The sequence below is a fragment of the Pristiophorus japonicus genome, chromosome 24, assembly GCF_044704955.1.
Source record: "Pristiophorus japonicus isolate sPriJap1 chromosome 24, sPriJap1.hap1, whole genome shotgun sequence".
Classification (NCBI taxonomy): Eukaryota; Metazoa; Chordata; class Chondrichthyes; family Pristiophoridae; genus Pristiophorus; species Pristiophorus japonicus.
The window spans coordinates 16,504,011-16,625,906 of NC_092000.1; the positions used below are offsets into that span (position 1 = coordinate 16,504,011).

General features: G+C 48.4%; 2 protein-coding genes across 5 annotated transcripts; one reads left to right on the forward strand and one right to left on the reverse strand.

The window, feature by feature from the left end:
* Positions 1–178: 178 nt before the first annotated feature.
* LOC139237823 (tetraspanin-1-like) lies at positions 179–17,341 on the forward strand. Its single transcript, XM_070867050.1, has 8 exons — positions 179–353; positions 3,111–3,207; positions 7,018–7,215; positions 10,245–10,319; positions 13,468–13,575; positions 14,869–15,021; positions 15,159–15,242; positions 17,234–17,341. Exons 2-8 carry the CDS (start codon positions 3,136–3,138, stop codon positions 17,288–17,290), a joined length of 747 nt encoding a protein of 248 aa, XP_070723151.1. The 5' UTR covers positions 179–353; positions 3,111–3,135; the 3' UTR covers positions 17,291–17,341.
* Positions 17,342–57,281: 39,940 nt separating this feature from the next.
* Positions 57,282–120,454, reverse strand: rab3da (RAB3D, member RAS oncogene family, a). Of its 4 annotated transcripts, XM_070867299.1 has the most exons (6): positions 120,394–120,439; positions 118,099–118,184; positions 82,357–82,584; positions 61,795–61,913; positions 60,651–60,775; positions 57,282–57,544 (listed from the first exon to the last, which is right to left on the reverse strand). In XM_070867299.1, exons 3-6 carry the CDS (start codon positions 82,582–82,584, stop codon positions 57,357–57,359), a joined length of 660 nt encoding a protein of 219 aa, XP_070723400.1. In that variant the 5' UTR covers positions 118,099–118,184; positions 120,394–120,439; the 3' UTR covers positions 57,282–57,356. The 4 variants fall into 4 exon arrangements, with proteins under 4 accessions (XP_070723400.1, XP_070723396.1, XP_070723397.1 ...); XM_070867295.1 differs by lacking the exon at positions 118,099–118,184 and having other exon boundaries at positions 120,394–120,454; XM_070867296.1 differs by lacking the exons at positions 118,099–118,184; positions 120,394–120,439 and adding an exon at positions 120,309–120,389.
* Positions 120,455–121,896: the final 1,442 nt, after the last annotated feature.

Genomic DNA, 121,896 nt, shown 5'->3' on the forward strand with positions numbered 1-121,896 from the left:
TCCCTTGAGAAACATAGAAAATAGGTGCAGGAGCAGGCCATTCAGTCCCTCGAGCCTGCACCACCATTCAATATGATCATGGCTGATCATGCAACTTCAGTACCCCATCCCTGCTTTCTCTCCACACCTCGCCGATCCCCCCAGCCACAAGGGCCACATCCAACTCCCCCTTGAATACATCCAACGAACTGGCCTCAACAACCCTCTGTGGCAGAAGGTGATGGTGAGCCGCCTTCTTGAACCCCTGCAGTCCGTGTGGTGAAGGTGCTCCCACAGTGCTGTTAGGGAGGGAGGTCCAGGATTTTGACCCAGCGACGATGAAGGAACGGCCGATATATTTCCAAGTCAGGATGGTGTGTAACTTGGAGGGGAACCTGGAGTACTTTGGTTCAGTATTCACTAAGGAGGACACAAACAACCTTCCGGATATAAAAGTGGTCAGAGGGTCTATTAAGGAGGAGGAACTGAGGGAAATCTTTATTAGTCGGGAAATTGTGTTGGGGAAATTGATGGGATTGAAGGCCGATAAATTGTACATTCCTGTCTGGCATAAAAATAAAAAAGGGAAGGTGGCTCAACCGTGGCTATCTAGGGAAATCAGGAATAGTATTAAAGCCAAGGAAATGGCATACAAATTGGCCAGAAATAGCAGCGAACCTGGGGACTGGGAGAAATTTAGAACTCAGCAGAGGAGGACAAAGGGTTTGATTAGGGCAGGGAAAATGGAGTACGAGAAGAAGCTTGCAGGGAACATTAAGGCGGATTGCAAAAGTTTCTATAGGTATGTAAAGAGAAAAAGGTTAGTAAAGACAAACGTAGGTCCCCTGCAGTCAGAATCAGGGGAAGTCATAACGGGGAACAAAGAAATGGCAGACCAATTGAACAAGTACTTTGGTTCAGTATTCACTAAGGAGGACACAAACAACCTTCCGGATATAAAAGTGGTCAGAGGGTCTATTAAGGAGGAGGAACTGAGGGAAATCTTTATTAGTCGGGAAATTGTGTTGGGGAAATTGATGGGATTGAAGGCCGATAAATCCCCAGGGCCTGATGGACTGCATCCCAGAGTACTTAAGGAGGTGGCCTTGGAAATAGCGGATGCATTGACAGTCATTTTCCAACATTCCATTGACTCTGGATCAGTTCCTATCGAGTGGAGGGTAGCCAATGTAACCCCACTTTTTAAAAAAGGAGGGAGAGAGAAAGCAGGGAATTATAGACCGGTCAGCCTGACCTCAGTAGTGGGTAAAATGATGGAATCAATTATTAAGGATGTCATAGCAGCGCATTTGGAAAATGGTGACATGATAGGTCCAAGTCAGCATGGATTTGTGAAAGGGAGATCATGCTTGACAAATCTTCTGGAATTTTTTGAGGATGTTTCCAGTAGAGTGGATAAGGGAGAACCAGTTGATGTGGTATATTTGGACTTTCAGAAGGCTTTCGACAAGGTCCCACACAGGAGATTAATGTGCAAAGTTAAAGCACATGGGATTGGGGGTAGTGTGCTGACGTGGATTGAGAACTGGTTGTCAGACAGGAAGCAAAGAGTAGGAGTAAATGGGTACTTTTCGGAATGGCAGGCAGTGACTAGTCGGGTACCGCAGGGTTCTGTGCTGGGGCCCCAGCTGTTTACATTGTACATTAATGATTTAGACGAGGGGATTAAATGTAGTATCTCCAAATTTGCGGATGACACTAAGTTGGGTGGCAGTGTGAGCTACGAGGAGGATGCTATGAGGCTACAGAGTGACTTGGATAGGTTAGGTGAGTGGGCAAATGCGTGGCAGATGAAGTATAATGTGGATAAATGTGAGGTTATCCACTTTGGTGGTAAAAACAGAGAGACAGACTATTATCTGAATGGTGACAGATTAGGAAAAGGGAAGGTGCAACGAGACCTGGGTGTCATGGTACATCAGTCATTGAAGGTTGGCATGCAGGTACAGCAGGCGATTAATAAAGCAAATGGCATGTTGGCCTTCATATCGAGGGGATTTGTGTACAGGGGCAGGGAGGTGTTGCTACAGTTGTACAGGGCCTTGGTGAGGCCACACCTGGAGTACTGTGTACAGTTTTGGTCTCCTAACTTGAGGAAGGACATTCTTGCTATTGAGGGAGTGCAGCGAAGATTCACCAGACTGATTCCCGGGATGGTGGGACTGACCTATCAAGAAAGACTGGATCAACTGGGCTTGTATTCACTGGAGTTCAGAAGAGTGAGAGGGGACCTCATAGAAACGTTTAAAATTCTGACGGGTTTGGACAGGTTGGATGCAGGAAGAATGTTCCCAATGTTGGGGAAGTCCAGAACCAGGGGTCACAGTCGAAGGATAAGGGGTAAGCCATTTAGGACCGAGATAAGGAGAAACTTCTTCACCCAGAGAGTGGTGAACCTGTGGAATTCTCTACCACAGAAAGTAGTTGAGGCCAATTCACTAAATATATTCAAAAGGGAGTTAGATGAAGTCCTTACTACTCGGGGGATCAAGGGGTATGGCGTGAAAGCAGGAAGTGGGTACTGAAGTTTCATGTTCAGCCATGAACTCATTGAATGGCGGTGCAGGCTAGAAGGGCTGAATGGCCTGCTCCTGCACCTATTTTCTATGTTTCTATGGGATGGCGTTCCCCTGCACCTGCTGCCCTTGTCCTTCTAGGCGGTAGAGGTCACGGGTTGGGGAGGTGCTGCCGAAGAAGCCTTGGCGAATTGCTGCAGTGAATCTTGTAGATGGTGCACACTGCAGCCACGGTGCGTCGCTGGTGGAGGGAGTGAATGTTGAAGGTGGTGGATGGGGTGCTTTGTCCTGGATGGTGTCGAGCTTCTTGAGTGTTGTTGGAGCTGCACTCATCCAAGTTGATACAGCAGGCAGTACTTCCATAGCAGTATTCTCTGCATTAATCACAATATTAGTTGTATTATACACCTCATTGAAAACACAACATTCTTATGAATAACGACATTATCACTGGCGACAGTTTCTTTGTGAAAAGGATTAATTGGGTTCACTGTTACCAATCCATTGTCAAAGCATGCTTCATGCACTGTAAACACGTTGCACAGATAAAATATTTTGCTTTCACTAATATTCTTTTAAAAACATTTTCTTTAGATGCTGTCATTTGAATAACAGAAACATGGAGCCACAAACCCAGAGTATTCTCTTTTGTATGAAATTGTTAATGCTTGGGGTCAATGCCATTATATCCGTAAGTACGTTAAGATACCTCTACCAGTGTATTGAATTTTTTTTTTTGCATTGAAATGCCTCCCTCCCCAGATGAGAACCAGTGGGTTAATGCACTGCCATTTCATCCTGACACCTAGGGCCACACCAGCCCTTATGCCATTGAGGTTTCTCTGTCAATTCCACCCACTCCTGCCCACAGCATGCTCCATTTACAACCATAGGCCGCAGTATTTCAGAGATCCGCTAAAGAAAGAGAGACTTGCATTTATATAGCGCCTTTCACGACCACCGGATGTGTCAAAGTGCTTTACAGCCAATAAAGTACTTTTGAAGTGTAGTCACTGTTGCAATATGGGAAATGCGGCAGCCAATTTACGCACAGCAAGCTCCCACAAACTGCAATGTGATAATGATCAGAAAATCTGTTTTTTGCGCTGTTGATTGAGGGACACTGGGGATAATGCCCCTGCTCTTCTTCGAAATAGTGCCATGGGACCTTTTATGTCCACCTGAGAGAGCAGACGGGGCCTCGGTTTAACATCTCATCAGAAAGACGGCACGTCCGACAGTGCAGCCCTCCCTCAGCACTGTACTGGGAGTGCCAGCCTAGATTTATGTGCTCAAGTCCTTGAATCCACAACCTTCTGACTCAAAGGCGAGTGTGCTGCCCACTGAGTCAGGGCTGACACTAGGTCTGGGTGGCCACCAGCTCTGATGACACCACTGACTGGAACTTTGTATAACAGAGCAATTCTGTCTCTCTGCCACGGGCTCTGTGTGACTTCAGACCAGTCTGGCAGCCCAAGTCCCAGGAAGGTACGCTGCTTTTCGAGTACCCAGCCAGAAGCATATCTTGTGTTTTGGAATTTTACCTCCCCCTCCTTTTATCTGACCCGAGGGTCAGGTACACGCCAATGGTATATGGAGGGTGGTTCAGATACAGAACATGAATCACAGAACGGTTACAGCACGGAAGGAGACCATTCAGGCGGTAGAGCCTGTGCCGGCTCTCTGCAAGAGCACATCGGCAAGTCCCACTCCCCCACCCTTCCCCCGTAGCCCTGTAACTTTTTTTTCTTTAAGTTACTTATCCAAGTCCATTTTGAAAGCCTCTATTGAGTCTGCTTCCACCATCCTTTCAGTCAGCGCATTCCAGAGACTAACCACTCTCTGCGTAAAAAGTATTTCCTCATGTCACCTTTGGTTCTTCTGCCTTAAATCTGTGAGCTCTGGTTCTCAGCCCTTCTGCCAATGGGAACAGTTTCTTGCTAGCTACTCTGTCCAGACCCCTCATGATTTTGCAGAAGACGCTTTCAGCCATGAAAATTTTACTTTGCTCAATTCCCAAAAAAATCTGTGATCTGACAAAGGGAAGTTGCGTGTGATGTGAAGAGATTGGGTAACATTTTTAAAATGTCCTTTCTTCCATTCACGGTTGTATTTTCAGCCAGGATTAACTTTTCCCTCCTTGGGCACCTCCCCAACTCCAAGCTCGCTGGTAACTCACGCGATTCCCCCTGGGATTTTCCAAATTAACTGACGTTAGTGGAGTCTGTCCCTGATGTGAGGGAGGGCCAGAAATGCCCAGTCAGGTACAACATTTTTACACAACATGGTTGAGGGGGAGAACTTTATATGTTCAAATGGTACGTGGTTAATGACTATTAAAAAGTAAAATTTTTACTGATTAATTAATAACTATTACATAGGAACATAAGAAATAGGAGCAGGAGTAGGCCATATGGCCCCTCGAACCTGCACCGCCATTTATACGATCATGGCTGATCCGATCATGGAATCTGGTCCACTTCCCTGCCCACTCCCCATAACCCCTTAATCTCTTATCGGTTAAGAATGTATGCACATCCTATAGATTTATGCAGGAATATTTTAAATGATTACTTGTTCCATGATATCTTGTTCCGGAGGGCTGTGGTATTCTCAGCCATTGAGTATATTCAACACGGAGGTCGATCATTTTTTGAGAACTGAGGTAATTAAGGGATATGGGAATAGCGCAGGAAGGTGGCGTTAAGAACCTAAGAATTAGGAGTAGGAGTAGGCCATTTGGCCCCTCGAGCCTGCTCCGCCATTCGATAATAGCATGATCTTGGCCTCAACTCTAGTTTCCTGCCTGTTCCCCATAACCCATGACACACTCCCCTGTAGTTCAAAAATCTGTTTATCTCCGCCTTAAATATATTCAATAACCCAGCCTCCACAGCTCTCTGGGGCAGAGAATTCTAAAGATTCACGACCCTCTGAGAGAAGAAACTTCTCCTCATCTCTGTATTAAATGGGCGACCCCTTATTCTGAAACTATGCCCCCTAGTTCTAGATTTCCCCACAGGGGGAAAACATCCTCTCTGCATCTACCCTGTCGAGCCCCCTCAGAATCTTATATGTTTCAATAAGATCACTTCTCATTCTTCTAAACCCCAATGAATATAGGCCCAACCTGCTCAATCTTTCCTCCTAAGACAACCCCTTCATCTCAGGAATCAACCTCATGAACCTTCTTTGAGCTGCCTTGAGGTAGATCGGCTATGATCTTATTGAATGGCGGAACAGGCTCGAGGGGCTAAATGGCCTACCCCTGCTCCTAATTCTTATGTTCTTATGATAGTTTCTTGAATAAGAACATAAGAAATAGGAGCAGGATTAGGCCATTCAGCCCATCGAGCCTGCTCCTCCTTTCAATAACATCATGGCTGATCTGATCATGGACTCAGGTTCTAGCTTGAACATGTGCCTTATTAAATTTGGCAACCTCATTTTTAAATCAAAAAAGGTATAGAGTCATGTTCATTTTAAAGGTAACAAATGAGCAGATTTGATATGAAATTAATTCTACTGTACTCACCAATAGTAGGGGATGGGGAGAAGTCCTCACAGCTCTGAGACCGGGCCAGACTATTGGGATGACGATGTCCTCTGCCTACTGGCTTTGTGGGTCCCGCACAAAAGGAGTGAACAGTCTCAGCCCGGTTCTTTGAGGGCATGGAACCATGTTATAAAACTACCTCCAATTTGGTATTGGATTAGAAATCTCGCTCAGAAAGGCCACAAGGACAGCTGGTGTAAGCAACTGGTGCAGAGGACATGGCTCCTTTGAGGTTTTGGCTTGGTGCTGCTGTTAGGGGCCCACAGAGAGCTTTAATTTACCCTTCCTCCAACTGCACTGCGTTGAACCTGGTGGTATTTGATGTCAACACTGGGCGTGTGAAACAGGGAAATAATTCCATTGATTCGAGAAATGCGAGGGTATGCTTATCACGAAAGGATGAACAGGCTGGATCTCTTTACTCTTTAAAAAAGAAGGCTGAGGGGTGACCGAATAGAGGTCTTTAAAATTATGAAAGGTTTTGATAGAGTAGACACGGAGAGAATGTTTCCACTTGTGGAGAAGAGCGTGACTAGAGGCCATCAATATAAGATAGTCACCAGGAAATCCAATCGGGAATTCAGAAGCAACGTCTTTACCCAGAGAGTGGTGAGAATGTGAAACTCGCTACCACAGGGAGTGGTTGAAGCGAATAACGTAAATGCATTTAAGGGGAGGCTGGACAAGTGTATGAGGGAGAAGGGAATAGATAACGCTGATAGATTTAGATGAGGAAAGACAGGAGGAGGCTCGAGTGGAGCATAAACGCCGGCATGGACTGGTTGGGCCGAATGGCCTGTTTCTGTGCCGTATATCCCATGTAATCCTCTGTAATTCTCCAACAACTTAATAAGCACACAATAAAGCTGCCCTCTGCAATAAGACTGTTGTTGAAGCACAGTTTGTTTGGTGACAGGACTGCAACATTGAGATTTTTTTTTCTAGGTGGCTGGTTTTGTGCTTCTTGGATTCGGGGTCTGGGTGAAGGTTCATGGCGATTCTGTCCTGCAAATCCTGGGATCACATGCCGGACATCTGTTGAGTGTCGGATACTTCTGCATTGCTGCGGGCTGCTGCATTGCAGTGCTGGGGGTCATTGGCTGCTGGGGTGCTATCAAGGAGAGCAAGTTACTTTTGATGCTGGTAGGTTTACAATATTGCTGTCAGAACAGATTTCCAAACTGGGACAGTTTAACAGTGTCGAGGCTATTAAGAAGTCGCGGAATTTCATACGAAACAGTCACCCAGAGATTATGTAATATATATAGAAGAAAGAAAGATTTGCATTTATATAGCGCTTTTCACGAATACCGGATGTCTCAAAGCGCCTTACAGCTTTTGGGGTGTAGTCATTGTTTTAATGTAGGAAACGCGGCAGCTTATTTGCGCACAGAAAGCTCCCACAAACAGCAACGTGATAATGATCAGATCATCTGTTTTTTTTGTTATGTTGATTAGGGGATAAATATTGGCCCCAGGACACCGGGGATAACTCCCCTGCTCTTCTTCGAAACAGTGCCATGGGATCTTTTACGTCCACCTGAGAAGGTAGACAGGGCCTCGGTTTAATGTTTCATCCAAAAGACGGCACCTCCGACAGTACCGCAATGCCTCTGGGAGTGTCAGCACTGCACTGGGGGTGTCAGCCTGGATTTTTTGTGCTCATGCCCCGGGAGTAGGACTTGAACCCCACAATCTTGTTTAAGTGTTGCATTACAGGACACATCCCTGCACCTTGCAAAAGTGTCATTAAGAGTAACCAATTATACTAATTGTGAAAGGGCTATTATTTAAATTGTTTATTATTTTTGTCAAAATCATCCATTTGCATTTAACTCATTAACCACGGTACCTGGTTACAATTGACTGTACGCTGCCTAGTTTACTGTAGAACGCCATGCTCGAGAACCCCACACAAATCACCAGTAGACTTTCCCCGCAATCTTCAACATGTTGAGGTAGTTCACCGGCAGCTCGTCCAAAACCGTCGATGGTTGCTGGTGCAGAGAAAGCATCTTTCACTTCAATCTAGGTACCTGAGCTTTCTGCAGCTGTCCCCTTCGGATTGCGTTCTTGGCAAGCCACTCGGGGCAGCCCTTTCCACCTGCTCCGGCTCAGTTGCGCTAATCTTCCGGGGGGGTGCACCCATCGCTCATTGGAGAGACAGAGAACCCTGCTTGCCGGTCCTCACTTATCCCGCCAGCAGCTCCAGGGCTGCATCGATATCGAGGGGCCCTGGAGTGCTGTGAGCAGTTCTGGGCACCACACCTTAGAAAGGATCAGTTGGCCTTAGAGGGAATGCAGCGTAGGTTTACCAGAATAGGGAACTGGATTTTCGGCTTTGATGTTTTTGGGGCGATAATAGCAGCGGGGTGGTAAAGTTTGCACCCGGGAACAGTTTGCGCCTCAGTAAGGAGGTTCGGGCAACTGGGCCCTGAGTCAGGGGGTGCAGCACTAAGGGATTTGCATGTTAGGATGGGAAAATCCCGTGCTAAAGAGCCAGGCCGGGAGCGTTCCAAGTGACGTTTAGTGGGGGAATAAAAACCAAAAAAAAAATCCCCACAAAAACATTCTCAAAATATTGCCCACGCCACCGCAATATAAATTAAAAGAAAAAACAATCACACTTACCTTATGAGTCCATTACCGACCTCTCCGCTGTCGGGATGGTTGGACTGCCCGATTTCCCAGGCGGTCGCTGCGGTGCGCGCTGCGGGGTGGGCGGGTCGGGCGGGAGACAAATCGCGCCGGTGTCGTGGCCGGTGGGCGTTGCACACCGGGCGTGGCTCTTCCGGGCGATGCTGCTCCGCGCCGCCATTAAACCGGACTCGAGGATCGCCGCGCGGTGCTGGAGGCCGGCCGCCCACCCAGAACACCTCACTGCCGCCATTGCCGCTGCTCTGGGGCAAGAAACGGAGTGGAGGGAAGCCGAAAATCCACTCCCTGGACTTCAACGGTTAAGTTCTGAGGAGAAGTTACACAAATTAGGGTTGTATTCCATGGAATTTAGAAAGTTAAGGAGTGAGCTGATGTATTAAGGGGGACTGATAGGGTAGGTAGAGACTTCAGCTGGTTGAGGAGTCTAGGACTAGGGGCCATAGTCTAAAAATAGAGCTAGCCTTTCAGGAGTGAAATTAGGAAACACTTCTACACACAAACGACAATTGATTCTAGATAAATTGTTCATTTAAAATCAGAGATTGATAGTTTACTGTTAACCAAAGGTATTCAGAGATATGGAGCAAAGGCAGGTTTATGGAGTTAGGTCACAGATCAGGCAAGATCTCATTGAATGGCAGAACAGGCTTGAGGGGCTGTGTATGTGATATATTCCTCCGAGACTACCCTTCCCATATAGCAACTCAAAGCATTTCAAATGTTCCAGAAAGGTATTGCAAATTGAATGTCTCACTATTGCTAATGTGTTTATTATGCCCAGTATCGCAGCCAGGTTAAAAAGCAAAAGAAATACTTGCATTTATATCGTGCCTTTCACGACCACTGGACGTCTAAAAGTGTTTTACAATGAAGTACTTTTGGAGTGTAGTCACGTTGTAATGTGATAATGCGGCAGCCAATTTGCGCACAGCAAGCTCCCACAAACAGCAATGTGATAATGACCAGATAATCTGTTTTTTTGTTATGTTGATTGAGGGATAAATATTGGCCCCAGGACACCGGGGAGAACTCCCCTCCTGTTTTTTGAAATAGTGCCTGGGATCTTTTATGTCCAACTGAGAGCCCGGACAGGGCCTCGGTTTTATAATGTCTCATCCAAAAGACGGCACCTCTGACAGTGCAGCACTCCCTCAGCACTGCACTGGCGTGTCAGCCTAGATTTTATGTGCTCAAATACCTGGAGTGGAACTCAAACCCACAACCTTGTGGCTCAGAGTCTCAGAGGCCCACTGAGCCACGACTTACTCTAGGATACCTTTGTTGCCTTGGTGTCCTTCCATCTCGTGTTGTTCAATTTTAGAAACATAGAAATCTACAGCGCAGAAGAAGGCCATTTCGGACCATCTCTCCCTGTTGAACGCTATTAAAGCTGCATTTACTGGGTTACGTGTTAGAGCAATAATCTGTGAGAAAACCCTGTTTAATTATTTAGCTGCTGAAGAGTAGTGAAACTGCATTACAAAATTAACATTGCTCTTTTTTGTAACTTGCAGTTCTTCATAGCCATGTCATCGATTTTCATTGGAGAAATCATTTCTGCGGCTGTCGTTTTGATCTTTCGATCAATTGTAAATATCAATCCTTCAGGATAATGCTGATGCTTTGTGTATTAAAACTGCTAATATGCCCGCCTCCTGCGAATGGTTTGCTAAAGCACTCCCTTCATTCCTGCCCCGCTTTCTGCTCAATCCTTCCTCCGAAGTAATGCAGGAAGCATAAACCGTAGCTTTCTACAGTTGGGTTCTTTATGACGTGATGCAAAAAGTGTCGTGTTTCAAAATTCTCACCCTTGTTTTCAAACCCCTCCGTGGCTCATGTGTGACACAACAATTACTGAAGTAAAGGGACATCTATACATTTTAATCTTACTTTATTGCAAAATAACAACTTGCATTTATATAGCACCTTTAACATAATTTGTGAGATCTCCCACATTCTACCCTACGTAAACTAGGTTGCCCATGTCCTAATTCACACCAAATCACGCTCACCCATCACCCCCTGTGCTCGCTGACCTACATTGGCTCCCGGTTAAGCAACGCCTCGATTTCAAAATTTTCATCCTTGTTTTCAAATCCCTCCACGGCCCTCGCCCCTCCCTATCTCTGTAATCTCCTCCAGCCCCACAACTCCGAGATGTCTGCGCTCCTCTACTTCTGCCCTCTTGAGCATCCCTGATTATAATCACTCAACCATTGGTGGCCGTGCCTTCTGTTGCCTAGGCCCCAAGCTCTGGAACTCCCTCCCTAAACCTCTCCGCCTCTGTCCCTCTCTTTCCTCCTTTGAGACGTACCTTCAACAACAATAACAACAACTTGCCTTTAACGTAGTGAAAGATCCCAAGATGCTTCAAGGGAGTATTATGAGATAAAAATTTGACTCTGAGCCAATAGAAATTAGCATAGGTGATCAAAACCTTGGTCAAAGAGGAATGTTTTGAGGAGGTAATTTGTGCCAGCAAGCTCCCACAAACAGCAATGTGATAATGACCAGATCATCTGTTTTTGTTATGTTGATTGAGGGATAAATATTTGCCCAGGAACACCGGGGACAACTCCCCTGCTCTTTTTCAAAATCGTGGCCATGGGATCTTTAAATCCATCTGAGAGAGCAGACGGGGCCTCAGTTTAACGTCTCATCCAAGAGACGGCACCTCCGCAGTGCAGCGTTCCCTCAGCACTGCACTGGAGTGAAACAAAATGAGTAACTGGTTTAGCATAGTGCAGTTTCACTCGTTGAATCTGACTGATCTGAATCCAGTTCAGTGCCCTCTCTGTCAGCATCTAATGTCCTACATCAAATAAGTCTGAGATAGTCTCAACTCAATCCCTAAAGGTCTTAGACTTGCATAAACCTGCACATAATTTTGGAAAAAATTGGCACCTCAGTCAAAGAGGCTATAAAAGATACGTAGAGTTAGAGATGTAAAGGATCGTGCTTTAAAAAAAGTTACAAAAGGTGGCATAGGAAACTATAGGAGTTTGTTGTCCATTGTGGGTGAACCTATGGAAACTCTTATTAAAGAGAAGGTCATGGAGCATTTAGATAGAAATAAAATCATAATACTTGCCCAACAGGGTACAGTAGCACAATGGTTATGCCATTGGCCTGGTAATCCAGAGGCCTGGATGAATGATCCAGAGATGTGAGTTCAAATCCCACAATAACAGCTGGGGAATTTAAATTCAGTTAATGAAATAAATCTGGAATAAAAAGCTAATGGTGGACCATGAAACTACTGGTTCAATAATGTTGTTACCTGGTCCAGAGCCCACAGCAATGTTGTTGACTCATAACTGCCCTTCCAAAATGGTGGCTCACCACCTCCTTCTCAAGGGTGATTAATAAATTCTGGCCTTGCTGGTGACTCCCATATCCCAGGAATGAATAAATTAAAACAAACCTGGGATGTGACTCGCTCATTTTTATGAGCAGTGCTTTATTGCTCAGACATTTGCTGTAAACGCTGTTTATTTCCAGCGTATTTTCTTATCAGTCATTGAGTATATTCAAGACAAAGGTCGTTAAATTTTGGGAACTAAGGGAATGAAGGGATATGGGGATAGAGTGGGAAGATGGAGTTGAGGTAAAAGATCAACCATGATCTTGTTGAATGGCGGAGCAGGCTCGAGGGGCCGAATGGCCGACTCCTGCTCCTATTTTTTATGTTCTTCTGTACCAAAGGCAGGAAATACGAATATTTTTGTCAGTGGACTGAGCTGATAATTCACAAGCATATTGCAACAGTTACACTACATAAGTCTGACTGTTGTTAAAAATCTGGAATATATTTACGTAGCGATGGTAGCCATTGCACACGCAATTCATCGAAAAAAGATTTACAGGTACGGTAATGCAATGGTTACTCTGGACTAATAATCCAGAGGGCTGGACTAATAATGAGTTCAATCCGCAATTTGAATTCAGTTTTTTTTTTAAATCTGGAAATATGAAAAAAAAATATGGCATCAGTAAAATTAATATTAAAAACCCAACTGCTTCACTGCTGTCCTTTTGTGGTTGGAAACCTGCCGTCCTTATCCGGTCTGGTCTATATCTGACACCAGCCCCACATCAACGGGGTTGACTCTTAGAAAAGCTAAATACTGCGGATGCTGGAATCTGATTTATAAACAGAAAATGCTGGAAATACTCAGCGGTACAGGCAGCATCTGTGGAGAGAGAAACAGAGTTAACGTTTCAGGTCGACGACCCTTAATCAGAACTGGCGAATGTTCGAAAAGAGCAGATTCTTAAGGAGCACTGAAAGGGGGGAGAGTAGGAAAGAACAAAAGGGAAGGTCCGTGATGGGGAAGACAGGAGAGATTAGAGAGACGAAAGGGATGGTGGGCCGATTTGAAATGGTAATGGCAGAAGTTGCAAAAAAAAAAGGTTAGTCTAGATAGGGTGTGAATGGCAGGATAATTACCAGTTGCCATTGGAAACAAAGAGAAAAAAAAACATTACATAAGATCGGGGGCAAATGTGGGCAGAGGTTATGATCTGATGGTTGACTCTTAACTGCCCTCTGAAGTGGCCCAGCACGGCACTTAGTTGTGTCAGGCCAATGAAGAGTGGACAATGAACGTGAGCCTTTCCAGCGATGCCCACACTCCAATAATGGGTCTCAAGAATGAGTGCAGTGGGGGGGGGGCGGGGAGGGAATGTACAGGAAGATACATGGTTACTAAATAGAGGTGTTTGTCTTCCCCTTAGATTACAACTGTATTTAAAGCAGAGGCTCTTCAATTATTAAAAAACAACTACACTGGATTTGGTGATAAAAACTTTGCAAGTTATGGATGGGATTCTATTATGACAACTGTAAGTTACACACAGGTCCATTGCAGCATTGCGCACTGACGGCATTATGGAAAATCAAATCATTACCCCGGCGTGCTAGTCCAGAGACAAGGGGTCCGATTTTAACCCGACTCGCTCAGCAGAAATCTGGAGGGTGGGCAGTTAAAATCGCCCCTTGGCTCTTACCTGTCCGAAAATCGCCACAATCACAATATCTGCAATTTTAACCTGCTCTCCTGAGCGGGCAGAGAGGACACCTGCCCGGAGCCAACTGGGTCCTTCTTTGAAGAAAGACTTGTATTTCTATAGCGCCTTTCATGGCATCAGGTTGTCCCAAAGCACTTTACAGCCAGTGAAGTACTTTTATTGAAATGTGAGAAATGTGGCAGCCAAATTGCACACAGCAAGCTCCCACAAACAGCAATGTGATAATGACTGGATCACCTGTTTTTTTGTTATGTGGATTGAGGGATAAATATTGGCCAGGACACCGGAGAGAACTCCCCTGTTCTTCTTCGAAATACTGCCGTGGGATATTTTACATCCATCTGAGAGAGCAGACGGGGCCACGGTTTAACGTCTCATCTGACAGTGCAGCGCTCCCTCAGCACTGCACTGGGAGTGTCAGCCTGGATTTATGTGCTCAGGTCACTGGAGTGGGACTGAGAAACGCTCGCACAATAAAAAAAATCGGCCGACTTACCTGTTGAATTGTGGAACGCGAGGTCCGTGCCACGACCTTGCAGGCCCAGCGCTCCACCCGAGTGCAGGGCTGATGCCATGGCACCCCGTTCCCCGGTGGTCCAGGTAGGGAGCCGCAGATCCTGCAGCTTTAAGGAAGGGGAGATTCCCTTCTCCGTGGCGCACTGCGCCCCTCTCCTTTTGCTTCTGCCCCCTTAGTGCAAGCGCAGCGTGCTATTTTACACTCCACTTGCTCTCGGGGGAGGGTGTGGGGCGGTAACCCCAATATCGCGAGCGGGGCGGGACATCTGCGCTTGGCACTTTAAGTCCCGCCCCCAAATGGGGTGCTACGAAATCCCCCCCGCTGCCCCCCAAGAAAAAGAAGCATTGGAAGTGAGAGGACCCTGAACAAGCCTGCCTCCTGAGTCAAGAAGGTGCATGGTGTCGGGATACTGCAGCATGGAGATAAACGGAGTATAAAGTTATGGCATAAATGACAACAGGAAGCCCAGAAGAGCTTGTTTTGTGCGGCAGTAGTTGTCAATGATGCGTTCATTGTCTTGCGGCCTTGCATTGGATTCGATCCTGTTCACAACAAGCGTTTTCTGAACGAGTGTCCTTTTGTCATTTCAGTTTCATTGTTGCGGGTTAAATAACTACACCGATTTCGCAGGATCACTCTATCAGTCACAGAAAGAACGTCTTTATCCCAAGAGTTGTTGTCGAAAACCTTTTTCTCTTGAATGCAACGGAATAGACACCACAAGCAACATTATCTATACAAAGGTACAGGATTTGCAGTGAAATGCTGAACAGTGAGAAAGCCCAGTGAGATGGGGTTTCATATTCAGCCTTTTGCATTGTTAAATTTCACGAGGAAAAAAAGCAAAGTTACCAATTTTATTATTTATATATGTTTTAAGGGATGTTTAAAGTCGGTCACCTTGATGATCAAAAAGAACAGTGCTGTTATTGGAGGCGTGGCTATTGCAATTGGCTTGATAGAGGTAAGATCTCGCAATAACAATAAGGAGGTTAATAGGCCTGGGGCTGGATTTTCCGGTCCTCTGCGTTCCGTTTTTCGCCCCGGAGTAGTGGCAATGGCGGCGGTGAGGTGTTCCAGGCGGGCGGTTAGCCTCCAAAGCCGCACAGGGGGTTTTCGGGGCAGGTTTTACGGCGGTGCAGAGTAGCACCGCCCGGAAGAGCTACGTCCGGTGTACAATGCCTCTGGTGCACATTTTGACTCCCGTCTGCCCCACAGCGCGCCCCGCAGTGACCCCCCTGGGAAATCGGGCGGTCCAACCATCCCGACAGCAGAGAGGTGAGCAGTGCCTGAGATAAGTGCGATTGTTTTTTCTCTTATTTATTTTCGTCGATTTGCGCTGTGGTAGGGTGGGCAATGTTTTGGGAATATTTTTGTGGGTTTTTTTCAGGTTTTTTTTCTCCCCCAGCATTTCTCGGAGCGCTTCCGGCCCGGCTCTTTAGCTTGGGATCTTCCTATGCTAACGCCCAAGAGAGGTGTACAATGCCTCCCTTAGCGCTGCGCCCCCTGACTCAGGGCCCAGCTGCCCAATTTTGCTGACTGAGGCGCAGACTGTTCCCGGGCGCTAACCTCATTGCCCCGAAATCAGCCAAGCCGAAAATCCAGCCCCGGATTTTCCTGCAATTGGTAAAATGGCAGAGTGGAACTTCCGCCTGCCCATCGAATGGCACCGGCGCCCGCTTGAATTTCTGTGATGGGGCAGGTAGCCGGAGCTGCACCTCAACACTCAGAGGCACTTTCAGAAGGGAGGAGCGCCACCTGGGAGGGTCTGAGAGACTGCGCTGGAGCTAACGCTGGAGGAGGTAAGGTCCAATTGGGAGAAATTCGGGAACGCCATGTTTGGGCCCCTAACTTTTGAAAGCTAGAAAAATTAGCGGCGGGTGCTAATGATGCCTAGCTTTTTCTAAGTTCGGTGATAGCGCTCCAGAAAGGAAGTAGAGCACTAAATCAAGCTTCCTTCCTGGAGCACTAAAGGACGCAGACGGTGTGGGAGCGGTGCAGCGCTGCCGGGATCTAAGGCTCCTCCCCTTCCTGAAAGGGAAGGGCCATCGTTGCAGGCTCTGCATTGGGACCAGTGAGCCGTGATCAGGCCCGATCGGCCCCACGCACCGAAGCAGAGTGCCGGGCCGATCGCTCGTGAGAATTGGGAAAAAAAACATTTTTAGAAACTTTCCAACTTAACTCGGCAACCTCCCCTTTAACTCGCGCCCTCAACGCTCCCGACCTCCTGAACAAATGCCCTCCTGCAGCCGCCGGTGTTTTCGCCCGGCGATTCTGCGGGGGCGGGGCCGAACCAAAGTTCGGGTCAGGGGCGACGCGAATTGGGAATGAGGTCACGATCTCCAGGGCGCAGCGGATCGTGGCGCCTCGTGTTACCGCCAGCCGCGAGCCTCCGGGCCGAGTTAGCGAGAGTCGCTCATCTCGCCCTGCCCGGTCTGTAAGTCATCAGCGCCCGAGTGGCCATAACGGGAGGCACAGAGGAGGCCAATTTATAGACCAAAATGCTCCTTGGCAACTTGTCAGTTCTGGCCCCAGAGAAAGAATGTGGATGAAGTTTGGCGGGAGGTGGCACTCTGGCAGTCAGTGCCAACTCTATCATCCCACGAACAGCTATAAATAGCCTCAGTAGGTTGGCCAAGGGAAGCGGAGGCTAAGACCTTGCTGAAAGCATGATGTAAATGACTGAATTTTCCTTTCGCAATTGCTGTCAATTGGTAAAATTCAACTGACGAGCTTGATACAGGGGAAATGAAAAGGAAAGCAGCTGGGAATCTGAAATAGAAACAGAAAATGCTGGTTTAGAAAGTTCTGCACCCCAAAATGTTAACCTGCTATTTCTCGTTCACATGCTGATAAACAGTGGGTCGTTCACTTTCACTCTCATTCTATGACCCTGATTGCCACCGTAAGCTAAGATTGCTAACATTGTTTCTCTTTGCCCCGCTCTCTGCCCAGCTGACAGCAATAGTCATTTCGCTGATGCTATTCATCAACCTTTTCCGCACTGCATAGCTTGGACTCTGAAATCCGAGGTTTCTGTCGGGCTCCGTTTGACCTACTAAATATGCCTGTAAATAAAAGATTGGAAAACAATGGGTGAATGGTGACCAGTTACAAGGAGATCTCCTCAAGAGGGTTCCAACACCATCGTTATCCTCTCCAGCATCCAGGCTAATTGTTTCAAGCAACCTGTTTTCATTGTAACTCAATCTCTACCACCCATTCTTTTATTTTTGATATAAATACTGGTCTTTATGCATTAGTCATGATGTTATTGAGCAAGTAATTTGTGATATCATTACTGCCCGATTAGAGGGATTCAATCTACAGTGACTTTGTTCAGGAATAATACTGCTCCATGGCATGGGTATGTTACATAGAAACAAAGAAAATAGGAGCAGGAGTAGGCTATTCGGCCCGTCGAATCGGCACCACCATTCAAGATGATCATGGCTGATCCTCTATCTCAACACCATATTCCCGCTTTTCCCCCATACTCCTTGATGCCTTTTGTTTCTAGAAATCTATCTATCTCCCTCTTAAATATATACAGTGACTTGGCCTCCACAGGTTCACCACCCTCTGAGTGAAAACATTTCTCCTCATCTCCGTCCTAAATTTCCTACCCCATATCCTGAGACTGTGACCCCTTGTTCTAGACTTCCCAGCCAGGGGAAACATTCTCCCCGCATCCAGTCTATTTAACCCCGTCAGAATTTTATACGTTTCAATGAGATTCCCTCTCATTCTTCTAAACTCTAGTGAATACAGGCCTAGTCGACCCAATCTCTCCTCATACGACAGTCCTGCCATCCCAGGAATCAGCCTGGTGAACCTTCGCTGCACTCCCTCCATGGCAAGTATATCCTTTCTTACGGGGTGGTTGAATTTTTTGCGTATTAGTACAGGAGTACTAACGAAAAGAGCAGGCTAGGGGATGACGTAATGGAGGTCTTTAAAATGATGAAAGCGTTTGATGGGGTAGATGTAGAGAAAATGTTTCCATTTGTGAGGAAGTCCAAAACTAGGGGCAATAAATATAAGATGGTCATTAATAAATCCAATAAGGAATTCAAAAGAAACTTCTTTACCCAGAGAGTGGTGAGAATTTGGAACTTGCTACCACAGGGAGTGATTGAGGCGAACAGGATAGATGTATTTAAGGGGAAGCTGGATAAACACATGAGGGAGAAAGGAATAGAATGATATGCTGATGGGGTGAGAGGAATCTCGTGTGGAGCATAAACACCGGCACGGACCAGTTGGTCCGAATGGCCTGTTTTTGTACATAGATTCTTAATTGTATACATTGGACTTATTTCATTTAACTATAACCGTGCCCTGCCATGTGTTCCTCATCGTCCAGCAGCCCATTGGCCAGGGATCATCATCATTTATGGTGACCTATCAGTGATTACCCAGATAGCAGTCTGCAGGATGCCCTCTTCCTGGCCCACTCTAAACTGAAACCAAAAGATTTCCCAGATGCCGTTTCTGCCCAACATGGCGGTCTAAAGATGGAAAATTGTCGCTCAGCTGGAGGAATGGCGACGATCTCGACGAGCGTGGTAAAGGTGTGCAGAGCGCTGTAGACAGATTGTGCGTTTAGTAAGGTTCTCATAGAATCAATGACATTTACAGCACGGAAGGAAGCCATTTCGGCCCATCGTGTCCACGCCGGCCGACAAAGAGCCATCCAGCATAATCCTACTTTGCAGCTCTAGGTCCGTAGCCCTGTAGGTTATGGTACTTCAGGTGCACATCCAAGTACTGTGAGGGTTTCTGCCTCTACCACCCTTTCAGGCAATGAGTTCCAGACTCCCAACACCCTCTGGGTGAAGAAATTTCCCCTCAAATCCCCTGCTTATTGACCCCTCTACTAAGGGAAATATCCTATCACTCTATCTAGGCTCCTCATGATATTTATACACCTCAGCCTCCTCTGTTCCAAAGAAAACAACCCCAGCCTACCCAATCTTTCCTCCTTGCTAAAGTTCTCCAGTCCGAGCAATATCTCCTCTGTACCCTCTCCAGTGCAATCACATCCTTCCTATAATGTGGTGACCAGAACGGCACGCAGTACTCCAGCTGTGGTCTAACTAGTATTTTGAAGTAGGTGTTTCCCACCACATGTCTCAGTCTGCCTGTGTCAGTCAGCCTTTCCAAATTCCCAGTGTATTTAAGGTTGATGCAGAATGTTACTGCCACAACTTGAATACTAATACCGCTGACTGAGAGAGAACTATAGTTAAGGCCGGGGCATTAATTTAATACTGTTTGATAAAACCACCAGTATATACACAGAATGGTTAGGGATTACAGTGCAATAATATGATCAAGAGATTCCAATGATGTCATTAACCATATCGACTTTTGACCAATTTTTTTGTCATCATAAGTCGATGATGAAATTACAGTCTTCTACCATCTAATATTTAAATTTTATATGTAAATATATATTTACATCATTTTAATAAAATATTTTAGTTTAATACAGAAAGCATTTTCTAATAAAATGTAATTGTTTGACTTCAGTCTTAAAATACAATACATTATTTTTTTTTCTTCAATAATTTATGTTTTTATTAACTTGGAGGTTGGCACGATGCTATAAGAATTAGGAGCAGGAGTAGGCGATATGGCCCCTCGAGCCTGCTCCGTCATTCAATATCAGGGCTGATCTTCGACCTCAACTCCACTTTCCTGCCCGATTTCCATATCCCTTGATTCGCCTAGACTCCAAATATCTATCGATCTCAGCCTTGAATATACTCAACGACTGAGCATCCACAGCCCTCTGGGTCAGAGAATTCCAAAGATTCACCATCCTCCGAATGAAGAAATTCCTCCTCATCTCAGTCTTAAATGGTCGACCTCTTATCCTGAGACTGTGGTTCTAGACTCTCCAGCCCGGGGGAAACAACCTCTCAGCATCTACCCTGTCAATCCCCCTCAGAATCTTACATGTTTCAATGAGATCACCTCTCATTCTTCAAAGCTGCAGAGAGCATAGGCTTAACCTCTCCTCATTGGACAACCCTCTCATCCCAGGAGTTAGTTCACAAGTACGAGCAGTAAATTCTCTAACCTTCGCAAGGTCTAATAGGTCTGGGACTGTGATTGAAATATGTTTTGGATTTGAAACCTATTTCGATCATAGTCCCAGACACTAGACCCTGGAAAGTAAAATGTTATTCAACATTACGTTTCATCTATGCACCCGTGGTATTTGGGTTCCGCTCCATGTGAGAAAGCATCAATAATGCAGGTCTGCCTTGCTCCATCATTTATGCTTGTGCTACAAATATTGTCTCACAAGACTATCCCCCTTCAAAGATATAACATTCTCCAGAGTTACACTGTGGTATATTCTCTACATCACAAACACACACGTACAAGATGGCTTCAACTCAGGAACTTGTCAGGTGACCTGAACTTTAGTATACATGAGTAGTTGCATTACTACAGTAATCCACTAGATAGCGCTCTATATCATACATGGCATCAGAACATTTATCAGTGGCCTTGGATTCAAACCCCGCACAGGTAACATAGGGAGCGCTGCACTGTCGGAGGGGCAGTACTGAGGGAGCGCTGCACTGTCGGAGGGGCAGTACTGAGGGAGCCCTGCACTATCGGAGGGGAAGTACTAAGGGAGTGTTACACTGTCAGAGGGTCAGTACTGAGGGAGCGCAGCACTGTTGGAGGGTCAGTACTGAGGGAGTACAGCACTGTCGGAGGGGCAGTACTGAGGGAGCGCCACACTGTCGGAGGGGCAGTACTGAGGGAGCGCTGCACTGTCAGAGGGCAGTACTGAGGGAGTGCTGCACTGTCAGAGGGCAGTACTGAGGGAGTACCGCACTGTCGGTGAGGGAGTGCTGCTTTGTCGGAGGGGGAGTACTGAGGGAGCACTCAATGTTGGAGGGGCAGTTTTGAGAGAGCGCCACATTGTTGGAGGGGCAGTGCTGAGGGATCTCCTCTCTGTGACACCTGATACGTTGGCATCGCCAAAAGGGACTGCTGGTGGAGCATAGAAACATAGAAAATAGGTGCAGGAGCAGGCCATTCAGCCCTTCTAGCCTGCACCGCCATTCAATGAGTTCATGGCTGAACATGAAACTTCAGTACCCCCTTCCTGCTTTCACGCCATACCCCTTGATCCCCCGAGTAGTAAGGATTTCATCTAACTCCCTTTTGAATATATTTAGTGAATTGGCCTCAACTACTTTCTGTGGTAGAGAATTCCACAGGTTCACCACTCTGGGTGAAGAAGTTTCTCCTCATCTCGGTCCTAAATGGCTTACCCCTTATCCTTAGACTGTCACCCCTGGTTCTGGACTTCCCCAACATTGGGAACATTCTTCCTGCATCCAACCTGTCCAAACCCGTCAGAATTTTAAACGTTTCTATGAGGTCCCCTCTCACTCTTCTGAACTCCAGTGAATACAAGCCCAGTTGATCCAGTCTTTCTTGATAGGTCAGTCCCACCATCCCGGGAATCAGTCTGGTGAATCTTCGCTGCACTCCCTCAATAGCAAGAATGTCCTTCCTCAAGTTAGGAGACCAAAACTGTACACAATACTCCAGGTATGGCCTCACCAAGGCCCTGTACAACTGTAGCAACACCTCACAATCACTCGTTCCTCTGGCCTCACATTCAATTATAAAGACACACCGAAGGAGAGCTGGATAGGTAGCACGTGGAGATTGTGGTACCATCCTCCCAGTCCAGTCGAACAGGAAAGATAAAGGAGTAAACACCAAAAGCAATAAAGTTTTCCAGAGCTTCTACTTTGGAGAGATGACCCAGGAAATAATGAACTCCAGATGCTAACAATCAAAAGTGCTCACATTGCACAATACACATGTGCCCGAATGAGCAGCCTGTTGCTGCTCCCTGCTGACATACCCAGGGACTGCAGCATCTGCTGTGATTCGTGTATAGGTGAACTTTATTACCTTCACAGACTGGTACTTCACCAGTACTGTACTGGGAGGGGAGATTACGGCCTCTTGTCCGCCGTAAATTTGGAGCAAAAGTCACGGAAAACCTGGGCAAAAACACTGCATAAATGTTTACCCCGTTTTCGGGGATTTTGATGGCTCTTAGAAGCATAGAAATTTACAGCACAGAAGGAGGCCATTTCGGCCCATCGTGTCCGCGCTGGCCGACAAAGTGCTACCCACCCTAACCTCACTTTCCAGCTCTAGGTTTGTAGCCCTGCAGGTTACGGCACTTCAAGTGCATATCCAAGCACTTTTTTAATTTGGTGAGGGTTTCTGCCTCTACCACCCTTTCAGGCAGTGAGTTCCAGACTCCCACCACCCTCTGGGTGAAGAAATAGTTCCCCTCAAATCCCCTCTAAACCTCCTACCAATTACTTTAAATCTATTCCCCCTCTGTTGACCCCTCTGCTAAGGGAAATAGGTCCTTCCTATCCACTCTAATATGTCTCTACTTATCTGTAGAATAACTCCACTGAGATAGATTCACAGAGCACAAGCACATACAGCTTCCTACATGGCAGCTCTCTCAGAAGCCTCCAAAAATCTGCCTGGTTCTGTTTAATTATTAATTGTGCAATTGCAGTACACAATACATCCACATCCATAGTGTGGTGCTACAAACATTACAAGCTTACAGATATTACACTTCTCCCTCCTTAATGAAGAAGTTGTTATAACAAACATCATACATAACTTTCATGTTTATACATAACACAGGATATAAACTTATTTTTTTCCATATTTACAAATTTAACTTTACCATTTGTTTTCTGTTGCGAAGAGGATACCTTCACTCTCGAACAGAACCTTCCAAACATGGTGTTGAATCTAAACTCATTCGAGGCTCATCCTGAGAAACATTTTCCTCCATGGAATTTCCTTGATTTTCATTTGAACTCACTCTAACTTCAGGATCTTTGTTTTCCTGACTCGGACTCAGACTTTCATTCTGATTCTCTCCTGGATTTGTTTCCAGTACATTGGATTTAGGATTTGCTTCTGGTGTATCAAAACTATCTGGTGAGTCAGAAATAATTAAATCATTCCCACCTTCAACTCCTTCCATGTCTGTAGGTAAAATATGATCAATATGAACAAACCTAACCTGTCCATTATCAAACATAGGAATTAGGAACAGGAGTAGGCCATCTAGCCCCTCGAGCCTGCTCCGCCATTCAATAAGATCATGGCTGATCTGGTCGTGGACTCAGCTCCACTTACCCGCCCTCTCCCCATAACCCTTAATTCCCTTATTGGTTAAAAATCTATCTATCTTTGACTTGAAAACATTCAATGAGCTAGCCTCAACTGCTTCCTTGGGCAGAGAATTCCACAGATTCACAACCCTCTGGGAGAAGAAATTCTTTCTCAACTCGGTTTTAAATTGGCTCCCCTGTATTTTGAGGCTGTGCCCCCTAGTTCTAGTCTCCCCGACCAGTGGAAACAACCTCTCCGCCTCTATCTTGTCTATCCCTTTCATGATTTTAAATGTTTCTATAAGATCACCCCTCATCCTTCTGAACTCCAACGAGTAAAGACCCAGTCTACTCAATCTATCATCATAAGGTAACCCCCTCATTTCTCGAATCAGCCTAGTGAATCGTCTCTGTACCCCTTCCAAAGCTAGTATATCCTTCCTTAAGTAAGGTGACCAAAACTGCACGCAGTACTCCAGGTGCGGCCTTACCAATACCTTATACAGTTGCAGCAACACCTCCCTGCTTTTGTACTCCATCCCTTTCGCAATGAAGGCCAACATTCCATTTGCCTTCCTGATTACCTGCTGCACCTGCAAACTAACCTTTTGGGATTCATGCACAAGGACCCCCAGGTCCCTCTGCACCACAGCATGTTGTAATTTCTCCCCATTCAAATAATATTCCCTTTTACTGTTTTTTTTCCCAAGGTGGATGACCTCACACTTTCCGACATTGTATTCCATCTGCCAAACCTTAGCCCATTCGCTTAACCTATCCAAATCTTCTTGTAGCCTCTCTGAGTCCTCTACACAACCCGCTTTCCCACTAATCTTAGTGTCATCTGCAAATTTTGTTGCACTACACTCTGTCCCCTCCTCTAGATCATCTATGTATATTGTAAACAGTTGTGGTCCCAGCGCTGATCCCTGTGGCACACCACTAACCACTGATTTCCAACCGGAAAAGGACCCATTTATCCCGACTCTCTGCTTTCTGTTCGCCAGCCAATTCTCTATCCATGCTAATACATTTCCTCTGACTCCACGTACCTTTATCTTCTGCAGTAACCTTTTGTGTGGCACCTTATCGAATGCCTTTTGGAAATAAATACACCACATCCATCGGTACACCTCTATCCACCATGTTCGTTATATCCTCAAAGAATTCCAGTAAGTTAGTCATGAATCCATGCTGCGTCCGCTTGATTGCACTATTCCTATCCAGATGTCCCGCTATTTCTTCCTTAATGATAGTTTCAAGCATTTTCCCCACTACAGATGTTAAACTAACCGGCCTATAGTTACCTGCCTTTTGCCTGCCCCCTTTTTTAAACAGAGGCGTTACATTAGCTGCTCTCCAATCCGCTGGTACCTCCCCAGAGTCCAGAGAATTTTGGTAGATTATAACAAATGCATCTGCTATAACTTCCGCCATCTCTTTTAATACCCTGGGATGCATTTCATCAGGACCAGGGGACTTGTCTACCTTCAATCCCATTAGTCTGTCCAGCACTACCTCCCTAGTGATAGTGATCATCTCAAGGACCTCCCTTCCCACATTCCTATGACCAGCAATTTTTGGCATGGTTTTTGTGTCTTCCACTGTGAAGACGGAAGCAAAATAATTGTTTAAGGTCTCAGCCATTTCCACATTTCCCATTATTAAATCCCCCTTTTCATCTTCTAAGGGACCAACATTTACTTTAGTCACTCTTTTCCGTTTTATATATCTGTAAAAGCTTTTACTATCTGTTTTTATGTTTTGCGCAAGTTTACCTTTGTAATCTATCTTCCCTTTCTTTATTGCTTTTTTAGTCATTCTTTGCTGTTGCTTAAAATCTTCCCAATCCTCTAGTTTCCCACTAACCTTGGCCACCTTATACGCATTGGTCTTTGATTTGATACTTTCCTTTATTTCCTTGGTTATCCACAGCTGGTTATCTCTTCTCTTGCGCCCTTCTTTTTCACTGGAATATATTTTTGTTGCGCATTTTGAAAGAGCTCCTTAAAAGTCCTCCACTGTTCCTCAATTGTGCCACCATTTAGTCCTTGTTTCCAGTCTACTTTAGCCAACTTTGCCCTCATCCCACTGTAGTCCCCTTTGTTTAAGCATAGTACGCTCGTTTCTGACACAACTTCCTCATCCTCAATCTGCATTACAAATTCAACCATATTGTGATCACTCATTCCGAAAGGATCTTTTACTAGGAGATCGTTTATATTCCTGTCTCATTACACAGGACCAGATCTAAGATGGCTTGCTCCCTTGTAGGTTCTGTTACATACTGTTCTAAGAAACAATCGCGTATGCATTCTATGAATTCCTGCTCCAGGCTACCCCCTGCGATTTGATTTGACCAATCGATATGTAGGTTAAAATCCCCCATAACTACTGCCGTTCCTTTTTCACATGCCTCCATTATTCTTTTGATTATTGCCTGCCCCACCATGAAGTTATTATTTGGGGGCCTATAAACTACGCCGACCAGTGACTTTTTCCCCTTACTATCTCTAATCTCCACCCACAATGATTCAACATTTTGTTCATTGGAGCCAATATCATCCCTCACAACTGCCCTGATATTATCCTTTATTAACAACTACCCCACCTCCCTTCCCTTCCTGCCTATCTTTCCGAATCGTCAGATACCCCTGTACGTTTAATTCCCAGTCCTGGCCACCTTGCAACCATGTCTCTGTAATGGCCACCAAATCATACCCATTTGTAATGATTTGTGCCATCAACTCATTTACTTTATTTCTAATGCTGCGTGCATTTAAGTAGAGTGTTTTCATCCTACTTTTTAAACCATGATTTTTAGTTTTTACCCCTCCTGCAGCCCTTTTATATTCAGTGGCCCTTTTTGTTTCTTGCCTTTGGTTTCTTTGCCCTCCACTTTTACTCATCTCTTTTCTGTCTTTTGTTTTTGTCTCCTTTTTGTTTCCCTCTGTCTCCCTGTATTGGTTCCCATTCCCCCTGCCATATTAGTTTAACTCCTCACCAACAGCACTAGCAAACACTCCCCCTAGGACATTGGTTCCGTTCCTGCCCAAGTGCAGACCGTCCGGTTTGTACTGGTCCCACCTCCCCCAGAACCTGTTCCAATGCCCCACGAATTTGAATCCCTCCCTGCTGCACCACTGCTCAAGCCATGTATTCATCTGTGCTATCCTGCAATTCCTACTCTGACTAGCACGTGGCACTGGTAGCAATCCCGAGATTACTACTTTTGAGGTCCTACTTTTTAATTTAACTCCTAGCTCCTTAAATTCGTCTCGTAGGACCTTATCCCTTTTTTTACCTATGTCGTTGGTACCAATGTGCACCACGACAACTGGCTGTTCTCCCTCCCATTTCAGAATGCCCTGCACTCACTCGGAGACATCCTTGACCCTTGCACCAGGGAGGCAACATACCATCCTGGAGTCTCAATTGCAGCCGCAGAAACGCCTATCTATTCCCCTTATGATTGAATCCCCTATCACTATCGCTCTCCCACTCTTTTTTATGCCCTCCTGTACAACAGAGCCAGCCACGGTGCCATGAACTTGGCTGCTGTTGCTCTCCCCTAATGAGTCATCTCCCTCAACAACACTCAAAACAGTGTATCTGTTTTGCAGGGGAATGACCAGATGGGACCCCTGCACTACCTTCTTTGTACTACTCTTCCATTCCCTAGCTGGCTGTGGATCCTTCTCATGCGGTAAGACCAACTCACTACACGTGCCACTTATGTCATTCTCAGCATCGTGGATGCTCCAGAGTGAATCCACCCTCAGCTCCAATTCCGCAACGCGGTCCATCAGGAGATGGAGGCGGATACACTTCTTACACACGTAGTCGTCAGGGACACCGGAAGCGTCCCTGAGTTCCCACATGGCACAGGAAGAGCATATCACGTGACCGATCTCTCCTGCCATGCCTTAACCCTTAGATACCCTTAAATTGGTAATAACAATGTTACAGTTTACTTACTGATATAAAAAAAAAGAAAAGCTACTCACCAATCACCAGCCAATCACTTACCCCATTGGCTGTGATGTCACCTTTTGATTCCTTTCTACTTCTTTTTTGCTTTCTCTCCCGCTGTAACTGCACAAGTACGCCTTTTATAGGCCGCTCCGACACTGCTCCCACCTCTCACCAAATATCTGCGAGGACCACATATCTTCACCACTCTTCCTGGTAACCACTTTAACCATTTATGGTGATGGTTCTTCACTCTCACCTTCTGGTTTAATTTCACACTTCTCTCTTTTACTCTACCTTTATCATGATTCTCTTTCTGTCTTAATTGTGTCTCTTCTACAGACTGTGGCCAAATTTGGTTTTAACAATGAGAATTTGGTTCGTGGCTGTCGTTTGAGAAACAACTCTGCTGGTGTTCTACCAGTAGTTGTATGAGGAGAATTTCAATATGTAATCAAAAAATTAGCCAATTTGTGATCCAATGACAACTGTTGTTTCCTTGGATTTGGATCTAACATTTGTTTTATGCGGGCACTTTTCACAATTTATACAGTGCGCTCTGCTGCATCATTCGAGCAGGATGGTATGGTAGAACCTTGGTATGTTTCACACTATTTTTGCTCGTGAATTGTACAAATTCTTCTGAGCGAAATTGTGGTCCATTATCCGAAACAATCTCTTCAGGGAGGCCAAATGAAGAAAATAATTTTCGTAAAATGTCCAATGTTTTACTTGTTGTTATTTTCCACATTGGAAACACCTCAACCCACTTCGAATGGCTATCAATCACAATCAACAATTGTTGTCCTTCTAACTCAGCAAAATCAATATGTAGCCTTTGCCACATCCTGGGAGGCCATTTCCATGGCTGTAATGGTGCTGGTGGTGGTTGCTTGCTTACCGATTGACATGTCGTACACTGACTCACGATGTACTCTTTATCTTTATCAAGACCTGGCCACCATAAATAACTGCGTGCAAAACTCTTGGTCAAGCACATTCCCAGGTGCTGGTCATGGAAGTCTCCTAATAATTTGGACCTGAATTTATTTGGTATAACCACTCTTGTGCCCCACATGATACAATCTTTATCGACTGATAATTCATTCCGACGAATGAAGAATGGATGCGTATCTTTGTCTGTTACCTGGGTTGGCCATCCATTTGCAATATATTCATACACCTTTGACATCACTAGGTCACGTTTGGTTTCTCTACCAATCTCTTCAGCTGTGACTGGCAGTTCATCAATGTATGAAAAATAAAACACTTCTTCCCTATCAAGTGTAACTTGTGATGGGGAAGGCAATCTAGACATTGCATCAGCATTACTGTGATCAGCTGATCATCTGTATTCACTATCATATGTATATGCTGACAAAATCAAAGCCCATCTCTGCATTCGGGCTGCAGCTAATGTTGGAACTGGGGACTTTGGATGGAGGATTGCTGTTAGAGGCTTATGGTCCGTAATGATGGTAAACTTACGACCATACAAGTATTTGTGAAACTTCTTGACCCCAAAAATTAATGCCAAAGCTTCCCTTTCAATTTGCACATAATTACTCTCACTGGCACTGAGAGTGCGTGAAGCAAAAGCAATAAGTTATAGTGAACTAACATGATGCTCTCTACCAATTTGCTTTTACACTTCTTGAATGCTGTATCGCATTCTTTTGACCACTTCCAATGGATCTGTTTTTTCAAAAGTTCATTCAGTGGATGTAATACTGTAGCCAAATTTGGTAGGAATTTCCCATAATAGTTCAAAAGACCCAAAATGAACGAAGTTCAGTGACATTCCTGGGAGTGGGTACATTTCTAATTGCATCCAATTTTTCCATGGTTGGATGTAAACCATCTTTGTCTACTCTGTACCCTAATTCGTGGAAACCCCCAGTGTTTGGACTCATTGAAAAAGGAAATTCGATTCGGGACTATCAAACAGAAAGTTTAGGTTCCTAAAATACATATGGAAGAAATCTACGAGTTTGAACCAAGTTTGGGATTTTAAAAGGCATGTTGGGTCTGTGAGGAAAAAGGCTGCAAAACCTAGGGGATGGGATCGACCTCTGTAAAGCCAGTTTGGATATTGGAGTTAATCAAATTGTCTGGGGAAACTGTTTAACCTCAGTCAGCCTCCCAGAAAACATTAGCATTTAAACAATCGACCACGGAAGAAACATGCACTCCACCCACAGGACCCAAATGTCACATACATATTCCAACACCTTTTCAACAGGCGTAGAAATATCTGGCTCAGGCCAGACTTCCCGAAACAAAAGCAGTGTCATTACAATGGACAAGAGCTCATCAGCTCAGAAAAGTCTATCAACGCCAGATTAAAACTTAATCAAGTTTCAGTTAGACGGGCAGCAATAGTTAAACATAAGAAACGTTAGATTTGGCACGAAGGTTAAACAGGCTCTCAGAGTGTACTTAAGGGCCTATCATACCAAGAGAGCTAGCTCTATTCTGACCATCACAGAAAGAACTATTCTGACCAACACTTCGGAACAACAAGATCAAGAGCACATGGCGAGAAAACGCAGGAAGAAACATCGCGACATCAGAGAAAAGAACTCGCCCCAACTGGCTTTCAATACGCAGCAGAGGTCTTCGACCACGTCCGGGGTACGGCAAGACAAACCAGCTATAACCAAAGAACCCCGAAACCGCGAAACAGCCCTAGCTGTCAAAGGAGCATGAATTCCTGGAGCCCTAGAGTTTGACCTAGAGAGTGAGTGGGAGGTGGGACGTATTTCTGTTGTGTTTATTACCTGTAATAAAGTATTCCCCATTGTTTAGAACCTTTTTGTAAGATTTTACAGTTTTTTTGGAGTGTATTTGTGTTATTTACTTTCTTGAATAAAACCCATAACTTCTTTGTACAAAACAGTGGTTTGCTGCACTTTATCACACCCTGATTAATAAATATAAGCTCGAGAACCAGGGACTGGGAGCAACTCGCAATTAGGAAGGCAAGCTGACAGACCCACTACCCCCCTACAGAATAATGGGGGACTGGTAACTCCTGCACTGCTTCCCTTCTAGCTTTATCAATGGCTCTTTCCCCAGCGCGCACAGTCAGTCCCAGGAATTTTACTTCCTTCTGGCCGATCAGTGCCTTCTTGGGATTAACTTTAAACCCTTCCTGCTTCAGCAGCTCCAGCAGTTCAGCCAGCAGTGGGCCATGCTCCTCCCCCTCATCGGTGAATAGGAGCAGGTCGTCCACATACTGTACCAACTGCTGGGATCTGCTGAAGCTCGTGAAACAATTCGCCATACATTGGTGAAAAATGCTAGGGCTGTTGTGGATGCCCTGAGGGAGACAGTTTCAAGTGTATTGCTGGCTTTTAAAGGTAAAAGCAAACTTGTACTGATCTTCTCTCTGAAAAGGGATAGACCAAAACCCGTTGGAAATATTCAGCACCATGAAGGTGGTCGCGGAGGCTGGGATACTTTCAATGAGGTCAGCGATGGCAGCAACCGTGGATGCGCAGGCAGGGATGTCACGGTTGAGTACTCGATAGTCCACCGTGGCTCTCCAAGAGTTGTCCGGTTTCTTAACCGGCCACAATGGAGAGTTCACTTGGGTGGCTATTGGTCTCAATACCCGCTGCTTAACCAAAGAACCCAAGGCTGTCTCCATGTCCGCCTCCACCTCCTTGGGGAAATTGTACTGCTTTTGGATCGGGTCATTGGGGTCTCCATCTACGCTAACCTCGACCCCGTTTATCTTTCCACAGTCGTGTTTGTGAGTGGCAAAAGCTGCAAGGTGTGCCCTCACATACTCTTGGTATTCCATCGGAGTGTTACTGACCAGTGATTCAAGGTCGTAACCCTCCTTTGGCTTCATGGTACACACCGTCCCCTTGCCCTGTTTTTCTGGGATAACCACCACCTCACTTTCCCATCCGGTACATACTGCCCCCCAAAGACAGTGGTTCCTTAAATCCACTGGAATCCCATGGCCTAGAATAAAATCGGCCCCCAGGATCCCTTTCCCTTCCTGCTCCCACTTCATTAGGACACAAGTCCACTTAGTGTGGAGTGTTCCCAAATGAATAGAGAACGGAACGAAGAATGAGCCAGCCTGCTCGGTGCCCATGAACCCACGAAGCTGTATGGGACCCCGTTAGACAGAGGTGAGGTGGCAGGGTTATCTGCATAGACCAGGGTGCTTGATGCACCGGTATCAGCAGATAAGTCCCCTTCACCTTCTCCACCTCCATCTGAACGCACAGTCTCCTCTGTGCATTGTACTCGAGGGAGCACAGGTGAACAGGCTGCATCTGTTCTAGTCACTGTCCTGGATGGGAAGGGGCAGATGGGGTTACGGTACCGGTGGTGGCTACCTTCCCACGGTCATCTCGTACTGTGCGGAGCTCAGTCATGAGTGTGTCGAACGTGTGGGGAGAGACTGGTTTCCCGGTCTCGGTCTTTTGGGCAGGGTCAGGAGAATTCTTCCCTGCGCTACTCTTCCATGGGTTCCTACAATCCTTTCTCCAGTGCCCACTCTTCCCGCACCCGAAAGAGGTACGCTTCGTATCGGAGGGGTTGCCCCCTTCCTGGTACCATTCCCTCTTATCCTGACTAGGTCTGATTTCGTGGACCCTTCCTTTGTGTGGGTGCTCTTCCGTTCCTCTGCCGTTTCGGTGGGTTAGGGTCAGTTGCCTGACCACTCCCTCCTCGGTGGCCTGGGGATCTCTTGGGTCAAACCAGGCCTCAGCCTTTGCTCTGATCCGTGGTGAACTGTTTGCCACCAGGCTTCGGGGCCAGCGGGCTCTCTCGTCCCGGGTCAGGTGATCCCGGTTGAGAGCCCCACCACAGGCGCTCTGGTACACAGGCCACAGTCTGTCTGCGAAAGCCTGCGGGGTTTCCCCTGCTGGCAGGGACCGTGGTCTCCCGACCCATTAGTGCTGGCTACTTTGTAAGCTGCCTGTACGTCTCTTAACCTCTCCTCCTGCTCTTTTGCTTGAAGGGTAAGGCGAGTATTTCCTTCTTGCAGTACCTTTTCATTATTCTTAGCCTCTGTGACCTGACACTGAAAGTAACCTTGGCTGTTCCTGAACCTCTCCATTAGCTGCGTCTTTCCTAGTTTCAGCTTGCGTAGCTCTCCCCATAACCTTTCTCCTGCCATAGCCCTTTCATGTGATTTTTCTGCACATTCTCACAGTTCTGCCTGCAGTGATTCGATGTCTTTATCAAGGAGCTGGACCTGTCGCTGCAAGCAGATCAACCAGATTGCTTTCTCCACTGATTCCTTATGGTCTTTGCTTGCAGTCCACTGGATTGCAGCGTCTCCCGGACGCTCAGCACGCAACAGACCAAGCACCCATTCCTTAGTGACATTTACTTTTTTATACACATAAAAGAAAATCCTCTCGGCCATCTTAGTTTTATCCTCCAAAACAGTATTCTCTGCATCACATCCTTTGTACCAAAGTCCTGCTGCGGTCGCCATTCTGTAGGGGTGGTCTCGGGGGGGGGGGGGGGGTCAGGTTCACCTCTGACCTTCTGAGCGGTTTGAATCGCTCCCACTCCCTGGGTTCTAAACTTTGGATTTATTTGGGGATGTGACAAAGTGCAGCAGACAACTGGTTTTGGTGCAAGAAACTTTGATTCTATTCAGGAAAGAAAAGTACAATGTCAGAACTTGCAATCTCCAAAATAATGAACACTTTATCACATATACAAAAGGGGTTACAGAAAATAATGCACCTCCCACCTCCCAATGCCTAATTCTGACTAGGTTAAACTCTAGGGCAATAAGAGGATTGCTTACCAATGACCGTGAGCGGTGGTTCGTGATTTCGGGGTTCGCTGGACTCTGTAGGTTCTGCTTGCCGTACCCCGAATGTCGTGGAAGACTTCTTGCTGCGTAGTCTTCAGTTGGGTTGAGTCCGCTGATGCGGTAGGGTCCGTATTGGATGTATGGGGTGAGTACCCACTTTCTTCCTTCAGCAGTAGGTTTTAAAGTTCTTTTAGGTAATGTTTTACCTGTTGGTAGTTAGGAATAGATTGTAGAGTGGAAAACTTTTGAATCTTCGGTTTCTTCTTGAGAAGTTTCTTTCTTAGGATTCGTTGATCGGGGTGGTTTCGATGTTACCACGTTGGCTGTGGTCAGTTGGTGCCGCGATGAGTCGATGATGTCCGAGGTCACTGGGAACTGCTTTTCTCTGCCTTGATGATGTTCTTCCTTCTTCTTCGGTAGCAGAGCAGTGTAACCCAGGAGTGTCGTTGAGGCTGAAGACGCTGATGTTCAGAAGGCTCAAGAAGGCTGTTCTATTGACCCGTAAAACAGGGCCCCAATTATACTTTGAGAGGCTTTCTAATCAGCGCGCCAAATCAGACCTGATTCTTTGTCTTAATTTTGGCGGGCTTGATAATTCTTGTTATATTTTGGCGGGCTCATTAACGATAACTTGTTTAGGATGTGCCGATTTGTTGAATTCATTTTACGATTGGAAAAATTAGTTTTGGTATTTACGTTGTTTGCCTAGGCCTGGGTTTTCCATGCGGGCCGGATGGGCGATTAACATTATGTATGCGCTGAATGGGTTTCATGTTTAGAGCTATAGCTGGCTATCTCTAGGTCGATTGTTGCTATGTTAATGTCTCCTGGGGAGCAGAGTTTTTTGAGTTTACACAATCCTCCAGACTATTTGTTTAGCTCCAATATCCCAGACAGTCCAATACCCAAAGACTGGCCTTTTCCGAGGCTAGTTGTCCCCTGGCAGCTTTTTCCCTTGCAGACTCATGTGTCCTTTTAAAATCTCAAAGTTCATTTTAAGCGAGTCCAAAATGATCCTTCCTTAGGGTATCTTCACACAGAGGGGGAATCTTTGAATTTTGAGAAAACTCAAGTATTACAGTCCGTTAAGCAGTTTGCCAACAAACACTCTATTCCCCTCCTTGGCTAAAACAGTGCCAGCGACCTATTTGGGGCCAGGACTGTGATTCAGCACAAACACCGGGTCGTTTACAGTGATGTCGCGTGATACAGCCGAGCGATCATGGTACATGTTTTGCCGATAACGCCTGGTTTCCACCTGATCGTTGAGGTCAGGGTGGACTAAGGAGGGCCTGGTTTTGAGTGCACGTTTCATTAGTAACTCTGCAGGGGGGAACCCGGTAAGCGAGTCAGATCGTGTCCTGTAATTGATCAGCACCCGGGATAGGCGGGTTTGTAAAGAGCCTTCCGTGACGCATTTCAAGCTCTGCTTTATGGTTTGGACTGCCCGCTCCGCTTGGCCGTTGGATGCGGGCTTGAACGGGACAGACCTGACATGTTTGATGCCATTGCGGGTCATAAATTCGTTGAATTCTGAGCTGGTGAAATATGGACCATTGTCGCTGGCCAGAATGTGGGGAAAGCTATGGGTGGCGAACATGGCCCTGAGGCTTTCAGTGGTGGCGATGGATGTGCTGAATGCCATTATTACACATTTGATTCACTTAGAGTAGGCGAACACTACAACAAAGAACATTTTTCCTAGAAAGGGGCCCGCATAATCTACGTGGATCCTGGACCATGGTTTTGAGGGCCAGGACCACAGACTAAGTGGAGCCTCCCTGGGGGCATTGCTCAATTGTGAGCAAATGTTACACTGGCGCACGCACGACTCCAAGTCCAAGTCAATGCCGGGCCACCAGAAGTGGGACCTGGCGATAGCCTTCATCATGACTATGCCTGGGTGGACACTGTGTAGGTCACATATGAAGGTTGCCCTGCCTTTTTTTGTCAAGGTGGCGCGGTTGCCCCATAAGAGGCAATCCGATTGGATGGACATTTCGTCTTTACGACGGTGAAACGGCTTTATCTCGTCTTGCATTTTTCTTGGGACCGCTGACCAGCCCCCATTGAGGAACGCAACTTTTTACAAGAAATAACATGGGGTCCTGGTCCTGATCTGGCGGGCCGTTACGGGTGACCCTTCGCTTTCGAAGACATCCATGACCAGGCACAGGTCTGCGGGCTGCGCCATTTCCACCCCGGTGGTGGGTAACGGTAGCCGGCTGTGGGCATCGGCGCAGTTCTCAGTGCCTGGCCTGTGGCGGATCGTATAATCGTAGGCAGACAGTGTTAGTGCCCATCTTTGGATTTGCGACGAAGCATTGGTGCCTTTCCTTTCCGAAAACAGTGAGCTTAGGGGCTTGTGGTCGGTTTCTAACTCGAACCTGAGTCCGAACAAGTACTGGTGCATTGTTTTTTTACCCCATAGACACAGGCCAAAGCCTCCTTCTCAACCATACTGTAGGTTCTTTCGGCCTTGGATAGACTTCTAGACACATATGCAACCGGTTGGAGTTTGCCCGCTACATTTACTTGCTGTAAAACACACCCGACACTGTACAACGATGTGTCATATGCTAAAACTAGACGTTTACCTGGGTCATATAATACAAGCAACTTGTTCAACCACAGCAAGTTTCTGGCCTTTTTGAACGCGCCCTCTTGATTTTGACCCCAAACCCAGACATCTCCCTTGCGTAGCATCTTGTGCAATGATTCGAGCAAGATGCTCAACCCTGGAAGAAAGTTACCGAAATAGTTGAGGAGTCCCAGGAACGAGCGCAGTGCCGTTACATTTCGTGGTCTGGGTGCATTCTTGATGGCCTCTGTCTTCGAGTCCGTGGGCCTGATGCCGTCTGCGCAATCTTCCTCCCCTGGAATTCTACCTCTGGCGCCAGGAAGACACACTTGGATCGTTTCAGCCGGCTCTGTTTAGTCGACTTAAAAAACTCTTGCAGGTTGTGCAGGTGTTCGGTGATGTCGCGACCAGTGATTAGGATGTCATCCTGAAATACAACGGTACATGGAACCGATTTCAACAGACTCTCCATGTTCTTTTGGAAGATGGCTGCAGCTGAGCGGATCCCGAACGGGCACCTGTGATACAAAAACAGTCCCTTGTGTGGGTTAATGCACGTTAATTTTTTCGACGACTCAGCCAGCTCCTGGGTCATGTAAGCGGGGGTTAGATCCCGCTTGGTGAATGCCTTTCCCCCTGCTAATGTCGCGAAGAGATCATCGGCTTTGGGTAGCGGGTACTGGTCCTGTAATGAAACTCACTTGATCATTACCTTGTAGTCGCCGCAGATTCTGACCGTGCCATCGCTCTTTGGTACCGAAACAATCGGACTGACCCACTCGTTGAATTCGACTGGCGATATGATTCCCTCGCGATAAAGTCTGTCCAATTCGATCTTCACTTTCTCCCTCATCATGTAAGGGACCGCTGAGCCTTGTGATGAACAGGCCGTGCCTCGGGGATCAAGTGGATCTGCACTTTGGCGCCTGTGAAGTGGTTCAAATAAAGATGGGAACTTGCTCAGCACTTGAGCACAGGCAGCATTGTCCACTGACGTCTTCCCAGTTCCACCGAATCTTCCCCATCCAGTTTCTGCCAAGCAGCGTTGGCCCGTCGCCTGGTACAACCCGCAGTGGATATTCGTGTATCTCTCCATCATAGGATACTTTTACATTCGCACTGCCGATAACTGGGATCGGTTCCTTGGTGTAAGTGCGCAGCTTTGTCTGAATCGGGCTCAGCTTGGGTCTTTGTTGCCCCACAGCCTCTCAAATGCCTTCTGGCTCATAAGTGACTGACTCGCCCCCATGTCCAACTCCATGGAAACAGGAATGCCATTTATCTTGACTTTCATCATCATGGGGTGACTTTTGGTAATGAAGGTGTGCACCCCGTGCACTGCTTCCCCAGGCTGAGTCGCCTCTCTAGTTTGTACTTTATGATCCTTGCTGGATCGGAAACCTCCTGTCGACTCCTCTGCCACGTTTTGAGTCGCAGTTCTTCTGCACATTCGCTGTGGGTGGCCCTTTTGGCCGCAGCCTTTGCACACATAGTGTCTGAATCGACACAGACGGGCCTGATGGTTACCTCCACAGCGCCAGCATGTTAAACAATTCACATTTACACCTCTTGGCGGACTCTGAGTCAGACTAATTCTTTGATCAACAGTTATTTTCTGCACAGTACTTGCCAGTGAGTTTTGATTCTGGGAGAATCTCAACGTTGAGGTGGTGAACGCCTGGCTTAAGGTGATGGTCCGCTTCACGTCCCGTCCCATCGCAAAAACGTCCCACAACACATTGTTGAGGAGTTCACCAAATTCGCACGGTTCCAAAAGCCTTCGTAGGTCCGCCACATATTCCGCTAAATCCTGGCCCTCGGTGCAGCAGTGTGTGTAGAAGCGATACCTGGCCAGCGAAACCCGAGTAAAGGCTTCACCCTCTGTAAACTTTTCCAAACTACCAACGGCAGCCATCTCTGCGTGTAAGTTCGTGATCTGTACTCGTCGCCAGTTAATATGTCTCTAGCTATCTGTAGAATAACTCCACGAGGCCGAGCTGCTGTGACCTTAGTCTCTTTATTGTCTGCAGAGTACCTTTACCACGTGGTGACCAGCCTTTTATACAGCTCCTGCCTGGGCCTCCCACAGTTGCACCCTCTAGTGGTACCAGCATAGTATATACATAGAGTATACATATATGACACACTCTATATAGGCCCCTCATCATATTATACACCTCAATCAGGTCTCCCCTCAGCCTCCCCTGTTCTAGAGAAAACAACCCCAGCCTATCCAATCTTTCCTCTTAGCTAAAATTCTCCAGTCCAGGACAATATCCTCGTAAATCTCCTCTGCATCATCTCCAGTGCAATCACATCTTTCCTGTAATGTGGTGACCAGAGCTGCCTGCAGTACTCCAGCTGCAGCCTAACCAGTGTTTTATACAGTTCAATCACAGCAGAGGATTGAGAGAGCCACCTCCCGCAGAAATTCCTCCTCATTGGGCTTCCCTTTTTTCCATTCCTCTCCAGTAGGCGCCGGCAGCAGGTTGGGTTACAGTTTCAAATCACTGGCGGCCCTCAGCTGCCTCACCTAGGTGCCCATCTTTCATAGAAACATAGAAAATAGGTGCAGGAGTAGGCCATTCGGCCCTTCGAGCCTGCACCACCATTCAATAAGATCATGGCTGATCATTCACCTCAGTACCCCTTTCCTGCTTTCTCTCCATACCCCTTGATCTCTTTAGCCGCAAGGGCCACATCTAACTCCCTCTTGAATATATCTAACGAACTGGCATCAACAACTTTCTGTGGTAGAGAATTCCACAGGTTAACAACTCTGAGTGAAGAAGTTTCTCCTCATCTTGGTCCTAAATTGCTTACCCCTTATCCTTAGACTGTGACCCTGGTTCTGGACTCCCCCAAAATCGGGAACATTCTTCCTGCATCTAACCTGTCCAGTCCCATCAGAATTCTATATGTTTCTATGAGATCCTCTCTCATACTTCTAAACTCCAGTGAATACAGGCCCAGTCGATCAGTCTCTCCTCATATGTCAGCCCTGCCATCCCGGGAATCAGTCTGGTGAACCTTCGCTGCACTCCCTCAATAGCAAGAACGTTCTTCCTCAGATTAGGAGACCAAAACAGGTGAGGCCTCACCAAGACCCTGTACAACTGCAGTAAGACCTCCATGCTCCTCTACTCAAATCCCCTCACTATGAAGGCCAACATCCCATTTGCCTTCTTCACCGCCTGCTGTACCCGCATGCCAACTTTCAATGACTGATGTACCATGACACCCAGGTCTCGTTGCACCTCCTCTTTTCCTAATCTGCCACCATGTGAATGCGGTACTCTGTGCGCAAATTGGCTCCGCGTTTCCCGCATTACAACAGTGACTACACTTTTAAAAAAGCACCTCATTGGCTGTAAAGCGCCTTGAGACGTCCGGTGGTCGTGAAAAGGCGCTATAGAAATGCAAATCTTTTACTTAAAATATGGCCCCAAAAGCCATTTGCAGTTCATCGACCCTTGACCTTTGTGAGCCCAGACCGGTGAGGACCAGCGGGCAGTTTGACATCAGAGGGGCATCTCTGCCGATCGAGGTCAACTCTCGCCCCACGCACTCACGCACCCACCTTCCAGCTGGAGTTTGCGGCTTGCAGTCGGGTGCCAGAATGCTGCCCGGCATCCCCCTCCCGAGCACTAGGATACTGAGGCCAATGGGTAGCACCCCCTCGGCCACCACCCTGCCCGAGATCAGTTTATCCAGAGTGGACCAGCGGTCAAAGCCTACTCCATGGCCTCCGCCTGCCCGAGTGCCGCCGATGGCCGTGACAGTACTTTGGGCGGGGTTCTCATCAGAGAGGTCCCTTGAAAGTCGGCGGGGGCAAATGAGCGACGTACGCCAATCTGGGCGGCAGCCGGCGGGAGCTCCCATTGTCGGCGGCAGAGGCGCTTGCCGCCCAAGTGCCGCTGAGGATGGAGTCGGGCCCACGGAGGGTCGAAGAGCTGGAAAGAAAAAGCATTAAAAAAAAATAAATAGACCATCTGAAGACCTTCTGGGGACCCCATCCCAGGTAAGTCCCTGTAAAGAAAAAAAATTACAAAATGTGGACTGACCTTTTTTTCACCATCTTCCTACCTACCGTCAGAGACAGACCAGCCTCCAGCCAGCGGTCCAGCCCCGTTCTCCCGCTGACTGCCGCTCGCATCAATATTGCACTTCAGCAGGCAGGAGGCCAGTTGCGCCACTCGACCGTCCGCTGACGTCGGCGGGCGCTTCCCGGCGGCACTCCCCTCCCGCCCGCTCCAGGCCACGCTGAAAGTTCGAGCCCATGGAGTAGGACGATCCCAATTTGGTCCACTGGTCAGGAATCTCGGGCAGGGTGGTGACCGAGGGGGTGCTATCCATCGGCCTCAGTATCCCAGTGTTCAGGAGGGGGACGCCGGGCAGCATTGTGGGCGGTTCGAGCAGAGGAATGTTGGCGATAGTGGGCGGTAGGTTCTTCAATTTCGGCCCCCATGACCCTGTACCACGTGAGTTAGCACACCCGCTGGTTCAATGACAAAGGGCAGCTGATGGAACGGCAGAAACTGTTACTGATTCATTCAAAGCTTCAGTCAATCTTCAACCAGCACATTTCTAAACACTCTTGACAAACTCCCTGCCTACCTGGAAAATAATCATTTATAATTAAAGTAACATTCGCGCCACACCAGTGCCAGGCAATGACTATCTCCAATGAGCGAGAGTCTAACCACCGCCCCTTGTCGTTCAAAGGCATTACCATCGCTGAATCCTCCACCATCAACATCCTGGGGGTCACCATTGCCCAGAAACTTAACTGCACCAGCCACATAAATATCGTGGCAACAAGAGCAGGTCAGAGGCTGGGTATTCTGCGGCAAGTGTCTCACCTCCTGACTCCCTTTCCACCATCTACAAGGCACAAGTCAGGAGAGTGATGGAATACTCTCCACTTGCCTGGATGAGTGCAGCTCCAATAACACTCAAGAAGCTCAACACCATCCAGGACAAAGGAGCCCGCTTGATTGGCAACCCATCCACTTCTTCAACATTCACTCCCAATGGGAACAGTTTCTCTCTATCTACACTGTCTGGACCTCTAATGATTTTGAAAACCTCTATCAAATTTCCTCTTAACCGTCTCTGCACTAAGGAGAAAGACTGGATCGACTAGGCTTATATTCACTGGAATTTAGAAGAATGAGAGGGGATCTCATGGAAACATATAAAATTCTGATGGGATTGGACAGGTTAGATGCAGGAAGAATGTTTCCGATGTTGGGGGAGTCCAGAAACAGGGGTCACAGTCTAAGGATAAGGGGTAAGCCATTTAGGACCGAGATGAGGAGAAACTTCTTCACTCAGAGAGTTGTGAGCCTGTGGAATTCTCTACCACAGAAAGTTGTTGAGGCCAGTTCATTAGATATATTCAAAATGGAGTTAGATGTGGCCCTTACGGCTCAAGGGATCAAGGGGTATGGAGAGAAAGCAGGAATGGGGTACTGAGGTGAATGATCAGCCATGATCATATATTGAATGGTGGTGCAGGCTCGAAGGGCCGAATGGCCTACTCCTGCACCTATTTTCGATGTTTCTATGTTTCTCCAGTCTATCCACGTAACTGAAGTCCCTCATCCCTGGAATCATTCTCGTGAATCTTTTCTGCACCCTCTCTAAGGTCTTCACATCCTTCCTAAAGTGCGGTGCCTAGAACTGGACACAATACTCCAGTTGAGGTTGAACCAGTGTTTTATACAGGTTCATCATAACTTCTTTGCTTTTGTACTCTGTGCCTCTATTTTTGAAGCTCAGGATCCTGTAAGCATTTTAATAACCGCTTTCTCAACCTGCCCTGCCACCTTCAATAATTTGTGCCCATATACCCCCAGTTCCCTCTGTCCCTGTAGGATTGTACAAAAATATATCAAATGTTTGGCAAAACCGTTTTATTTACCAAAAAAACTCAGCTCAATGATGAAATGTCCACCGAGAAAATTTGACCATAAAGACTTGCATTTATATAGCCCCTTTCTCGGCCACTGGAGTACTTTTGGAGTGTAGTCGCTGTTGTAATATGGGAAACACAGCAGCCAATTTGCGCACAGCAAGCTCCCACAAATAGCAATGTGATAATGACCAGATCATCTGTTTTTAGTGATGTAGATTGAGGGATAAATATTGGCCAGGACATCGGGCATTAATCCCCTGCTCTTCTTCGAAACAGTGCAGTGGGATGTTTTACGTCCACTGAAAGAGCAGACAGACCCTCGGTTTAACGTCTCATCGGGAAGATAGCACCTCCGACAGTGCAGCACTCCCTCAGCACTGGGAGTGTTGGCCTGGATTTGTGTGCTCAGATTCCTGGAGTGGAACTTGAACCTATAACCTTCTGATTCAGGCGAGAGTGCTGCCCACTGAGCCACCATGAGTAAGAATGATTCAGGGCTATTCCGGGTCTTCACTCACATTGTGAACATGCTTGCCTTTAAGAATTATTAAATGTTTTTGGGCCCTGTTGAGTTTAATGTGCTCAACAGCGAACGAGAGCTCGAGTGTGTGGTGGCCAAGGCCATTACCTGTGTCTAACACCAGATGGTGCTAAAGCCCAAATTCCATCTGTAGGCCCCAGATCCTCGTATCTTTATCCTCTTCTCTCCCCTCTGGAAGGTACTGACTCATGCTGGGATTCAACTCCTACAGCACTGGCATCCCTCCATTACCTCAGTATGTCAGCAGGTAACTGTAATTGTACCAGGCTTGAAACCCTTATACATTCCACACTACTATAATTGAGGGAGCGCCGCACTGTTGGAGGGACAGTACTGAGGGAACGCCGCATTGTCGGAGGGACGGTACTGAGGGAGCGCTGCACTGTCGGAGGGGCAGTACTGAGGGAGGGCCGCACTGTTGGAGGGACGGTACTGAGGGAGCGCTGCACTGTCGGAGAGGCAGTACTGAGGGAGCGCTGCACTGTCGGAGGGGCAGTACTGAGGGAGGGCCACACTGTCGGAGGGACGGTACTGAGGGAGCGCTGCACTGTCGGAGGGGCAGTACTGAGGGAGGGTCGCACTGTCGGAGGGGCAGTACTGAGGGAGCGCTGCACTGTTGGAGGGGCAGTACTGTGGGAGCGCTGCACTGTCAGAGGGGCAGTACTGAGGGAGGGCCGCACTGTCGGAGGGACGGTACTGAGGGAGCGCTGAACTGTCGGAGGGGCAGTACTGAGGGAGCGCCGTATTGTAGATGGGGCAGTACTGAGGGAGGGACGCACTGTCGGAGGGGCAGTACTGAGGGAGGGCCGCACTTTAGGAGGGGCAGTACTGAGGGAACGCCGCACTGTAGTCGGGGCAGTACTGAGGGAGTACTGCACTGTCGGAGAGGCAGTACTGAGGGAGTGCTGCACTGTCAGAGGTGCCGTCTCTTGGAGGCTCCATCTACTCTCTCAGGTAAAACATCCTACAGCACAATTTTGAAAAAAAGCAAGAGGATTTTCCTCAGTGTCCTGGGCCAATATCCCTGAACCAACATCATTAAATGGATTATCTGGTCATTATCACATTGCTGTTTGTGGGAGCTTGCTCTGCACAAATTGGCTCCCGCATTTTCTACTTTACAACAGTAACTGCACTTCAGAAATACTTTATTTGACTGTAAAACGCTTTGGGGCATCCTAAGGTTGTGAAAGATGCTATAGAAATGCATGTCCTTATTTTTTCTTTAAATACTTTTCCACACTCATACTGACCAGCAGGGGTCACTGGATGGCTGTCAAGAGCTTGAACTCTCGCTGACCTTTATCCCTTCCCTGGACTCTGAGGCCAACTCACCAGCTCTTCTTCAAAGCATCTGTAGCTCTGACATACAGAATAGAAAGAGGCCATTCGGCCCAACTAGTCCGTGGCGGTGTTTATGCTTCACTCCAGCCTCACCCACCTTTCTTCATCCAACTCCAGAATTATTCTCCCTCCCCTCGCTCTTTCACTGCCTCTCAAGTACTTGCTTGTTTGGCCAATTATCCTGATGGTACTGGTGTGACAGCTCGCCCCACCCAATGCCAAGAATAGCCAGCTGATTGGAGTAAGGCCTCACTGATCGGACCGAGCATGGATCTGTCTGCACAAGCACAAGACGCATCACGTCACCTCACGGGCCAAAGGGAGGGTGAATCACACAGTACAGACTGATTCATCGCCGGAACTGCGTCACAATCTGAGTCAGCGGGAGCTCTTAGATTTAATCTTAAAAGCAAAATGAGTCAATGTCACTCAACCACCCTTTTACCAAATTTCTCTTTCCCCCCCCCCCACCCCTCTACTGAAAACACTGATTCTTGCTAAGGTTCAGCTTGGCAGGCAATGGCAGGCTTCCATTAACTCAACCGAAGGGGAGTTCTCCACAGGGCCGCATTAAGGGTGACGGGCCTGGGGCAAACGGATCCCAATGGGCCCATAGTTATGTTTGTTCATGTTCATTACATATAAATATAATAACAAGTTACCACGTTGGACTTATACTATAATATATTAATATATTATATATTAACATATATTTTATATATATTAAATAAAAGTTAAATAATAACAGATAAATATATTTTACATATTAATTAAATTATATAATAACACAGATAAATAGTAAAGATTGTCTCTGCAAAAATAGATATGTACACGTTAGGCCAATAAACAATATTTTCCTCGGTCTTGTTTTTCCTCTCTTATTGTCGATTCTATTCAGCCTATTTGGGAGGCCTTATAATTTTTTTTTCCTACATTTATTTGGTGGGCCTGGGGCTGCAGCCCCATCCGCCACACGGTTAATCCACCCCGCGGTTAATCCGCCCTGCGGTCAATCTGCCCCGCGGTTAATCCGCCCTGGTTCTCCAGGTGACTCTAGGCACAGCCGCTCCCATTACCCACAGACACGGGCCCAGAAATTCGGGCCAGTCCATTTTTGGGGGCCGGGAGTGGAACAATCCCTAAGCCTGAATGGTAAGGCCCGAGGCCCGATATTTATTTTTTATTCATTCGCAGGACGTAGTAGTTGCTGGCAAGGCCGGCATTTATTGCCCATCCCTGATTGCAGGTGGTGGCGAGCCGTCACCTTAACAATTGAACTAGGCCATTTCAGAGAGCAGTTACGAGTCAACCACATTGCTGTGGGTCTGGAGTCACCTATAGGGCAGACCAGGTAAGGGCGGCAGATTTCCCTCCCTAAAGGGCATTAGTGAACCAGACGTTACGAAAATCTGGTAGTTCCATGGTCACCATTACTGACACTAGCTGCTGTGGTGGGATTTCAACTCGTGTCTCGGGGCGATGAGACACAGGCAGTGACCCTTGGATATGTGAGGAAGAGGGTGGGGTGACCATGTTATAAAGGAGGTGGGCTGCAACTGGGTCGGGAAGCTGTGGCCTGGGGTGGAGGGGGGAGTATCCCACACAGTTACATCTTTCATTAATGAGGGAAATTAGAACAAAGTTTTGTAAATAAAAAGAGTTGTTAGGCCATAAAAAAAAAAGATGTGCATTTATATAACGCCTTTCAGGACCGCCAGACGACTCAAAACACTTTACAGCCAATTAAGCACTTTTTGTTTTTGAAGGGCAGTCACTGCTGCAATGTGGGAAATGCCAATTTGCGCACAGCAAGCTCCCACAACCAGCAATGTGATAATGACCAGATCGTCTGATTTTTGTTATATTGATTGAAGGATAAATATTGGCCCAGGATACCGGGGATAATCTCCCCTGCTCTTCTTCGAAATAATGCCGTGGGATCTATTACATCCACCTGAGAGAGCAGACAGGATCTCAGTTTGAAAGACAGCACCTCCGACAGTGCGGTGCTCCCTCAGCACTGCACTGGGAGTGTCAGCCTAGATTTTTTGTGTTCAAGTCCCTGGAGTGGGACCTGAACTCACAAACCTCTAACTGAAAGGCGAGTGTGCTGTCTACTGAGCCACAGCTGACACTGTCATTGGATGTTTTACTGTGTGTCGCTCTTAAAGCAAAGTCAACCAGGACATTTAAGTGGGAATTAGATAAACATGAAGAATGGTGCAAAGGTATCGGGAAAGGGCTCAGGTTTAAGAATATAGCTCCTAGCTCCAGTGGGGGAGCTGCTGACAGGGTGACCAGCCTCATATTGTCCTGGGGCCAATATTTATCCCTCAATCAACATCACAAAAAAAACAGATTACCCAGTCATTATCACATTGCTGTTTGTGGGAGTTTGCTGTGCGTAAATTGGCTGCTGCATTTCCCACATTACAACAGTGACTACACTCTAAAAGTACTTCATTGGTTGTGAAGCACTTTGGGAGGTCCCGAGGTCATGAAAGGCGCTATATAAATGCACATCTCTCTTTCTCTCTCCTTGTACAAGTGGAATGTGTTATGTTCAGAATATATCCACAGATCTGTATCGCAAGCTCAAACAGTTGTGGCCTTGCTCTCTTTATTCAGACTCCAGAGTGAGGAAGCAGCATGGTGAATCACCTTTTATACCTGCTTGCCCCAGGGTGAACAGGTGACCCTTAGGTCTCCCACAGGTTTGCCTCCTGGTGGCAAGTCTTACATAACAGAATGAAGTTTGAACAACTGAGAAACAAACCCAGAGTGTTGCTATTTGAATATTAATCTTTATTTTTTGAATGAATTTTTCCGACGTTAAACACACAGAAAATCTTCAACACAAAACAAGATGGCTACTTCTGTGGGATGAAAAATACACATAACAGGATAGAAAGGTTGACATCCTTATATCTTCCATTTGCAGAATTCCCCCTCTCCCAAATCTGGCACAAAAATAACAAAATATTATTCCCAGGCAACATGGAAATACTCTTACGGAATTTGGTTCAATAGACAGATAATTTATAGCTCTTACACATACAGTACAGGTCCATGCAAATAAATTCTGCTTTAAAAGTTTCCCCCACGAGGACCAATTCTTGATTTCCTGTGCCAGCTGCCACTTGCAGATAAGGAAATATAAATATGAATCAGATTCCCCCGCCCATATCATAGGCAGCCCCTCGAATGAGGATGACTTGCTTCCACAGGAGTTCACAGATATTTCAATGAAGGACCCGATGTTCCAGTCCTGAACTCCAGTTAAAGGGGTGAAAGATGCCTGAGCGTGGATTTTTTTAACCGTTGCACACCAGCCACCACACGGACTCGACAGAACTCGGCCTTTATCCAGTGGCAAGGATTAACCAGGACGACTGGAGACCTGCTCTGCTGCACGGACCGAGTGCGCGCACATATCGCAGTGTGGGCTGGGCCCGTGCTGCCCCTGGGCCCCTCAGCTCTTCTGGGCCCCGTACCCTCATTCGCCGCACCTCCGCCACGATCTCTCGCCGCTCCTCCACCACAAACATTGGCCGCACCTTCGCCACAATCCCTCACCGCTCCTCCACCACAAACCATGTAATGTAGTGCAAGTGTACCAATACCCAAATATTGTCAGGAGTCTCCCATTTCAGAAACCCGGTTTCACCCGAGCTCCTGCATCATCCAACAGGCAGCCCGGCAGTCTTCAACGTTGAAAACTGATTTCGGGTCGTATTTTAAAATAAAATAATTACAACATTTTGCTGCAAATGATGAGACACTGCGGAGGCAGGGAATCTGAAACGCAAGCTGCAAGGAGGATGCTATGAGGCTGCAGAGCGACTTGGATAGGTTAGGTGAGTGGGCAAATGCATGGCAGGTGAAGTATAATGTGGATAAATGTGAGGTTATCCACTTTGGTGGTAAAAACAGAGAGACAGACTATTATCTGAATGGTGACAGATTAGGAAAAGGGGAGGTACAACGAGACCTGGGTGTCATGGTACATCAGTCATTGAAGGTTGGCATGCAGGTACAGCAGGCGGTGAAGAAAGCAAATGGCATGTTGGCCTTCATAGCGAGGGGGTTTGAGTACAGGGGCAGGGAGGTGTTGCTACAGTTGTACAGGGCCTTGGTGAGGCCACACCTGGAGTATTGTATACAGGTTTGGTCTCCTAACTTGAGGAAGAACATTCTTGCTATTGAGGGAGTGCAGCGAAGGTTCACTAGACTGATTCCCGGGATGGCGGGACTGACATATCAAGAAAGACTGGATCAACTGGGCTTGTATTCACTGGAGTTCAGAAGAATGAGAGGGGATCTCATAGAAACCTTTAAAATTCTGATGGGTTTAGACAGGTTAGATGCAGGAAGAATGTTCCCAATGTTGGGGAAGTCCAGAACCAGGGGTCACAGTCTAAGGATAAGGGGTAAGCCATTTAGGACCGAGATGAGGAGAAACTTCTTCATCCAGAGAGTGGTGAACCTGTGGAATTCTCTACCACAGAAAGTTGTTGAGGCCAATTCACTAAATATATTCAAAAAGGAGTTAGATGTACTAGGGGGATCAAGGGGTATGGCGAGAAAGCAGGAATGGGGTACTGAAGTTGCATGTTCAGCCATGAACTCATTGAATGGCGGTGCAGGCTCGAAGGGCCGAATGGCCTACTCCTGCACCTATTTTCTATGTTTCTATGTTTCAAACAGAAAACGTTGGAAAGAATCGGCGGGTCAGCCAGCATCTGTGGAGAGAGAGCGAGAGAGAGAGAGAGAGAGAGAAAACAGAGTTAATGTTTCAGGACCTGAAACGTTAACTCGATTTCTCTCTCCACAGACGCTCCCTGACCTGCCGAGTATTTCCAGCATTTACCATCAAGAATTTGGCTAAGAACATAAGAACTAGGAGCAGGAGTAGGACATTAGGCCTCTCGAGCCTGCTCCACCATTTAGTGGGGCAGAAATCCCGGCCTCCTGGGTCCGTACGGAGTGTGTACGGAGTGTGTTAGGACCCGGGAAGGCATTACAATAGCCGGTTTTCAGTGCACAATGCTGGAGCCTGACAGGTCTTCCGCATCTCAGGAGCGAGGACATTTGCAAGGGCAGGATTGCGGTATTTACCCATATCTTGCCCAGCAAATGTCCTGCAAACTCTTGCGCCTGATATAAATTTATTTTAAAGCATAATTTTAAAAACTTCTTTTAAAAATCAGGAAAATATATTTTTTTAATAATACATAAATAATTTTAATTTAAATTAATGTTAAATGTGTAGTGTATTTTTTCTATTTTTTAATTAATGTTTTGTGTGTTTGGGGTTCCCATTATTATGAATGAGAACATATTTTACCTGATTGGCTGCCCAGAGCCATGTGACTGCAGCTCCAGCCTTGCACGCATCCCGACGTGCACGCGCTGTGCTGCGCAGTCAGTGGAGGCCTCAGGACCGGGAACTCTCGTGGGCACAGCAGGAACAGGTAACTGCGCATCTTTTAGAAGTTTTTTTACCCGATCGCCCCGCGGAAAGCAGCCAATCGGGATTTCTGGGCCATTAAGATCATGGCTGATCTGATCTTGGGCTCAGCTCCACTTCCCTGCCCGCTCCCTTTAACCCTTGACTCCCTTATCGCTCAAAAATCTGTCTGTCTCTGCCTTAAATATATTCAATGACCCAGCCTCCACATCTCTCTGGGGCAGAGAATTCCACAGCGTTACAATCCTCAGAGAGACGAAATTCCTCATCTTAGTTTTAAATGGGCGACCCCTCAGTCTGAGACTATCTCCCCTAGTTTTAGTTTCCCCTACGAGTGGAAATATCCTCCCTGCATCCACTGTGGCCTGCTGTGTGTATACACCAAGTAGCAGGTTCAAGATGCTAATCGCAGCCTAGGACTTTGCCGATTAGCTACAAGAGGGAACTGCCCCAAATCCCACCAGTCTCTAGATTCTACCACTGTTGCACACCCTGTATTGACTTTAAAACAAATTGGGCAGTAAGATAGCCCATTCCTTCAAACTGAGCTCTTCTGGGGATCTCATAAGAGTGAAGCTTGTCAGTACAAGATTATAAAGATTAGCACAATTCTGGGATTTGATCCCCAACTTATCCTGACTGCTGGGTCAATTCTTTTGCAGCGAATATTTTGACCCATCAAACTTCTCAAGAGAAGCCTCCAATCAGATCACTTTGTTGGCCATACAGGTGCTAATTGGCTGAAAAGCAGCCATTTAGCAATTAGCGAGATCATCGCCCAATTTCAGGCACTAAAGGACACGATTGGCACAAAGAATAATAAGATGGAGGTGGTACAGGTATTTGAAGATGACCATCTCTGGTCCCACCTCTGCTAACCCCCCCCCCCCCATCATTTGGGTGCAGGAGGATTAACAGATTACTGACAAAGTTCTGATCTGAAAGTTAACTCTGTTGCTCTCTCCACAAAAGCCGCCTGACCGTTTCCAGCATTTTCTCTTTTTTATTAACCGATGACTTCCCTGAAACGCATTTGATTTTGGTGGGGGAGGATTCCGAACAGCTGGAGCCAGGACCGGAATTAATTGTTTTTAAATTTAAATTTAAATTAATACTTAATGAATACAGAAACTGTTCGCTTGCACCTCACGAAACTTGAGCGAGTTCTGGCATTTGGTTGCAAAAATGTAAAGCAGGCCGGAAAACAGCACAGCGAGGTAACAGGGCGGTTCGTTCGAACACGTCTCGTGCCCCAGGATTCAGTGGCAGCTGAAAGTGGAGAGAAGATTCAGCAAGGTGTGAATTTGGGCACAAAACCCTCGGTGGCAGTGGGGGACTTTTGTTGTTAGTCCACTGCCCCTGGAGATGGTCGATTCCCATTTGCCACTTCATTTTTCCATTTAATTGCCTGGTATTTCCCTCCATAAGTTTCCCTCTGGGCCAGTGAAGAAACAGATGGAGAAACTATACAAAAACTACAGGTCATAAAAAACAGACAGATTAATAAATCCATTCGGGAATTCAGGAGAAGCATTTACCCAGCGAGTGGAGAGAATGTGGAACTCGCTACTGCAGGGAATGGTTTAGACGAATAGCATGGATGCATTTAAAGGGAGGCTAGACAAGCACGGGCCCAGCCCACACTGCGATATGTGTGCGCGCTCGGTCTGTGCAGCAGAGCAGGTCTCCAGTCGTCCTGGTTAACCCTTGCCACTGGACCAAGGCCTAGCTCTGTCGAGCCCGTGTGGTGGCTGGTGTGCAACGGCCAGCCCACGTTAAAAAAATCCACGCACAGGCATCTTCCACCCTTCAGGATGTAGTTTGGGACCTGGAATATTACGTCCTTCATTGAAATACCTGTGAACTCATCCCTTTTTGGCGTGGAAGCAAGTCATCCTCACTTCGAAGGACTGCTTATGATGATGATGAGATAAGTATATGAGGGAGAAGGAAATAGAGGGAGGTGCTGATAGGGTGAGACAGTAGGGTGGGAGGAGGCCCTTGTGGAGCATAAACACCAGTACGGAGCAGTTGGGCAAATGGCCTGTTTCTGTGTTGTAGACTTTACGTAACTATGCAAAATCTTGGATTAGCAATACACCTTCCCGTGCTTCTGCCAAGGCTGCAGCTCAACTGTTGAGAAGACCTGCAATGGAAAACCTGTCCAATCGCAATGGCAGTGGTAACACAAAAAAATCCACCAAGGGGTAGAAATTCATTCGCTTAGCGCCCCTGGAAAGGGTGGGAACGGGGGGGGCGCTAAAGGGGTTCGGAGCCGCAAACGCCAGCGTTCGTGCCGTTCGGCACATTGTGTGCCGGTGCCGACGGTGCTGACCAGCACCGCCCAGGGGTGTCGAGCCAGTGTGCAACGCCCCCGGTTTTCGACAGCGCGAGGATTTTTGTTTGCCGCTGACCATGTAGCGCCCCCTAGTGGGACCGCCTGGGAAAGCGGGCGGTCCGAGCTGTCCCGGCCGCGGTGAGCGAAAGAATCAGGTACATGTGATTGTTTTCAATTTAGCGGTTTATGTTTATGTGGGGCGAGCAAGGTGTCGGGAATATTTTTGGTGTTTTTTTTTGCCGATTTTTTTTTTTTCCCCCCAGGGCACTCCGGGGCCGGCTGTCTAGCTCGGGGATTTTCAGTTGCTCAGCCGGCCTTGCCGCCTGAGAGAGGTGTGGAACGCCTCCACCCCACACTCAGGGCCCAGCTGGTGAATGTTGCGGCTGGAGACGCAAAGCATTTCCCGACGCAAAATTTACCGCCCCGCCCGGGTTAACGCCGCAACAGAGGGTGCGACCGAATTTCCGCCCCCAAATGTCTTAGAGCCAAATACAATGGAGCCAGCCAATTCAAAAATAAACGCGCTGGTGTAGATTGGGTACCCTGCCATGTTGGGCTTTTACAGACGAACAGTCACATCGAGGTTGCTATCGGGCTACTGTTCTCTCTCCCCCTCCCCTTACTCCCCAACAGTGTTCCCTCTAAATGATCTACGTCGTGCATGGCCTCTTTATTTTAATGCACGGTCCCTTTAAATTTCAATGCAAGCGCGGTATTTACAAGCTTGTGAGCGGGTTGTGCGGGAACTTGCACATTACTGCATCGCTGCGCACACTTGCAGCTTCTAACACTTGCAGCTTAGAAGCAACATCTTCTCCAAGTAATGAGTAATTATTTTCAGAATATACTATTCTGTGCTCAGTGTGGTCACTGTCCTACATTACAACAGTGACTGCACTTCAAAACTACTTCATTGGCTGTAAAGTGCTTTGGGATGTCCTGAGGCGGTGAAAGGCGCTATAGAAACTCCAAAGGGCCAGATTTGCGACCGGGTTTTCTCCGCGATTTGACCCTCCGCGGGCGAAAACACGGTCGGCGGGATCCTCGGGCGCCTCTTTGCGGCGGCGCTTCCACGCGTACCGCCGGGGAGAGGGGCGCCGACGTGCAACGACCGGATTGCGTTTGTGTCGCACTTTCCCGACCCGTACGCCGCGCCCAGAATACCGACGGGGCCAAACCGGTCGGTGCAGCCCTTGCCAGCAGCGGTAAGTATGGAGACCTGCAACAAAGGTAAGTTAAAAGTTTTTATTCTTTAAGTATGTTCCAGCGATTTAGTAGGCAAGGGCTTTGTGAATGTTTTTTGAATGTCTTTTGCAATTTTTTTGTTCTTGTTTCTCCCCCCCTCCCCCAAGGCCTCTCTCGCAGCACTACCGGCCCCAGACTAAAGTTGCCGAAACTCGCAGGTTGCGCCACGAGTCCTCGTGCAACACTGACTTTACCGACAGCCATAAAGGCCGAAAATTAGGACTAAAAACAGTCGCACAGCAAAAACGGTCATTTTGGCATAAAACTACCATTTTCTGAAAATCTAACCTAATCTGTCCCAGTTAAGCAGCCCCATGGGCCGCAGTCACGGACCTGAATTGCACACTGTAATATTGGCAGTCAAAACTATGAAAACAACACTGCACAATCAGAAGGCAACGACTGCAGACTGGGTTATCTTCTAAAAAGTCACTAAAATCATAGAAATTTACAGCACGGAAAGAGGCTATTCGACCCGTGTTTGCGCCGGCCTGCAAAGAGCTACCCAGCCTAATCCCACTTTCTTGGTCCGTAGCCCTGTAGGTTACGGCACTTCAAGTGCACATCCAAGTACTTTTTAAATGCGATGAGGCTTTCTGCCTCTACCACCCTTTCAGGCAGTGAGTTCCAGATCCCCACCACCCTCTGGGTGAAAAAACTACAGTGAACAAGCACCTATCAGCAGTGGGCAATGGAGATTACTGACGTCTGCTACCGTTGGGGTTCAAAGTGCACCGCAGGGTCAAGGGACAAGCAAAGTGCACAAACAAACAAATACCATTAAAACCAACATCTTTGGGGGAAAAAAAAGAGAAAAAAAATTATTCGCTCCCATTTCGATGTGCTCTAGTTTTGGGCTATTCTTAATTTTGGGTGAACTTTATACAGTTTTCACCTACTTCTGATTGTGGCGATGGCATATCAGCAAATCAGAACTCAAACCATGATCCTACCTCATCCCCAACCCTTGAACCTGGGAGACACAAGGCCCACTGCCCACCTTGCTATAGTACAGGTACCACGTCTCAAATCCGGCTTTCCGAAAATCGGCATTGTCCGGAAAACCGGACGCTTTTTTGAGAAAATCGCAATTGATATTCAGCAAAATAAAATCCGGCATTATGGTCCAAAGACCGATGGGCCAGACTAGTTATCGGCCTCGCCGCCATGTTTTAAATGGTGTGCGATCGTTCCGAGCCTTGCCGAATGACTCCCGACCCCGACCCGACCCAGGGTACACTCTTCGGACTCTTTGGCATTCCGAAATCTGGAAAAAGCCAAAAGCCAGCACAGTCTCGGTCCCGAGGTTGCCAAATTTGAGACATTATACCTGTACTTTCTCAGCTGGGAGCCTGAAGCCACCTGGACCCACAGAGGCCTTGTGCTCGATGCCGCCCAATGCCAGTTGACGGGACGCGTGCTCGCTGTATGGGAAGTCTCGTTAGTCAGTCACTTTGGCCTTCTGACACAAATTCCTTTCAAAAGTAGAATGTTCCAACAATCTGACCAAGAACTAGAAAAACGCATCCATGGAGGGATCATAGAACTTGAAACGAACAACTTGCATTTATATAGCGCCTTAAACGTAGTAAAAGGGCATGATCTTAGAAAAAGGGGCCGCCCATTTCAAACTGAGATGAGGAGAAATTTCTTCTCTGAGGGTTGTAAATCTGTGGAATTCGCTGCTTCAGAGAGCTGTGGAAGTGGGACACTGAATAAATTTAAGACAGAAATAGACAGTGTCTTAAACGATAAGGAGATAAGGGGTTATGGGGAGCGGGCAGGGAAGGGGAGCTGAGTCCATGATCAGATCAGCCGCGATCTTATTGCATGGCGGAGCAGGCTTGAGGGGCCGTATGGCCTACTCCTGCTCCTATTTCTTATGTTCTAATGTAAAACATCCCAAGGTGTGTCACAGGAGTGTTGAAAGGCAAATATTTGATACCAAGGCACACAAGAAGAAATTGCAACAGATACTTCGTCAAAGAGGTAGGTTTTTAGGTTTTAAGGAGCATCTTAAAGGAGGAAAGAGAGGCAGAGAGGTTTAGGCAGGGAGTTCCAGAGCTTGGGGCCCAGGCAACAGAAGGCACGGCCACCAATGGTTGAGCGATTATAATCAGGGATGGTCAAGAGGGCAGAATTAGAGGAGCACAGACATCTCGGGGGGTGTTGTGGGGCTGGAGGAGATTACAGAGATAGGGAGGGGCGAGGCCATGGAGGGGTTTATAAACCAGGATGAGAATTTTGAAATTGAGGCGTTGCTTAACAGGAAGCCAATGTAGGTCAGCGAGCACAAGGGGGTGATGAGTGAGCGGGACTTGGTGCGAGTTACGACACGGGGGCAGCCGAGTTTTGGATCACCTCAAGTTTACGTAGAGTAGAACGTGGGAGTAACCTGGTAATTCCAATCCCCAAATGCTACCAGGTCTCTTGATTTAATTTAAAAACGGCATACAAGAATAATTAAAAAAAATGTGAAATAATTTAAAATGTTATGTTGGATGGACCACATTAGAGTACTGTGCACAGTGCTGGTCTCGATATTATAATAAGGATTATAGAGGCACTGGAGAAGATGCATTAAAGACTTACAAGGATGATACCCGAACTAAGAAGTGATAAGTATCAGGAAAGACTGAATAGGCTAGAAAAGAGAAGACTGAGCAGTGACCTGATAGAGGCTTTTATGATTTTGAAAGGGTTTGATAGGTTGATGTAGAGAAAGCGTCTCCACTTGTGGGGGAGCATGGAACTAAGGGCCAGAAATATAAGATAGTCACTAATAAATCTAATCGGGAATTCAGGAGAAGCCCAGAGAGTGGTGAGAATGTGGAACTCGCTACCACAGGGAGTGGTTGAGGCGAATAGCGTGGATGTATTTAAGGGGAAGCTAGATACACACATGAGGGAGAAAGGGATATATTGATAGGGTTAGATGAAGAAGGGTGAGAGGAGGCTGGTGTGGAGCATAAACCCCGGCACGGACTAGTTGGGCTGAAAGGCCTGTTTCTGTGCTGTGCATTCTACACGAGACTCCCAAAGCAAGCGCTCTACTCGGAACTCCTTCACGGCAAACGAGCCAAAGGTGGGCAGAGGAAACGTTACAGGGACACCCTCAAAGCCTCCTTGATAAAATGCAACATTCCCACCGACACCTGGGAGTCCCTGGCCAAAGACTGTCCTAAGTGGAGGAAGTGCATCTGGGAGGGCGCTGAGTGTTATGTCCTTGGATGCTCTGATAATGACTTCAGACTCTGGTGGCACACCTTGTGATGGTACAAACAGTAGCATGTAGGATACATGACATTGAGCACCTCGAGTCTCATCGCCGAGAGCATGCAGAAACCAAACGCAGGCAGCGGAAAGAGCGTGCGGCAAATCTGTCTCACCCACCCTTTCCCTCAACAACAATCTGTCCCACTTGTGACAGGGACTGTGGCTCTCGTATTGGACTGTTCAGCCACCTAAGGATTCATTTTAAGAGTGGAAGCAAGTCTTCCTCGATTCCGAGGGACTGCCTATGATGATGAAATTCTACGTAAACATAATTCCACCCCAAGGGACATACATGTTGCCCTCTGCTGTTCTTACAATCAGAAAGAATAGACCGTGCCTGCAGACTTCACGCTGAACAGCCCTCGACACCTGCTGGGACAACCTTCAGCAAACGAACACAGGCAGGACAGAGCAAAGGAAAAAAAAGGCCAGTGAGAGACGGGCACGGACACGTAGCAGCCAGGCATCAAAAAGCTGAAGCACATTCACGGAGGGTCCTGTTCAAGTGGGCTGCGCTCCCAAGCGAGTGAGTCAACCCCTTGAACGGCAGTCAAAATGCGCGGGCATCAGCGAATAAAACACAGCTTCACAAATTCTGAAAACATTCATTTTATAGGCACACGGCAGAGAATTGGCAGCATGCACGGAGAAATATTATTCCAAATTTGGCCTTTCTGCACTAATGCCAGCACTGCAGGAATGGCAGAACACTCAAAAGGTACACCTTTCCTTTCCCGTTGTGTCAGCCACCCGCGGTCTGGGGAAGGAGAGAGGGAGTGGGTGGTGGGGGTCAGTTTCACCGTGCAATCTCTGCAGCCATTGATCACCAATAAGCGCTCCAGACACCAGGAAGTGGTACTTCCATGCCGCGACTACTCACCGCGCTAACCTTCACCTTACCTTCAAATAGAAAAAGTTCACCACTTTTTTTTTGTTTATCTCTTTAGACCCTACTTGCAGACACAAGTTCCCAGTTTTCCCAATTTGGAAACATTCCTCCCAACCACGGTATGCATGGGTCAACTGGTGCAAGTATTGAACACACCAGCTGCCAACGCCAGTGTAGAACACGGGCTATTTTACCAAACCATTCCCACTTCCCAGTGCCAGCTTAGCAATCGCTACTTTAGACCTGTGTGGGGTGAGCGTTGAAAGTTACTCTTCAATTGGATGGGTCAATGGACCTCGAGGGCCTGTGTGTCTGTCACACATAGAAATGTTTGGCCAAATCCTCAACAAAAATGAAATAGATTTTGACAAGTGTTAATCCCCTGAATCTTAAATACATTTTGAAGCCAAATTTCCCCCCCCCCCTCCCCCCACCTTTTCCTCCCCAAATCCGTTCTTAGCAGTGTCCTCTGTGATTGCTGATTCAGAAGAGGTCAGGATTCCTAGCACGGACAGCCACTTTGTTCTGGCTTGGGCTTCTCCGCCAGGGAGGAATTCTTGTTGTTGCTGATCAGCGTGGGGTCCACATCCAGGCTCTCGGACATCTTCACGCAGATGATATCGACCAGCCGCTCGAAAACCTGCTTCACGTTGGCGTTTTCTTTGGCACTCGCCTCGAAAAACTCAAAACCTGCCCGAGAAAGAGAAAGGGAGAGAGGGGAGAATGTGACATATTCTCGACAACTTACAAGATGGCTCGACAGGAACGTGGTCAGGTGACCTTGGTCACATGATGCTTTGTGTATAAACATTTGCAGTTGCATTACCAAGTAGTCCACTAGGTGGTCCTCTATGAGACACTGAGTTGGACAGACTGGATGCGGGGAGAATGTTTCCCCTGGCTGGGAAGTCTAGAACAAGAGGTCACAGTCTCAGGATATGGGGTAGGAAATTTAGGACCGAGATGAGGAGAAATGTTTTCACTCAGAGGGTGGTGAACCTGTGGAATTCTCTCCCACAGAAGGCTGTGGAGGCCAAGTCACTGAATATATTTAAGAGGGAGATAGATAGATTTCTAGAAACAAAAGGCACCAAGGGTTATGGTGTTGAGATAGAGGATCAGCCAAGATCATATTGAATGGTGGTGCATTCGAAGGGCCGAATGGCCTACTGCTGCTCCTATTTTCTATGTTTCTATGAACACGTATTGATAAAGCCTCATTTCTCCCACCCCGCCGCCCTCCCCATGCACGACTCCATTGAAGCCTATTCCCCCAACCGTGACAAGAACCGTTAGCAAAGAGCAACGCACTGCTGAGCTGTAGAGGAATTGTTCCAACGTTCTCCTTCCACCGCCTACCCCCCATAAACTTCAGCTCATCCAAAACTCAGCTGCCCGTTTCCTAACCCATTCACCCATCACCCCCCTGTGCTCGCTGACCTACATTGGCTCCGGGTCCGGCAGCGCCTCGATTTTAAAATTCTCCTCCTGGTGTTCAAATTCCTTCATGGCCTCACCACCCCCCCTCCCCACACTCCCGATCTCTGTAACCTCCTCCAGCCTTGCACCTCTCCAACATCTCTACGCTCCTCCAATTCTGGCCTCTTGGCCATCCCTGATTATAATCGCTCAACCATTGGTGGCCATGCCTTCAGCTGCCTAGGCCCAAGTTCTGGAATTCACTCTCTACCTCTCTCTCCTCCTTTAAGATGCTCCTTAAAACCTACCTCTTTGGCCAAGCTTCTGGTCATCTGTCCTAATATCTCCTTATGTGGCTCAGTTTTGGCTGATAATCGCTACTGTGAAGCCCTTTGGAACAGTTTACCGTGTTAAACCCAGATATACCATGACAGAATGAAAAAAAAACAGTAACATGGACAATCAGAGTAAACTGTTTCACTTTTGTTACAGGAAGGTTCACCCCAATTTTCACCTCCTGATAGTTAGTTCTGGGAGTGAGACTTGGGTGAGTTGGAGCATTCCTGCCTCCGAGTCAGAAGGTTATGTGTTCGAGCCACACGATAGGCAACCCCAGTGAATGGCATGTGGCAGGGTATTCGCAGCCAATGGGAGTGGGCCATGGTGACACCCCCCTCCCCTCCCCTCCCCCACCCCCTCTCTCCTCCCCCTTCCCCCACCTCTCCCCCCTCCCACCTCGCACCCCATCCCCTCCACTCCCCATCCCCTCCACTCCCCACCCCCATTCCATAAAGCCGGTTCCCTTGGTCGGGAGTTTCGTGTCAGATGATTGACTGACCCTTTCGGGAAGGAAATCTGCCGCCCTTACCCGATCTGGGCCTACATGTGACTCCAGACCCACAGCAATGTGGTTGACTCTTAACTGCCCCTCTGCGGTTCAAGAATGGCAGCTCACCACCACAATCTTGAGGGCAATTAGGGATGGGCAATAAATGCTGGCCCAAAAAGGGACTTCGTTCCGAGCTGTTGTTGAGATAACCCAGAGCACATTCTGCTGGACGTAAAGCAGTGGAAGAAATGGGTTGCCTCATGAGTCATTAGACACTGAAGAGAAGAAGGGGAATGGTAATCCAGAGGCCGGGACTAATGATCCAGAAACACAAGTTCACATCCCATCACGGCAGCTGGGGAATTTAAATTCAATTCAATAAATCTGGAATAAAAAGCTAGTGACCATGAAACTACCGGATTGTCGTAAAAACCCATCTGGTTCACTAATGTCCCTTAGGGAAGGAAATAAGCTGTCCTTACCCGGTCTGGGCCTATATGTGACTCCAGACCCACAGCAACGTGGTTGACTCTTAACTGCCCCTCTGCAGTTCAGGAAGGCGGCTCACCACCACCTTCGAGGGTGATTAGGGAAGGGCAATAAATGCTGGCCCTGTCAGCGATGCCCACATCCCATGAATGAATAAAAAAAAGGTTAGTTCCACAGAGGCCCAGCAGAAAACAATGCATTCTCCTTCCGAGAGGGCGCTTTCCAGTAACCCTGTCTCCAGCAGCTAAGAATTGCTTACTGAGGGTTTGCAGAAGTCAAGAACCAAATCCAACGCATCCTAACTGTACAGGGTATTGGTGAGGCCACACCTGGAGTACTGCGTACAGTTTTGGTCTCTGTATTTAAGGAAGGATATACTTGCATTAGAGGCTGTTCCGAGAAGGTTCACTAGGTTGATTCTGGAGATGAGAGGGGCTGACTATGAAGATAGGTTGAGTAGGTTGGGCCTCTAGTCATTGGAGTTCAGAAGAATGAGAGGTGATCTTATTGAAACATATAAGATAATGAGGGGGCTCGACAAGGTGGATGCAGAGAGGATGTTTCCACTCATAGGGGAAACTAAAACTAGGGGCGTAGTCTCAGAATAAGGGGCCACCCATTCAAAACTGAGATGTAGAGGAATTTCTTCTCTCAGAGGATTGTAAATCTGTGGAATTCTCTGCCCCAGAGAGCTGTGGAGGCTGGGCCATTGAATATATTTAAGGTGGAGATAGACAGATTTTTGAGCGATAAGGGAGTCAAGGGTTATGGGGAGAGGGCAGGCAAGTGGAGCTGAGGCCAAGATCAGATCAGACATGATCTTATTGAATGGCGGAGCAGACTCAAGGGGCCAGGTGGCCTACTCCTGCTCCTATTTCTTATGTTCTTATGGACTTCAGTGCTCTTTTTTCTGCAGAAAATGAGCCCGCTCAGGTTGGTACTCAAAAGGCAAGTGCTGGTCATGTAACAGCTGGGTGGGAAACACTGGAAAGCGAAACAACCGGCAGCCCACAGGACCTATTGTTGACCTTAAGCGAGGAGCAAATGTGTTTTGTATACCTAATTCGTCAGCCAATCGCCTTCCATCTTCTGTGGGGACAACACGGTCATCTTCCAGGTCAGATTTATTGCCCACGAGGATGACCTGAGCATTGTCCCAGGAGTAGGTCTTGATCTGCGTGGCCCTGTTGGACAAACGGACACCAGAGGAATGAAGAGACTGCTGTCTATAATGTACGCACCTGTGAGTATGCTCGCAAGACTTGTGGAGCCGTTGCCTTTTAAGTTCCGCACGAGGGGATACCTGTACGGGCTGCTCCTGCACACTCTCCACTTTGCCATCCTCGTCTGCCATCCGGACACGCCATGGCGCACCATCTTGCCGTCCGGAAGACCTGGGGGTCCCCAATGGTGTGCACTCTACGCGGGAGTCCTCCCTTTATTTATTGGGGACTTGGACTGGAGGGTGGTGCACGGGGCAGTCCCGTGCAATAAGTTTTTAAGTCGGTTCATGGGCTCCCGGGCCGCCTGTAATTTCTGTGGTCTGGAGGAGTCCGTGTTCCACGTGTATGTGCAGTGTGCGAGGTTGCAGCCCCTCTTCCATTATTTGAAGGGGCTGTTCCTCAATTTCTGGCTGCACTTCAGTCGCACGCTCCTGATCTTTGGGCGGTGGGGAGCGGGTAGGTCGAAAGGCCCCCTCGTGGGCCTGCTCCTGGGCATGGCCAAGGGGGCCATCAGCCAGTCCAGGCACCAGGCGGTCGAGGGGGTCGTTCAGCCCGACTACCTGCCTCTCTTCCGCAGTTACATCCGAGCCAGGGTGTCCCTGGAGATGGAGCACGCCGTGTCCACCGGTACGCTCGCGGCCTTCCACGAGAGGTGGGCACCGGAGGGACTGGAGTGCATCATCACCCCTGGGAACAGAATTTTTATCTAATTTGGCAAAGTTCCCAGTTGATTTGGAAATTTGTGGGTTCCAGTGCCCTTACGAATAGGGGGCACTTGATTTAAAAGTTCTATCTAAAATAGTTGTGGAGCTGTTGCACTGTTAGTGACTCAGCCAGTCACGTGATGTTCACAAGACTCAATAAAACCCCAGTCAATTGAGTCTGGGTTTTCCACGATGAGGCGGCAGTGGTGAACCTGGTGGACAGAGAACAAGCATTGTGGAGTTGACCCGGGATGAACAGGCTCTCTGCACACTCACCAATCATGCACAGCATTGAAGGAGTCCTGGTTGGTGATATCATACATGAGCAGGAATCCCATGGCACCCCTGTAATAGGCCGTAGTGATGGTGCGGTAACGTTCCTGGCCTGCGGTGTCCTATAGAAAAGAAAGACTTGCATTTATATAGTGCCTTGCACGATCACCAGACAACTCAAAGCGCTTCACAGCCAATGAAGTACCTTTTTTGGAACATAGTCACTGTTGTAATGTGTGAAAAGCGACAGCAAATTTGCACACAGCAAGCTCTCAAAGACAGCAATGTGATAATGACCCAGATAGTCTGTTTTTTTTAGCAATGTTGATTGAGTGATACATATTGGTCCCAGGACACCGGGGATAACTCCCCTGCTCTTCTTTGAAATAGTGCCGTGGGGTCGTTTACGTCCACCTGAGAGGGCAGACGAGGCCTCAGTTTAACGTCTCATCCAAAAGACTGCACCTCCGACAGTGCAGCACTCCCTCAGCACTGCACTGGGAGCATCAGCTTAGATTTTCTCATGGGACTCGAACCCACAACCTTCTGACTCAGGTGAGTGCACTACCCACTGAGCCACGGCCAAAACTGATATAGGTAAGTAAGGTGTGTCCCAATGGGGAGGGAGTGTGCATCCCATATCAGGCAAGCAGAAACAGTGTACAATCCTCAGTAGCTCAGCTGGGAGACTCTTAAGCATGCAGAAGAAACCAGAAACGCGAATACTCAGCTCTTGCAAATCCTACGAGACGCAGCAGAATCTCCCTTCATTACGGGATGAACAAGTCCCCAGGCTCCCAGTACATCAGCTACCAGCTCCTGCCCCAATCCATCAGTCCAGAAATATTCAATAAACTCTCGAGGCAATTAGGGGAAGTTGCTGCCTGGCTCCGTTTCTAACTGCACGTTGCATTTTCATCACACATCTGGACAGAGATGCAGTTGATGTCGATTATGACTTCCCTTTTTCCCCCATCAGAATTTGGCTTTGAGACTATGTGCTGCAAGAAACACTGCGAGCAGCACCAGCCCCGAACACTTTGGTCAGACGCATTCACCCAGGCCGGTCATGGAGAAGACCCAGTTAGAAAGAAAAAAAGAAAGACTTGCGTTTATATAGCGCCTTTCACGACCACTGGACATCCCAAAGCGCTTTACAGCCAAAGAAATACTTCATGAAGTGTAGTCACTGTTGTAATGTGGGAAACGCAGCAGCCAATTTGCGCACAGCAAGCTCCCATGAACAGCAATGTGATAATGACCCAGATCATCTGTTTTAATGGTTCAGGGATGAATATTGGCCCCAAGACATTGGGGATAACTCCCCTCTGCTTCTTCGAAATAGTGCCATGGGATCTTTTACGTCCACCTGAGCGGGAAGACGGGGCCTCGGATTAACGTTTCATCCGAAGGACGGCACCTCTGACCACTCCCTCAGTACTGCCCTTCCGACAGTGCAGGGCTCCCTCAGTATTGCCCCTCCGAAAGTGCAGCGCTCCCTAAGTACTGCCCCTCCGAAAGTGCAGCGCTCCCTCAGCACTGCCCCTCCGACAGTACAGCGCTCCCTCAGTACTGCCCCTCCGAAAGTGCAGCGCTCCCTCAGTACTGCCCATCCGACAGTGCAGCGCTCCCTCAGCACTGCCCCTCCGACAGTACAGCGCTCCCTCAGCACTGCCCCTCCGACAGTACAGCTCTCCCTCAGTACTGCCCATCCGACAGTGCAGCGCTCCCTCAGTACTGCCCCTCCAACAGTGCAGCACTCCCTCAGTACTGCCCCTCCGACAGTGCAGCGCTCCCTCAGTACTGCCCCTCCGACAGTACAGCTCTCCCTCAGTACTGCCCATCCGACAGTGCAGCGCTCCCTCAGTACTGCCCCTCCGACAGTGCAGCACTCCCTCAGTACTGCCCTTCTGACAGTGCAGGGCTCCCTCAGTATTGCCCCTCCGAAAGTGCAGCGCTCCCTAAGTACTGCCCCTCTGAAAGTGCAGCGCTCCCTCAGCACTGCCCCTCCGACAGTACAGCGCTCCCTCAGTACTGCCCCTCCGAAAGTGCAGCGCTCCCTCAGTACTGCCCATCCAACAGTGCAGCGCTCCCTCAGCACTGCCCCTCCGACAGTACAGCGCTCCCTCAGCACTGCCCCTCCGACAGTACAGCTCTCCCTCAGTACTGCCCATCCGACAGTACAGCGCTCCCTCAGCACTGCCCCTCCGACAGTACAGCGCTCCCTCAGTACTGATCATCCGACAGTGCAGCGCTCCCTCAGTGGAGTGGAGAGTCAGCCTAGATTTATGTGCTCAAGTCCCTGGACTCAGAGAGGAAGGAAACAGGTCTTCACAGCCTCACCCTTAATAATGGCCACAAGCTTTACCTTCAGACTGCAACCAGTGGCGTGGCAGAACAGTGGTACTGGCGTGGGTCTTATGTCGGGCAATAGTAGCTGTGTGAGGTTTCCCACAGCTCTTTCCTGGCACACACTCAAACAGTTGTTCAATGTGATTGGTTCATGGGTTCTGGCTGGTACATCTTCTCACCATGCTCCGATTGCAGTTGCCTTCTCATAAAAGAAAATTCCACCAAAATTTCTTCATGAAGAGATTCCCACCCGCGTCACCATTTCTGCAGAGTATTAGCTTCATGGGTTCTTTGCTTAAGAATTCACAGCGACACATTTGCTGTAAAGAACTAGCTGGTTTATTAGCAAAGGTTTAACAATCAACTTGAACACAATCAGTTCATCCACCAGCCTCACAACTGCCCGCCTCATCGTGGAGAACCTGGACTCAATTAACCGGGGTTTTATGGAGTCTTGTGAACGTCATGTGACTGGCTGAGCCACTTACAGTGCAACAGCTCAACCAATCTGTGGGCATAGTCGCAGGTGCGTACATTTCAGATGGCACCTCCCAAACCCACGACCTCTACCCCCTAGAAGGACAAGGGCAGCAGGTGCATGGGAACACCAACCATCACCTCCACGTTCGCCTCCGAGTCACACACCATCCGGATTTGGAAATATATCGGCCGTTCCTTCATCGTCGCTGGGTCAAAATCCTGGAACTCCCTCCCTAACAGCAGTGTGGGAGCACCTTCACCACACGGACTGCAGTGGTTCAAGAAGGTGGCTCACCACCACCTTCGAGGGCGACGAGGTAATGGGCAATAAATGCCGACCTTTCCAGCGGTGCTCACATCCCAAAAATGAATTATTGTTAAAAACTCCCTTGTTTTGGAAATTTGGGTTGAAAATTCGGTCTTCTGCCGCCCATGTTAGCGCCCCGGAGGGGTGGCCATAAGCACTGGCGCCCAGAGGGCCAGCTTCCAACGCCTCGCCGGGACATTCGGTTCCGGTATCGACGGGGCGTGGAGCATAACCGCCCGGGAGAGGCGAGCTGGTGTGCAACGCCCCTGGTTGTGACACCGGCTCAATTTTTGGTTGCCGCCCGACCCGTAGCGCCCCCTGGTGGGAACGCCTGTGAAAGCGGGCGGTTTGAGCTGCAGCGGCCGCAGTGAGGGAAGTAATGTCGACCGCGGGTAAGTGTGATTGTTTTTTTTTCAGCGATTTATGTTGTGGTGGCGTGAGTTATTTATTGGGAATGTTTTTGGTGTGGGTTTTGGTGTGTTCCCCACCACCCCGCGAGGCCTCTCTCAGAGTGCTCCGAGGCTGGCTCAGCCGGCCTAGCGCCCTAAAAGAGATGTGCAAACCCCTCCCTTAGCGCTCCGCTCCAAACTCCGGGCCCAGCTGATGAATTTTGCGGCGGCAGACGCAAACCATCTGCCAACGCAAAGTTTACCGCTCGGCCCGGGACACCACCGCGACTGAACTTCCGCCCCATCACCTTTACCTTTGGTCTCGGTGCTCTGGCACCTCGACTCTCACCAAAACACCCCTTATAGGTGCAGTTGTAACACGGTCTTTTATTGAATAACCTGCCCCTCGCAGTTTGGGCCGACAATGCCTTCGCCTTCTCCTCCAGCTCCCTGGGACCCGGCAAAGTTTGTGACTAAGGAGCGAAGATCTGCAGACACTGGCAGCAAAATCCAAAACGTTACCGCCGCAATTCTCCAGCCACAGGTTCCGAATGGCCATCTGAGTGTTTCCAGCATCTCCAGGATTTGGAACGGGTTTGATTTAAGTAGAGTTGACATCAAGCAAATGTTTGTTGAATAAATCCAAAAGAAACCACACAAAAAAAAATCTTCTGTTCCGTGCTTCAACTTGAATTATTCAGTTTTATGATATTCCCTGAAAACATGTTTGGGCCTTTTAATGATGGAAAGCTGCCCCCTGCACCTGGGTGACGGCAGCACACGAGCTTCAGTCATTGTGCCGACAGGAACCGGTCAGCCAGTCTCTCCGATATCCTAGCAACAGTCACGGGCCCAGGTGCAGAAAATAGCACAAGTTACGTCAGGCTCATTGAAAATTGTTCGGTTGCCATAGGATTTACCGAGGGGAATGCGCAATGCGTGTGAGTCCGTCTGCGTCAGCCGCCCGACAGAGAACATCAATACAACCCATTTGCTTCAGAACAAATTTTTTTTTAAAAGGAGTCTGACTCACAGAGCTACCAGGACATTGAAACTCGATTGGGAATGAAGACCTCTTGACGACTTGCATTTCATCATCATAGGCTGTCCCTCAAAATCGAGGAAGACTTGAGTTCTCAGGTGGCTGGACAGTCCAATAGGGGAACTACAGTCTCTGTCACAGGTGGGACAGACAGTGGTTGAAGGAAAGGGTGGGTGGGACTGGTTTGCCGCACGCTCCTTCCGCTGCCTGCGCTTGATTTCTGCATGCTCTCGGAGATGAGACTCGAGGTGCTCAGCGCCCTCCCGGATGCTCTTCCTCCACTTAGGGCGGTCTTTGGCCAGGGACTCCCAGGTGTCGGTGGGGATGTCACACTTTATCAGGGAGGTTTTGAGGGTGTCCTTGAAACATTTCCTCTGCCCACCTTTGGCTCGTTTGCCGTGTAGGAGTTCCAAGTAGAGTGCTTGTTTTAGGAGTCTTGTGTCAGGCATGCGAACAATGTGGCCCACCTAACAGAGCTGGTCGAGTGTGGTCAGTTCTTCGATGCTGGGGATGTTGGCCTGGTCGAGAACGCTGACATTGGTGCATCTGTCCTCCCAGGAGATTTGCAGGATCTTGCGGAGACAGTGTTGGTGGCATTTTTCCAGTGATTTGAGGTGTCTGCTGTATACGGCCCATTTCTCTGAACCATACAGGAGGGCGGGTATCACTACAGCCCTGTAGACCATAAGCTTGGTGCCAGATTTGAGGGCCTGATCTTCGAACACTCTCTTCCTCATGCGACCGAAGGCTACACTGGTGCACTGGAGGCGATGTTGAACCTCATCGTCAATGTCTGCCCTTTTTGATAATAGTCTACCGAGGTATGGAAATTAATACACCGCCTTTAATATAGTAAAACGGCCCAAGACGGTTCACAGGAGCGTTTGTCAAACTAAAGTTGACACCAAGCCACATAGGGAGAAACCTGTATTAGGTTAGGTGACCAAAAGCTTGGTCAAAGAGGTAGGTTTTAAAGAAAGCCTTTCATTTATATAGCGCCTTTCACGACCACTGGACGTCTCAAAGCGCTTTACAGCCAATGAAGTACTCTTTGGAGTGTAGTCACTGTTGTAATGTGGGAAACGTGGCAGCCAATTTTCACACAGCAAGCTCCCACAACCAGCAATGTATAATGACCAGATAATTTGGTTTTTTTTAATGTTGATTGAGGGATAAATATTGGCCAGGACACCGGGGATAACTCTCCCTGCTCTTCTTCGAAATAGTGCCCTGGGATATTTTACGACCATTTGAGAGAGCAGACAGGGCCTCGGTTTAACGTCTCAACCAAAAGACGGCACCTTCGCCAGTGCAGCGCTCCCTCAGCACTGCACTGGAGTGTCAGCCTAGATGTATGTGCTCAAGTCCCTGGAGTGGGACATGAACCCACAACCTTCTGACTCAGAGGCAAGTGTGCTGCCCACTGAGCCACGGCTGACACTTTGGGACGGCCTAACATTGCAAAAGGCGCTATATGAATTCAAGTATATATTTTTTTTTAAAGTAGAGGATTGGTCACACACAATGGTCAGATTATCACATTGTTGTTTGTGGGAGCTTGCTGTGCGCACATTGACTGCCACGTTTGCCACATTACAACAGTAGCTACACTTAAAAAAAAAACTTCATTGGCTGCAAAGCGCTTTGAGACGACCAGTAGTCATGAAAGGAGCTACATAAATCCAAGTCTTTTTATCTTTCAAAGGGCTTTACAGCCAATGAATTACCTTTTTGAAGTCTAGTCACTGTTGTAATGTAGAAAACGCAGCAGCCAATTTGTGCACATCAAGGTCAACAACAACAACTTACATTCAAATGGAATCACAGAACGGTTACAGCACAGAAGGTGGCCATTCGGCCCATCAAGCCCGTGCCGGCTCCCTGCAAGAGCACCTCAGCCAGTCCCACTCCCCCTACCCTTTCCCCGTAGCCCTGAAATTTTTTTTTCTTCGGGTACTTATCCAGTTCCCTTTTGAAAGCCACCTCTAATGTAGCAAAATATCCCAAAGCGCTTTGCAGGAGTTCTATAAAACAAAATTTGAATCCGAACCACATAAGGAAATATTAGGGCAGGTGACCAAAAGCCTGGTCAAAGAGGTAGATTTTAAGGAGCATCTTAAAGTAGAAGAAAGAGAGGCGGAGAGGTTTAGGCAGGGAGTTCCAGAGCTTGGGGGCCCAGGCAACAGAAGGCACGGCCACCGATGGTTGAGAGATTGTAATCAGGGATGCTCAAGAGAGCAGAATTAGAGGAGCGCAGACATCTCAGGGAGTTGTGGGGCTGGAGGAGATTACAGAGATAGGGAGGGGCAAGGCCATGAAGTGTACAGCATATTGGAATAGAATATTAAACAACAACTTGTATTTATATAGCGCCTTTAACGTAGTAAAACACCCCAAGGTGCTTCACAGGAGTGTTACAAGACAAAAACAATGTTGACACCGAGCCAACAAGAAATTACCGCAGGTGACCAAAAGTTTGGTGAAAGAGGTAGGTTTTAAGGAGCGTCTTGAAGGAGGAAAGAGAGGTAGAGAGGCGGAGAGGTTTAGGGAGGGAGTTCCAGAGCTTGGGGCCCAGGCAACAGAAGGCACGGCCACCGATGGTTGAGCGATTAAAATCAGGGATGCTCGAGGGCAGAATTAGAGGAGCGCAGACATCTCGGGCGGGTGTTGTGGGGCAGGAGGAGATTACAGAGATAGGGAGGGGCAAGGCCATGGAGAGATTTGAATACAATGATGAAAATATTAAAAATCGAGGCGTTGCTTAACTGGGAGCCAATGTAGGTCAGCGAGCACAGGGGTGATGGGTGAACAGGATATGGTGCGAGTTAAGACACGGGGCAGCCGAGTTTTGCGTGACCTCAAGTTTACGTAGGGTCATCATCATAGGCGGTCCCTCGAAGCGAGGATGACTTGCTTCCACGCCAAAAAGGGATGAGTTCACAGGTGTTTCAAAGAAGGACCTAATATTCCAGGTCCCGAAGTACATCGTGAAGGGTGGAAGATGCCTGTGCATTGATTATGGGCGATCCCACAAACTATAATAAAGGTGATATGTAAATGCAAGTTGTTGCTGTAATAAGAGAAGATTAAAACTGATAGATATTCCTTTACCTCGGTAGTTATCAGTGTCACACATGAATGTGCATGCAGGTTACATCATTTGCTAATCGGTGCTGGTAACGTATAAATGAGACAATCAGTAGCAGATAAAGTGGAACAATTAGAGCAGTGTAGGTGGAATTATGCTAGCTGAGCGATATTAGGCTGGTTTTAAATAAAGTTACATCCTTCTATTCATCAAAGAATTAAAATCTGCAAATATATATAGCTCCTTTATCATCCTCAGGCTGTCACAACCAATTGAGTGCTTTTAAAGTGCATTCACGATTATTTTGTCTGCCAACATGGGAGCCAATTTGCTGGCTGCAATGAGATAAAGGACCAGTTATACTGTGTTTGCGGTTGACGATTCACGGAGACTGCCTGAGAAAATTAATAAAACTACACAAAGACAAACGGTCTCGTCGGAAAACTGTTTTCTATTAGCAAAACCACCTCTCTTACACGCATTTCGTTTGAAATCTACCGTTAGTTGAACTTCTTTTCAGACTCTCCTGCAACGGCTCTCAGTGGGCAGCACACTCACCTCTGAGTCAGAAGGTTGTGGGTTCAAATCCCACTCCACAGGCTTCAGCACAAACATCTAGGCTGACGCTCCCAGTGCAGCGCTGAGGGAGCGGCGCACTGTCGGAGGGTCAGTACTGAGGGTGCGCTGCACTGTCAGAGGGTCAGTACTGAGGGAGCGCCGCACTGTCGGAGGGTCAGTACTGAGGGAGCGCCGCACTGTCGGAGAGGCAGTCTTTCAGCTGAGACGTTAAACCGAGACCATGTCTGCCCTCTCAGGTGGACGTAAAAGATCCCATGGCATTATTTTTGAAGAAGAGGAGGAGAGTTAACACCGGTGTCCTGGCGAATATTTATCCCTCAACCAACATCACTGAAACAGATTATCTGGATATTATCACATTGCTGCCTTTGGGAGCTTGCTGTGGGCAAATTGGCTGCTGTGTTTCCTGCGATTATGACAGTGACTACACTCAAAAAGTACTTCATTGGCTGTAAGGCGCTTTGGGACATTGGGAAAAGCGCTATAGAAATGCAAATCTTTTTTCGGGCAAGGTACTCGAAGCTTCTCCTGTGGGCCTTTGAGAAATCAGGCATTTCCCTAATTCAGCTTCTTGCCCAGCGACAAAACCGGTTTGTCTCCATTCAGATCCGATGCAGCAGGATGACTGCATGCTTGTGGTGAGGAACACATTCCCTTCAGCTAAAAGCATCATCATTCACCGCTGAATGAGCGACAGAGACAATGCTGCTCATGAATGGGACATTCTCATCTCGGGCAAGTCCTGGGACGGGCTCCGATGAGAGAGGCTCTGGTGAAAGTTGCTGCCTTTCTGGTCATCATCATAAGCAGTCCCTCGAAATCGAGGCAGACTTGCTTCCATTCCAAAAGTGAGTTGTCAGGTGACTGTACAGTCCAATGCGGGAATTACAGTCTCTGTCACAGGTTGGACAGACAGTCCTTGAGGGAAGGGGGAGGGTTTGCCGCACGCTCCTTCCGCTGTCTGCGCGTGATTTCTGCACGCTCTCGGCAACGAGACTCGAGGTGTTCAGCACCCTCCCGGATGCACTTCCTCCACTTTGGGTGGTCTTTGGCCAGGGGCTCCCCGGTGTCAGTGGGAGGCCTCCTTTTATCAAGGAGGCTTTGAGGGTGCCCTTGAAACGTTTCCTCTGCCCACCTGGGGCTCGCTTGCCGTCTAGGAGTTCCGAGTACAGCGCTTGCTTTGGGAGTCTCGTGTCGGGCATGCGAACAATGTGGCCCGCCCAGCAGAGCTGGTCGAGTGTGGTCAGTGCTTCAATGCTGGGGATGTTGGCCTGGTCGAGAACACAGAGGTTGGTGCGTCTGTCCTCCCAGGGGATCTCCAGCGACTGAGCCACTCAAACCAGTTTGGTGTCCGACCATTCCAATGTGACCAACCGTGTAGCCAGGGCAACTGGGGAGCTTTATTTTGGGGATTGTTCGTGAAGTTGGTGGTAGGGAAGTCATAGAATCATAGGTTACTGCAGAGAAGGAGGCCATTCAGCCCATCGAGCCCATGCCTGCTCTCTACAAGAGTTCTTCAGCCAATCCCACTCCCCCTGCCCTTTCCCCATAGCCCTGCAATTTTCTTTTTCCTTCGGATGCAGTGACACTGATAGGAAACTGAACAGCTGGACATCAATTAAGGGCGAGATTGGATGAGAAAATCCTTTAACTACCTGATCGCCAGGGACTGTAACCAGAGTTATACCGTCTCCCCATCAATCAGTCCCTAGCCTCCTCCTGATTGAGTCCTCCCCGAAATAGGAAGCACAACCTGGAGCCCCCGTATTAACCTAATCGGTCTGACGGGAAGGGGGTGGAGTCAGGTCAGACCCACCGGAAGGGGGCGGAGTCAAGCCGCACCCACCGAAGTCAATGGAGCATAAAATCGGGCATACCAAAGTAGGTTTACGACTCGCAAAAGCCCCCGTTGCTGCCAGACTTAGGCTTGCCAACCTTCCAGGACTGCCCTGGAGTCTCCAGCCATTGATAAACTAATCTCCTGAACACTGCAAATACGAGAGAAAAATCGTAGGAGCGTTAAAAAAAAGTGTGTTTTTTTTAAAAAGATTCTTTTAGTTATAAAAAATATTGGACATGAGGACAGTCAATAATCAACCAATCAGGTAATGAAGGGTGGATGCAGAGAGGATGTTTCCTCTGGCTGGGGAGTCCAGCACCAGGGTCACAGTCTCAGAATAAGGGGTCAGTCATTTAGGACTGAGATGAGGAGAAATGTCTTCACTCGGAGGGCAGTGAATCTTTGGAATTCTCTACCCCAGAGGGCTGTGGGGCCTCAGTCGTTGAGTATATTCAAGATGGAGATCGATAGATTTTTGAATATTGGGGGGAATCAAGGAATATGGGGATCGGGCGGGAAGGCGGTGTTGAGGTAAAAGATCAGCCATGATCTTATTGAAATGGTGGAGCAGGCTCGAAGGGCCGAATGGCTGACTCCTGTTCCTACTTCTTATATTCTTATGAAGAGTATTCGTTTTCTGATTGGCCGTAGGGAGACGGGTCGCGATGACGATGGACATGTCGGACGACCAATGGCGGGAGGGTGGGTGGGGTTGGGGGGGGGCGGTTGGAGGCAGGAGGTCATGTGATGAAACCTCCAGGAATGCGTCCAATCAGAGTTGTCGGCCCCGTGCCGGGAGGGTTGGGTTCACGTCGAGGCCTTTGTTGGTTGGGATGCCGTTTTAATTACCGGCACGACCACATCGAAGTGCCAAAGCTTTGAAACCCGATCTCATGGGTTACTACAACACAAGCCTGAGCTGCCCTGCCAAACGTACATTCCAGAGAAGAAAGGTACTGCTCGTCACACGGTTTTTGTCATGTCCCCGAACACATCCAGCATGGATAATAGGCAGATATTTAAACCCAGTGTGTCCAGGGACCCTCGAAATCATTGGCTCAATCCCGACCAATCAGGTGTAACCCATGGCTGTGTGTGACGGCAGTGTGTGACTCCGGGACAAGCCAAGAAACGGCCCCCATCAATCGCAGCAGGTATTATTAAACCTGACGTCTATTCGGTTGCCAGGCAACCATGGGCCTAGATTCACACCAACAGTATTCTCAAAGCAAAGTGAAAGTGGCAGTTTGGCAAGAGAGAGAGAGACACACAGCAGGGCAAAAAGAAAAGAGACTTACATTTATTGAGCGCCTTTCACAACCTCAGGACGTGCCAAAGCGCTTTACAGCCAATGAAGTACTTTTTGAAGTGTAGTCACTAAATTTGCGTACAGCAAGCTCCCACAAACAGCAATGAGATCGTTTCCAGTTCTGACGAAAGGTCATTGTAATGTATTTGCTTCATGGGTTCTTTGCTTAAGAATTCATAGCAACACATTGCTATTAAGAGCTACTTGGTTTATTAGCAAAGGTTTAACAATCACACTCTACATTACTGGTTCATCCACCAGGCTCACAACCACCTGCCTCATCGTGGATACCCTGAATCCAACTGGCCGGGGTTTTATTGAGTCCTGTGAACATCACGTGACTGGCTAAGCCACTCACAACTCAATAAACCTGTGAGCATACTCACAGGTACATATGTTAGTCACCGACCCGAAACGTTAACTCTGTTTCTCTACTGAAGCTGCCTGACCCGGAGTATTTCCAGCATTTTCTGTTTTTATTTATTATTAATGACCAGATAATCTGTTTTGGTGATGTTGGTTGGGGGATAAATATTGGCCAGGACACCGGGGATAACTCCCCTGCTCTTCTTCGAAATAGTGCCGTGGGATCTTTTTACATCCATCTGAGAGAGCAGACGGGACCTCGGTTTAATGTCTCATCCGAAAGACGGCACCTCCGACAGTTAAGCACTCCCTCAGCACTGCACTGGGAGTGTCAGCCAGGATTATGTGCTCCAGTCCCTGGAGTGGGACATGAACCCACAACCTTCTGACTCAGAGGAGAGTGTGCTGCCCGGAGTAGAAAAGTGCAGCTCACCAACAGGGGAGGGTGACCTGGGTTAGTGGAATGGTTGACCCAGTAGTGCAAGACTAACTTGTCAACATGCTCCGAGCTAGAGAGAAGCCATCAACATATAATATAGAGGATGCAAACCTAATACTCCACGTTCTTGATCTCAGCTCCATCATCCAATTCACAGCGAGTGGGAGAACATAAGAAATAGGGCAGGAGTAGGCCATATGGCTCCTCGAAGCTGGTCCGCCATTCGATAAGATCATGGCTGATCTTCTACCTCAACTCCACTTTCCCGCCCGATCCCCATAGAGTCCGAAAATCTATCGATCTCAGCCTTGAATATATTCAGAGACTTAACATCCACAGCCCTCTGAGGTAGAAATTTGCAAAGATTCACAGCCCTCTCTGAAGAAATTGCTCCACATCACAGTCCTAAATGGTCAATTCCTTATTCTGAGACTGTGACCCCTAGTTCTAGACTCCTCAGACAGAGGAAACATCCTCCCAGCATCTACCCAATCCAGCCCTGAAAGAATTCTGTATGTTTCAATGAGATCAACTCTCATTCTTCTAAATGCTAGAGAATATAAGCCTAGTCTGCTCAATCTCTCCTCGTAGGATAATCCTGGGGGAATACTGGGGGACTTAGAAAGGGGAGGAGAGAAAGTATCAAAGGGGTTAAGGTTCATGTTGGATTGAAAGATTTTGCTTCGACCCTATGAGTAAACTCCCAGTATTCTTTCTCCACTTGTCTGTTTGGCTGGGCATTGGGTGACCTGTTCTCGAACTTTGACCAGTGCCTCACAACCAGCTGCTGGACAGTGAGCCACATTGAGCTGTGGACAACACACCCACTAGCTTGATTTCCCCTTCTACAGGGCAAATGCTGAGAGGCTGTTTCCCCGGCTGGAGAGTCTAAAACTATGGGTGTAATGTATGCACATGTGAGTGTGCTCACAGGTTTGTGGAGCTGTTGAGTTGTGAGTGGCTTAGCCACAAGACTCAATAAAACCCCAGCCATTTGGGTTCAGGGGATCCACACTGAGGCAGGTGGTTGTGAGACCGGTGGATGAACTGGTAATGTGTCGTGTGATTGTTGAACCTTTTGCTAATAAACCAACTAGTTCTTAATAGCAATGTGTTGCTATGAATCCTTAAGCAAAGAACCCATGAAGTAAATACATTACAGGGAGAATAGTCTGGGGACAAGGGGTTGGCCATTTAGAACTGAGATGAGAAGAAATTTCTTCACTCACAAGGCGGTGAATCTTTGGAATTTTCTACCCCAGGGGGCTGTGGAGGCTCAGTCGTTGAATATATTCAAGGCTGAGATCGATAGATTATTGGACTCTAGGGGAATCAAGGGATATAGGGATAGTGCAGGAAAGTGGAGTTGAGGTAGATGATCAGCCATGATCTAATTGAATGGCGGGGCAGACTCGAGGGGCCGAATGGCCCACTCCTGCTCCTAATTCTTATGTTCCTATGTTCACCATATCGCAGCTGCATGGGCAAGTGATCTAATCCCCAGCTTTTGAGATCAGGAACTTGGTGGTGCTCCAAGTAATTGGATGAATTACTCTTTGACAAGGTCCCACACAGAAGAGATTGGTGTGCAAAATCAAAGCACGTGGTATTAGGGGTCATATACTGACGTGGATAGAGAACTGATTGGCAGAACTGGAAGCAGAGTCGGGATAAACGAGTCCTTTTCAGAATGGTAGGCAGTGACTAGTGGAGTGCCGCAGGGCTCAGTGTTGGGACCCCAGCTATTTACAATATACATTAATGATTTGGATGAAGGAATTGAGTGTAATATCTCCAAGTTTGCAGATGACACTAAACTGGGTGGCAGTGTGAGCTATGAGGGGGACGCTAAGAGGCTGCAGGGTGATTTGGACAGGTTAGGTGAGTGGGCAAATGCATGGCAGATGTTGATAAATGTGAGGTTATCCACTTTGGGGGCAAAAACGCGAAGACAGAATATTATCTGAATGGTGGCAGATTAGGAAAAGGGGAGGTGCAACGAGACCTGGGTGTCATGGTTCATCAGTCATTGAAAGTTAGCATACAGGTGCAGCAGGCGGTAAAGAAGGCAAATGGCATGTTGGCCTTCATAGCTAGGGGGTTTGAGTATAGGAGCAGGGAGGTCTTACTGCAGTTTGTACAGGGCCTTGGTGAGGCCTCACCTGCAATTTTGGTCTCCTAATCTGAGGAAGGACGTTCTTGCTATTGAGGGAGTGCAGCGAAGGTTCACCAGACTGATTCCCGGGATGGCCGGACTGACATATGAGGAGAGACTGGATCAACTGGGCCTTTATACATTGTAATTTAGAAAGATGAGAGGGGATCTCAGAGACATACAAGATTCTGACGGGACGGGACAGGTTATATGCAGGTAGATTGTTCCCGATGTTGGGGAAGTCCAGAACCAGGGGACACAGTCTTAGGATAAGGGTAAGCCATTTAGGACTGTGATGAGGAGAAACTTCTTCACGCAGAGAGTTGTTGATGCCAGTTCATTGGATATATTCAAGAGGGAGTTAGATATGGCCCTTACGGCTAAAGGGATCAAGTGGTATGGAGAGAAAGCAGGAAAGGGGTACTGAGGTGAATGATCAGCCATGATCTTATCGAATGGTGGTGCAGGCTTGAAGGGCCGGATGGCCTACTCCTACACCTATTTTCTATGTTGCTCACTCACTGTTTGTGTGGGGAGATGGAGAAAATTTTGAATTCTGTACAGGCAGCACGCTCGAGATCAGGATTTCCAGTGACATGCTTCACATTGTCAAACTACTTCATGTGCTCAAGTACCACTCCAGGGACTTGAGCACAAAAATCTAGGTTGACACTCCAGTGCTGAGGGAGCGTTGCACTGTCCGAGGTGCCAGCTTTTGGATGAGACGTTAAACCGAGGCCCCGTCTGCTGTCTCAGGTGGATGGAAAAGATATTTAGCACTGTTTTGAAGAATCAACGTAACAAAAAACAGATTATCTGGTCATTATCACATTGCTGTCTGTGGGAGCTTGTTGTCCGCAAATTGGCTGCCGCGTTTCCTACATTACAATAGTGACTGCACTTCAAAAGTACTTCATTGGCTGTAAAGCGCTTTGAGACATCTGGTGGTTGTGAAAGGCGCTATATAAATGCAAGTCTTTCTTTCAATGTTCCCGTCAGTTGTATTTATGCTGCGTCGGTTGCAGCAATTTGCCAACCAGAAGACTATTTTGGCCTCAGTGCATTATAATATTATTGATAATAAAAGCAACATGATGTAGGTTTAATCCAAAGAACTGCAAAAACCCTGCACCGTCTCTAAATGGAGTATTCGTCAATCAGTCCGAGGCACCTCGTGACCACTTTTGATTGTTCCACTTTCAGGAACTGATTAAGATCAGTTTCAGGCCATTAAACGTGGAGGGATTGCAGCTGTTGCTGCTCATTTACACGGCAGGCGACGGTTTATTGATTCATTTAGTGAGGTCGAAAGATAACACAAGTACGATTCGGGGAAAGGGTAACTCAGCCCATTGAACCAATCCTTTCTGGCACACCAGAGGACCAAGTCTAAACTTCTCCCCAGCTTCCAGCTCTGCGATACGGGGACAATGGCATAGTGGTCATGTTGCTGGACCAGTGACCCAGAGTATGTGTGTGTGTGTGAATTCTAGTCATTCTAGCCTCGAGCCATTCTTCCTTGACCCGTGATAATTCTGTAGCCATGTCCCCCTCTTCTACAGCTATTTTCAGTTGAACTTATAAATCAAGTGCCCCCTTATTAAAGTGCCCACTAAAACCGACAAATAAACAAATTACATTTTTAACATTAAACGGATCAAATTAAAATTTGGTTGCCAGGGGTGATGATGTGCTCCAGTCCCTCCGGCGTCCACCTCTCGCTGAAGGCCGGGAGCGTACCGGTGGACACCGCGTGCTCCATCTCCAGGGACACCCTGGCTCGGGTGTAACTGCAGAAGAGAGGCAGGCAGTCGGGCTGAACGACCCCCTCGACCGCCCGCTGCCTGGACCGGCTGATGGCCACCTTGGCCAGGCCCAGGAGCAGTCCTACGAGGAGGCCCTCGGACCTGCCCGCTCTCCTCCACACAGGATGCCCAAAGATCAGGAGCGTGGGACTGAAGTGCAGCCAGAAATTGAGGAGCAGCCGTCTTCTACAATCACAGTTTGTGCTGAACAAACCGTTTGTATTTACATTGCCCATCCTCTCAGCATTCGGAACCTATACTCTCTCAAAGTTCTTTTCAACATGCTCAAATGTGCGTGCCTCTTTCCACAAGAGCTGGTGAATCTCGGCAGGTGTTGTTGGAACACTGGTAGCCAACAGGGATATCTTGGCTGGTCCCCACCTCCCCCACCCCTGTAAATACTGGTTCATAGAAAATGGGAGCAGGAGTAGGCCATTTGACCCTTCGAGCCTGCACCACCATTCATGATCATGGCTGAACATGCAACTTCAGTACCCCATTCCTGCTTTCTATCCACACCCTTTGATCCCTTTAGCCGTAAAGGAACGTCAACTCCCACACTTCCCATCCGAAGGCCTGTATGGTAGAATTGTAGAAATTTACAGCATGGGAGGAGGCCATTTCGGCCCATCATGTCCGCGCCGGCCGACCAAGAGCTAGCCAGCCTAATCCCACTCTCCAGCTCTAGGTCTGTAGCCCTGTAGGTTACAGCACTTCACGCGCACATCCAAGTACTTTTTAAATGTGGTGAGGGTTTCTGTCTCTACCACCCTTTCAGGCAGTGAGTTCCAGACCCCTACCAACCTTCTAGGTGAAAAGATTTCCCCTCAAATCCCCTTTAAACCTCCAACCAATTACTTTAATTATTAACCCTCTGCTAAGGGAAAATAGGTCCTTCCTCTCCACTCTATCTAGGCCCCTCATAATTTTATACACCTTTAGGCCAACAGCAGGATGCACACGCTGTTTCTAGGCTACCTTTGATCATGTTGTCTTGCTGTAGCAGCCCTGCTATTAATGCACGAGTTACATCTTGCTAATTCTGCCCTTTCATTGTACAGCGCTGCTTCCCAATGATGCCTTGGCACCGAGCCAGAGCGATTGCCTCATCGCCAGAGTCAGTGAGCAGGAGAGCCGCAAGTCAGAAAAACACAGCCGCTTCTCTTTAATTTTTAATCCTCCCCCGCTCCCCCCCCCCCCCCACTACCACCTTGATCTAGGATCTGGATTCTGGCTCGGGGAAAGTGCGCATATCCAGGCCCCGTGCAGGGGCCCAGCTCCCTCCGACACCCTCTCTGCACACAGTGCAAGCCTCGCGAGTGCTTGACGAGTGAGTCAGCTCCCGGATTTCACACACCTTAAAGGACCACAAGCGGGTTTGCTTTCTGGGCGGATCCGCGGGGGGCCTCCCCAGACTTCGGCTGCCACTTCCTGGATACCCAACAAGGGCCAGCCTGTTGCCGTCTGACACGCTCAAACACCTCTCCCGCAGTCACGTGGCTGCCATAAAACCTCGGCTGGCCGCAGGACCTTAGCAACCACTAAACGGGATAGATCACTGCTCAAGGAATACAGCGCCGGCCGGAAGGTCGATCAGATTAGAAGGCAGTTTAATACGGAGGTCGGCTGACAGCCTGCATCATTCCTCCAGCCTAGCCAGCTATCAAACATAAAAAATAGGAGGAGGAGTCGGCCATTTGGCCCCTCGAGTCAGCTCCCCTATTTAATAAGATCACAGCTGATCTGATTCTGGCCTCAGCTCCACTCCCCTGCCCGCCCCCCATAACCCTCAACTCCCTTATCGCTCAAAAATCTGTCTATCTCCACCTTAAATACATTCAATACATTTATATTTGCAGATGACACAAAGATTAGTGGGAAAGCGGGTTGTGTAGAGGACACAGAGAGGCTGCAAGGAGATTTGGATAGGTTAAGCGAATGGGCTAAGGTTTGGCAGATGGAATACAATGTCGGAAAGTGTGAGGTCATCCACCTTGGGAAAAAAAAACAGTAAAAGGGAATATTATTTGAATGGGGAGAAATTACAACATGCTGCGGTGCAGAGGGACCTGGGGGTCCTTGCTCATGATGAAACTCTTTTGAGTTAACCTGCAAAAACATAAAACATTAAAACCATGCCACCCGACCTGGGTGACACAGTAGACATTTTCAAGGCCCCTCCTTGTGCATGAAACTCTTTTTGGAGTTCACCTGCAAAACATAAAACATTAAACGGTGCCACCCGACCTGGGTGACACTCCAGACATTTACAAGGCCCTTTTTTTCCCCCCCTTTCCCAAAAAGTTAGTTTGCAGGTGCAGCAGGTAATCAGGAAGGCGAATGGAATGTTGGCCTTCATTGCGAGAGGGATGGAGTACAAAAGCAGGGGGGTCCTGCTGCAACTGTACAGGGTATTGGTGAGGCCGCACCTGGAGTACTGCATGCAGTTTTGGTCACCTTACTTAAGGAAGGATATACTAGCTTTGGAGGGGGTACAGAGGCTGATTCCGGAGTTGAGGGGGTTACCTTATGATGATAGATTGAGTAGACTGGGTCTTTACTCGTTGGAGTTCAGAAGGATGAGGGGTGATCTTATAGAAACATTTAAAATAATGAAAGGGATAGACAAGATAGAGGCGGACAGGTTGTTTCCACTGGTGGGGGAGACTAGAACTAGGGGGCGCAGCCTCAAAATACGGGGGAGCCAATTTAAAACCGAGTTGAGAAGGAATTTCTTCTCCCAGAGAATTGTGAATCTGTGGAATTCTCTGCCCAAGGAAGCAGTTGAGGCTGGCTCATTGAATGTATTCAAATCACACATAGATAGATTTTTAACCAATAAGGTAATTAAGGGTTATGGAGAGCGGGCGGGTGAGTGGAGCTGAGTCCACGGCCAGATCAGCCATGATCTTATTGAATGGCGGAGCAGGCTCGAGGGGCTAGATGGCCTACTCCTGTTCCTAATTCTTATGTTCTTATGTACAGTCTGCACAGCTCTCCGGGCCAGTGAATTCCATAGATTTACAACCCTCTAGAAGAAATTCCTCCTCATCTCAGTTTTAAATGGGCATTCTAAGACTATGTCCCCTAGTTTTAGTTTCCCCTATAAGTGGAAATATCCTCCCTGCAACCACCTTGTCGAGCCCCCTCATTATCTTATAAGTTTCGATAAGCTCACCTCTCATCCTTCTGAACTCCAATGTGTATCGGCCCAACCTACTCACATAAGTCAACCCCCTCATCTCCGGGATCAACCGAGTGAACCTTCTCTGAACAGCCTCCAATGCAAGTATAACTTACCTTAAATATGGAGACCAAAACTGTACGCGGTACTCCAGGTGTGGCCTCACCAAACCAGGACCATATCTCGGAAGCAATTACTGCCGTACAATAGCTCGACTGGGGTACTGAATTGTCGGAGTCAGCGGTCAATTTTACAATTTTATAAAGTCCTGCCTTATAAGCGGGCCTAGAGAGTTCGAGAGCAATATAGTGCCATCACGGCCCAAATGTCTTACGCCCACTATGATCCCACAATCCATGACTCTCCCGAAACCCACGTTACTTGCCATCTGCTTTCAAAAGGTTCCCCAAAACGTCTGATTATACTTTCTCCTCAACCTCTATTTTTTCCCCTTTTTCCCCTCTTATTTGTCTTAGTCAGAAGGTCATGGGTTCAAACTCCACTCCGAGACTCGAGCACAAAATATAGACTGAAGCACCCAGTGCAGTGCAGAGGGAGCGCCGCACTGTCAGAGGGCCAGTGCTGAGGTAGTGCTGCACTGTTGGAGGGGCAGTACTGAGGGAGTGTTGCACTGCCGGAGGAACAGTACTGAGGGAGCGCCCCACTGTCGGAGGGGCAGTACTGAGGGAGCGCCCCACTGTCGGAGGGGCAGTACCGAGGGAGCACCGCACTGTCGGAGGGGCAGTACTGAAGGAGCGCCCCACTGTCGGAGGGGCAGTACTGAGGGAGCGCCCCACTGTCGGAGGGGCAGTACCGAGGGAGCACCGCACTGTCGGAGGGGCAATACTGAAGGAGCGCACCACTGTCGGAGGGGCAGTACTGAAGGAGCGCCCCACTGTCGGAGGGGCAGTACTGAGGGAGCGCCGCACTGTCGGAGGGGCAGTACCGAGGGAGCATTGCACTGTCGGAGGGGCAATACTGAAGGAGCGCCACACTCTTGGAGGGGCAGTACTGAGGGAGCTCGGAGGTGTGGGATAAAAAGTTAAACCGAGGTCCCGTCTTCCCTCTCAGGTGGACGTAAAAGATGTCGCGGCACTATTTCGAAGAAGAGCAGGCGAGTTCTCCCCAAATAGAAAGTTGCACAGGAAGAATTAGAACAAAAGTTGGACAGAAAGCCTGGAGGTGCAGGGTTACGTGTACAAAGGAACACATTTAGAAAGAAACACACACCCATATCTGCAGCTTCACCCTCTTCTCGTTTCTGTAGACAGTTTTCACTTTGAAGTCGATGCCCACGGTGCTGACAAAGGCCGAGGTGAAGGAGTCGTCGGCGTACCGGAAGAGGAAGGAGGTCTTGCCCACGCTGCTGTTGCCAATGATCAGCAGCTTGAACATGTAGTCGAAGTTCTGGTCCGCCGCATCTTTCTGCACCTGCCGGGAGTCGTTTGCCGAGGCCATCTGCCGGAGACAAAGACAGAGAGAAGGCTTTTAGTCGCTTATGTGCCGGGCCACCAGCCTTTCCCTTGAGCCGCACTGAACCGTAGCCGCCCACATCGCATTTTAGTTCCCCGCGTTGAATTTACAGCTCAGAAACAAGCCACTTCCAGTGCTGTACTGAGGGAGTGCCGCACTGTCGGAGGGGCAGTACTGAGGGAGCGCCGCACTGTCGGAGGGGCAGTACTGAGGGAGCGCCGCACTGTCGGAGGGGCAGTGCTGAGGGAGTGCCGCACTGTCGGAGGGGCAGTGCTGAGGGAGCGGCGCACTGTGGGAGGGGAAGTGCTGAGGAAGCGGCGCACTGTGGGAGGGGCAGTGCTGAGGGAGCGCCGCACTATGGGAGGGGCAGTGCTGAGGGAGCGCCGCACTGTAGGAGTTGCAGTGTTGAGGGAGCGCCGCACTGTCGGAGGTGCAGTGCTGAGGGAGCGCCGCACTGTCGGAGGGGCCTTCTTTCGGATGAGACGTTAAACCGAGGCCCCGTCTGCTTTCTGAGGTGAATGTAAAAGATCCCATGGCACTATTTTGAAGAAGAGCAGGGGACTTATCCCCGGTGTCCTGGCCAATATTTATCCCTCAATCAACATCACTAAAAAACAGATTATCTGGGTCATTAACACATTGCTGTTTGTGGGAGCTTGCTGTGCGCAAATTGGCTGCCACGTTTCCCACATTACAACAGTGACTACACTCCAAAAATACTTCATTGGCTGTAAAGCGCTTTGAGATGTCCGGTGGTCATGAAAGGCACTACAGAAATGCAAGTCTATCTTTCTTTCATTCGGCCTAACTAGCCTGTGTCAGCGTTTATGCTCCACATGAGCCTCCTCCCACCACTTCATGTCACCCCATCAGCATAACCTTCTATTCCCTTCTCCCTCGTGTGTTTATCCAGCCTCCCCTTAAATGCATTGATATTATTCGCCACAACCATTCCCTGTGGTAGCGAGCTCCTCATTCTCACCACTCTGTTCTACCTCCGTAACATCGCCCCTCTCCACCCCTGCCTCAGCTCATCTGCTGCTGAAGCTCTCATCCACGTCTTTGTTAACTCTAGACTCGACTATTCCAAAGCACTCTTAGCCGGCCTCCCACATTCTACCCCTACATAAACTAGAGGTGACCAAAACTCAGCTGCCCGTGTCCTAACTCGCACCAAGTCCCGTTCACCCATCACCCTTGTGCTCGCTGACCTACATTGGCTCCCAGTTAAGCAACGCCTCATTTTCACAATTCTCATCCTCGTTTTCAAATCCCTCCATGGCCCTCACCCCTCCCTATCTCTAATCTCCTCCAGTGTGCACCATCTAAAAGATGCACTGCAGCAACTCGCTAAGGCTTCTTCGGCAGCACCTCCCAAACCCGCGACCTCTAATCCCAAGCGCATGGGAACACCAATGTAATGTATGCTCACAGGTTGGTAGAGCTGTTGAGGAGAGAGTGGCTTAGCCAGTCACGTGATGCTGACAAGACTCAATAAAACCCCAGCCAGTTGGAGTCGGGGGATCCACGATGAGGTATACAGTTGTGAGCCGGTAATGGTGGATGACCTGGTAATGTGTAGTAGTGTGATTGTTAAACCTTTTGCTAATAAATCAACTAGTTCTTAATAGTCTAATGAAGGGTCATCAACTCAAAATGTTAACTCTGCTTTCTCGCTCCACAGATGCTGCCTGACCCACTGAGATTTCCAGCATTTTGTTTTTATTCCAGATTCCAGCATCCGCAGTATTTTGCTTTTGTCTTATTTCTTAATATCAATGTGTTGCGATGAATTTTTAAGCAAAGAACCCATGAAGCAAATACATTACACCCACCACCTCCAAGTTCCCCTCCAAGTCAAACACCATCCTGACTTGGAAATATATCGGCCGTTCCTTCATCGTCGCTGGGTCAAAATCCTGGAACTCCCTCCCTAACAGCACTGTGGGAGCACCTTCACCACACGGACTGCAGCGGTTCAAGAAGGCGGCTCACCACCACATTCTCAAGGGGCAATTAGGGATGGGCAATAAATGCCGGCCTTGCCAGCGACGCCCACATCCCAAGAATGAATTAAAAACACATGTTTGACTGCTTAGGTTAATGATGGGGTTAAGGCCTAATGTGCAGTCCCAGGCAAACAGCTCTCAGTTTAACACAGGCAAAACTAACTCGAAATGCAAAATAAGGAGTAGGCCCAAACTTAACCTGGCTTACAGACCTGCTTATGGCATCAATAGTGCAGCACAGCTCTCGTATAGTTAAGCAAATCAATTTAGCTTGGAACATTGAGTCCCTTAAGCAGATAATTTGAATCCTGGTTTTTGAATTAGCTTTTTAATTAAGGCATTTGTAGGCAAACAAGGCAGACAAATGTTTACACAGCAAATCCCCACAAATAGCAAATTGTCAGATGATCTATTTTTGATGAGGTTTAATTGAAGGAGAAATGTTTGTCACGACACCAGACTACCAATGTCTTCTTCATAATGCCGTGGGCCTGAAGCCTAGTGTCAGCCTTGGCTCAGTGGGCAGCACTGTCGCCTCGGAGTCAGAAGGTTTGAGCCCCACTGCAAGGACTTGAACACAACATTATAGGCTGCCGCTCCCAGTGCAGTGCTGAAGGCGGACTGCACTGTTAGAGGCACCGTCTTTCAGATAAGATGGTAAATCGAAGCCCCCTCTGCTCTCTCAAGTGGACCTAAAAGATCCTGTGGCACTATTTTGAAGAAGAGCAGGGGAGTTATTCCTGGTTTCCTGGCCAATATTCATCCCTCCATCAAACCAATCAAAAAACAACAGATTATCTGGTCATTATCACATTGCTGTTTGTGGGAGCTTACTGCTGCGTTTCCCACATTGCAACAGTGACTACCCACTTCAAAAGTATTTCATTGACTGTAAAGTGCTTTGAGATGTCCGGTGGTCAAGAAAGGCGCTATATAAATGCAAGTCTTTCTTCTAAAGTGCTTTGGGACATCTTTAAAGGCGCTATAGAAATGCAAGTTTTGTGAACGCGAAGGCCGAACATGGCGCCCCGGCTGCTGCTGACATCAGATAACCCCGTGCAGATCAGGGTCAAAGCCTGGGGCCTTCCGGCCTACATAGCTCCCTCCCACACCATGGGGAAAAATGCCGCAAACATGTTGGTGAGGAGCCCAGCAGTTCATTCCTCAAATATCAAGCTGAGGTTTCCTGGATGGTTAAAAATAAGAACGTTTTACAACGGGCAAAAAAACCCTCCGGGAACTCTGTCCGAATCGTGGAGGTGCCAACATTGCCACGCACTTTCTGGATTTACTGACGTGAGACGAGGGCAAACTGTGTGGCTGGGACTGCGGAGTTCCAGATACTGTGCGTGCATGAGTGAACACCAGAAATCCGGCCACTCCCGCTTTCTATTCACGAGCAATGTCACAATCTTGCTCAGTGTTACAGCCACACTAGTCTGAAAATGCCCGAGCTCAGAAGCTAACCAGAGTCAGGCCTGGTTAGTACTTGGATGGGAGAGGGCCTGGGAATACCTGATGCAGTCGGCTTTAGCTTTCGATTCTGGGATTCTAAGATCCTCGTCGACATGACATGAGCGCTAAGTAGCAGAAGCAGCGTGTGTGTTATGTTCAGACCACCAAACAGTAGTAATGAGGATGGGGACAGCATCAAACAAGAAATTAGGGATGCATGCATTAAAAGGTACAGCAGTTATCATGGGCAACTTTAATCTACATATAGATTGGGTGAACTAAACTGGTAGCAATGCAGTGGAGGAGGATTTCCTGGAGTGTATTAGGGCTGGTTTTCTAGACCAATATGTTGAGGAACCAACTAGAGCGCTGGCCATCCTAGACTGGGTGATGTGTAATGAGAAGGGACTAATTAACAATCTTGTTGTGCGAGGCCCCTTGGGAAAGAGTTGACCATAATATTGTAGAATTCTTTATTAAGATGGAGAGTGACACAATTAATTCAGAGACTAGGGTCCTAAACTTGGGGAAAGGTAACTTCGATGGTATGAGATGTGAATTGGCTAAAATAGACTGGCGAGTGATACTTAAAGGGTTGACGGTGGTTAGGCAATGGCAAACATTTAAAGATCACATGGATGAACTTCAACAATTGTACAGCCCTGTCTGGAGTAAAAATAAAACGGGGAAGTTGGCTCAACCATGGCTAACAAGGGAAATTAAGGATAGCGTTAAATCCAAAGAAGAGTCATATAAATTGGCCAGAAAAAGCAGCAAACCTGAGGACTGGGAGAATTTTGTAATTCAGCAGAGGAGGACAAAGGGTTTAATTAGGAGGGGGAAAAGAGAGTATGAGAGGAAGCTTGTTGGGAACATAAAAACTGACTGCAAAAGCTTCTATAGATATGTGAAGAGAAAAAGATTAGTGAAAACAAACGTAGGTCCCTTGCAGTCAGATTCAGGTGAATTTACAATGGGGAACAAAGAAATGGCGGACCAGTTAAACAAATACTTTGGTTCTGTTTTCATGAAGGAAGACACAAATAACCTTCCGGAAATACTAGGGGATCGAGGGTCCAGTGAGAAGGAGGAACTGAAGGATATCCTTATAAAGCGGGAAATTGTGTTACGGAAATTGATGGGATTGAAGGCCGATAAATCCCCGGGGCCGGATAGTTTGCATCCCAGAGTACTTAAGGAAGTGGCCATAGAAATAATGGATGCATTGGTGATCATTTTCCAACAGTCTATCGCCTCTGGATCAGTTCCTATGGACTGGAGGGTAGCTAATGTAACACCACTTTTTAAGAAAGGAGGGAGAGAGAAAACAGGGAATTATAGACCGGTTAGCCTGACATCAGTAGTGGGGAAAATGTTGGAATCGATTATTAAAGATGAAATAGCAGCGCATTTGGAAAGCAGTGACAGGATCAGTCCAAGTCAGCATGGATTTATGAAATCATGCTTGACAAATCTTCTGGAATTTTTTTGAGGATGTAACTAGTAGAGTGGACAAGGGAGAACCAGTGGATGTGGTGTATTTGGATTTTCAAAAGGCTTTTGACAAGGTCCCACGCAAGAGATTGGTGTGCAAAATCAAAGCACATGGTATTGGGGGTGGATAGAGAACTGATTGGCAGACAGGAAGCAGAGAGTTGTGATAAACAGGTCCTTTTCAGAATGGCAGGCTATGACTAGTGGAGTGCCGCAGGGCTCAGTGCTGGGACCCCAGTTCTTTACAATTTACATTAATGATTTAGATGAAGGAATTGAGTGTAATATCTCCAAGTTTGCAGATGACACTAAACTGGGTGGTGGTGTGAGCTGTGAGGAGGACACTAAAAGGCTGCAGGGTGACTTGGACAGGTTAGGTGAGTGGGCAAATGCATGGCAGATGCAGTATAATGTGGATAAATGTGAGGTTATCCACTTTGGGGGCAAAAACACAAAGGCAGAATATTATCTGAATGGTGGCAGATTAGGAAAGGGGGAGGTGCAACGAGACATAGAAACGTAGAAAATAGTTGGAGTAGGCCATTCTACCCTTCGAGCCTGCACCGCCATTCAATGAGTTCATGGCTGAACATGAGACCTGGGTGTTATGGTTCATCAGTCATTGAAAGTTGGTATGTAGGTACAGCAGGCGGTGAAGGCAGCAAATGGTATGTTGGCCGTCATAGCTAGGGGATTTGAATATAGGAGCAGGGAGGTCTTACTGCAATTGTACAGGGCCTTGGTGAGGCCTCACCTGGAATATTGTGTTCAGTTTTGGTCTCCTAATCTGAGGAAGGACGTTCTTGCTATTGAGGATATTGTGTTCCTAACACAGATGAGACTGCACACAGGGAGATTAAAGTAACAGTGACCTCAGTCTTTATTAAGACACTCCAGAGTGAGGAACAGGCCTTAGGGGCCGGCTTATATATCGTGCTCCCAAGGGATGCTGGGATCCCTTGGGACTTCAGGGGATGCACTCCCTGGTGGCGGAACATGGGAATGCATGCTTTACAGATATACAACATCACTCCCCCGCAAAGTCAGTGATAACTATTTACAAGGTGAGGCGGTCGGGAGCTTTTCTTTCCCTGGTGGACCGCCTCGGTACAATTCTCTGTTCTGGTGTATTGGCTGTGCCCTCACTGGGCTGGTGTGTTGTTGGCCCTGCAGGGCGAGCCTGGCCTTGCTGGGCTGTTGGGCGTGATGGGTTCGATTTCCTGGTCCAGGGTGGTGTCGTTGATCCTTTGGGTGTGTGTTGTGGGCTCGAAAAAGGTGGTGTCTGCTGTGGGTTGTTCAGGGCAGTCTGTGAACCGCAGCCTTGTTTGGTCCAGGTGCTTTCTGCAAATTTGTCCATTGTTTACTTTGACTACAAACACCCTACTTCCTTCTTTAGCTATCACCGTGCCCGCAATTGATTTGGGACCATGTCCATAGTTTAGCACATACACAGGGTCATTCAGATCAATTTCCCATGACACAGTGGCACGACCATCATTTACATTTTGTTGCTGCTGCCTGCTCTCTACCTGATCATGCAGGTTGGGGTGAACCAGAGAGAGTCTGGTTTTAAGTGTCCTTTTCATGAGTAGCTCAGCCGGGGGCACCCCTGTGAGAGTGAGTGTGGTCTCGTGCATTAGCTGAGCAGTACTCAGGACAGGCGGGTTTGGAGTGAGCCTTCTGTGACTCGTTTAAGGCTCTGTTTGATGGTTTGTACTGCCCGCTCTGCCTGCCCATTGGAGGTTGGTTTAAACGGGGCCGAGATGACATGTTTGATCCCATTGCGGGTCATGAATTCTTTAAATTCGGTACTGGTGAAACATGGCCCGTTGTCACTGACCAGTATGTCAGGCAGGCTGTGGGTGGCAAACATGGCCCTCAGGCTTTCAATGGTGGTGGTGGCGGTGCTTCCCGTTCATTATTTCACATTCAATCAATTTTGAAAAAGCATCCACCAGCACCAGGAACATTTTACCGAGAAACGGGCCCACATAGTCGACATGGATCCTCGACCATGGTCTGGAGGGCCAGGACCACAACCTTAATGGTGCCTCTCTGGGCGCATTGCTCAACTGAGCACACACGCTGCATTGCCGTACACAGGACTCTAAGTCAGAGTCGATACTGGGCCACCACACGTGGGATCTGGCTATTGCATTCATCATTACTATACCCGGGTGTGTGCTGTGGAGATCAGAGATGAACGTCTCCCTGCACCTTTTGGGTAGCACTACGTGGTTACCAGTTTTCCTGAATGGACAGCTCGTCCTTTCGTTGCTGGAACGGCTTGATTAGCTCTTGCATTTCAACGGGGATGCTGGCCCAGCTCCCATGCAGTAACACCGTTTTTTTACTATGGACAGCAGAGGAGCTTGGCTCGTCCAAGTCCTAATCTGGCAGGCCATGACAGGTGATTTATTCTTTTCAAATGCTTCCATGACCATCAACAAGTCTGCGGGCTGTGCCACCATCAACAAGTATGCAGGCTGCGTCATTTCCACCCCCGTGGTGGGCAATGGTAGCCGACAGAGCATCCGCACAGTTCTCGGTGCCTGGCCTGTGGCGGATGGTATAGTTATACGCGGATAGCCCGCATACAAAGGTGGGCTCTCGCGCTGAGGCATTAGTATTTATCCCCTTGTTTTCAGCGAACAGGGTTATGAGGGGCTTGTGATCGGTTTCCAGCTCAAATTTGAGGCCAAACAGGTACTGATGCATTTTCTTTACCCTGAACACACACGCTAATGCCTCTTTCTCAATCATGCTGTAGGCTCTCTCGGCCTTAGACCAGCTCCTGGAGGCATAGGTGACAGTTTGCAACTTCCCCGCAATGTTAGCTTGTTGCAATACACACCCGACTCCGTACGACGACGCATCACATGCTATAAAATACAAGCAGCTTGTTGGAGCATAAAATGTTTCTGGCTTTCTCAAAAGCAATTACTTGCTTTTTTCCCCATACCCAGTTCTCACCTTTACGCAATAACACATGTAGGGGCTCTAAGAGGGTGCTTAACCCCGGTAGGAAGTTACCAAAATAGTTGAGGAGTCCCAGGAACGACCGCAGCTCCGTGATGTTCTGTGGCCTGGGCGCATTCCTGATAGACGCCAAGACAGAGGCTATGGGACAAATGCCGTCCACCGCAATCTTTCTCCCCAAAAACTCCACTTCTGTTGCCATGAAGACGCATTTCGACCTCTTCAGCCGCAGCCCTACGTGATCCAATCGCTGGAGGATCTCCTCCAGGTTTGCTAGGTGCTCGACAGTGTCTCAATCTGTGACCAATATGTGGTCCTGAAACATCACCGTGCGTGGTACCGACTTGAGTAGGCTCTCCATGTTTCTCTGGAAGATCGCTGCAGCCGACCGAATTCCAAACGGGCATCTGTTGTAGATGAACAGTCCCTTATGCGCGTTGATGCAGGTGAGGCCCTTCGAAGACTCCTCCAGCTCCTGCGTCATGTAGGCAGAAGTCAGGTCGAGCTTGGTGAACGTCTTGCCTCCTGCCAGCGTCGCAAATAGGTCATCTGCCTTAGGTAGCGGGTATTGATCCTGTAGCGAGAAACGATTAATAGTTACTTTATAATCGCTGCAAATCCTGACCGTGCCATCACTTTTGAGTACTGGAACAATCAGGCTGGCCCACTCGCTGAATTCCACCGGGGAGATCATGCCCTCGCATTGCAGCCTGTCCAGCTCGATTTCCACTCTCTCCCTCATCATGTGAGGTACTGCTCGCACCTTGTGGTGAATGGGTCGTGGCTCTGGGACCAAGTGGATCCGCACCTTCGCCCTGGAAAAATTTCCAGTGCCTGGCTCAAAAAGGGAAGGAAATTTGTTAAGAACCTGGGTACATGAGGCCTCATTGACATGTGATAGCGCTCGGATGTCATCCCAGTTCCAGCGGATTTTGCCCAGCCAGCTCCTTCCAAGCAGTGTGGGGCCATCGCTCGGGACATTCCAGAGTGGCAGTTCGTGCACTGTGCCCTCGTAGGTGACCTTGACCATGGCGCTGCCCAGGACAGTGATAAGCTCTTTGGTGTACGTTCTCAATTTCGTGTGGATGGGGCTCAGGGCTGGTCTGAGTGCCTTGTTGCACCACCGTCTCACAAACATCTTTTTACTCATGATGGATTGGCTAGCGTCAGTGTCCAGTTCCATGGCTACGGGTAAGCCATTCAATTTTACATTTAGCATTATAGATGGACATTTCATCGAAAATGTGTGCACCCAGTGTACTTCAGCATCTGCCTCCTCTCTGAGGCTTGAAATTGCTTTGATCCACCATGGACCGATCTTTCTCTGCCACGTGGTGGTTAGCAGGTTTTGCAGAGCTTGCAGCTCGTCTGCAAACTCGTTAGATGGGCCCCATTGTTCCACAGCTCTTGCAAACATACCCTTTGAAGTGGCATGAATAGGCTGAATAGAAGCCTCCACAACGCCAACAAGGTGACAACTGCCTTGCATTCATCCTTTGTTGCAGACTCAGTCATGTGGGTCACCTGAGGCCTGCTGGTAGTTGCAGACTCGTGGTTTCTGCCCTGTACATTTCTGCTCGCAAACACAGTTCCAGTTAATTTATGAACATTGCTAGCACTTGTGTGCTAAGAGAGGTGTTTGGTGTTATCACTGGTGGAATAAACGCCTGTGCTATCTCAATGGCCTGACTAAGGGTCGGTGTCTCTACAGTCAAAAGTTTTCGTAGGATGGTCTCATGGCCAATGCCCAGTACAAAAAAGTCTGAGCATTTGCTCCAGGTAGCCATCAAACTCACATTGTCCTGCAAGTCGCCTTAGCTCAGCGACGTAGCTCGCCACTTCCTGGCCTTCAGATCGCTGGCACGTGTAGAACCGATACCTCGCCATCAGCACGCTCTCCCTCGGGTTAAGATACTCCCGAACCAGTGTACACAGCTCCTCATACGACTTATCTATGGGTTTCACCGGAGCCAGAAGATTCTTCATGAGGCTGTAGGTCGGTGCCCCGCAGACTGTGAGGAGGACCACTCTCCTTTTTGCAGCGCTTCCTTCTCCGTCCAGCTCGTTGGCTACAAAGTACTGGTCTAGCCATTTGACATAGGCTTCCCAGTCCTCACCCTCCGAGAACTTCTCCAGGATGCCCATAGTTTGCTGCATCTTTGCGTTGCATTCGTATACTCGTGTTCCTAACACATGAGACTGCACACAGGGAGGTTAAACTAACAATAAAGACTGAGGTCACTAAGACACTCCAGAGAGTGAGGAACAGGCCTTAGCGGCCGGCTTATATACAGTGCTCCCAAGGGATGCTTGGATCCCTTGGGACTTCAGGGGATGCGCTCCCTGGTGGCGGAACATGGGAGTGCATGCTTTACAGATACACAACAGAGGGAGTGTAGCGAAGGTTCACCAGACTGATTCCCGGGATGGCGGGACTGACATATGAGAAGAGACTGGATCAACTGGGCCTGTATTCACTGGAGTTTAGAAGGATGAGAGGGGATCTCATAGAAACTTATAAGATTCTGACGGGACTGGACAGGTCAGATGTGGGAAGAATGTTCCCGATGATGGGGAAGTCGAGAACCAGGGGACAGAGTCTTAGGATAAGGGGTAGGCCATTTAGGACTGAGATGAGGAGAAACTTCTTCACTCAGAATTGTGAACCTGTGGAATTCCCTACCGCAGAGAGTTGTTGATGCCAGTTCATTAGATATATTCAAGAGGGAGTTAGATATGGCCCTTACGGCTAAAGGGATCAAGGGGTATGGAGAGAAAGCAGGAAAGGGGTACTGAGGGAATGATCAGCCATGATCTTATCGAATGGTGGTGCAGGCTTGAAGGCCGAATGGTCTACTCCTGCACCTATTTTCTATGTTTCTATGTGTGCGGGCTGAAGCGTAAAAGACAAAAGATGAGACAGGTTTCCAGATGAACTGCTGCTCAAGATGCAGTACTGATAATCAAGGGAGAGCGCGTGCTGGAGAGTGACGGCTGTGAAGAGGGCGACTGGATTAGCCGTCACCAAGGTCTGGGTCGGTGATTGGAGCGTGGACAGGTACAGCAGGAGCGGCGAGGTCGGGGCAAAGGAGCGGCGAGTGATTGTGGAGCGACGTGATCGGGGCCCAGGAGACGTGAGAGTTCGGAGTCCAGAAGAGGCGAGGGCCCAGGGGCAGCACGGGCCAGCCCACACTGCGATGTGTGCGCATACTAGGTCTATGCAGCAGAGCAGGTCTCCAGTCGTCTTGGTTAATCTTCACCACTGGACCAAGACCTAGCTCTGTCAAGCCCGTGTGGTGGCTGGTGTGCAACGGCCAACACGTTAAAAAAATCCACGCACAGGCATCTTCCACCCTTCAGGATGTAGTTCAGGATCTGGAATATTAGATCCTTCATTGAAACACCTGTGAACTCATCTCTTTTTGGCATGGAAGCAAGTTATCCTTGATACAAGGGACTGCCTAATCAGGCTTTGTTGAATTTTACAAGGACTCTGGATACTTCTGTTTATATATGTACCAACAATTTAGAGGCGCCTCAGATGCTGGTTATGAGATGATCTTGTAGTATTGTGCTTTGATGTATAGTAGTTATAAAATAAAAATGGAAAAGACTTGCATTTATATAGCAACCGAAAGTCTCAAAGCGCTTCACAGCCAATGAAGTACTTTTTTGGAGTGTAGTCGCTGTTGTAATGTGGGAAACGCGGCAGCCAATCTGTGCACAGCAAGCTCCCACAAACCGCAAAGTGATAATGACCCAGATAATCTGATTTTGTTATGTTGATTGAGGGGATCGACGTGAGTGGCTGGAGAGAGAGAGAGAGAGAGAGAGAGAGCGGAAAGAGGGCAGCAGAACCTGCGCATGGAGGGCAGCGTGCGGGAGCTGGGGCCGGTGGGGGCGGCGTCGGGATACAGGGTCAGTATTCTATGGACAAATTCGCAAGCTGCTCCAAGATTAATGTGCTCACCTACACCGCGATCTCTGAAAACCAGGGAGAGAGGAACTGAGGGAGAGCGGGAGGGGATCAGTAGGAATATGTATGTGTGTTTTGAGACCAGCTCTGCTGCACGGGCCTATCATCTTGGATCCCCTTGCCAAGCCCGTGTGGTGGCTGGTGTGTAACGGCCACCACACGTTAAAAAAATCCACGCACAGGCATCTTCCCCCCTTTAAAACGGAGTTTGGGACCTGGTCTGTGTGGGTCTCATCAGCCACCTTAGAACTCGTTTTAGTGTGGAAGTGAGTCATCCTCGACTCGGGGGGACTGCCCAAGAAGAGAAACGTTGTCCAGGACACCAGGGATAACTACGCTGGTCTTTTTTGAAATAGTGCCAGAGGATTTTTTTACATCCACTTGAGAGAGCAGACAGGGCCTCGGTTTTACAGCTCATCTGAAAGACGGCACATCCGACAGTGCAGCACTTCCTTGGCACTGCACTGGAGTGTCAGCCTAGATTTTTGTGCTCAAGTCCCTGGAGTGGGATTTGAGCCCACAACCTTCTGACTCAGAGGTCGGTGTGCTACCCACTGAGCCACAGCTGACACTGAGCAGAGGTACCGAACACTTCTACTGCCTGGGCGACAGACCACTCCCAGTGCCGGCACTCCTGTGCAGAGCATAAAGACATCATTACACATTGCATCATCCAGCAAGAATGCTGTCCCCGAGATCAAATACTAGTTCAGGGCGGGGTGGGAGTTGTTAGTCTCTGGGACGCATAACTTTGCAAAGACTCTGCAGCATTAGAAGCAGGCCATTTGGCCCAACTAGTCTCTGTCGGTGTTCCTTCTCCACACAAACCTCCTCCTAACTGGAACACCATGGCTAATTCTGGGCACCACTTTCAGAAGGATGTTGCAATGTATGCACCTGTGAGTATGCTCACAGGTTTGTAGAGCTGTTGGAAATCCCCTCCGTGCCTTTCAGTTCTGCGCGGAGAGGTTTCCTGTACGGGCTGCTCCTGCACACTCTCCACTTTGCCATCCTCGTCTGCCGTCCGGACACGCCATGGCGCACCATCTTGCCGTCTGGAGGAGGCGGAGGTCCCCGATGGAGTGCACTCTACGCGGGAGCCCTCCCACTATTTACTGGGGACTTGGCCTGGAGGGTGGTGCATGGAGCAGTCCCGTGCAACAAATTTTAAAGTCGGTTCACGGGCTCCCAGGCCGCCTGCAATTTCTGCGGTCTCGAAGAGACAGTGTTCCATGTTTTTACGGAATATGTGAGGTTGCAGCCCCTGTTCCATTATTTAAAGGGGCTGCTTCTCAAATTCTGGTTGCACTTCAGTCCCACACTCCTGATCTTTGGGCACCCTGAGTGGAGGGGAGCAGGTTGGTCCGAAGGCCTCCTCGTAGGACTGCTCCTGGGCACGGCCAAGGGTACCATCAGCCGGTCCAGGCAGCGGGCGTTCGAGGGGGTCGTTCGGCCCGACTGCCTGCCTCTCTTCTGCAGTTACATCTGAGCCAGGGTGTCCCTAGAAATGGAGCGCGCAGTGTCCACCGCTACGCTCGCGGCCTTCCACGAGAGGTGGGCGCCGGAGGGACTGGAGTGCATCAACCACCCCTGGCAAACAAATTTTAATTTGATTTAAGTTTCCGTTAAGTTTTATTTGGAAATTTGTGGGTTCTGGTGCCCTTGCCAAAAGGGAGCACTTGATTTAAATATTCTACTTAAAATAGTTGTAGAGCTGTTGAGTTGTGAGTGGCTTAGCCAGTCATGTGATGTTCGCAAGACTCAATAAAACCCCAGCCAGTTGGGTTTGGGGGATCCACGATGAGGCGGTGAGCCTGGTGGATGAACTGGTAATGTGTAGTGTGATTGTTAAACCTTTTGCTAATAAACAAACTCATTCTTAAGAATTCATAGCAACACATTGCTTCACGGGTTCTTTGCTTAAGAGCAAAGACATTGCAGATGTCAAGACCTTGGAGAAGGTGCAGAGGAGATTTACCAGAATAGTACCAGGGATGAAAGACCTTAGTGGATAGACTGGAGAAGCTGGGATTGTTCTCCTTGGAGCAGAGACGGCTAAGGAGAGATTTGATTGAGGTGTTCAAAATCATGACGGGTTTTGATAAGAGGAACTAAATAAAGAGGAACTGTTTCCAGTGGCAGGAGGGTCAGTAACCAGGGGACACAGATTTAAAAGGTGATTGGCAAAAGAACAGAGGCAAGATGAATTTTTAAAAATTACACAGTGAGTTATGATCTGGACACATTGCTGGAAAGCAGCTTCAGTAGTAACTTTCAAAAGGAAATTGGATAAATACTTAAAGTGGAAACATTTGCAGGACTTTGGGGAAAGGGCAGGGGGAGTGGGAATAATTGGATCGCTCTTTCAAAGAGCCGGCACAGGCACGATGGGCTGAATGGCCTCCTTCTGTGCGGTAAGATTCTTACTCTATGCTTTTAATGACCTTCCCCTACTCCGCCCCCTTTTCCCTCTACACTACCCTCATGGATTCACAGGCCTCCTCTTAAATGCATCAGTGCTCCCTGCTCCAACCATCCCAGTGAGTTCCACATTCTCACCACTCTCTGTGCGAAAAGACTGCTCCCAAATTCTTGATTTGATCGGTCAGCGGCCATCTTGTATTTGTGTTCCCTTGATCTGGAGTCATCCACAAGAGGAAACACGTTCCCCACACCCACCCTAACAAACCCCTCCATGATATTACAGACCAGCGTTCTTTCCAGCAAAGGAGAGCCCCAGGTCAATACCCGGGTGAAACACTGCTTTTAGGCGAGGAGTGGTGGAGGTCTGGAACTCACTGCCTGAAAGGGTGGTAGAGGCAGAAACCCTCACCACATTTAAAAAGTACCTGGATGTGCGCTTGAAGTGCCGTAACCTACAGGGCTACGGACAGAGAGCTGGAAAGTGGGATTAGGCTGGGTAGCTCTTTGTCAGCCAGTGTGCTTACGATGGGCCGAAATGGCCTCCTTCTCTGCTGTAAATTTCTATGATTCTATGACTCTCAGAGACTGAATTCCTGATTTAGGAAAAACACCGGACTATAAAACCCGGATTCACGTTTACTATTAAATCTTTTGATGATTTATGCACCTAGTGTTGCCCTATCTGTTACCCCCTTAGGGTAGGATAGAATTGAACGGTTACAGCACAGAAGGAGGCCATTCAGCCCCTCAAGCCCGTTCCGGCTCTCTGCCAGAGCACTTCATCCTTTCCCCGTAGCCCTGTAATTTTTTTTCCCCTTCCAGGTGCTTATCCAATTCCTTTTTGAAAGCCACCATTGAGTCTGCCTCCACAACCCTCTGTCAGTGCGTTCCAGATCCTAACCACTCGTTTCACTACTTGAAATAATACGTCGGCTTTTGTGCAAAGAGCATCGATTGGCTGGGCTGCAGGGGCATCGATTGGCTGGGCTGCGGGGGCATCGATTGGCTGAGCTGCGATAAGGTTTGCCAGTTGGCTTGCTTCCCCCTCTGCAGTCCACAGAAATCCTGACTCAACGGAACACTTTCTGACAAAACCTGAAAAATGTTCAACAAAATTTCACTGCATCAGCACACTTAGTCGCACAGGAGTCCAAGCGAAAGCCTGAGACCGATCTATTAGTCCTGACTCCCTCCAACACCGTTACAGACCCCTCAATCACTCTCGTGCTGGCTGCTCAAGTTTGAAAGGTGCAATGTTTAGGACTGGATGTGAACATTCTAGAAGCTTCATTACTAACTTTGGCACTTGGAATAATTCCTTCAGAATGGCTGCACTCTCCACTTGGGACCTACACAATCAAAAAAAGGTTTATGAACATAATATCCTGGGGAACACACAATGCAGCACTTGTCACCACAGGGAGCTGAAACAATGGCATCATTCCCAACTTTGCCAAAAGGTCTCAATTTCAAATCAGATTACTGCAGAGACTCTATAAACTATATGCTTCCCACCAGGAAGGTGCATTTTTATAGCACCTTCCATGACCTCAGGATGTCCCAAAGCACTTTACAGCCAACAAAGTTATTTTTGAAGTGTAGTCACTGTTGTAATGTGGGAAACGCAGCAGCCAATTTGCGCACAGCAAGCTCCCACAAACAGCAATGTGATAATGACCAGATCATCTGTTTTTGTGATGTTGATTGAAGGATAAATATTGACCAGGATACCGGGGATAACTCCTCTGCTCTTCCAAATAGTGCCATGGGATCTTTTACATCTTGAACCCACAACCTTCTGACTCAGAGCTGAGGGTGTTACCCACTGAGCCATGGCTGCTGGGTCAATGCTGAAAAATTCTGTGCTTGATAAGTGTCAGCTGTGGCTCAGTGGGCAGCACTATCGCCTCTGAATCAGACAGTTGTGAGTTAAAGTCCCACTCCAGGGACTTGAGCACAAAAATCTAGGCTGACACTCCCAGTGCAGTGCTGAGAGAGTGCTGCACTGTCGGAGGTGCCATTTTTTGGATGAGACGTTAAACAGAGGCCCCGTCTTCCCTCTCAGCTGGACGTAAAAGATCCCACGGCACTATTTGGAAGAAGAGCAGGGGAGTTATCCCCAGTGTCCTGGGCCAATATTTATCCCTCAATCGACATAACAAAAACAGATTATCTGGTCATTATCACATTGCTGTTTGCATTCTTGCTGCTCTCGAAGTCTTCCTTGATTTGGAGGGACTGACTGTGATGATGCTCCACCACCAACCTGACCCCACCTCCCCCCCCCTCCCCGCCCGGTCATTAAAATCCACGGCGTGGCCTTGGACAACGTGGACCACTTTCCATACCTCAGGAGCCTACCATCAGCAAGGACAGACATCGACGACGAGGTCCAACACTGCCTCCAGTGCACCAGCACAGCCTTCGGTCGCATGAGGAATAGTGTGTTCGAAGATTAGGCCCTCAAATCTGGCACCAAGCTTATGGTCTCCACGGATGTAGTGATACCCGTCCTCCTACATGGCTCAGAGACATGGACCATATACAGCAGACACCTCAAATTTCTGGAGAAATAGCACCAACGATGTCTCCGCAAGATCCTGCAAATCTCCTGGGAGGACAGACGCACCAACGTCAGTGTTCTCGATCAGGCCAACATCCTCAGCATCGAAGCACTGACCACACTCGACCAGCTCCGCTGGGCAGGCCACATCGTCTGCACGCCTGACACAAGACTCCCAAAGCAAGCGCTCTACTCGGAACTCCTTCACGGCAAACGATCCACAGGTGGGCAGAGGAAACGTTTCAAGGACACCCTCAAAGCCTCCTCGATAAAGTGCAACATTCCCACCGACACCTGGGAATCCCTGGCCCAAGACCGCCCTAAGTGGAGGAGGGAGGGCGCTGAGCACCGAGTCTCGTCGCCGAGAGCAAGCAGAAAACAAGCACAGGCAGCGGAAGGAACGTGCGGCAAACCAGACTCCCCACCCACCCTTCCTTCAACCACTGCCTGCCCCACCTGTGACAGAGACTGTAATTCCCGTATTGGACTGTTCAGCCACCTGAGAACTCACTTTTAGAGTGGAAGCAAGTCTTCCTTGATTCCGAGGGACTGCCGATGATGATGATGATGGAAGCTGCAATCTAGGTGAGTTGTCACTTTAAGGCAGTGGTGCGTTTGCTGTGTAAACGTGATATTTGTTCAATACAATAGACTATGTTTATTTTCACTTTGACCAGCCCAGTTAATGGCTGGGTCACTTGACTGCACTAAAATAATCACAGGATAAAAATACACCACACTGTACTGACGCTAAAGGGCCTCCTGGTGAAAACCAATCACCCTGCCTAAACTGAGTTAGTGCCACCCCTCCAACCCAAGCCATATTGTTATACGAGATGGATTCCATTCGGGTCAGGATTGTAGTGTATGTAGGCATCTTTAGTAATGACTCCATGAGGCAGGGTATGATACTTAAACTGTGCAGACTGTAGTCCTTTATTTGCAGCTCCTGAGTGCCGACAACAAGCTGCGAGTTCCCTTTTATACTGGGTTACCTGCCGTGTGCAGGCAACCCCTAGGTCTCCAGCAACAGCACCCTCTGGTGTACCGGTAGGGTGTGTACAGTATAAGGGTACATTCAATGTGGCATAACAGTGTTACAGACTTCACACAATAAACAGGCATGCATACACAACAAGGATGTCCTGTTCAACTACGCAAGGCACTCCCATCAAGTTCTTGAACGTGTTGTCACCTCCCAAATTCATGCCCATCTTTCCCACAATTCCATGTTTGAATCCCACCAATCAAGTTTCCGTCCTGCCACAGTACCATTTCCGGCTCTCAAAGTCACAAATGACATCCCTTTGTGATTGTGACAAAGGCAAACTGTCCCTCCTCGTCCTTCTTGACTTGACTGCAGCCCTTGACACGGTTGACCACTCTATCCTTCTCCAACGCCCCTCCAATGCCATCCAACTGGGTGGGACTGCACTCGCCTGGTTCCATTCTTATCTATCTAATCGTAACCAGAAAATCTCCAGCAACGGCTTCTCTGCCCGCCCCCTCCATTGTTACCTCTGGTGTCCCCCAAGGATCTATCCTTGGCCCCCTCCTATTTCTCATCTACATGTTGTCCCTTGGCGACATCATCCGAAAACACAGCGTCAATTTCCACATGTACGCTGATGACACCCAGCTCTACCTCACCACCACTTCTCTCGCCCCCTCCATGGTCTCTAAATTGTCAGACTGCTTGTCCGACATATAGTTCTGGATGAGCAGAAATTTTCTCCAATTGAATATTGGGAAGACCGAAGCCATTGTTTTTGGTCCCCGCCACAAACTCCGTTCCCTAGCCACTGACTCCATCCCTCTCCCCAACTCCGGTCTGAGGCTGAACCAGACTTTTCGCAACCTTGGTGTCATATTTGACTCTGAACTGAGCTTTCAACCAGATATCCGCAGTATAACCAAGACCACCTATTTCCACCTCCATAACATCGCCCGTCTCCGCCCTTGCCTCAGCTCATCCGCTGCTGAAGACTTCATCCCTGCCTTTGCTACCTCTAAGCTTGACTATTCCAACGCACTTCTGGTTGACCACCTACATTCTACCCTACGTAAACTAGAGGTCATCCAAAACTCAGCTTCCCGTGTCCTAAGTCGCACCAAATCCCGCTTACCCATCACCCCTGTGCTCGCTGACCTACATTGGCTTCCGGTTAAGCAACGTCTCGATTACAAAATTTTCATCCTTAGTTTCAAATCCCTCCATGGCCTTGCCCCTCCCTATCTCTGTAATCTCCTCCAGCCCCACAACCCCCCCGAGATGTCTGCGCTCCTCTAATTTGGCCCTCCTGAGCATCCCTGATTATAATCGCTCAACCTTTGGTGGCCGTGCCTTCTGTTGCCTGGGCCCCCAAGCTTTGGAACTCCCTGCCTATATCTCTCCGCCTCTCTACCTCTCTTTCCTCCTTCAGAAGGAGGACTTTCAGAAGGCTTTCGACAAGGTCCCACACAAGAGATTAATGTGCAAAGTTAAAGCACATGGGATTGGGCGTAGTGTGCTGACGTGGATTGAGAACTGGTTGGCAGACAGGAAGCAAAGAGTAGGAGTAAATGGGTACTTTTCAGAATGGCAGGCAGTGACTAGTGGGGTACCGCAAGGTTCTGTGCTGGGGCCCCAGCTGTTTATTTTGTACATTAATGATTAGAGGAGGGGATTAAATGTAGTATCTCCAAATTTGAGGATGACACTAAGTTGGGTGGCAGTGTGAGCTGCGAGGAGGATGCTATGAGGCTGCAGAGTAACTTGGATAGGTTAGGTGAGTGGACAAATGCATGGCAGATGAAGTATAATGTGGATAAATGTGAGGTTATCCACTTTGGTGGTAAAAACAGAGAGACAGACTATTATCTGAATGGTGACAGATTAGGAAAAGGGGAGGTGCAACGAGACCCGGGTGTCATGGTACATCAGTCATTGAAGGTTGGCATGCAGGTACAGCAGGCGGTGAAGAAAGCAAATGGCATGTTGGCCTTCATAGCGAGGGGATTTGAGTACAGGGACAGGGAGGTGTTACTACAGTTGTACAGGGCCTTGGTGAGACCACACCTGGACTATTGTGTACAGTTTTGGTCTCCTAACTTGAGGAAGTGCAGTGAAGGTTCATCAGACTGATTCCCAGGATGGCGGGACTGACATATTTAGACTGGATCAACTGGGCTTGTATTCACTGGAGTTCAGAAGAATGAGGGGGGATCTCATAGAAACGTTTAAAATTCTGATGGGTTTAGACAGGTTAGATGCAGGAAGAATGTTCCCAATGTTGGGGAAGTCCAGAAGCAGAGGTCACAGTCGAAGGATAAGGGGTAAGCCATTTAGGACCGAGATGAGGAGAAACTTCTTCACCCAGAGAGTGGTGAACCTGTGGAATTCTCTACCACAGAAAGTTGTTGAGGCCAATTCACTAAATATATTCAAAAAGGAGTTAGATGTAGTCCTTACTACTAGGGGGATCAAGGGGTATGGCGAGAAAGCAGGAATGGGGTACTGAAGTTGCATGTTCAGCCATGAACTCATTGAATGGCGGTGCAGGCTCGAAGGGCCGAATGGCCTACTCCTGCACCTATTGTCTATGTTTCTATGTTTCAAGACTCTCCTTAAAACCTACCTCTTTTGACCAAGCTTTTGGACACTTGTGCTAATTTCTACTTATGCAGCTCGGTATCAAATGGATTTGTTTTGTCTGATAACACTACTGTGAAGCACCTTGGGATGTTTCAGTACATTACAGGCGCAATATAATTACAAGTTGTTAATTGTTAGCCAGTTCCTGCACTGCTTCCTGCAGCTCTCCATCAGCATCCTTCCGTGCTGTATGATTCTATCTACGGGGAAGAATTACTGACAGTGCTTGCTGGCACTAGAAGGAGCCAAACAGCCACACACCCACACAGGCCCAGCAAAAGCAGGAATCAATGGCCAGTATTTTATCAGCAGTTGCCGGGCATGGCCAATCAATTCTAATGAACTGAATCCAGTAAGTCACTCTTAGAAAAAGCCAACATCCAGCTATCGACCGGCTGTGGTGCAGCAGTGGCTCGGAGAATGGACCTTTAAACCAGCAGCCCCTGGCACTGCAATGGCTGAAAATATTTATGAACATAAATAGGAGCAGGAGTCGGCCATTCGAGCCCTTCGAGACCGCTACAACAACAACTCGTATTTATATAGCACCTTTAATGGAGTGAAACGTCCCAAGGCGCTTCACAGGAGTGCTACGCGATAAAAATGCAACAGCATAAGTAGAAACTAGCACAGATGATCAAAAACTTGACCAAAGAAGGAAGTTTTCAGGAGCGTCCTGAAGGAAGAAAGAGAGGCGGAGAGATTTAGGCAGGGAGTTCCAGAGCTTTGGGCCCAGGCAACAGAAGGTACGACCACCAATGGTGGAGCGATTATAATCAGGGATGCTCAGGAGGGCAGAATTAGAGGAGTGCAGACATCTTGGCCGTTCAATAAGATCACGGCTGATCTTCGACCTCAACTCCACTTTCCTGCACTACTCCCCCACACAATCCATCAATCTGTCTTGAATATACTCAATGACTGAGCCTCCACAGCTCTCTGGGGTAGAGAATTCCAAAGATTCACCGCCCTCTGAGTGAAGAAATTCCTCCTCATCTCAGCCTTAAATGGCCGACATCCTTATCCCAATACTGTGACAGTTCCAGGCTCCCCAGCCAGGGAGAAACATCTCAGCATCAAGCCCTGCAAGAATTTTATACCTTTTAATGATATCACCTCTCATTTAAAGGGGCGGTGTCATCTGATTGGGGGTCTCTGGGGATAGCTTGCTTCTTGGAAGTGTCTGCACTGAAAGCTGTGCTGTGATTGGAGGAAAGTAAGGGGCCAAAATTGCCCTCCTCTTTAAAGGTACGTTACCATCTCTAAGAGGCGGCAACAGGGCGGTAAGGCCTTTCCGATCGGGGGCAAGTGGATGTTCCGACCCATCCAAAATTGCACCCCGGGTTGGGGGTGGTGGAAATGTTGCCGTGCCGACCCCTTACCGCCCGGTGGCGACTGCTGTCCGCCCCGCGGGAGTGAAGCCGCTCAGTGCCCCCGCCAGCTATCCCCGCTGGGAAGCTGCCAGTGGGCGGCGCGTCCGCCCTTAAAGGGGAGGGCGCTCCGCCCCAGCCGCCATTTCATTTTAATTGCCGGCAAACCCTGAAGTCGGCCCGACAACGGCGGCCACAGGTTCGGCTCTGTCGAAGAGCCAGCACGGGCATGATGGGCCGAATGGCCTCCTTCTGTGCGTCTTTGATATAATGAGATGCCCGTCGAGAGAGTTAACGTACCAGGGGAATGACTTAGGATGGTGTTATCCCATCTTGCGACACCTCTCGTTTTACGTTGCATGAAGGAGGCGCCGTGGTGGGAGATACAGTGAAGTGAATCTCTCACACAGTGGAGGCCTGTTAAACAGGTTGCCTCATGTTAGGATGAGGGGTGACCTTATTGAAACTTATAAGATAACGAGGGGGCTCAACAAGGTGGATGCAGAGAGGAGGTTTCCACTCATAGGGGAAACTAAAACTAGGGGGCATAGTCTTAGAATAAGGGGCCGGCCCATTTAAAAATGAGATGAGGAGAAATTTGTTCTCTCAGGAGGGTGGTAAATCTGTGGAATTCTCTGCCCCAGAGAGCTGTGGAGGCTGGGTCATATTTAAGTTGGAGATAGACAGATTTTTGAGCGATAAGGGAGTCAAGGGTTATAGGGAGCGGGCGGGAAAGTGGAGCTGAGCCCAAGATCAGATCAGCCATGATCTTATTGAATGGCGGAGCAGGATTGAGGGGCCAAACGGCTGATTCCTGCTCCTATTTATGTTTTTATGTAAGTGCTCAGCAACAGATCATTCCTCGTTCAGTCTAGCAGTTGCTTCAGAGTTCCCATTAAGAGGGCCCAGCTCAGGCCTTCGGAACACGACAGACAGACACAGAGAGAGAGAGAAAGAGAGAGAGAGACATAGAACGAGAGATAGACAGTAGAAATAAATATGCTCCATAAACCAATTAAATGTTGAGGCTGCACAGTAGTGAAAAATAATCTGTCTCCATAAAGAACATTTTCTAAGCTGCATCCTTGGATTCTATCCAGATTATAATTTAGCATCAGATCATTCCCTCTCCCCACCCCCCAAATTTACAATAACTTGCATTTATATAGCGCCTTTGTAAAATCCTTACTCTACAGTATGAAACCACACGAGGCACATTCTGGGGACAAGGTCACCCAGAGAGTGGTGAACTTCTTCACCCAGAGAGTGGTGAACCTGTGGAATTCTCTACCACAGAAAGTTGTTGAGGCCAATTCACTAAATATATTCAAAAAGGAGTTAGATGAGGTCCTTACTACTAGGGGGATCAAGGGGTATGGCGAGAAAGCAGGAATGGGGTACTGAAGTTGAATGTTCAGCCATGAACTCATTGAATGGTGGTGCAGGCTAGAAGGGCCGAATGGCCTACTCCTGCACCTATTTTCTATGTTTCTATGTTTCTATGACCTGCTCTTTATTCACAGGACTCCAGAAGTGATGACCCTGCGTGGGACCTCCCTTTATATACCTGGATGATCAGGTATGGGCAGTCTCCCACAAGTTCACCCCATGTGGTCAAGGTGTGCATCTAGATTGAGTGTATACAGTAATACAGTGGTGTTACATACATGACATCACCTTCTCCCCAAAGTCTGATTAGGATCATAGGTTTAGTCTTTCAGGTGGTCTGCGCTTCCTCGTGGAGCGCCGCTGTTGGGGCGCTAGTGGTTGGACACTGACGTGAGTGTCTGTCAGCTGTGGTGATTCCGGCCTGACCGCAGGGACTGTGCATTCTGTGGATTGCTCTTATTGCTCATTCACTGGCGGTGTTGTGAGCTCCATCTCATGGTCTTCTTCAGGTTCCTCCGTGTCATTGCTGAACCTTTTTTTTAAAAACTTGGTCCAAATGCTTACAGCATATCTGACCATTGTTGAGTTTTACCATGATGACCCTATTCCCCTCTTTGTCAATTACAGTACCCTGAAGCCATTTGAGCCCCATGGCGTGATTGAGGACGAATACAGGATCATTTATTTCTATACAACTCCCCCTCGAATTACGGTCATGGTACTCGTTTTGTGACTGACGCTTGCCCTCACCTATGTCGGTCAGGACTGAGTGAATGAGGGACAACCGAGTTTTGAGTGTCCATTTCATTAGTAGCTCTACGGGCGGGACCCCCATGAGTGACTGCGGTCGGGATCTATAGGTCAGCAGGAGGCGCGATAGGCGGCATTGTAGGGAGGGTCCTTGAAACCTGAGCATACCTTGCTTGATGATTTGGACCGCACATTCCGCCTGGCCATTGGAGGCCGGCTTGAACAGCGCAGTCCTGACGTGGTTGATGCCATTGCCCGACATAAACTTCCGGAATTCGTAGCTTGTGAAACATGGGCCATTATCACTGACCAGGATGTCCGGCAAGCCATGGGTTGCAAAGATCGCATGTAGGCTTTCCACAGTGGTGGATGTCGTGCATGAATTCAGAATGATGCACTCGATCCATTTCGAGTACACATCTACCACAATAACATCTTACCCATGAACGGGCCCGTGTAGTCTACATGAATGCGTGACCATGGCCTGGTGGGCCAGGGCTACGGGCTGAGCTGGGCCTCCCTGGGGGCATTACCCAGCTGGGCACACGTTGTGCACCTGCGAACAGTGTTCCAGGTCGGAATCAATTCTAGGCCACCAAACGTGTGACCGGGCAATGGCCTTCATCAGCAAAATACCTGGGTGCTCACTGTGGAGTTCCCTGATCTTCTGGGGCATAACTACCCGGCTGCCCCATAGTACTGGAACGGTCTGACCTCCTCAGGGCATGCTCCGTGTGCGGGCGCCCAATCCCCAGTCAGGACACATTTCTTAATCAGGGATAGGAGGAGATCTCTGTTTGGCCAGATTTTGATTTGGCGGGCTGTGATGGGGGAGCCTGCACTGTCAAAGGCATCGACAGCCATGACCATCTCAGTGCTTTGCTCCGCTGCCCCCTCAGTGGTGGCCAGTGGGAGCCTGCTGAGCGCATCTGCACAATTTTCAGTGCCGGGCCAGTGCCGGATGGAGTAGTCATAAGCAGCCAGCGTGAGTGCCCATCGCTGTATGCGAGCTGATGCGTTGGCATTGACAGCCTTACTGTCTGACAACAGAGATGTTAATGGCTTGTGGTCCGTCTCTAATTCAAATTTCCTACCAAAGAGGTACCGATGCATTTTTTTTACACCATAGACACATGCAAGCGCTTCCTTTCGACCATCCCATATCCCCATTCTGCTTGAGAGAGTGACCTGGAGGCATAAGCCACAGGTTGTAGTTGACCCTCAGCATTGCTCTGCTGCAACACGCACCCAACCCCATAGGACGATGCATCACATGTCAGAACTAATTTTTTTACAGGGGTCGTACAGGGTCAACAACTTGTTTGAACAAAGTAGGTTTCGCGCCCGAACTAAAGCCTGTTCCTGACAGTCCTCCCCAAAACCAATCGCAACCCTTACGCAGGAGCAGGTGTAGCAGCTCCAACAACGTGCTCAAGTTCGGCAGAAAGTTCCCAAAATAGTTCAACAGTTCCAGGAATGAACGCAACTCCGATGTGTTGCAGGGCCTGGGTGCTCGTCGAATTGCCTCCGTTTTGGATTCGGTGGGCCGAATCCCATCTGCAGCAACCCTCCTGCCCAGAAACTCAACCTCAGGAGCTAAGAACACACATTTAGACTTCTTGAGTCGCAGGCCTACCAGGTCCAGTCAGCCTAGCACCTCCTCCAGGTTGTGGAGGTGTTCCTCGGTGCCTCGACCCGTGATGATGTCATCCTGGAATACGATCGTTCCAAGAATGGATTTGAGCAGGCTTTCCATGTTTCGTTGAAAAATCGTAGCCGCTGATCGAATGCCAAATGGGCACCTGTTATAAACGAACAGTCCCTTGTGCGTGGTGATGGTGGTCAGTAGTTTAGATTCATCGGCCAGTTCCTGGGTCATATAGGCTGACGCGAGGTCCAACTTGGTGAACAGCTTGCCGCCTGCCAGCGTGGCGAAGAGGTCCTCCGCTCTCGGGAGTGGGTATTGATCTTGTAGGGACACCCGATTGATGGTGGCCTTGTAGTCGCCACAGATCATGACAGAGCCATCCGCTTTTAGGACGGGAACGATGGGGCTCGCCCGGTCGCTGAATTCAACAGGCGAGATCGCTCTCGATTTTTTCCTGCATCACATATGGCACTGCTCTGGCTTTGTGGTGTACTGGCCTGGCATCCGGGGTGATGTATTTCACTACTTTAGTGCCTTTGAAAGTCCCGGCACCAGGTTGGAATAGTGAATCGAATTGTTATAGGACTTGAGCATAAACTTCGCTCCGCAGACGACATTGCATGAACATCCCTCAATTCCAGTTCATCTCGGCTAACCAGTTCCTCCCCAACAGTGCGAGAACATTGCCCGGGACAATCCAGAGCGGCAGCCGATTCACGAACCCATTGTGTGTGACAGCCAACATTGCACTGCCTAGCACCGGAATTATTTCTTTAGTGCAAGTCCGTAATTGTGTCTCAATACGTGCTAATTTGGGTCTACTAGCTTTAAGTGGCCATAGCTTCTCAAATTGCTGAACGCCCATGAGTGACTGGCTGGCCCCAGTGTCCAGCTCCATGCATACTGGGATATCGTTTAATAAAACCCTCATGATCATTGGTGGCGTTTTGGTGTATGAACTGTGAATGTTCGCCACATGGACCTGCTGAACCTCGGCGTCCATCGATTTGCCCCAAGAATCATCCTGTCTCAAAGAACCCTCTTCTGGTCCATCCGCCTCATATATTAGTCTGGTTGCAGGCTTCCTGCACATTCGAGCTAAGTGGCCACTGAGATTGCGGTTCCTGCAGACAAACTGTTGAAATCTGCAAGATCTAGCTGAGTGTTTTCCCCCACACTTCCAGCATGAGTTAAAGTTTCCATTGTTGGGAACAAAGGGATTATGGCCAGGCATTCCACACTGACTGTCCCTTTGACTGCTCGAGTACCCTATTAGTGGGTGTCAATGGCCCCATCCCGGGCAGCATTGTCCACTGTGTTGGCGTAAATGTCTGTTCAGCCTGCCATTGTCTCTGTTGAAGTCCTACTCTGGGGTCTATTGCTGCCTGGGGAGTGTCGGACTGCCCCTGCCTGCCTGCGGGGCTCTGAGTCGCCTTGATGATATTGACTCCCTGATCCATCGCCATATTAGAGGCAGAATTGCGCACGTATATTATTTTCGTCTCTTCCTCCCCTGCCATGAAAGTTTGAGCTAACAACGCTGCCACTTCCAAGGTCAAATCCTTGGTCTCAATTAATTTGCGGAAAATTCCCGCATGACCGATGCCCTCAATAAAGAATTCCATTAGCATCTCCCCCCTGCAGGAGTCTGTGAACTTAGAGGCTGGCCAAACGCCGGAGGTCAGCTACGAAGTCCGGTATGCTCCGACCTTCACGACGTCGGTGGGTGTAGAATCTGTGTCGGGCCATATGTATGCTACTCGCCGGTTTGAGGTGCTCCCCGATCAATTTGCTAAGTTCCTCAAAGGTTTTGTCCGCCGGCTTTTCAGGTGCTAGTAAGTCCTTCATGAGCGCGTAAGTCTTTGGTCCGCAGCTGGTCAAAAATGAGCCCTTCGCTTGTCGGCTTGGATGGAGAGCTCATCCATGGAATGGTCTGCCCTCTTCAGGGCATGCTCCGTGTGCAGGAAATATCCTTTAGATCAATGTCCAACTCCTCCAGGAGTGGTTTTGTGTCCTCAGAATCTTCTTCCTCCACTTCCAGAAGCCATCCATATCCCCTTTTCCTGAGGAATGCAGTTGCCATTCTTTCGTAACGAAGCTTTGCTGAAGACTCTTGATAAAATCGTTCCAGTCTTCCCCAACACTATCGTTCCTCTGTGCTACCGGTGGCCATTCTCATGGGTCGTGAATTCCCGTTTCTCGTCGCCAATATAAAGTCCTTACTCTGCAGTATGAAACCACACGAGGCCCATTCTGGGGACAAGGTCACTCTATGACCTGCTCTTTATTCACAGGACTCCAAAAGTGATGACCCTGCGTGGGACCTCTTTTTATATCCCTGGATGATCAGGTATGGGCAGTCTCCCACAAGTTCACCCGTTGTGGTCAAGGTGTGCATCTAGGTTGAGTGTGCACAGTAATAGTGGTGTTACATTGTGGTTACATACATGACAGCCTTTAACATAGTAAAATGTCCCCAAGGCGCTTCATTCACAACAGTGTGATCAAATAAAATTTGACACGGGGCCACAGAAGGAGACATTGGGACAAATGACCAAAGGCTTAGTCAAAGAGGTAGGTTTTAATGAGTGATTTAAAGGAGGAGGAGAGGTAGAGAAGCGGTGAGGTTTAGGGAGGGAGTTCCAGAGCTTGGGGCCCAGGCAACAGAAGGCACGGCCGCCAATGGTGGAGTGATGAAAATCGAGAATGCTCAAGAGGCCGGCATTGAAGGATCGCAGAGGTTTGTGGGGCTGGATGAGGTTACAGAGATAGGGAGGGGCGAGACCATGGATCGATTTGAAAGCAATGATAATCTTAAAATCTGGAGCCAATGTAGGTCAGCGAGCATAGAGGTGATGGTTGAACGGGCCTTGGTGCAAGTTGGGTATACGGGGCAGCCGAGTTTTGGATGAGCTCAAGTTTACGAAGGGTGGAACGTGAGAGGCTGGCCAGTGAAGTCTGGATGTACAAAAGCCATGGATGAGGCTTACAATACATCATCATTGTAGGCAGTCCCTCGGAATCGAGGAAGACTTGCTTCTACTAAAAGTGAGTTCTCAGGTGACTGAGCAGTCCAATACGGGAATTACAGTCTCTGTCACAGGTGGGACAGACAGTGGTTGAAGGAAAGGGTGGGTGGGGAGTCTGGTTGGCCACACGCACTTTCCGCTGCCTGCGCTTGATTTCTGCATGCTCTCGGCGACGAGACTCGAGGAGCTCAGCGCCCTCCCGGATGCACTTCCTCCACTTAGGGCAGTCTTGGGCCAAGGATCCCAGGTGTCGGTGGGGATGTTGCACTTTATCAGGGAGGCTTTGAGGGTGTCCTTGAAATGTTTCCTCTGCCCACCTGGGGATCGCTTGCCGTGTAGGAGTTCCTTGCTTGCTCAGGGAGTCTCGTGTCGGGCATGCGGACTATGTGGCCCACCCAGCAGAGCTGGTCGAGCGTAGTCAGTTAATGTACAACAATGAAACACTTTCTGCACATGGCCTGAGCTGTGATGTTTCGTGGTATCTCAATGTCCCCAGTTCGATGTTATACTGGTGGGAGGGAGTTCGAAGTACCCCCCCGATTCCAAGCAGCATTGGTGCAGCCCTGGCAGCGATTGGATCGGCAGGAGATGTGCGCCAATGGCCCGAGAATGACTCTTCTGCCCCTACAGCAGAGCCTTGGACTTTGGGAAGGACCATGTCTCACTAGCGTATTGGGTTCCCAACCCTCCATGATTGTCATGCAGTCTCCAGGAATCGAAGATTAATCTCCGGAACACTGCTGCGAGGAACCCGCGGGTGAAACATCATAGGGACGTTATCCTATGATTCTTTGCGATTTCTGTGAACATTTTTATTAGTTATAAAGATAGGAGAGGTGTATGACCGGGCGGGTGGAGGGTTGGAGGAGGGCGATCATGTGATAAAACCTCCAGGGAATGAGTCCGACCAGAGTTGGTAACCTACACTGAGGGATAGGGGCACAGATGTGGCATTTTGCCCCTACTCACACCACAGGCACGTATTGTGGTTCTGAGGCTCCATCCTTTTAAGCCAATTCTTTCCATTCCCTTCTTCCCTGGCCTCAAGTCAAGCAAGGAAGCTGCTGCCAGATCTCCCAACGCTGGAGTAATGTAGGAGGGACCCGACCTCCGATTCACCCTCCTTATTCGGGAACTCAAAGTTTCCATGTCGCAAGGCGGAGGAGATCAGGGACTCAATATTTGAGACACACTATCTGTGAAGGATCCCATGAAGGATATACTTGCCTTAGAAGTGGTGCAACAAAAGTTCACTAGATTGATTCCTGGGATGAGAGGGCTGTCCTATGAGGAGAGATTGAGTAGAATGGGCCTATACTGTCTGGAGTTTAGAAGAATGAGAGGTGATCGCATTGAAACAGAAGATTCTGAGGGGGATTGACAGGGTAGATGCTGAGAGGTTGTTTCCCCCGGGCTGGAGAGTCTATAAACCAGGGGGCACAGTCTCAGGATAAGGGGCCGGCCATTTAAAAAAGACACATTTGCATTTATATAGCACCTTTCACGACCACCGGATGTCTCAAAGCGCTTTACAGCCAATGAAGTTCTTTTGAAGTATAGTCACTGTTGTAATGTGGGAAACGCAGCAGCCAATTTGCATACAGCAAGCTCCCATACACAGCATTGTGATAATGACCAAATAATCTGTTTTTGTTATGTTGATGGAGGGAAAAATATTGGCCAGGATGGAGATGAGGAGGAATATCTTCATTCAGAGGCTTGTGAATGTTTGGAATTATCTGCCCGAAAGGGTATATTCAAGGCAGAGATCGATAGATTTTTGTTGACTCTAGGGAATCAGGGATATGGAGCTCGGGCGGGTGAGTGGAGTTGAGGTCGAAGTTCAGCCATGATCTTACTGAATGGCGGAGCAGGCTTGAGGAGCCGCATGGACTACTCCTGCTCCTATTTCTTACGTTCCTAAGCTCTTATAACACTGAGGCATCATCCTTCTCAATAAAATAGTTTTTCTGAAATTCAGTCTGTTTTTAATCCAGAGTTCTGTTAAACTGATGGTCGCTCAGGCCAACATCCCCAGCTTCGAAGCACTGACCACACTCAACCAGCTCCGCTGGGCAGGCCACATCGTCCGCATGCCCGACACAACACTCCCAAAGCAAGCGCTCTACTTGGAACTCCTACACGGTAAGGTGAGCCAAAGGTGGGCAAAGGAAACATTACAAGGACACCCTCAAAGCCTCCCTGATAATGTGGACTGTACAGTCATCTGAGAACTCACTTTTAGAGTGAAAGCAAGTCTTCCTCGATTTCGGGGGACTACCTATGATGATGATGACACTCAAGAAACCTAACTCTACTTTAACAGCCACTATTACTGTACCCACTGCCACCGAAGCTAAATGGTTTTGTAAGGAAATATGAAAAGTCTCTACACAATGGAGCATTTGAAACTGTGACTCAAAAGGAGGCAAACAGGACTTTAACACTTGGTAGCCAAAGGAAATACTTGCATTTCCAAAGCGCCTTTCACAACCTCAGGACGTCCCAAAGCGCTTTGCAGCCAATAAGTGTTTTTGAGGTGCAATCACTGTTGTATTGTGGGAAACGCGACAGCCGATTTGCACACTCAGAGAGTGCTCCCATCTGAGCCTCTGTTGACACCCAATTACCCGGGCCAATAAAGCTCTGTCACCTCACCATATCTGGTAACAATAGTCAAATAGGTAACTGCTCGTGGTTCAAAAATGCCAGAATAATGTTACTGGTTCTTACTTGGTCGCAAGCACAGCTGAGGCAAGTCAAAACCTTGAATTTATTCGGCCCCAGACTGGTTCAACTGTACCAAGAATTCCTCAACATCAAGTCAACAAACAGACAGAACTAGGTTTAGAACGGACCCCTTGGCGGTTTGTTGATAACTGGTCAGAAGGGCAGGTCCCATCTAATAAATGTTCTTGGGAGGGGGGGTGGGGGATACTTTAGCAACAGAACAACAACTTGCATTTAACACAGTAAAATGTCCCAGGAGCTTAATCGAACAAAATTTGTCACTGAGCCACATAAGGAGATATTAGGACAGGTGACCAACAGCTTGGTCAGAGGGAGGTTTTAAGGAGCATCTTACAGGTGGAGAGAGAGGCGGAGAGGGTTAGGGAGGAAACAATGGCACCATCATTGCGATATCACGTTGCTGATGGTGGGGATAACACTATTAATACAATAATCAAGCCTGCTTTGCCCCTGATGTGCCTTCACTGCATTATCTCCATCTCTCTCTCTCCTCCTTCAAGATGCTCCTTAAAACCGACCTCTTTGACCAAGCTTTTGGTCACCTGCGCTAATTTCTTCTTATGCAGCTCGGTATCAATTTTTTTAATCTCATAATACTCCTGTCAAGCACCTTTGGACATTTCACTACGTTAAAGGCGCTATATAGATACAAATTATTGATGTTGATCAACACGGTGGTGTTATATAACAGAGGCTTCCAAGTCGGTATTCTGCTTGTATTTATATAGCGCCTTTAACGTGGTTAAACGTCCCAAGGTACCTCACAGGAGCATTATATAATAACATTCGACACCAAGCCACATAAGGAGAAATGAGGGCAGGTGACCAAAAGCTGGGTAAAAGGAGATAGGTTTTAAGGAGCGTCAAAGGAGGAAAGAGAGGTAGAGAGGCGGAGAGCTTTAAGGAGGGAATTCCGGAGTTTTGGACCTCGTCAGCTGAAGGCACGGAAGCCAATGGTGGAACAAGTGAGATCAGGGATGCTCAAGAGGGTAGAATTAGAGGAGCGCAGACATCTCGAGGGGGTTGTGGGGCTGGAGGAGGTTACAGAGATATGGAGGGGCAAGGCCATGGAGGGATTTAGAAACAAGGATGATAATTTTTTGAAATTGAGGTGTTACTTAACCAGGAGCCAATATAGGTCAGCAAGCACAGGGGGTGATGGGCGCAAAGCCCACCAGAAGTCTCCCAGTGAGGTGGCAGTGCCTCCTTTAGTGAAGAGTGTTCAGTTGTCAAAGTCCTTCAAAAAATATAGAAGCTGAATAAAGATCTGGTAATGAATGGGAGTGGAGATTATAGGCACAGACACAGCCAGAGTTATTCAAATACACTTTGAGGAGCTGCGTCATCTTAGGCAGTCCCTCATATTGAGGATGACTTGCTTCCACACCAAAAAGGGATGAGTTCACAGGTGTTTCAATGAAGGACCTAATATTCCAGATCCCCAACTACATCCTGAAGGGTGGAAGATGCCTGTGCGTGGATTTAAAAAAAAAGTGTGGTGGCCATTGCACACCAGCCACCACACGGGCTTGACAGAGCTAGGTCTTGGTCCAGTGGCAAGGATTAACCAAGACAACTGGAGACCTGCTCTGCTGCACGGACCTAGTGTACACATATATCGCAGTGTGGGCTGGCCCGTGCTACCCCTGGGCCCTCGCCGCAGAGTTGAACAAACAGTTTGTGCAATCGATTGTAAGATCTACAGCCATGAAACACTTCGCTGACCTCCCAACTCCTATCTTCCGCGGGTACATTCATTGCACCAACACTCCATGCCCAACAGCTCCAACTAAGACAACCAGCCCCACACATTAAATAGAACGTTGCAACATCCATCTAGTTACGTACTGGACTGAGCACAGGCAAGTACATGTCTTGCTTTACGTTGGTCCCAAAGAAATGGCTTAGTGTAAGAACATATAAAATAGAAGCCATTCAGCCCCTCGAGCTTGCTCCGCCATTCAATGAGATTATGGCTGATCTTCTACCTCAACTGCATTTCTCTGCCCGCTCCTCATAACCCTTCACTCCCTTATCGTTCAAGAATCTGTCCATCTCCACCTTAAATATATTCAATGACCCAGCCTCCACAGCTCTCTGGGGCAGAGAATTCCAAAGATTCACGACCCTCAGAGAAGAAATTCCTCCTCATTTCCGTATTAAATGGGCGGCCCCTTATTCTGAGACCGTGCCCCCTAGTTCTAGATTCCCCCATGAGAGGGAAACATCCTCTCTGCAGCTACCCTGTCATGCCACCTCAGAATCCATAAGATCACTTCTCATTCTTCTAGACTCCAATGAGTACAGGCCCCCAACCTTTCTTCATAAGACAACCCCTTCATCCCAGGAATCAACCGAGTGAACCTTCTCTGAGCTGCCTCCAGTCAACACTAACAGAGGCTCGGGACTCCCGTCCAAATCGGAAGGCCCCTCTTGTGAAGTGGCTCCCTCAGTAGCTCCATTGTTAACTGCCTCGCTTGATGCACAGTGAGACAGACCTAGAAAAGCCTTGGTTTCACTGCTGGCTCTGGCTGAGCGAGCTTACTTCAGTCAGGGCTGACGTCACAGCACTCCGATTAGCTTCACCATCTTCAGGCAAGGGAGGGGGCACAAACCATTCCAGATCTCTGCCCCCTTCATAGCCATCCAGTTCTCCCTTGGCTGGTTCATGAAATCAAGTCGCTGCCTTTAAAACACAGCATCTAAAATCGGCGAAATTTTTCAAAATCACTTTTTTAATCAAAATTTACATGTGGTTTAATACCGTGTGCAGATGCATGCAAATTACATGCAAATGACACAGCCATTTTAAAAAAGATTGCAAAGAAAATAAAGTGTTGCATTTCTATGGCGCCTTTCACGACCACCGGACATCCCAATGCGCTTTACAGCCAATGAAGTACTTTTAGTCACTGTTGTAATGTGGGAAATGTGGCAGCCAATTTGCACACAGCAAGCTCCCACAAACAGTGATGTGATAATGACCAGATAATCTGTTTTAGTAATGCTCATTGAGGGATAAATATTGACCCCAGGACACCGGGGATAATCTCCTGCTCTTCTTTGAAATAGTGCCGTGGGATTTTTTACGTCTACCTGAGTGGGCAGACGGTGCCTCGTTTTTTAAAAATTAATTGGTGGGATGTGGGTGTCGCTGGTAAGGCCGGCATTTATTGCCCATCCCGAATTGCCCCTTGAGAAGGTGGGGGTGAGCCGCCTTCTTAAACCGCTGCAAACTCATCTGGAAAGGTAGGCTATGGGCTATGGGGTGGGGAATGGGTGAGGCACAGCTTTTGTGTCTGTAATTTGTCTCGTGGCAGGGGCGGGCATGGGGGGGGTGGCGGGGACTCCGATCTCACTGAACTTCTCTGGGGGGGCAGCAATGTATTTATCCACAGGTAGGGACAGGGTGGGATGTGGGGTCGGAGGTGACAGACAGGGCAAAAATCAGCATGTGTGAATCTTCCTACCCCTTCAGTCCTCCTACTGCCTGCAGGCTTTTTAAACTCAAGCTCGTCAATGCTATCACTACACTGTGGCTCAGTGGGCAGCACTCTCGCCCGAGTCAGAAGGTTGTGGGTTCAAGTCCCACTCCAGGGACCTGAGCAATGCTGAGGGAGTGCCACACTGTCGGAGGTGCCATCTTCCAGATGAGATGTTAAACCGAAGCCCCGTCTGCTCTCTCAGGTGGATGTAAAAAAATCCCACGGCACTATTTCAAAATAGTGTCCTGGCCAATATTTAGCCCTCAATCAACATTACCAAAGCAGCTGGTCATTATCACATTGCTGTTTGTGGGAGCTTGCTGTGCGCAAATTGGCTGCTGCATTTCCCACATTACAACAGTGACTACACTCCGAAAAGTACTTCATTGGCTGGAAAGTGCTTTGGGTCGTCCTGAGATCGTGAAATGCGCAAGATAAATGCAATTTTTGAATATTTTTAATCTCTCATGCTCTTCCCGAATCTGGCACTGCCCTGCGACCAGCACCTTGGCCCTTCGCAGAACTTTCTCAGGCGTCGTTTACCAGAGGTTCTAGGAGCAGACTTCCAGTCTGTATCAGGGAACAGCGCGTGATGCAATGGCAGCGGGGGAGGGGGGAGGATGGAGGAGCTGAAATAGAAAAGGTAAAGAAACCACACCCAATAATTATAACCATGTAACTCATTAATTATCCATTCATAAAGAAGGTAAAGAACATATTGCGTGATGTATGACATTGCATGGCGACGGTAGCACAGTGGTTATATTACTGGGCTAATGATCTAGAGACCGGAGTTCGAATCCTGCCATGGAAGATGGAGAATTTAAATTGAATTAATTAAATAAATCTTGAATAAAAAGCTAGTATTAGTAATGGTGACCATTAAATACCAGATTGTCATACAAACCCATCTGGTTCACTCATGTCCTTCGGAGAAGGAAATCTGCTACTCTTACCCTGTGTCTGGCCTATATGTGACTCCAGACCCACAGCAATGTGGTTGACTCTTATCTGCCTTCTGAAATGGCCCAGTGAGACACTCAGTTGTATCGAAAACTATCAAAAATCCTGGCATTCCCGCCCTAACAGCATTGTGGGAACACCTTCACCACATGGACTGCAGCGGCTCAAGAAGGCAGCTCACCACCACCTTCTCAAGGGCATTTAGGGACGGGCAATAAATGCTGGCCTTGCCAGCGATGCCCACATCCCCGTCAAAAAATAATAAAAATATATATTGCATTTAAAGTAGCAAATGTCCCAAGGGAGTGGGGAACGCGAGAGCAGGAGCAGGAGCAGGAGTTAGGGTGTGGGGAGAAGCGACAGGTATGAAGGAGGCCTGCTGAGCCTGGGGTTGGCAGCTGGAGCTTCGCCCACTGATGGAGTGAGGGGGTGCACTGTCGGCCCAGGAGCAGACTGTACGAGCCAAGGCTACGGAGGGGCCTTTTGTAAACAAGGATGAGGATTTCGAAGGAAAGTGAGGTGGGGAAACCGGGAAAATAATGGAAGTCAGCAAGGACGGGGCGATAAATGGGTGGACCTAGGTGCTGGCGTCTGGCCGGAGCTGCAGTTTATGGAGAGAGGGTTAGAGGCGACAGAAGGGGTAGACAACAGGAGCGAAGGTACGAGGAGAGGAGGTCTGTCACCATCTGAGAGGGGTCACATTGCAGCCAGATACTCCCCTCTGGAATTTTTCCCTTGGAACTGCCGTGTTTCCAGCATTTTCTGGGTTTATTTGCTACCCATTCTCTTTCCCCCGCCCCCCTTCTCTGCCCCTTCTCCCCCCCCTCCTCTCTCTCCCAATATCCCCTTCGCTCCCCCTCTATCCCTTTCTCACTCCCTCTGCTCCCTTCTCTCCCACCCTTCTCTCTTCCTCCTCCCCCTTTCTCTCTCCTCTCTCTCCCCCGTCACCCCCCCTCTCCCACTACACCCCTTCTACCTTCCCCCACTCTCTCTGTCCCCTTCTCTCCCCCTCCTCCTCTCTCCCCCAGTGTCCGCAACTCCCTCCCTCCACACCCACTCTCTTCCCCCTCTGCCTCTCCCTCCCCCCTTTCAGTTGTGTTCAGTTTATTTATTAAAGGGCATTAATCTGCCTCTTCACTCACTCAAACACTGAGCTGACCCTGCTGCGAATTCCACAATTTAGTGGTTGCATTTCCAACTTCCGTTTGCAAAACATCTATATATTTGGTTTTTTTCTTTAAAAAAAATCTCCAGAAGGAGCTCCAGAGTTTTAGAAAGAGTGACCCAATTGAACAATGTCCACGGTTTCCCAAACTGGACAGGACTGATGAACCCTGGGTGGGGAAACAGCATTTTCCACTGAAATAAATCCTCAGATCTGATGCTACATGCACTCAAGGCGAGGAGTCAGTCACTAACAGCTGCTGGCCGCTGCCTTGACATTTTTAAACATTTCTAAACATTTTTTGGTCCCTATTTAAAAAAAAAACCTGAAGCCGATGAAGGAGAATTTCCCCCATTAACCAGCCGCTCAGGACACGTCCCTTTTAAATCGGGGATTCATAAATTAACAGTATGCTCGTGAAATTAACCTCCTTAATAAACACAAGCTTCCAGCCACTGGACATCATAATATATTATTTGCTTTACAATAACCACAATATTGAAACTTTAGATATTTCAAAGTGTGATAAATGTATAATCTGATACATAATTGCTAAATGCAACATAGCAAATTGGATTTAAGATAAAGGGACTTCATTTTCCCCTGTGGTAATTGTTTGACCTACCTATAGAATTTATTTTAAGTGCAGAACTTCATAAAGAGTCATTGTAATATATTCCCGGCAGAATTAAGGCTCGCACTTTTCCTACCTCTCTCGCTGGGAGCTGGTAAATGTCTCTCTGACCTCCTCTCCTCTCTTCTCCACCCGGATCTACACACAGGGGAGGGAAGGTGTGTCTGACTTTAAACCAGACCGCACCAATCAACTCCCCACAGCATCCACCCAAAAACACACACGCACACCAGACACCGACAGTTCAATCGACACAGGCACACAGCACCACTAGTGGAAAGGGCAGCTCTTGCTCAATTACCAAAAGGGATCATAAATATGCAGAATTGTGTGTGTGTGTGCTGTCAGCCCACTGAGCCCCAAGCTCTGAAATTCCCTCCCGAAACCCTGACAGCTGTGGTTCAGTGGTTAGCTCTCTCTGCTGCCAAGTCCCCACTCCAGAGGCTTGAGCACAAAAATCTAGGCTGACACTCCCTGTACTGAGGGAGCGCCGCACTGTCGGAGGGGCAGTACTGAGGGAGCGCCGCACTGACGGAGGGGCAGTACTGAGAGAGCGCCGCACTGTCGGAGGGGCAGTACTGAGGGAGCGCTGCACTGTTGGAGGGGCAGTACTGAGGGAGCGCTGCACTGTGGGAGGGGCAGTACTGAAGGAGTGCCGTGCTGTTTGAGGGGCGATACTGAGGGAGCGCCGCACTGTTGGAAGGGCAGTACTGAGGGAGTGCCGCACTGTTAGAAGGGCAGTACTGAGGGAGTGCCGCACTGTTGGAGGGTCAGTACTGAGAGAGCGCCGCACTGTCGGAGGTGCAGTACTGAGGGAGCGCTGCACTGTCGGAGGGGCAGTACTGAGGGAGCGCCGCACTGTCGGAGGTGCAGTACTGAGGGAGTGCTGCACTGTCGGAGGGGCAGTACTGAGGGAGCGCCGCACTGTCGGAGGTGCAGTACTGAGGGAGTGCTGCACTGTCGGAGGGGCAGTACTGAGGGAGCGCTGCACTGTCAGAGGTGCGTCTTTTGGATGAGACATTAAACCGAGGCCCCATCTGCCCTCTCAGGTGGACGGAAAAGATCCCACAGCACTATTTTGAAGAGCAGGGGAGTTATCCCCAGTGTCCTGGGCTAATGTTTATCCCTCAATCATCATCACTAAGATTATCTGGTCATTATCACATTGCTATTTGTGGGAGCTTGCTGTGCGCAACTTGGTTACTGCGTTTTCTACATTACAACAATGACTACACTCCAAAAAGTATTTAATTAGCTGTGAAGCACTTTGGATGTCCAGCGGTAGTGAAAGACGCTATATAAATACAAGTCTTTTTTCTTCATCCCTGTTTTAGATCTCTCCTTAAAACCTACCTCTTTGAGCAAGGGTGTCCTAATATTTCCTTGGTGTCACTTGTGGCCGGCCTTCCATCTTCCACCGTCCGTAAACTTGAGCTCATCAAAACTCGGCTGCCCCGTGTTCTAACTCGCACCAAATCTCGCTCACCCATCACCCGTGTGCTCACTGATCTACATTGGCTTCCGTTAAGCAATGGCTCGATTTTCAAGTTCTCATCTCATTTTCAAATCCCTCCATGTC

What these genes read in the sequence shown, in the direction of transcription:
- LOC139237823 (XM_070867050.1), top strand. Translation starts at nt 3,136, where the DNA reads ATGGAGCCACAAACCCAGAGTATTCTCTTTTGTATGAAATTGTTAATG. An exon ending in TTTTGATCTTTCGATCAATT is followed by an intron (nt 10,320 to 13,467) that starts GTAAATATCAAT and finishes TCTTCCCCTTAG; the next exon opens with ATTACAACTGTATTTAAAGC. An exon ending in GCAACATTATCTATACAAAG is followed by an intron (nt 15,022 to 15,158) that starts GTACAGGATTTG and finishes ATATGTTTTAAG; the next exon opens with GGATGTTTAAAGTCGGTCAC.
- rab3da (XM_070867295.1), bottom strand. Translation starts at nt 82,584, where the DNA reads ATGGCCTCGGCAAACGACTCCCGGCAGGTGCAGAAAGATGCGGCGGAC. An exon ending in TTCAATGCTGTGCATGATTG is followed by an intron (nt 60,776 to 61,794) that starts GTGAGTGTGCAG and finishes TTTGTCCAACAG; the next exon opens with GGCCACGCAGATCAAGACCT. An exon ending in GCGATTGGCTGACGAATTAG is followed by an intron (nt 57,545 to 60,650) that starts GTATACAAAACA and finishes TTTCTCGGGCAG; the next exon opens with GTTTTGAGTTTTTCGAGGCG.